General features: G+C 67.5%; 11 protein-coding genes, 1 long non-coding RNA gene and 2 other non-coding genes across 25 annotated transcripts; 4 read left to right on the forward strand and 10 right to left on the reverse strand.

Moving 5' to 3' along the window:
* The first annotated feature begins 2212 nt into the window (after nt 1–2212).
* Nucleotides 2213–5913, forward strand: SMPD1 (sphingomyelin phosphodiesterase 1). Its single transcript, XM_074571653.1, has 6 exons — nt 2213–2472; nt 3032–3795; nt 4606–4777; nt 4886–4962; nt 5203–5348; nt 5435–5913. The coding sequence occupies exons 1-6, from the start codon at nt 2251–2253 to the stop codon at nt 5842–5844; spliced, it is 1791 nt and encodes a 596-aa protein (XP_074427754.1). The 5' UTR covers nt 2213–2250; the 3' UTR covers nt 5845–5913.
* A 64-nt stretch (nt 5914–5977) lies between these two features.
* On the reverse strand, nt 5978–14490 carry APBB1 (amyloid beta precursor protein binding family B member 1). The gene is made up of 14 exons (XM_074571654.1): nt 14447–14490; nt 13564–14294; nt 10972–11144; nt 10185–10241; nt 10020–10105; nt 9569–9605; nt 9170–9298; nt 8967–9094; nt 8069–8183; nt 7781–7865; nt 7281–7364; nt 7071–7186; nt 6679–6855; nt 5978–6593 (listed from the first exon to the last, which is right to left on the reverse strand). Exons 2-14 carry the CDS (start codon nt 14168–14170, stop codon nt 6426–6428), a joined length of 1962 nt encoding a protein of 653 aa, XP_074427755.1. The 5' UTR covers nt 14171–14294; nt 14447–14490; the 3' UTR covers nt 5978–6425.
* Nucleotides 14491–16423: 1933 nt separating this feature from the next.
* On the reverse strand, nt 16424–25632 carry HPX (hemopexin). Its single transcript, XM_074571657.1, has 10 exons — nt 25543–25632; nt 24607–24677; nt 24400–24480; nt 23626–23768; nt 22999–23152; nt 21498–21710; nt 21283–21393; nt 18329–18456; nt 17591–17735; nt 16424–16753 (listed from the first exon to the last, which is right to left on the reverse strand). The coding sequence occupies exons 1-10, from the start codon at nt 25602–25604 to the stop codon at nt 16527–16529; spliced, it is 1335 nt and encodes a 444-aa protein (XP_074427758.1). The 5' UTR covers nt 25605–25632; the 3' UTR covers nt 16424–16526.
* Nucleotides 25633–26512: 880 nt separating this feature from the next.
* On the reverse strand, nt 26513–43002 carry TRIM3 (tripartite motif containing 3). 3 transcript variants are annotated; one of them, XM_074571675.1, is made up of 12 exons: nt 42868–43002; nt 39942–40092; nt 35609–35846; nt 33558–33709; nt 33292–33472; nt 31709–32432; nt 31052–31155; nt 30788–30955; nt 30520–30688; nt 29326–29396; nt 28974–29114; nt 26513–27230 (listed from the first exon to the last, which is right to left on the reverse strand). In XM_074571675.1, the coding sequence occupies exons 2-12, from the start codon at nt 40070–40072 to the stop codon at nt 27078–27080; spliced, it is 2232 nt and encodes a 743-aa protein (XP_074427776.1). In that variant the 5' UTR covers nt 40073–40092; nt 42868–43002; the 3' UTR covers nt 26513–27077. The 3 variants fall into 3 exon arrangements, with proteins under 3 accessions (XP_074427776.1, XP_074427765.1, XP_074427771.1); XM_074571664.1 differs by having other exon boundaries at nt 26942–27230; nt 30391–30688; XM_074571670.1 differs by lacking the exon at nt 42868–43002 and adding an exon at nt 42242–42319 and having other exon boundaries at nt 26942–27230; nt 30391–30688.
* A 682-nt stretch (nt 43003–43684) lies between these two features.
* LOC141737971 (FH2 domain-containing protein 1-like) lies at nt 43685–48979 on the reverse strand. 3 transcript variants are annotated; one of them, XM_074572988.1, is made up of 10 exons: nt 48700–48979; nt 48542–48603; nt 48190–48292; nt 48017–48102; nt 47829–47929; nt 47636–47706; nt 47427–47534; nt 46596–46666; nt 46203–46473; nt 44632–45205 (listed from the first exon to the last, which is right to left on the reverse strand). In XM_074572988.1, exons 1-10 carry the CDS (start codon nt 48949–48951, stop codon nt 44729–44731), a joined length of 1602 nt encoding a protein of 533 aa, XP_074429089.1. In that variant the 5' UTR covers nt 48952–48979; the 3' UTR covers nt 44632–44728. The 3 variants fall into 3 exon arrangements, with proteins under 3 accessions (XP_074429090.1, XP_074429088.1, XP_074429089.1); XM_074572987.1 differs by having other exon boundaries at nt 43687–45205; nt 46596–47534; XM_074572989.1 differs by lacking the exons at nt 47427–47534; nt 47636–47706 and having other exon boundaries at nt 43685–45205.
* A 759-nt stretch (nt 48980–49738) lies between these two features.
* Nucleotides 49739–57518, reverse strand: ARFIP2 (ARF interacting protein 2). 6 transcript variants are annotated; one of them, XM_074571709.1, is made up of 10 exons: nt 55973–57112; nt 55715–55883; nt 55522–55629; nt 55296–55404; nt 52491–52606; nt 52137–52358; nt 51860–52024; nt 51398–51555; nt 51134–51308; nt 49739–50866 (listed from the first exon to the last, which is right to left on the reverse strand). In XM_074571709.1, exons 3-10 carry the CDS (start codon nt 55618–55620, stop codon nt 50711–50713), a joined length of 1200 nt encoding a protein of 399 aa, XP_074427810.1. In that variant the 5' UTR covers nt 55621–55629; nt 55715–55883; nt 55973–57112; the 3' UTR covers nt 49739–50710. The 6 variants fall into 6 exon arrangements, with proteins under 6 accessions (XP_074427810.1, XP_074427801.1, XP_074427806.1 ...); XM_074571700.1 differs by lacking the exons at nt 55715–55883; nt 55973–57112 and adding an exon at nt 57386–57518; XM_074571705.1 differs by having other exon boundaries at nt 55715–57112.
* Nucleotides 57516–59282, forward strand: TIMM10B (translocase of inner mitochondrial membrane 10B). 2 transcript variants are annotated; one of them, XM_074571713.1, is made up of 3 exons: nt 57516–57646; nt 58458–58553; nt 58632–59282. In XM_074571713.1, exons 1-3 carry the CDS (start codon nt 57608–57610, stop codon nt 58872–58874), a joined length of 378 nt encoding a protein of 125 aa, XP_074427814.1. In that variant the 5' UTR covers nt 57516–57607; the 3' UTR covers nt 58875–59282. The 2 variants fall into 2 exon arrangements, with proteins under 2 accessions (XP_074427814.1, XP_074427822.1); XM_074571721.1 differs by having other exon boundaries at nt 57525–57659.
* A 7592-nt stretch (nt 59283–66874) lies between these two features.
* Nucleotides 66875–70175, reverse strand: CCKBR (cholecystokinin B receptor). 2 transcript variants are annotated; one of them, XM_074571747.1, is made up of 5 exons: nt 69908–70175; nt 68343–68594; nt 67989–68253; nt 67727–67854; nt 66875–67582 (listed from the first exon to the last, which is right to left on the reverse strand). In XM_074571747.1, the coding sequence occupies exons 1-5, from the start codon at nt 70068–70070 to the stop codon at nt 67068–67070; spliced, it is 1323 nt and encodes a 440-aa protein (XP_074427848.1). In that variant the 5' UTR covers nt 70071–70175; the 3' UTR covers nt 66875–67067. The 2 variants fall into 2 exon arrangements, with proteins under 2 accessions (XP_074427848.1, XP_074427841.1); XM_074571740.1 differs by lacking the exon at nt 69908–70175 and having other exon boundaries at nt 68343–69121.
* A 1490-nt stretch (nt 70176–71665) lies between these two features.
* CNGA4 (cyclic nucleotide gated channel subunit alpha 4) lies at nt 71666–74844 on the reverse strand. Its single transcript, XM_074572578.1, has 6 exons — nt 74732–74844; nt 74410–74520; nt 74192–74298; nt 72899–73894; nt 72217–72804; nt 71666–72090 (listed from the first exon to the last, which is right to left on the reverse strand). Exons 1-6 carry the CDS (start codon nt 74842–74844, stop codon nt 71666–71668), a joined length of 2340 nt encoding a protein of 779 aa, XP_074428679.1.
* A 1704-nt stretch (nt 74845–76548) lies between these two features.
* Nucleotides 76549–89063, forward strand: FHIP1B (FHF complex subunit HOOK interacting protein 1B). The gene is made up of 13 exons (XM_074571730.1): nt 76549–76664; nt 77066–77108; nt 80823–81089; nt 81205–81807; nt 83010–83168; nt 83253–83339; nt 83470–83637; nt 84598–84677; nt 85324–85493; nt 85580–86584; nt 86676–86854; nt 86968–87127; nt 88293–89063. The coding sequence occupies exons 3-13, from the start codon at nt 80952–80954 to the stop codon at nt 88589–88591; spliced, it is 3048 nt and encodes a 1015-aa protein (XP_074427831.1). The 5' UTR covers nt 76549–76664; nt 77066–77108; nt 80823–80951; the 3' UTR covers nt 88592–89063.
* A 7081-nt stretch (nt 89064–96144) lies between these two features.
* RPS11 (ribosomal protein S11) lies at nt 96145–99437 on the reverse strand. Its single transcript, XM_074571759.1, has 5 exons — nt 99355–99437; nt 98759–98890; nt 97789–97864; nt 96933–97062; nt 96145–96319 (listed from the first exon to the last, which is right to left on the reverse strand). Exons 1-5 carry the CDS (start codon nt 99367–99369, stop codon nt 96196–96198), a joined length of 477 nt encoding a protein of 158 aa, XP_074427860.1. The 5' UTR covers nt 99370–99437; the 3' UTR covers nt 96145–96195.
* On the reverse strand, nt 96647–96738 carry LOC141738135 (small nucleolar RNA SNORD35). Its single transcript, XR_012585313.1, has one exon. It is a non-coding gene; the product is annotated as a small nucleolar RNA SNORD35 (small nucleolar RNA).
* On the reverse strand, nt 97574–97664 carry LOC141738136 (small nucleolar RNA SNORD35). Its single transcript, XR_012585314.1, has one exon. It is a non-coding gene; the product is annotated as a small nucleolar RNA SNORD35 (small nucleolar RNA).
* A 2720-nt stretch (nt 99438–102157) lies between the features above and the next one.
* Nucleotides 102158–103688, forward strand: LOC141737144 (uncharacterized). Its single transcript, XR_012585150.1, has 2 exons — nt 102158–102294; nt 103457–103688. It is a non-coding gene; the product is annotated as an uncharacterized LOC141737144 (long non-coding RNA).
* The last annotated feature ends 28117 nt before the right edge of the window (nt 103689–131805 follow it).

Raw genomic sequence — 131805 nt, forward strand, 5'->3', positions numbered from 1 at the left:
ACCGGTTCTGGGCAACTGGCTCTGGGTAACCGGCTCTGGGGGACCAGCTATTGGTGACCGGCTCTGGGCGACCGGCTCTGGGTGACCAGCTCTGGGCAACCGGTTCTGGGCAACTGGCTCTGGGCAACCGGCTCTGGGCAGCTGGCTCTGGGTGACCAGCTATCGGTGACCAGCTCTGGGCAACTGGCTCTGGGCAGCTGGCTCTGGGTGACCAGCTCTGGGTGACCAGCTCTGGGCAACTGGCTCTGGGCGACTGGCTCTGGGTGACCAGCTCTGGGCAACCGGTTCTGGGCAACCAGCTCTGGGCAACCAGCTCTGGGTGACCAGCTATTGGTGACCAGCTCTGGGCAACCAGCTCTGGGTGACCAGCTCTGGGCAACCAGCTATTGGTGACTGGCTCTGGGCAACTGGCTCTGGGCGACCAGCTATTGGTGACTGGCTCTGGGCGACCAGGTCTGGGCAACTGGCTCCGGGCAACCATCTCCATCTGTCGGTGCTGGGGGGGATTGGGCTGGGGGAGCTCGGTGCCGGGCCCCTGTGGTCGCGCCTCAGCCACGCGCTGTCGCGTCGGGGAGAGGCCTGGGCAGGACCAACGGTGGCCGGTGGCCGTCGCTCAGAGACCGCGGTGCTGCTGGTAAAACCAGAGACGCCCATAAACGCCTGTGTCCGTCTCGGTGTGTGTTACAGTCGGACCCCGCATTGGGGGGGGTGGGGAACGTGGCTGCGAAAGCACCTGGAAAATGCCGGGGGGGGCGGGATTCAGAGGGTGCCACCACACACGGTGCAGTGAGATGCCCAAACCCGGGTGCTGACACGTGCCATGATCCGGGAGCAGGGCAGGGGAAAAAAAAACAGGGAATGCAGCAGCCGGGCAAGCAACAGGTTTGGCGTCACTGTGATAACCACCCACTGCCCCCCCCCGCCCCGGCCTTTCCTTACAGCGAGCCCCCTGGGCAGCAACTGGCCAAACAACCCTGCCCACTTGCCTTGGGGATCAATTGTATTCCCCAAAATAATAGAACTCGGCAGGGCCCCCGCTTTAAACCGTTCTGGATCCAGGCGGGCCGGAGAGCTGGGGAGGGGGAGAGAAACTGGATGGAATTGGACAAGGGCAAGTGCAGGGTGCGGGGGCTGGGGAGGAATGACCCCCTGCACCAGTCCAGGTTGGGGGCTGACCTGCTGGAGAGCAGCTCTGTGGAAAGAGACCTGGGAGTCCTGGTGGGCAACAGGATGACCATGAGCCAGCCATGGGCACTTGTGGCCAAGGAGGCCAATGGCATCCTGGGGGGCACCAAGAAGAGTGTGGCCAGCAGGTGGAGGGAGGTCATCCTCCCCCTCTGCTCGGCCCTGGGGAGGCTGCGTCTGGAGCACTGGGTCCAGTTCTGGGCTCCCCAGTTCCAGAAGGACAGGGAACTGCTGGAGAGGGGACAGCAAAGGGCTACCAGGGTGATGAGGGCACTGGAACAGCTCTCTGATGAAGAAAGGCTGAGGGATTTGGGTCTCTTCGGTCTGGAAAAAAGATGACCGAGGGGGGATCTTATCAACACTTATAAATACTGAAAGGGTGGGTGTCAGGAGGATGGGGCCAGGCTCTTTTCAGTGGTGCCCAGCAACAGGACAAGAGGTAACGGGCACAAACTTGAGCATAGGAAGTTCCAGCTAAACATGAGGAGGAACTTCTTTCCTGTGAGGGTGGCAGAGCCCTGGCACAGGCTGCCCAGAGAGGTGGTGGAGTCTCCGTCTCTGGAGACATTCCAAACCCACCTGGACGCGTTCCTGTGCCACCTGCTCTGGGTGACCCTGCTCTGGCAGGGGGTGGGACTGGAGGGTCCCCAGAGGTCCCTTCCAACCCGACCATCCCGGGATCCTGCGCAATTCCGTGCTGAAGGCCCCGCGTTCCAGCCAAGCCCCTCGGCCCCCGCCCCCACCCCGTTCCTGCAGCCCCGGGCTCGGGCCGTTGCTCTCGGCTGGAGGCGTTTGTCCGCGGCCTCGGCGGGGGCGGCGGCTGCTCCCGCCCACGAAGGACCCCCGGGGCGGGGGGGTGTCCGCGGCCGGGGCTCGGCCCGGCGGGGCGGGGGGGGGGGGGGGGGTGGGCACCGGGCGGCCCCTCCTGTCCCCGCAGCCCGCCCCCCCCGCGCGGCCCCGCGCCCCGCCCCCGGCGCGCGCTCCCGGCCCCGCCCACGCAGCGCCACGCCCACTCCCGGCACCGCCCCTCAGCCCCCGGCCCCGCCCCCGGCGCGTCCTTCGGCCATGGCGGCGCGGGCGCAGGGCCCCGGCCCGGCCCCGCCGCTGGCGCTGGCCCTGGCGCTGGCGGTGTCGCTGTCGCTGTCGCTGTCGGTGTCGTCGTCGGGGCCGCCGCCTGCCGAGGTCGGGGCCGAGGCGCTGCTGGCGGCGGCCCCGCGCTGGGGGTGGCGGAACGTGTCGTGCCCGGCGTGTCGGCTGCTCTTCGGGGCGCTGGACCTGGCGCTGCAGGTGGGGACGGGGGACACCGGGAAGGGACCGGGACGGGGGACACAGGGAGGGGACCGGGAGAGCGGGGCCGGGCCGGGGTCAGGGCAGGACAGGGCCGGTGACAGGGCCGCGCCGGGGCCGGGTTGTGGTGGGGCCGAGTGGGGTCAGGACGGGGACGGGACGGGGACGGGGACAGGGACGGGGACAGTGTCGTGTCGGGGCAGGGCCGGGGCCGGAGGCGGGAGCTGGGCCGGGACCTCGTGACGGGGCCGGGACGGGCTGGGGCACGTCGTGGCTTGTGACAGGCACGGGACCGGCTGGGGACGGGGACAGGGATGGGACGGGGACCGGCCGGGCGGGAACGGGGCCCCCAAAAGGGGACCTGGGCTGTGCCCGGTGGGGGGGGGCGGGCGGGTGGGTGCGTGTCCCCCCCAGCCGCGGGGCTCCCAGCCGAGGGGTCGGGGCGGCCACGGTGGCCGGTGGGCGAGGGGCGGCGATGGGTCGGGGCGGCGATGCCAATGGGGGTCGGAGCGTCGTCGGCCGTCCCCGTCCCGCGTCAGCCGCCGTCCCCGTCCCGCAGCTGGAGCCCAACGTGGCGCGCGTGGGGCGCCTGGCGTCGCGGCTGTGCCAGGAGCTGCGCCTGGCGCGGCCGCCCGTGTGCCGGCAGGCCGTGCAGCTCTTCCAGCGCGACGTGGTGTCGGCCTGGGCGCGTTCGGTGCTGCGGCCCGGCGAGGCCTGCGGGCTGCTGCTGGGCCGGGGCTGCGGCCGCTGGGACATCTTCGGTGCCTGGAACGTCTCCCTGCCCGCCACCCCCAAGCCGCCGGTGCGGCCCCCGCAACCCCCCGCGCCCGGCGCCCCCACCGCCCGCATCCTCTTCCTCACCGACCTGCACTGGGACCGCCGCTACGTGCCGGGCAGTCCGGCCGCCTGCCCCGACCCGCTCTGCTGCCGCGGCGATGCCGGACACGGCCCCGGCGGTGCCGGCTTCTGGGGGGAGTACGGCAAATGCGACCTGCCGCTGCACACCATCGAGGATCTGCTGGCCCAGTTGCCAGACCCGGCCACCTTTGCCGCCGTGTACTGGACCGGCGACATCCCGGCGCACGACGTCTGGCAGCAGAGCCGGCAGGACCAGCTGCTGGCCCTGCGCACCGTCACCGGGCTGCTGCGCCGACACCTGGGCCACCTGCCCGTCTACCCGGCTGTGGGCAACCACGAGGCCACCCCGGTCAACGCCTTCCCCCCGCCATACGTGCGGGGCAACCAGTCCTCCGCGTGGCTCTACGATGCCATGGCTCAGGCCTGGCAGGGCTGGCTGCCCCCCCCGGCACTGCAGACCCTCCGGTGGGGGGGGCTGCGGGGGGGCTCAGGCTGGGGGTTCCTGGCTAGCAGGGGCATGAGGCTGGGGGCTTGGGGCTAGCAGGGGTGAGGGGGCTCAGGGATGGGGGGGGCCCAGGGATGGGAGGGCACAGAATAGTCTCCATACGGGGGGGGGGGGAGGGGGGCAAGGGGAGAGCCCTGGGCTAATGGGGGCTCAGAGCTGGGGGGGGCTTTAGGCTGGGAGGGGGGGGTCAGGATGGGGGGGACTTTGGGCCAGAGAGGGCTTAGAGCTGGGAGGGCATACTTGGTCTCCATACCTGGGGGGGGGGGGGGCCAGGCAATGGGGGCTTTGGGCTGGGGGCTCTGGGCTAGCAGGGCTCACGGGGGCTCAGGGCTGGGGGGGGGGGGGGTCACAGTGGTCTCCATACTGGGGGGGAGGGGGGGGCGGGGCTGGGCAAGTGGGGGCTCAGGGGGGGCTTCAGGCTGGGGGCGGGGGGGGAGTGGGTCTTGGCTGGCAGGGACAAGATGGGGGGGCTCAGGGAAATTTGGGCTAGCAGGGATTGGCGGGGAGGGGGGCGCGCTCAGAGTGGTTTCCATACTGGGGGGGACAAGGCGGGGGGGGGGCGCTCAGGGCTGGGAGGGTGCAGGTGTGTGGTGGGTTACCAGGGGTGGGGGTGGGGGGGCAGGGCTGGTGGTTGGTGCTTTGGAGGGGGGGTTGACAGGGGGCTTCAGGCTGGGGGGTGCCAAGGCAGGCAGAGGGCTGGATTTGGGGGGGGGGGGGGGAAGGTGTCGGGGCAGCGCTCACCCCCTCCTTGTCGTGTCCCCCCCCCCCAGGGCCGGCGGGTTCTACACGGTGGGGGTCTGGCCGGGGCTGCGCCTCGTCTCCCTCAACATGAACTTCTGCTCCCAGGCCAACTTCTGGCTGCTCATCAACGCCACCGACCCCGCGGGGCAGCTCCAGTGGCTCGTGGGGGTCCTGGCCGACGCCGAGAGGGCGGGGGACAAGGTGAGGGCTCGTGGGGGGCTGGGGGGGGGGGGGGAGCAGACGGCCACAGCGGGGTGACACAGGGCAGGGGTCCCGGGCACCCCCTCCAGCCTTCCCCTGCCTCCGTAGGTGCACATCATCGGGCACATCCCCCCCGCGCACTGTCTGCGCAGCTGGAGCTGGAACTACTACCGCATCGTCAGCAGGTCAGACCCCCAACGGACCCCCAACGGCCCCCCCCGGCACTGCCTGGGCCTGGGCGGGGGGCGGACACCCGGTGTGGGGAGCCCAGAGCTGCTGCCGCCGGCAGGGCCGGGGTGGGACGCGGGGTGTTGTCTGAGCCCGGGCCGGGGGTGGCACCGGGGGGGGGGGGGACGGCGCCGGGCGCCAGCAGCGGGTCGGGGTGCCGCCGAGTGCCGTCAACCCTCGCCCCGGTCCCGGCGCAGGTTTGAGGGCACCATCGCGGGGCAGTTCTTCGGCCACACGCACGTGGACGAGTTCGAGATGTTCTACGACGAGGAGACGCTGTCGCGCCCCGTCTCCGTCGCCTTCGTGGCCCCCAGCGTCACCACCTACATCAACCTCAACCCCGGTGCGGCCCAAACCCCCCCCCCCCCCCCAACCCCCCCCACTCCGGCTCCGGTGCCGCCGCTGACCCCCCGCCTTGCCGCGCCGCAGGGTACCGCGTCTACGAGGTGGACGGCGCCTACCCCGGCAGCTCCCACGCCGTGCTGGACCACGAGACCTTCATCCTCAACCTGACGGAGGCCAACGCACCGGGGGCCGCGCCGCGCTGGCGGAGCCTCTACCGGGCGCGGGAGGCCTACGGGTTACCCACCGCCTTCCCCGCCGACTGGGACCGGCTCATCCGCCGCTTCCAGGACGACGAGCCCCTCTTCCAGCGGTTCTGGTTCCACCTGCACAAGGGTCACCCCCCGCGGCAGCCCTGCCTGGCGCCCTGCAAGGCCGCCCTGCTCTGCGCCCTGCGCACCGGCCGCTCCGCCGACCCCCAGCTCTGCCGGCCCCTGCGGCCCGCGCTGCCCTTCCCGCAGATCCAGGAGCTCTGGCGGCAGCGACGGCTCTGCTGAAGCCGGCGGCAGCGGGAATGACACCGGGACCCGCACCCCACACACAATAAAAGGCGCGATGGACCCCCACGGCTCCCGCCGAGACCCCGCTCCCTCCTCATCCTCGCCGCGGCAGGGAGGGGGCCAGGCCGGGCTGGTGGAATGGGTTTATTAATTACTTAGTACGACACAAGATCTTCGTTACAGCAGGAGCGGCGGCTCCGGAGCCGGGGCCCCGGCGAGCCCCACGCCACAGGTTAGACCGCATGCATCGGGGCAGGGCGGGCCCCGCGCCCCCCCTCCCGCGCCATCGTCCCCCTGGGGGTGGTGGTGGTGGGGGGGAGGTGGCAGTGGGGGGCTCGCGCCAGCGTGGGGGGCAGGACCCCCGCCCCGGCGCCCTGGGGCAGGATTCCCTGCCCTGCTGCCATGGGGCAGGGCGCTCGGCGTGCAGCCCCCCCCGGGGCGGGCACGCAGCCCCCGGCACGCGGGGACACACACGACGCCCCTGGGCGCGGACTCACCCCCGCCATCGCCCGGCGCTGCCGGCCCATCCCAGGGGCGGCGGGTGGGGAGGGGACCCGGGTGGCTCCCCCCGTCCCGGCTCACGGCGTCTGGGCCCCGAGGCGCCTGGGCTTGAGGGTGCCCAGGAGGGTCTGGACGCCCCGGCGTACCGAGGAGCCCACCCGACGGGCCACCGAGTCGGCCGGCGGGGCCGGCAGGCAGGAGCTGGAGGCCTGGGGCCGGGCGTCCAGGCACTTCTGGTAGCGCAGCTGGGGAGAGCGGGGTGAGGGGCGGCGCGGAGGGGGACGTGGGGCAGGGTGGGGTGGGGGGGACAAGGGGGGGACACTCACTCACCATGCAGGCGGCCTGCAGCGCCTCGCTCAGCCCCGCCGCGTTGGGCTCGCACCAGACCATGTGGCAGCGGAAGGCGCCGGGGGCGCTGGCCATGATGAAGGCGAAGGAGCGAACGTCGCGGCCCACCCCCATGAAGGACAGGAACCGCACGCGGCACTCGCACAGCACGGCCTCCGTCTGCCGGCACGCGGAGGGCGCCGTCACCGCCACGGGTGGCACCGCCATGGCCGGCAGCGCCACGGATGGCACCTCCATGGCCATCACCACCACGGATGGCACCTCCATGGCCATCACCGCCATGGCCGGCAGCGCCACGGATGGCACCGCCACGGATGGCGCCTCCATGGCCGGCACCGGGCCAGGGCCACCGCCACCGCGGGGGCCGGACGCACCTGCTGGTGGGTGATGGTGAGCGTGGCGGGCGCCACGTTGACCACGATGGGGGTCCAGTGCTCCTTAGTGCCGGTGGCCAGCGCCGCCTCCAGCGCCGCGTTGATAACGTCCATGCCTAGGACGGGCCGGGGTGGGGTGGGGAGCTCAGGAGGGGCTGCCCCACAACCCCACACCGTGGGGCAGCCCCCCCCCCCGCGCCCCACACTCACCCACGGGCTTGGCGACGGGGACGCAGCCCAGGTAGCAGACGGGGAACTGCTGCACCACCTCGCTCTTGGGCGCCGGGAACTCCACTGCGGCACGGCGGGGGTCGGCACCGCGCCGCCCCACAGCCAGCGCCCCACACCCATCACCCCACACCCGACCCCCCCCCACCATCTCCCCAACAACCGTCGCCCCACGGCCGGCCCCCCCACAACCATCGCCCCACACCGGGCCCTGCATGCCCATGGCACCCCGGTGCCCCACGGCCAGCCTCCCCCCCCTCCCCGCCAACCATTGCCCCACGGCCAGCCCCACACCACCGTGGCACCCCATACGTCGCCCCACGCCCAGCCCCCCCACAACCATCGCCTGACAACCGTTGCCCAACACCTGGCACCACACCCCCCACGGGACCCCGACCATCACCCCACCGTCCCCACACTGCTGTCCCCCAACTGCCCACCCTGCCCCACAACTGCCCCCCGCCCCCCGGACCCCCCCCTACCCTGGAAGGGGATCTCCACCAGCCTGGCGGGGTCCAGGGAAAGGCCGTTGGCCAGCGCCCGGGCGTTTCGCCGCTCCTCCATGATCTGGGGGGAACACGGGGGCACCGGCCCCCCCAGCTGCCATCACGGCAGGACCCCCGGGGGCCACTGATGCTGGGGAGGGGGCTACTGACACTGGGGAGGGGAAGGGTCCCACCGGGAACAGACCTCGGAGCTGGCTGGGTGTGGGGGGGTGGCTCACCTGGGGTCGGGGGCTCTGGTGGGGGGGCTCGGGGGGGGGGTCTCACCTGGGAGCAGAGCTCGTGCAGGCCGGTGGCGATGTCCTTGGCGGGGCTCTCGCAGCGGAAGACGTGGCACTTGAGCATCTGCGTCAGCTGGTCCCGGGCCACGTAGGCGAAGTCCCTGGTTGGGGGCACAGGGGGGAAAACCACACTCAGGACCCCCCCCAACCCCGCTATCCCAGCCCCCCCTGAGACACCCCCCCGGGTGCCTCGCCGCCGTCCCAGCGAGGGAGCGCTGGGAGCACTGGGCACGCCGGTGCGGGGCTGGGCGGCCGTACCTCTCCCTGCGTCCCGGCGGCGCAGCAGGAGAGAGCCAGAGAGCGCAGTTAAGGGTGGGGGGTCGGGGCACACACCCCCCCCGACCCACCCCCCCTGCCCCCCACAGAGCCCTGCCCCAGCTCCTGAGACCCTCCCCGACCCCACACCGCCGGGGGGCTCAGCCCCAGGACCCCGCACCCCCGAGACCCCCCCTGTGCCCCCAACACCTCGCGTACCCGGGGCCTCCCCCGCGGCCCCCCATGCACCTGCAGCCCCCTGCGCCCCACACACGTGGGACCCCGCAGCCCCACACCCCACATGCGCGCGGGACCCCCACATCCCCACGGACACGGGGTCCGTCCCCCACACGCGCCCACATCCCTGCACCCCCCACCCCGTGCCCCATATGCACAAGACCCCCCCAACGGCCCCCGCACCCCACATGCACGGGACCCCCACGCCCTGCAGGCACCCTCCCTCCCTGCCCCACAGCCGCCCCCCATATGCACAGACCCCACCTGGCCCCCACCCCTCGCAGCCCCTTGGGTTCCCCCCGCAGCCCCCCCGTCCGCCGCGTGGCCCTCCCCGTCCCCCCACCTCCGCAGCCCCCCGCCCCACACGTTACCCCCCCCCTTGTCCCCCCCACCTGCCGCTGTCGCGCCCCACGCCCCAGACGCGGATGGCGGCCACGGGCTGCGCGTGCAGCAGGGCCTGGTCCTGGGGGTCCACCAGCTTCAGCGTCCGGCCCTCCAGCAGCAGCAGCATCGCCCGGCCCTGGGGGGAGCCCCACGTCAGGGCAGGGCCGGGGGGGGGCCGCCGTGGGGCCGCCGGGGGTCGGGGGACACTCACCTCACCGGGGGGGCCGCGGCGGTGCAGGGAGAGCTGGCGGATGCAGTTGTTGACGGCGACGCTGCTGCGGCCGGGGGCCAGCTCCTCCTCGCTCATCTCCACCCAGCCCAGCGAGCGCACGGCGAAGCGCTATGGGGCAGGCGGCGTGTGGGGCAGGGGCCTGGGAGGGGGGTGGGGGGGGCAGCTCTGCCCCCCCCGCGCCCCCCAGCCCCACGGCAGGGCAGACCCAGCCCAGCCCCCCTCCCACCGCAGCACCCCCGGGGTAGGGGTCCCAGCTGCCCCCCCGGCAGTGGGGCAGAGCCCAGGCCCTGTGGGGCAGCCATGGGGTCCCCGCGGTGTGTGTGTGTGGGGGGGGTGTCTCTGGGCTGGGCACCCCCCATCCCGGGACCCCAGACATACCTTGGAGCCCGGGGTGTCCTCCTCGGCCAGGGTCGTGCTGCAGGAGCAAGGGAGGGGGTCACCGCTCCTGCCCCCCAGCACTGGTGGGGGGGGGGGGGTGGGCCTGGACCCCCAGCTCTGCCCCCCAACCCCCAGCATAGGGCCCAGCCCTGGCCCCACACCCCCCCCATCCTGCCCATCCTTCGGGGTACCACCTCCCCACAGGCTCACGCACCCCTCAGCCCCCCAACACCCCCCCCCCCCAGCCCCATAGCCCCCCCCAGCCCCCCCCTTGACTCCCCACAGCCCCTGACGGCACCCCCCCATAGCCCTCCACACCCCACCCTTGAACCCCCCCCACAGCACCCCCATATCCCCTCACAAGCCCATGGCCTCCCACAGCACCCCCCACGCACCCCCCCGAGCCCATGGGCCCCCCACACCCCCATGCACCCCGCAGCCCCCCACGCACCCCACGGCCGGCGAGGCCCGTCCCGGCGAGGGCGGCTCCTGGTCCCGCGCCTCCGGCTCCTCATCCTCCTCCTCGGGCGGGGGGTCCTGGGGAGGGAGCGGGGGGCTGGCAGGGGCCGGGCGCCGTGGGGGGCTGCCCCCCGCCCGCCCCACAGCCCCCTCTCACCTTCCAGAAATCCCCCTCCTCGAAGCCGTCAGCGGGGGCGAAGCCCGTCCAGGCCAGCTGTGGGGAGAGCGGGGCCGACTCAGGGTGTGCGCCGTGGGGCAGCCCCACGGCTCCGCACCCCGGGCGTCCCCACCACCCCACACACCATGGGGCAGCCCCACAGCCCTGCACCCCAGGGGGCATCCACCACCCCACACCACAGGGGGTCCCCACCACCCCACACACCATGGGGCAGCCCCATACCCCAGGGGTCCCCACTGCCCCATGTGCTGGGGGGGCAGCCCCATGGCCCCACACCCCAAAAGGCAGCCCCACGGCCCTCCATCCTGGGCGTCCCCATGGCTCCAAACCCTGGGGGGCAGCCCCACACCCTGGGGTCCCACATGGTCTCACACCCCAAAGGGCAGCCCCACGGCCCTCTATCCCGGGCATCCCCATGGCTCCAAACCCTGGGGGGCAGCCCCACACCTCAGGGGTCCCCACTGCCCTATGTCCCGGGGGGCAGCCCCACGGCCCTATATCCTGGGGGTCCCCATGGCTCCAAACCCTGGGGGGCAGCTCCACAGCCCCACACCCCGGGGGTCCCCACCGCCCCATGTCCCGGGGGGGGGGCAGCCCCACACCCTGGGGGACCCCATGGCCCCACACCCCAATGGGCAGCCCCATAGCCCTACACCCTGGGGGTCCCCATAGTTCCACCCCCCAACGGGCAGCCCCATGGCCCTGCATCATGGGGGTCCCCACCGCCCCACACGCCACGGGGCAGCCCCCCACCCCCCGGACTCACGGGGGTGTCCTGTGCGGGGGGGGTGGCCGGGGAGGGGGGCCCGGCGGGGGGCTGCCACTGCGTGGTGCCGGTGGGGACGTGCCAGTAGTAGGTGCCCGAGGTGTCCTGCACCCGCAGCCACCCCGCCGGCAGGTCCGAGTCCGGCCCCACGGCGCTGCGTGTCCAGAAGGAGTCTGGGGGGGTGGAGGAGGAAGGGGGGGGGGGGGGCACGTCAGGGGCAGCCGCGGCACCCCCCGCCCCCCCCCCCACGGGGACTGGGGCCAGGCAGGGCCTGGGGCACCCTCCGATGTGAGATGGGGGGGGTCCCACATCGCCACCAGGGCATCCCCCCACTTTCTGACACCCGCCAGGGGGCACACACACACACACACACCCCCCCACCCCGCCTGCCACCCCAGGCCCACCATGGGCCCCACGGCAGCCCCAGCCCGTCCTGGTCCCCGTCCCCATGTCCCCATCCCTGTCCCCATGTCCCCTCCGCGCTCACCTGGGCCAGGCTGGACCAGGCGTTTCCCCGGCAACCGCTGACGGCAGCACGGGATGCGGGGCGGGGGGGGGGGGAATGGATGCGGGGATAGGGGGGGATGGGACAGGGATGAGGGGCTCAGGGAGGGACAGGACACAGGGACAGGGGTGCGGGGGGGGGGGGCAGGGATGGGGTGTCTGAGGATGGGGGTTGGGGGGAGACAGGGATGCAGGAGGGGGACAGGGCTGGGGGGGGACACACAGCAGGGACAGGACGCAGGGATGGGGGGACGCAGGGGGGGCAGGGTGTCCGAGGACTTGGGGGGGGGGGCACGCAGGGACGGAGGAACACGGAAGGGGGGGAACAGGACACAGGGATGGGGGAGGGGAGAGCGGGGACAGGGGGTGAAGGGGGTGGGGGTGGGGTGTCCAAGGACCGGGGGGGGGACGGACAGAGACGGGGACACACGGATTGTGGGGATGCAGGAATTGGAGGGGGGGGAGGTGAGCGGGGAGGGGGTGTCCAAGGACAGGGCGGGGGGGGCTCAGGGAGGGACACAGGGATGCAGGTGGGGACTGGGGGGGGGGGGACAGGGATGGGGTGTCCAAGGACAGGGGCGGGTGGCAGGGACGTGGTGGGGGGGGGGGCACAGATAGCCCAGGCCAGGCCAGGCCACCGTGGGGCTGTGGGGGGCAGAGGGGATTGGGGGGACACGGAGGGGACGCACCCAAAGGTGCGGGGGGGGGGCGACAGCACAGTGGGGCCAGCACCATGGGCCACGGTGGGGACGTGCCACCAGCCCAGGGGGCTGGAGGGGGCCGGGGGGCACAGAGCAGGGGTCCATGGAGTCAGCAGGGGCTGGGGGGCAGGAACGGCCCCCAGCAGGGATGGGGGGAGCCCGGGGGGGGGCAGCAGTGGGCACAGGGACAGGGATGGGGGGGGGGAAGGTGTGGAGCTGACAGGGACAGGCAAGGACAGCCGTGGGGCTGCCGTGGGGCAGCTGTGGAGGGGATCAGGGCAGCCGTGGGGCAGGCAGGGACCACTGTGGGGTGGTCAGGAGAAGCTGTGGGGGAATCAGGGGCAGGCGGGGGCCGCAGTGGGGCAGGCGGGGACAGCCATAGGGCAGGCACAGGCTGCCATGGGGCAGAGGTGGCTGTGGGTCAGCGAGAGGTGGCTGTGGGTCAGTGAGAGGTGGCCGTGGGGCCGCCGTGGGACAGGTGTGGAGTGGCCATGGGTTAGCCACGGGTCAGTGAGAGGTGGCCGTGGGACAGGTGTGGGGTGGCCATGGGTCAGTGAGAGGTGGCCGCAGGGCCACCGTGGGACAGGTGTGGGTCAGTGAGAGGTGGCCGTGGGGCCGCCGTGGGACAGGTGTGGGGTGGCCGTGGGACAGGGGTGGGGTGGCCGTGGGGCCGCCGTGGGACAGGTGTGGGGTGGCCGTGGGTTAGCCACGGGTCAGTGAGAGGTGGCCATGGGGCTGCTGTGGGACAGGTGTGGGGTGGCCATGGGTCAGCCATGGGTCAGTGAGAGGTGGCCGTGGGACAGGTGTGGGGTGGCCACGGGTCAGTGAGAGGTGGCCGCGGGACAGGTGTGGGGTGGCCACGGGTCAGTGAGAGGTGGCCGCGGGACAGGTGTGGGGTGGCCACGGGTCAGTGAGAGGTGGCCGCGGGACAGGTGTGGGGTGGCCACGGGTCAGTGAGAGGTGGCTGCGGGACAGGTGTGGGGTGGCCATGGGACAGGTGTGGGGTGGCCACGGGTCAGTGAGAGGTGGCCGTGGGACAGGTGTGGGGTGGCCGCGGGTCAGTGAGGGGTGGCCGTGGGACAGGTGTGGGGTCGCCGTGGGTTAGCCACGGGTCAGTGAGAGGTGGCCATGGGGCTGCTGTGGGACAGGTGTGGGGTGGCCATGGGTCAGCCATGGGTCAGTGAGAGGTAGCCGTGGGACAGGTGTGGGGTGGCCACGGGTCAGTGAGAGGTGGCCATGGGACAGGTGTGGGGTGGCCGCGGGTCAGTGAGAGGTGGCCGTGGGACAGGCACGGGGTGGCCATGGCTCAGCCGCGAGTCAGCGAGAGGTGGCCGCGGGGCCGCCGTGGCCCAGCCGTGGGGCCGGGGTTGGGGGGGGGACGACCCACCTGCGTCGTCGGGGGAGCTGCCGGGGGGGCTGCCCTGGCTGAGCGTGGCCCAGCTGGAGTCCTCGTCGCTGGCGGCGCCGCTGCGGGCCCCGAAGAGGCGGCTGGCGCTGCGGGGGGGCTCCCGCGGGCCCCGCTCCCCGCTGCCCTCCGACTCCCCCGTCGCCGGGTCGCTCTGCACCGGCGTGGAGTCCCCGTCGCCCTCCTCCTCCTCATCCTCCTCCTCTTCGTCCTCCTCCTCCTCGTCCTCCTCCTCCTCCTCGTCGTCTTCCTCCTCCTCCTCCTCCTCCCGCCGGCCGTGCGGCCGCAGCGGCAGCAGCAGCCCGGGCCCCCCCCCGCCGCCTCGGGCGCTGTGCGGGGCGGGGGCGGGCGGCGGCCGCAGCTCGTTGCGGTTCTGGTCGCGCTGGGCCGCGCGGCGCCGTTGGTTCCGCCCTTCCTTCACCCACTTGGCGGTTGCCGGTTCCTCGGCGGGGGCCGGGGGGGGACCCTGCGCCGGGGGAGGGCCCTGCGGCGCCGGGCTCAGCGCCGGGCACCGGTTGTCGTTGGCCAGGTCGCCGTGCTCGCCCAGCGGCCCCGACAGGTCGCCGCGCTCGCCGAGGGACCCCGACATGGCGGGGCCGGGGGGGGTGGGGTGGGGCGAGGCGGCGGGGGGCCCTCGGGGGCCCCCCCTCACCTGCCGCTGGCGGCGGCTCCTACAGCCCCCGGGGCGCCGGGGCCTCCGCGTCCATCGGGGCCTGCGGGGGGAGCGCGGGCAGAAGCGGCGCCGACACGCCGGGACCGCCCCTCACGCCGGGACCGCCCCCCACCCCACGGGACCCCTCCCACACCCGGGGCCTCCCGCCGCCGCCGCCGCCGTCCCCCACCCCGGACGCGGCCCGGCCGGTACCTGCGGCGGCTCCGCGGGCGGGGGGAGGAGGGGAGGGGGGGGGCGGGCACCGCCCCCCGGAGCGGCGACGGGCGGCGGATCGCGGTACGGCCCCGGCGGGCGGAGCAGAGCGGGGCGGGGGCGGGGGCGGGGGGACGGGAGGGCTCGGCCCCACCGTGTCCCCCCCCCCCCGCCCCCCCCCCAGCGGTCGGTGTCGCCCCGCGGCGAGGAGCGACCCCCCCCCCGGCGCCGCGGGCACGGCCCGACCTCTCCCACCCGGGACCCCCCCCCGCCCCGGCTCGTCCCGGGGACCCGGCGCTGGAGCCATCGCCGCGGGGCCGGGGCCGGGGCCGGGGCCGGGGCGGGGAGGGGGGCCGCACGGCGCGGCCGGGCACCGGCCGGTGCGGTACGGTACGGTATGGCATGGTATGGCACGGAAGGGTACGGTATGGTACAGTACGGCACAGCACGGTACAGTCCGGCAGAGTACAGTACGGCACGGTACAGTATGGTACGGTATGGTACGGCATGGTACGGTATGACATGGCATGGCACAGTACGGCATGGCAAGGTACAGCGTGGTATGGTACGGCACGGCACGGTACAGGACGGTATGGTACGGTACGGTACAACATGGCACAGCACAGTACGGTACGGCACGGCATGGTACGGCACAGTATGGGATGGCACAGTAGGGTACAGTGTGGCACGGTACGGTACAGTACGGCACACTATGGTATGGCACAGTACAGTACAGCACGGCACAGCACAGTATGGTACGGCATGGCACGCTACAGTATGGCACGGCACAGTATGGTACGGCACGGCACGGTACAGTATGGCAGGGCACGGTACAATGCAGCACAGTAGGGTATGGCACGGCACGGTATGGTACGGCACGGCATGGTACGGCACAGTATGGTATGGCACAGTAGGGTACAGTGCGGCACGGTACGGTACAGTACGGCACAGTATGGGATGGCACAATACAGTGCAGTACGGTACGGTATGGCACAGCACGGCACAGCACAGTATGGCACAGTATGGTACGGCACAGCACGGTACAGTATGGTACGGTATGGTATGGCATGGTACAGTATGGCAGGGCACGGTACAATGCAGCACAGTAGGGTACGGCATGGCACGGTACGGTACGGCACGGCATGGTACGGCACAGTATGGTATGGCACGGGAGGGTACAGTGCGGCACGGTATGGTACAGTACGGCACAGTATGGGATGGCACAGTACAGTGCAGTACGGTACGGTATGGCACAGCACGGCACAGCACAGTATGGCACAGTATGGTACGGCACAGCACGGTACAGGACGGTACAGTATGGTACGGCATGGTACAGTATGGCAGGGCACGGTACAATGCAGCACAGTAGGGTACGGCATGGCACGGTACGGTACGGCATGGTACGGCACAGTATGGTATGGCACGGGAGGGTACAGTGCGGCACGGCACAGTGCGGCACAGTACGGTGCAGTCCAAGCACAGTATGGGATGGTACGTGTATGGTAGAGTGCGGTACGGTACAGCACGGCACGGCACGGTACAGCATGGCACGGCATGGCACAGTACGGTATGGCACGGGATGGTACGGCATGCCACACAACATAGCACGGCACGGCACGGCACGGCGCGTTACGGAACGGTACGGCCGCGTGGCACCGTCTGCCGCGGCAAGGAACCGGCACAGCGGGGTGTGGGACGGGGCGAGACGCAGCCCTGGGGCCCCGCGCGGCCCAGTTCAGCCCAGCAGGGCCCAGTTCACAGCCCGCCTCAGCCCAGTGCCCCCCCCCAGTACCGCGTCCCCTGCTGACACCCCCACAAAGGCCCGGGGACCTGCCGCCCTCCCCCACCCCCCCCCAGGCCGGGGTGGCACTGGGCTGGGGACGGGGCTGTGCCACCCCCATGGCCCCCGTGTCCCAGCGCCGCCCTCCCCCCCCGCTCCTCCAACCCCCCCCCAGCCCCCCCCAGCCAGACCAGGAATGTTTTTGGTGAATTTTATTGTGCCCCCGCAACGTCCCGGCCGGCGCCAGCAGAGCCCCGGGCGTCACCGGCGTCACCGCTCTGTCCCCGTCCCCGTCCCCGCTCACTGGGGACACCGGAAGAAGCGGGCGGCGATGTTCTGGGGGGGCGCTGGCTGCTGGGCCCCCAGCAGCTGCGTCACCCCGGGGTACTGGTAGAAGTCGGCGCCGCGGAAGAGGAAGACGCCGTCGCGGGTGCACATGGCGCCGTCCACGCCGTCGTGGGGCAGCGACGTCGCCTCGCCCGCGACCCGCGGCGTCTGCGTCAGGTCCACCCGTCGCACGCCGTCCCCTGCCGGTACCCGCGCCGTCGGCCTCCGCACCGCGGTGCCCCCCAGCCCCCCACGGCACCGTCAACCCCCCCCCCACCGCCACCGCCAGCACCGGAGCCCCCCGCCATGGAGCCACCGGTGCCAGGCACCGGACGCGCCGGCACAGACACCCCAACACCGGCGGGAGTGGGGGGGGGGGGGGGGGTCCCACCACAGGAGACCCCGGCACTGGACAATCCCGGCACCGGGGGTCCCGGCACAGGGGAATCCCGGCATCGGGGGGTCCCATCACCGCAGGATCCCGGAACTGGGGGACGGCGGGGGGGGGGGGGGTGGTCCTGGCACAGGGGGGGTCTCGGAACCGCAGGGTCCCGGCACCGGGGGTCTTGGCACAGGGGAATCCTGACACCGGGGGGTCCCATCACTGCAGGGTCTTGGAACTGGCGGGGGCCGGGGGGGGAGGTCCTACTACAGGGGGGGTCCCAGAACCGCGGGGTCCCGGCACACGGGGGGTCCCAGAACCGGGGGGGGTCCCAGCACTGGAGGGTCCCAGAACCGGGGAATCCCGGCACCAGGGGGTCCCATCAGTGGGGGGTCCCGGAACCGGGGAAGGGGGGGGTGTCCTGGCACGGGGGGGGGGGGGGTCCTGGAACCAGGGTGTCCCAGCACTGGGGGGGGTCCCAGTCCAGAGGGTCCCATCACCACCCTGGCACTGGGGGTCCCGGCACTGGGGGGGGATTCCCAGCCCAGGGGGGTCCCAGCCCGAAGGGTCCCGGCACCTGGGGGGGGGGGGGGTTGGATGGGGGGGTTGGAGGGCGGGGGGGGGGGGTGGTGTCCCGTCGCAGCGGGTCACCCACCTGCGATGACGTAGAGGTGCACGGAGCCGGGGCAGGTGAAGGCGGCGTCGGCGCGGGACACCCCCAGTTCCTCCTGCAGCGCCCGCGGGTACCCCAGCACCGGGCGGTGCCCCCGCCCCGAGAGGAACACCCACACCCGGGAGCCCTGGGGGGAGCGAGGGGGGGCGTGGGGCACGGCCGGCGGGGGGGGGGGACACACACACAGCCTGGCATGGGGGGGGGGGGGGGGGGCTGGGGGAATAGGGGGGCTGGGGGGCAGGGCCAGCACGAGGGGGCCAGCCTGGCGTGGGGGGCACGGGGGGCAGGGCTGACACGGGGGGGCTGGCATGGGGGGGGGGGGGGGGGCACGGCATGGGACAGAGGGACGGCATGGTGGGGGGGGGACACGGGGCTCGGGGAAGGGTTTTAGGGGACCCCCGGGAGCTCTGTGGGGTGGATCCCATGGGGGGCAGGGCTGGGGGGGAGGATCGGGGATGGGTTTTGGGGGGGGGGGGGCTGGGGGTGAGGGCAGGGTATGCCCCGGGGGGGGAGTTGGGGGGGGGTGACGTCCCTGAGGCGCCCCGGCCCCCTTGGGGGGGGGGGGGGACACGACATCCCACGGCTCCCCGGGGGCAGGAGGGAGGCGCCGCAGCGGCCCCGACACCGGGGGTCTCGCTGTGGGGCTGGGGAGTGGGGCAGGACCCCCAGGGGCTGGGGGGGGGGGGGGGGGGGGGGCCGGGGGGGGGGCCGAGGCCACACCTGCAGCAGGTAGATGCGTCCGTCCCAGGCGAAGGCGGCGTCCACCCCCCCCTCGACGCCGGGCCAGACGTGGGGCAGGGGCCAGGGGTGGTGCCCGTCCCCCGTCTCCAGCTGGAACGAGAGGTTCCCTGCGGGGGCCTCAGCGCCGCCGCCGCCCCACGGAGCCGCCCCATAGATCCAACCCCACGGAGCTGCCCCACGCATCCACCCCCTGGGCCTGCCCCATGGATCTGCCCCATCAATCCGCCCTGGAGACCTGGCCCGCGGATCTGCCCCACGGATTCAACCCATGGGCCTGCCCCACAGATCCGACCCATCGCTCTTGCCCCATAGCTCCACCCCATAGATCCACGCCACGGGCCTGCCCCACGGACCTGACCCATATACATCCGCCCCATGGATCCGCCGCATATGGACGAGCCAGGTTCCACCCCACAAACCTACCCCCATGGACCTACCCCACAGCCCTGCCCCATAGATCCACCCCACGGACCTGCCCCGTGGATCCACCCCACAGACCTGCCCCATGGATCCACCCCATGAGCCTGCACCGTAGATCTGCCCCACAGGTCCGCCACATGCATCTGCCCCACGGATCTACCCCGCGGGCCCACACCATGGATCTGCCCCATAGATCCACCCCACAGACCCGCCCCACAGACCCACCACATGCATCTGCCCCACGGATTCCCCCTGTGGGCCCACACCATGGATCTGCCCCACGGATCTGCCCCATGGATCCACCCCACAGACCCGCCACATGCATCTGCCCCACGGATCCCCCCTGTGGGCCCGCACCATGGATCTGCCCCACAAATCTGCCCCATGGATCCACCCCACAGATCCACCACATGCATCTGCCCCACGGATCCCCTCCGCGGGCCCACACCATGGATCTGCCCCACAGATCTGCCCCATGGATCCACCCCACAGACCCGCCACATGCATCTGCCCCACGGATCCCCCCCGCGGGCCCGCACCATGGATCTGCCCCATGGATCTGCCCCATGGATCCACCCCACAGACCCACCACATGCATCTGCCCCACGGATTCCCCCTGTGGGCCCACACCATGGATCTGCCCCACAGATCTGCCCCATGGATCCACCCCACAGACCCGCCACATGCATCTGCCCCACGGATTCCCCCCGCGGGCCCGCACCATGGATCTGCCCCACAAATCTGCCCCATGGATCCACCCCACAGACCTGCCACATGCATCTGCCCCACGGATCCCCTCCGCGGGCCCACACCATGGATCTGCCCCACAGATCTGCCCCATGGATCCACCCCACAGACCCGCCACATGCATCTGCCCCACGGATCTACCCCGCGGGCCCACACCATGGATCTGCCCCACGGATCTGCCCCATGGATCCACCCCACAGACCCGCCACATGCATCTGCCCCACGGATTCCCCCTGTGGGCCCACACCATGGATCTGCCCCACAAATCTGCCCCATGGATCCACCCCACAGACCCACCACATGCATCTGCCCCACGGATTCCGGCTGTGGGCCCACACCATGGATCCACCCCACAGACCCGCCACATGCATCTGCCCCACGGATTCCCCCTGTGGGCCCACACCATGGATCTGCCCCACAAATCTGCCCCATGGATCCACCCCACAGACCCGCCACATGCATCTGCCCCACAGATCCCCCCCATGGGCCCACACCATGGATCCGCCCCACGGATCTGCCCCATGGATCCACCCCACAGACCCGCCACATGCATCTGCCCCACGGATTCCCCCTGTGGGCCCACACCATGGATCTGCCCCACGGATCTGCCCCATGGATCCACCCCACAGACCCGCCATATGCATCTGCCCCACAGATCCCCCCCATGGGCCCGCACCATGGATCTGCCCCACAGATCTGCCCCATGGATCCACCCCACAGACCCGCCACATGCATCTGCCCCACAGATCCCCCCCATGGGCCCGCACCATGGATCTGCCCCACAGATCTGCCCCATGGATCCACCCCACAGACCCGCCACATGCATCTGCCCCACGGATTCCCCCTGTGGGCCCACACCATGGATCTGCCCCACAAATCTGCCCCATGGATCCACCCCACAGACCCGCCACATGCATCTGCCCCACAGATCCCCCCCGCGGGCCCACACCATGGATCTGCCCCACAAATCTGCCCCATGGATCCACCCCACAGACCCACCACATGCATCTGCCCCACGGATTCCCCCTGTGGGCCCACACCATGGATCTGCCCCACGGATCTGCCCCATGGATCCACCCCACAGACCCGCCATATGCATCTGCCCCACAGATCCCCCCCATGGGCCCGCACCATGGATCTGCCCCACAGATCTGCCCCATGGATCCACCCCACAGACCCGCCACATGCATCTGCCCCACAGATCCCCCCCATGGGCCCGCACCATGGATCTGCCCCACAGATCTGCCCCATGGATCCACCCCACAGACCCGCCACATGCATCTGCCCCACGGATTCCCCCTGTGGGCCCACACCATGGATCTGCCCCACAAATCTGCCCCATGGATCCACCCCACAGACCCGCCACATGCATCTGCCCCACAGATCCCCCCCATGGGCCCGCACCATGGATCTGCCCCACAAATCTGCCCCATGGATCCACCCCACAGACCCGCCACATGCATCTGCCCCACGGATTCCCGCTGTGGGCCCACCCCATGGATCCACCCCACAGATCTGCCCCATGGATCCACCCCACAGACCCGCCACATGCATCTGCCCCACGGATCCCCTCCGCGGGCCCACACCATGGATCTGCCCCACAGATCTGCCCCATGGATCCACCCCACAGACCCGCCACATGCATCTGCCCCACGGATCCCCCCCATGGGCCCGCACCATGGATCTACCCCGCAGATCCACCCCACACATCTGCCCCATGCCCCTGCCCCACAGCACAGCCCCCCCCCGGCCCCCCATCCCCTCACCGCGGAAGGCGAAGACGCGCCCGGCGTCGTCGGAGAGCAGGGCCCCGAAGGGGGCCTGGCTGCAGCGGTCGCCATCGTCCCCCCAGGACGCGTTGTGCCCGTGGCCGTGTCCTGCCGGCGACGACACCGTGGGGCCGGGCGGGGGGGGGTGGGTTTCCCCCCGCCGCCGTGTGGGGCTCGGGGTCCCCGGGGGGGGTGTCGGGGAGGGCGCTCACCTGGCCCCGCGCAGGGGATGAAGAAGCGCCGCAGGTCGCGGGGGTACCCGGGGGGCACCTCCCCGCTGAGGGGGTGGAACCGCCGAAAGCTCGATCCCCTCAGGCAGAAGAAGCGGCCCAGCCACCGCAGCGCCGCCCCGCAGGGGCCCAGCGCCGGCCAGGCCCGCGCCTTCGTCACCCCCAGCGTCACGTCGAAGGCCAGCACCGTGTCCCCTGGGCGGGCGGCACCGCCGTGGCACCGGCCGCCACCGCTCCCGGTACCTACCCCCGCCCCACGGGCCCCTCCGCGCCCCACGGCAGCCCCCCGCCCACCCACCGCTGCCGCCCCACACCAGCACCTGGCTGCAGCTCCCAGCCCTGCCCCACGGCAGCCCCTCTGCGCCCCACGGCAACCCCTCCCTGCCCCATGGCAGCCCCTCTGCGCCCCACGGCAGCCCCTCCGTGCCCCACAGCAACCCCCTATGTGCCCCACAGCAACCCCTCCATGGCCCATGGCAACCCCCTCTGCGCCCCACAGCAACCCCCTCCGTGCCCCACGGCAGCCCCTCTGCGCCCCACAGCAACCCCTCCCTGCCCCACAGCAACCCCCTCTGCGCCCCACAGCAACCCCTCCCTGCCCCACGGCAACCCCCTCTGCGCCCCACGGCAGCCCCTCCGTGCCCCACAGCAGCTCCTCTGCACCCCACGGCAACCCCCTCCGTGCCCCACAGCAACCCCCTATGCGCCCCACAGCAACCCCTCCATGCCCCATGGCAACCCCCTCCGTGCCCCACAGCAGCCCCTCTGCGCCCCACAGCAACCCCTCCCTGCCCCACGGCAACCCCCTCTGCGCCCCACGGCAACCCCTCCGTGCCCCACGGCAGCCCCTCTGCGCCCCACGGCAGCCCCTCCGTGCCCCACGGCAACCGCCTCTGCGCCCCACAGCAACCCCTCCCTGCCCCACGGCAGCCCCTCTGCGCCCCACGGCAGCCCCTCCGTGCCCCACAGCAGCCCCTCTGCGCCCCACAGCAGCCCCCTGCCCACCAACCCCTGCTGCCCCACAGCACCACACACCTGCAGCTCCCATCCCTGCCCCACGGCAGCCCCTCCGCGCCCCACAGCAGCCCCTCCATGCCCCACGGCAGCCCCTCTGCGCCCAACGGCAGCCCCTCCATGCCCCATGGCAACCCCCTTTGTGCCCCACGGCAGCCCCTCCAGGCCTCACAGCAGCCCCTCCGTGCCCCACAGCAGCCCCCTGCCCACCCACCGATGCTGCCCCACAGCACCACACACCTGCAGCTCCCATCCCTGCCCCACAGCAGCCCCTCTGTGCCCCACAGCAGCCCCCTGCCCACCCACCGATGCTGCCCCACGGCAGCACCTGGCTGCATCTCCCAACCCTGCCCCACAGCAGCCCCTCCAGGCCCCACAGCAGCCCCTCCATGCCCCATGGCAACCCCCTCTGCGCCCCACAGCAGCCCCCCTGTGCCCCACGGCAGCCCCCTGCCCCGTCCCCGCTCACCCTTGAAGAAGAGGACGGTGTCCCCCCCGCACTCCTCGGGGTGACACTCGACGGCGGCGTCCACCCCCCCGGGGACCCCCGGGAACTCGTCCCCCACGCGCCGGGGGAAGCCGGGGAGCAGCTGCCCCCCCGCGTAGGCCCAGACCTGCTCACCCTGCGGGCGCCCCACGGCTCAGCCCCACGGCTCGGACCCACAGCAGTGCCCGGGGGGAGACCCCCCCCCCAGGGCAGGAACACCCCCCCCCCCGCCCCCCACCCCCCAGACCTGCCCCACAGGCTGGGACCCCCGCACCCCTCCCTCCCGGCAGCCCCAAGAACCCGCCCCACAGACCCACCTGGGGGTCTGGGGCAGAGGGGGAGACCCCTGCCCCTGAGCAGCGCCCCCCCCCCCGCCCCCCATGGAGACGTGTGGGGCTGCCCAGCCTGGGACCCCCCCCATCCGCTGCCCCATGCCCACCGCTCCCCCCCCCCCCCAACTGTTGCCCCCCAACCGCTGCCCACTGCCCCCCAACCGCTGCCCCCCACCCTACTGTCTCCCACCCCAATGCCCCCCATCTGCCGCCCCCCGCCCCCCACTGCCTCCCACCCCACCGCCCCCCAACCGCTGCCCCCCAACTGCTGCCGTGCCTGGAAGAGGTAGAGCCCGCGTTGCCCCCCCCGCTGCAGCCGCAGCGCCGCGTCCACGGGCCCCCCCAGCTCGGGCCAGGCCTGGGCCAGGGGGTGTCGCTGGGGCCGGGCCCCCCCCGCGGAGATCTCCCACACCTCCTCGCCTGGGCACGGGCAGGGCGCCGGCAGCTAGCCCCACGGCCTGCCCCACGGCCTGCCCCACGGCCCCCCCGTTGTCCCCCAGGGCCCCTCCCCCACTCCACCTTCACCCAGACCCCCGCCCCCACCCCCCCCCACCACCGCGATCTGCCCCCCACGGACTCCATCTTCCCCCCCCCGCCCCGACCTCCCACTGCCAACCTCATCGCCCCCCGTTTCCCACAGGCCCAGCCCCACAGCACCCATATCCCCCCCGACCCACATACCCCCCCTGCCCCACAGAGCTCTCAGTGACCCCCCCCCCAGCCCCCCATACCGCCCCCACTCTACATACCCCCCCTGTCCCACGTAACCCCCTGCCCCACAGAGCTCTCAGTGACCCCCCTGCCCCACATACCCCCCCGTCCCATAGAACACTCTGCAGCCCCCACCCCACGTGCCCCCCCGCCCCATAGAGCCCTCTGCACCCCCCCCAGCACCGCCCCCCCCCGCCATCTCCCCCAGACCCCATTTTCCTCTCATGACCCCCCCCTGTGCCCCCCAGCCCTGTACCCCCCTGGTGTCCCCCCCAGCCCCACGTCTCCCCACACCCCCCCCAACCCTGTACCCCCCCCCCGTGCCCCCCCGGCCCCCCACCTCTGAAGAAGAGCATGCTGCCGTTCTCGCTCAGCGTGGCGGCGTCGAAGCCCCCCTCGTCGGCGCAGAGCTCAGCCAGGTCTGGGGCGGGGGGGGGGTCAGGATGGCACCGACCCCCAAGACAGACCTCCCCCCCCCCACACATCCCACCCACCGCCCCACGGCGCCTGCGGTGCCCCACACGACCCCCCCCCCCCGGCCTCTCACCGGTGTCATTGCTGGGGAGCTCGGCCCCATGGGGGGGCCCTTCTCCGGCTGCCTCCGGTTTGCTGTGGGTCCTGGGGCCGGGGGGCGGGGGGGGGGGCTCAGGGCGCAGCCCCCCAGGCAGCCACGGACGCGCCCCACATGGGCACAGAGACCCCCCGCCCCATATACTGCCTGACCCACGTACCCCCCCCCCTTCCCCATAGAGCCCTCCGCAGCCCCCCCTGCCCCATGTACCCCCCTGCCCCATGTACCCCCCTGCCCCACAGAGCCCTCTGCAGCCCCCACCCTACGTGTCCCCCCGCCCCATAGAGCTCTCTGCGGTCCCCTGCCCCACATAACCCCCCCCCCCGGCCCACAGAGCCCTCTGCAGCCCCCCAACCCACATACCCCCCCTGCCCCACAGAGCTCTCAGTGACCCCCCGACCCACATACCCCCCACCCCACAGAGCCCTCTGCAACCCCCCTGCCCCCCATCGCCCCCCACCCCATAGAACCCTCTGCAGCCCCCCTGCCCCATGTAACTCCCTGCCCCACAGAGCCCTCTGCAGCCCCCCAACCCACATACCCCCCCTGCCCCACAGAGCTCTCAGTGACCCCCCCGACCCACATACCGTCCCCACCCACATACCCCCCACCCCACAGAGCCCTCTGCAGCCCCCCTGCCCCCCATACCCCCCCACCCCATAGAACCCTCTGCAGCCCCCCTGTCCCCCATACCCCCCACCCCATAAAACCCTCTGCAGCCCCCCTGCCCCACATACCCCCCCTTGCCCCATAGCGCCCTCTACAGCCCCCACCCCACATACCCCCCCTGCCCCAGGTACCCCCCCTGCCCCACAGAGCCCCCTGCAGCCCCCACCCCGCATGCTCCCACGCCCCATAGAGCCCTCTGCAGCCCCCCCCTGCCCCACATAACCCCCCCCCGCCCCGGCTCACAGGGGGTGGGTGCAGCCCAGGGCCAGGGCCCAGGCCAGGCAGATGGCGACCGGGACCCCCATGGTGTGCGGGGGCCCCCGCCGCCCCCGGGGCCTATATGGGGCGGGAGGGGCCGTTGCACAACCTGCCCCATTGCTCAACCCCACCCCCCCCCCCCAAACCCCCCCCAACCTTCGGCCGCGCGGGGGGGGGCGGGGCAGGGGACAGAGACACCCCCCCCCCGCGGTGGGGCTGGTTGGGGGGGGGGGGGGGGGCGAGAGTCCGACATGGCTGGGCCGGGGGGCGGGGGGGGGTCGGACCCGGTGGGACTCGCGGGGGGGTGTCGGACCCCGGGGGGGGGTCTCTGGCGTCGTCCCACCCCCTTCCCAGCAGCCCCCCCCCGGTGCTGGGAAGGGCCGGCCCCCCCCCCCCCCCCCCCCGCCACTGTTTGCTCTGGCCGCCGGCCCCGGAGCGGGGGGGGGGGGGGGGAGGGGGGGCAGGTCCGGGAAGGTGGGGGGGGGGGGGAGTAAAAGGTGTGTGGGGGGGGGCAGGCCCCGGGGTGTGGGGGGGGGGTCACACCGCTTCGTGGGGGGTTCGCATCCTGCAGCTCCTGCCCCACAGCCGGGGGGGGGGGGGGGCTGCACAGACACCCCCGCCTCCCCCCGATACCTGTCCCCCCCCCCCTCAGCGTCAGCGCCGGGAGCCGCCATGGCCGGGTGTGTGGGGGGGTCCCAGCACAGCCTGGGGGTCCCACCCCCCCACCACCATGGGTCTCTGCAGCCCCCAGCTCAGCTCAGCCCCCCCAGCGGCCCCCCCCCCTCCCAAGCCCCCCACTGAAGGGGGTGCCACGGCCCCGCCGTGGGTCCGCCATGGGTCCAATGTGGGTCCAATGTGGGTCCGTGGGGCAGAAGCTCCCCCCAACTTCCCCCCCCCCCCCCCCCCCCCCACGCCGTGGGGCTGGCGGTGCCGGGGGGGGGGGGGGCAGGTATTTGCAGAATACTTTTATTTTGTACATACAGTTTTGTCAGCGTGCGGCGGCCGCCCCACACCCCCCCCACACCCCCCCCCACGCCGTGGGGCAGGCGGGCACCCGCGGCCGCCTCGTGGCGGGGGGGGGCTGCGGCCGGGGAGTCGGGGCCGCTGCGGGGGGGGGGGGCAGCCCCCGTGGCGTGTGGGGCAGCCCCCGTGGGGTGCGAGGCTCCGGCACGGGCCGCCCCACAGCTGCCCCACGGTCCCCCCCGGCAGCCAGGTCCGTGGGGCTGCCGTCCCCGCCGTGGGGCAGGAGAGGGGTCCCCGGCCCCCCCCCGAAATGACCCTGGGGGGGCCCGTCCTCGCCCCCCCGCTCTGGGCCCGGCCGCCCCCCGATAAAGTGCACGTGAAGCCGGGGCAGCCATGGCCGGGGGGGGGTGTGTGTGTGTGTGGGGGGGGGGGCGGCCGTGGCCGTGGGGCGGGCGTAGCCGTGGGACCCCCACCCCACCCCCCCTCCACGGCGTCGCTGCGGGGGTCGGCGGGCTGCGTCCCCGTCCCCGCGCCCGTGGCGGGGGCAGCGGCGGCGGCTACTGCAGGTAGCGATAGGCCTTGAAGCAATGGTTGCCCGAGTCGGCCACCACCACGTGCCCGTCGGAGGTGAGCGCTAGCCCCTGCGGCCCGTAGAGCGGGTCGGCCGCCGTGTTGATGTAGGAGAGGAAGGAGCCCGCGCTGTCGAACACCTGGGGAGGGCAGAGATGCGCTGGCCCCCTGACCCCCACCCCCGCGGCCCCCGCGGCCACGGGACACCGCCACCCCACCCCCCCCCCGCCACCACCACCACCACCCCGACCCGAGCGTGGCAACCGGGCCACCAGCCCCGGCCCCGCCACCGGCCCACTGCCAAGGGGGACGGGGACGGGACGGGAGGGAGATGGGATGGGATGGGGACGGGATGGGGACAAGGACAGGATCAGGACAGGGATGGGATTGGGATGGGGACACGGATGGGATGGGATGGGGACAGGATGGGGACAGGACAGGGATGGGATGGGGACAGGATGGGAATAGGACGGAGAGGGGACAGGATGGGGATGGGATGGGGACAGGGACAGGATGGACATGGGATGGGGAAAGGATGGGGACAAGGACAGGATCAGGACATGGATGGGATTGGGATGGGGACAGGGATGGGATGGGGACGGGATGGGGACAAGGACAGGACGGGATGGGGGTGGGTCAGGGATAGGACAGGGATGGGATGGGGCCAGGATGGGAATAGGACGGGGAGGGGCCAGGATGGGGACAGGGACAGGATGGGGATGGGATAGGGACAAGAACAGGATAGGGATGGGATGGGCAGAGGATGGGGACAAGGACAGGACCAGGACATGGATGGGATTGGGATGGGGACAGGGATGGGATGGGGCCAGGATGGGAATAGGACGGGGACGGGGCCAGGATGGGGACAGGGACGGGATGAGGACAGGATGGGAATAGGACAGGGAGGGGACAGGATGGGGACAGGGATGGGATGGGGACAGGATGGGGCTGGGATAGGGACAAGGACAGGATGGGGATGGGATGGGCAGAGGATGGGGACAAGGACAGGACCAGGACATGGATGGGATTGGGATGGGGACACGGATGGGATGGGGACGGGATGGAGACAGAACAGGGATGGGATGGGGACAAGGACAGGACAGGATGAGGATGGGTCAGGGATAGGACAGGGATGGGATGGGGACAGGATGGGAATAGGACGGGGAGGGGCCAGGATGGGGACAGGGACAGGATCAGGACATGGATGGGATTGGGATGGGGACAGGGATGGGATGGGGACGGGATGGGGACAGGACAGGATTGGGGATGCGTCAGGGATGGGATGGGGACGGGATGGGGACAGGACAGGGAGGGGACAGGATGGGGACATGGCTGGGATCAGAACACAGAAAGCATGGGATGGGGACAGGGCCAGGATAGGACCAGGACAGGAATAGGATGGGATGGGGAGGGGACAGGATGGGGACAGGGACAGGACGGGGACAGGAGAGGGATGGGATGGGGACGGGACGGGCACAAGGACAGGATCAGGACATGGATGGGATTGGGTCGGGGACAGGGATGGAGACGGGGTGGGGACAGGACAGATATGAGATGGGGAGGACAGGGACAGGACAAGACGGGAATGGGGATGGGATGGCGATAGGATGGGGATGGGGACAGGGACAGGACGGGGACAGAACGGAGATGGGACGGGGAGAGGATGGGATGGAGACGGGGAGGAGATGGGGATGGGGACAAGGACGGGATGGGGACAGGATGGGAACAGGACGGGAAGGGGCCGGGATGGAGACAAAGCCAGGATGGGAATGGGATGGGGCCAGAGCTGGGATGGGGACGGGGACGGGGACGGCACTGTCCCATGGCCCCTGGGGCCGGAGGGGGGTGGGGGGGGGCTGCGGTGGGTGCCCCGGGGCCGGTACCTGGATGCGGCTGTTGCCCCAGTCGGCCACGATGATGTTGCCGTTGGCGTCGACGGCCACCCCGGTGGGGGCATTGAATTGCCCGTTGCCCTCCCCGTGCGACCCGAACTTGAAGAGGAACTCGCCGTCCGCGTTGTACACCTGGGGACAGGCGTGTCACCCCCGGCCACCGCCACCGCCACCCAGCACCCACCACCACCACCACCACCGTGCCCGGCATTGCCACCCAGCGCCCGCCACCGCCACCCGCCACCGCCATCGCGCCCGGCACCCACCGCCACCGCCACCCAGCACCGCCACTGCCACCCGGCACCCGCCACCGCCGCCCAGGTGGCCGACGTTGGTGACCCACCTTCACGGAGTGGTTGTGGAAGTCCGTCACCACGATCTCGTTCTTGTTGTTGACGGCCACGAAGTGGGGCCCTGTTGGGGACAGGGGCTCAGCCCCGGTCGGGGACGGGGGTCCCGGCGCCGGGGGACACGGGGACGCCTCGCGGTGCCCCACTGTGGGGGGGGTGTGTGTGTGTGTGGGGCAGGGGGGGTGGTGGCCGGCTGGCGGGGTCGGCACCGCGCCGGTAGCACCGGGGGGGGGGTCGGCGCAGACGGGGAGCGGCCCCACGGCGGGACCCAGACCCCCGACCCACGGGGAGAGAGCCAGAGCCAGAGCTGGAAGCCCGGCCCAGAACCCGGAACGTGAACCCGGGATCGCAGCCCAGGAGCCCAAACACAGAGGCAGAACCTAGAACCAGAGCCCCAGCCTAGAACCCGGAACTAGAACCAGAGCCTGAACCCCGAACCTGACCCCAAGACCCCCAACCCAGAGTCCAGAACTAGAACCAGAGCCCGGAACCAGATCCCAGAACCCGAGCCCCCACCCAGAGCCCAGAACCTGAACCCAGGACTCCAACCCAGAGCCCGGAACCAAAGCCCGGACCCCAAAACTAGAACCAGAACCCACAGCCTGAACCCAGAACCTGATCCCAGAACCCCAACTCAGAGCCCAGAACCAGAGCTTGGAGCCCAAAACTACAATCGGAGCCCAGAACCTGAACCCAGAGCCCAGAACCTGAACCCAGACCCTGATCCCAGAACTCCAACTCAGAACCAGTGCCCACAGCCCAGAACCAAAGCCCAGAACCTGATCCCCGAACCTGATCCCCGAACCTGATCCCAGAATTCCAACCCAGAACCAGAGCCCAGAACCTGAGCCTAAAATCTGATCCCAGAACCCCAATCCAGAGCCCAGAACCAGAGCCCACAGCCCAAAACTAGAATCAGAGCCCAGAACCTGATCCCAGAACCCCAACCCAGAGCCCAGAACCAAAGCCCAGAGCCCAAAACTGGAACCAGAGCCCACAACCTGCCCCCAGAACCCCAACCCAGAGCCCAGAACCCGAACCTAGAAGCCCAGCCCAACCTGGTGATCCCACTGCCGGCCGTCCCGTCGGCGGTGGGTGCAGCACGGTACTCACGGTGCTGGCCCGGCCCGCGGCATGCAGTAGGGAGAGGGGGCGCTCGCCCGGCGGCGTATTACCGTCGAGTGTACCTGCAAACTGCCGCTCGGCCGTGCCGCGGCTGCCGAACTTGGTGACCAGCTTGCCGTTGGACTGGAAGATGAAGACGCAGCAGGCCTTGTTGTCCACCACGATGATGTGGCCGTTGCGGTCCACGGCGACGCCCTTGGGGCCCATCAGCCGCCCGGCCCCGATCTTGGTCTGTGGCCGGGGAGGGGGGTGGTCAGGGCCGGGAGCGGGTCCGCAGCCCCCACCCCAGCCCTGCCGACCCCCTCCCCCCCCCCCCCCCCCGCCCCTCACCTTGAACTTGCCCTCGGGCGAGAAGATGCTGACCCAGCGGTTGTCATAGTCGGCGATGATGATGTCCCCGTTCATGTCCACGGTGACGCCGGTCGGGCGCTGCAGCTGGCCGGGGGAGCGGCCCCGCACCCCGAACCGCAGCCGGAACTGCCCCTCGTTGGAGAACACCTGGGGGGCAGCGGTGGGGGCGGGGGGGGGGGTTGGGGGCTGGTCAGGGGGGCTGGGGGGACGGCAACGGGGTGGGGGACGGGGACGGGGTCCTACCTGCACGCACTGGTTATTGCTGTCGGCCACCACGATGCGGCCGCTGCTGGAGGTGGAGATGCCCTGGAGGTTGGTGAACTCCCCCTTCTCCCGGCCACGGCTCCCTGCGGCGGAGGAGGGGGGTCACGGAAGGGATCCTAAAGCCCACCCAGTGCCACTGGGGGCACCCAGGGACACCTCCCACCAGCCCAGCTTGCTCCAAGCCCCGGCCAACCTGGCCTTGAACCCCTCCAGGGATGGGGCAGCCACAGCTTCTCTGGGCAACCTGGGCCAGGGGCTCACTGCCCTCACAGCCAAGAATTTCTGCCCGAGATCTCAGCTCAATCTCCCCTCTTGCAGTGGAAACCCCTTCCCCCTCGTCCCATGGCTCCCCTCCCTCATCCAGAGTCCCTCCCCAGCTTTCCTGGAGCCCCTTGAGGGACTGGAAGGGGCTCCAAGGTCTCCGCGGAGCCTTCTCTTCTCCAGGCTGAACCCCCCCAGCTCTCTCAGCCCGTCCTCCCAGCAGAGGGGCTCCAGCCCTCCCAGCATCTCCGGGGCCTCCTCTGGCCCCGCTCCAACAGCTCTGTATCCTTCTGCTGTTGGTGCCCCAGAGCTGACCCCCCAGGGGGGTCAGGGGGTCCCCACCGCCCCCCCCCCCCCCCCCCCCCCGCCTCTCACCCACGCGGAAGATGAGCTCGTCCTCGATGGGGTTCTCCTTCTTCTTGCCGCTGCTGTACATGCTGGAGGGCCGCCGGACGGCCTTCTGTCGGATGTGGCCGCTGCTGGGCGATTTGACGCGGCGCTTGACGTCGTCGGGAGAGGGGGGGACGTCGGAAGCCTTGACGGCGCGGACGCGGAAGGGGCTGCCGCGGATGGGCTGCCCGTAGAGCAGGATGGAGAGGAGGAAGTCGCCCTCGGCGCGGGGGGTGTAGAGCAGCTCGTAGGTGCCGTTCTTGTTGTCCTGCACCTCGGCCTCGGCCGCGCCGCCGTCGGGCGCCGTCACCTGGAAGCGCAGGCTGGCGCTGCCGCTGCGCACCAGCTCGCCGTCCTTGTCCTTGGTGGTGACGCTGAGCGAGGAGGGCTGCCCCACCACGGCGTGCCGCAGCCCCTCGCCCGTGGCCACCGTCTTGTGGGCCGTGGCGCTGGTGGTGATGAGCACGCCCAGGTTGAGGATGGACTTGCGGACGCCCTCCGTCTCCACCACGTAGTCGAGCTGGGCGTTCTCGTGGGGGTGCTCGGGGAACTCGCGGCTGGCCAGCTCGCTCAGCCGCTCGCTCATCTGCTTCTTCACCAGCAGCACCTCGGTGGCCGTGCCGTGGTGCAGCGCCTGCTCCGTGAAGGCGCAGCTGCTGAGGATGCTCTCCTGGCCCTGCCGCAGCGACTCCAGCTGCGCCTGCAGCACCTGCCGGCACGGGGCGCGTCACCCTCGACGCCGCGCCGGGACCCTCGACGCCGCGCCGGGAGACCCCTCAACCGGGGCACCAGGCTCCTCAACGCCGCACCGGGACGCTTGACGCTGTGCCAGGACCCTCGCTGCCACGCTGGCACCCCACCACCCCACCAGGACCTCACCGCCACACTGGGACCCTCGGAGACACCGGGCTGGGACCCTCGATGCCGCGCCGGGACCCTCGCTGCCGGGCCGGGACCCTTGACGCGAGAAAGTCAGCACCGCACTGGGACCCTCACCAGGGCACCAGGACCCTTGACGCCACTCCAGGACCCTCACCGCCATGCCGGGACCTCCACTGCCACACCAGGACCTCACCGCACCGCACCGCGACCTCACCGCCACACCGGGACCCTCACCACCGCACCGGGACCCTCACCGCCACCCACACCCGGCCCCAGTCGTGGCCAGACCCTGCAGTGTCGCTCCTGGGGCTGCCCCCCCGTGGCGTGGGGCTGGAGGGCGCCATCGGCATGGCCACCTCTTCGGGAAGAGCCCGGTGGGGACACAGGGGACAGAGAGCGGCACAGGGACACGGTGGCACGGAGGAGTCGTGACGGCACCGGGGCATGGGGATGTGGTGGCACGGGGCCACGGTGGTGGCATGGAGCCCATGGCGGCATGGGGCACAGGCAGGGACGTGGCGGCACTGGGGCGCGCAGCCCACGGTGGCACTGAAGCATGGTGCCACAGGGCCATGGGGTCGCAGTTGCATGGGACCGCGGTGGCACAGAGATACGGTGGCAGCATGGGGCCACGGTGGCCCGGGGCCGTGGTGTGACGGTGGCCCGGGGGGGGCGGTTGGCGTTACCTTCTGCTTGGCGCCGCAGGTGGCCTCCAGGTCGCGCACCAGCAGCCCGCGACGCTGCCGCAGCGCCGTCTCCAGCTCCTCGAAGGTGCTGCCGATCTCGGCCACCGCCTCCTGCTTCCGCTGGCCCAGCTGCTGGCTGATCTCCGACACCAGCCCCACGGCCGCCGCCAGCTGCGGGAGCCTGCGCCGGGGACGCCGGTGAGGCGAACGCCGCCGCGGGACCCCCTCGATCTAACACCCCCCCCGTGCCCCCCCCCTGTACGTACCGGCTACGGACGGCGTCCAGCTGCTGCTGCAGGGCCGCCTTGTGCTGCTCCACCACGTCGCGCAGCGGCACGGTGACGTGTTCCCGGTGCTCCCCTTCCGTGCACTCCCGGCACATGGCCGTCTCGCAGGGCTCGCAGTAAAACTCCATCACCTGCGCCCCGCGCTCAGGGCTGGCCGGCACCGCACCCCGCACCGCGGCGCGCCCCCCACCCCCCCCCCCCCCGACCCCACCACCCCCCCAGCACCCCCGCACCGTGGCACCCTGACGTCACCCCACCCCGACACCCTGACGTCACCCCACCCCGGCAGCGCGGTACCCCCCGCACCCCCTGACATCATGGTGTCCTGACACCGCGACACCCCCACACCCTGCAGCCCCCCCCCGGACCCCTGGAGCCCCCCAGACTTTGAAGCCCCCCCAAGACACCGCAGCCCCCCAGCCCCTGCAGCCCCCCCTGGACCCTCAGAGCCCCCCCCACACTGCAGCCCCCCCCGACCCCCGGAGCCCTCCAGACTTTGAAGCCCCCCAGCTCCTGCAGCCCCCCCCCGGACCCCCAGAGCCCCCCAGACCCTCAGAGCCCCCCCATACACTGCAGCCCCCCCCCACTCTGCAGCCCCCCCCGGACCCTCAGAGCCCCCCAACACCCTGCAGCCCCCCCAGGACCCTCAGAGCCCCCCAGACTCTGAAGCCTCCCCACACTCTGCAGCCCCCCCTGGACCTCCAGAACCCCCAGACTTTGAAGCCCCCCCCAGCCCCTGCAGCCCCCCCCGGACCCCCAGAGCCCCCCCAGACCCTCAGAGCCCCCCACACACTGCAGCCCCCCCCGGACCCCCAGAGCCCCCCCAGACCCTCAGAGCCCCCCACACTCTGCAGCCCCCCCTGGACCCCCAGAACCCCCCAGACTTTGAAGCCCCCCCAGCCCCTGCAGCCCCCCAGCTCCTGCAGCCCCCCTGGACCCTCAGAGCCCCCCAGCCCCTGCAGCCCCCCAGCTCCTGCAGCCCCCCTGGACCCTCAGAGCCCCCCAGACTTTGAAGCCCCCCCCAGCTCCTGCAGCCCCCCTGGACCCTCAGAGCCCCCCAGACTTTGAAGCCCCCCCCAACCCCTGCAGCCCCCCCCAACCCTCAGAGCCCCCCAACACCCTGCAGCCCCCCCAGGACCCTCAGAGCCCCCCAGACTTTGAAGCCCCCCCCCAGCTCCTGCAGCCCCCCTGGAACCCCAGAGCCCCCCAGACACTGCAGCCCCCCCCGGACCCCCAGAGCCCCCCCAGACCCTCAGAGCCCCCCACACACTGCAGCCCCCCACACTCTGCAGCCCCCCCTGGACCCTCAGAGCCCCCCAGACTTTGAAGCCCCCCCCAACCCTCAGAGCCCCCCAACACCCTGCAGCCCCCCCAGGACCCTCAGAGCCCCCCAGACTTTGAAGCCCCCCCCAACCCCTGCAGCCCCCCCCAACCCTCAGAGCCCCCCAACACCCTGCAGCCCCCCCAGGACCCCCAGAGCCCCCCAGACTCTGAAGCCTCCCCAGACCCCCAGAGCCCCCCAGACTCTGAAGCCCCCCCACACTCTGCAGCCCCCCCTGGACCTCCAGAACCCCCAGACTTTGAAGCCCCTCCAGCCCCTGCAGCCCCCCCCGGACCCCCAGAGCCCCCCCAGACCCTCAGAGCCCCCCACACACTGCAGCCCCCCACACTCTGCAGCCCCCCCTGGACCCCCAGAACCCCCCAGACTTTGAAGCCCCCCCAGCCCCTGCAGCCCCCCAGCTCCTGCAGCCCCCCTGGACCCTCAGAGCCCCCCAGACTTTGAAGCCCCCCCCAGCTCCTGCAGCCCCCCCTGGACCCTCAGAGCCCCCCAGACTTTGAAGCCCCCCCCAACCCCTGCAGCCCCCCCCCAACCCTCAGAGTCCCCCAGCACCCTGCAGCCCCCCCCAGCACCCTCAGAGCCCCCCCGGACTTTGAAGCCCCCCCCCAGCCCCCCAGCTCCTGCAGCCCCCCCCTGGACCCCCAGAGCCCCCCAGACTTTGAAGCCCCCCCCCCCCGGCCCCCGGACCCACCTTGCCCTCGTGGTTGGGGCAGGAGAGGGGCTGGCCGGTGACGGCGCTGACGGGGTCCAGGCCGCGGCCGGGGTGGGGGCCGCAGCTGTCGGGGTCCCGCTGCAGCACCTCCATGAGGTTGGTGATGAAGAAGTTGTTCTGCAGGGCGGCCACGCCGCGCTCGGGCAGGATGGAGGTCTGGCGGCAGACGGGGCAGGAGAGGGTCAGGCTCTGGGGCGGGATATAGTTCTGGAGACACCTGGGGCGAACGGGGACAACCAGAGGGTCAGGACCCGCGCGGCGGGGGGGGGGGGACGGGGCGGCGGGGGGACAGGGCTGGAGGGGCAGGCAGAGGGACGGAGAGAGGGATGAGGGCGGACGGGGCGTGTGGGGCAGGACTGAGGGACGGGGATGGAAGGGCAGGCAGAGGGATGGACAGATGGATGGGGCGTGTGGGGCAGGATGGGGTGTGTGGGGCAGGATGGGGGGGACGGGGTGTGTGGGGCAGGAGCGAGGGACGGGGATGGAAGGGCAGGCAGAGGGACGGACAGACAGATGGGGGGGACGGGGTGTGTGGGGCAGGATGGGGTGTGTGGGGCAGGATGGGGGGGACAGGGCATGTGGGGCAGGAGCGAGGGACAGGGATGGAAGGACAGGCAGAGGGATGGACAGACGGACGGGGGGACGAGGGTGTGGGGCAGGATGGGGTGTGTGGGGCAGGAGCGAGGGACAGGGATGGAAGGGCAGGCAGAGGGACGGACAGACGGACGGGGGGGGTCAGCATGTGTGGGGCAGGATGGGGGGGACAGGGACGGAGGGGCAGGCAGAGGGATGGAGAGATGGATGGGGGGGACAGGGCGCGTGGGGCAGGATGGGGGGTCAGTGTATGTGGGGCGGGATGAGGGGGACAGGGATGGAAGGGCAGGCAGAGGGACAGACAGATGGATGGTGGGGGATGGGGCGTGTGGGGCAGGAGGGGGTGTGTGGGGCAGGAGCGAGGGACGGGGATGGAAGGACAGACGGGGGGGGATCGGTGTGTGTGGGGCAGGATGGGGGGTCGGCGTGTGTGGGGCAGGAGGGGGGGACAGGGATGGAGGGGCAGGCAGAGGGACGGACGGACGGACGGATGGCGGGGCTCGGGGCATGTGGGGCAGGAGCTGAGAGATGGGGCCGGAGGGACAGACAGACCGTGGGACGGACGGACAGGGGGGGGTCAGGGTGTGTGGGGCAGGAGCTGAGAGATGGGGCTGGGGGGGGGGGTCAAACAGACAGACCGTGGGACAGACGGACGGGGGGGGGACGGGGTGTGTGGGGCAGGCAGAGGGACGGACGGATGGCAGGGGGTCAGGGTGTGTGGGGCAGGAGGGCAGGGAGGGGGCTGGCAGGACGGATGGACGGACAGACGGCAGGACGGACGGGGGGGCTCCGGGGCGGGGGGGGGGGGCGGCAGACGGCAGGACAGATGGACATGGCGGGGGGGGGGGACACACACGGACAGAGGGACGGGAGGGGAGAGGCCGGGGGGGGGGGCGGGGGGGGCAGGGCCGGGGGTCTCTGGGGGGCACAGAGAGAGCAGACGTCAGTACAGAGCCCCCGCCGCGGCCGCAGCCCCCCAACCCGGCCCCCCCACGCACCCCACACACCCCCCCCACGCCGATGGGTGCCAGCGCCGGCCTCCGCGCCGTGGGTCAGGATCAGCCCCACTGCCGCAGCCCGGGGGGGGGGGCGGTGGGGGGCTCGGGGGTGGGCGATGGGGGGGGGGGGCGCAGGGATGGGCTGCGCAGCCCTGGCGGAGTTGGGGGGTGGGTGTGGGGGGAGGCGGCCGTGGGGCGCAGGGGGGCTCGGCCTCGTCTCGCGCTGGGGAGTGTTGGGGGGGGTGGGGGGGGGGCTCTGCTCTCGCTGCGGGTTTGGGGGACGCAGAGGGGAGCAGCGAGGCGCAGTGGGGCGCAACCTGCAGTGGGGCGCAGTGGGGCGCAGCTGGGAGGCAGCAGGGATGCGGGGGGGGGGGGACGCAGCGAGGCGCAGTGGGGCGCAGCAGGGACGTGGGGGGGGTGCAGTGGGGCGCAGCTGGGAGGGAGCAGGGATGCGGGGGGGGTGCAGTGGGGCGCAGTGGGGCAGAGCAGCCCCAGCTCATCTCCCGCGGGAGGCAGGGAATGGCGGGGGATGCAGTGGGAATGCTGGGGCGGGGGGGGGCAGGGACCCCAGCCCCACTCCTGCAGGGGCTGGGGGGGGGGTGGGGGGGCAGTGGGAATGGTGGGGGATGCAGCGGGGATGCCGTGGGGCGCGGCAGCGGGGATGCTGTGGGGATGCCGTGGGGTGCAGCGGTGTGCAGCCGGGATGCTGTGGGGCACAGTGGGGGGCACAGAGGGGCACAGAGGGGCGCAGCGGGGACGCCGTGGGGCGCAGCGGTGTGCAGCGGGGATGCCGCGGGGCACAGGGGGGTTGCGGTGGGGTGCAGCGGGGACGCTGTGGGGCACAGAGGGGACGCAGCAGGGATGCAGAGGGGCGCAGCAGTGTGCAGCGGGGCGCTGTGGGGCACAGAGGGGCGCATCGGGGACACCATGGGGCGCAGCGGTGTGCAGCAGGGTGCTGTGGGGCACAGGGGGGGTTGCAGTGGGGTGCAGCGGGGATGCTGTGGGGCACAGAGGGGGCGCAGCGGGGATGCCGTGGGGCGCAGCGGTGTGCAGCGGGGATGCTGTGGGGCACAGTGGGGATGCTGTGGGGCACAGAGGGGAGGCAGAGGGGCGCAGCAGGGATGCTGTGGGGCGCTGTGGGGCACAGGGGGGGTTGCAGTGGGGTGCAGCGGGGACGCTGTGGGGCGCAGCGGTGTGCAGCGGGGATGCTGTGGGGCACAGTGGGGACGCTGTGGGGCACAGAGGGGAGGCAGAGGGGCGCAGCAGGGATGCTGTGGGGCGCTGCGGGGCACAGGAGGGTTGCGGTGGGGTGCAGCGGGGCCGCCGTGGGGCACAGAGGGGACGCAGCAGGGATGCTGTGGGGCGCAGCGGTGTGCAGCGGGGATGCTGTGGGGCACAGAGGGGAGGCAGAGGGGCACAGAGGGGCGCAGCGGGGACGCCGTGGGGCGCAGCGGTGTGCAGCGGGGATGCTGCGGGGCACAGGGGGGTTGCGGTGGGGTGCAGCGGGGCCGCCGTGGGGCACAGAGGGGCCGCAGCAGGGACGCAGAGGGGCGCAGCAGGGCCGCAGAGGGGTGCAGCAGGGATGCTGTGGGGCACTGCAGGGCACAGGGGGGTTGCAGTGGGGTGCAGCGGGGACGCTGTGGGGCACAGACGGGCGCAGCAGGGATGCCGTGGGGCGCAGTGGTTGTGCAGCGGGGATGCTGTGGGGCACAGGGGGGTTGCAGTGGGGTGCAGTGGGGACACTGTGGGGCACAGGGGGGTTGCAGTGGGGTGCAGCGGGGATGCTGCGGGGCACAGAGGGGAGGCAGAGGGGCACAGAGGGGCGCAGCAGGGATGCCATGGGGCGCAGCGGGGACGCTGTGGGGCACAGACGGGCGCAGCAGGGATGCCGTGGGGCGCAGCGGTTGTGCAGCGGGGATGCTGTGGGGCACAGGGGGGTTGCAGTGGGGTGCAGTGGGGACACTGTGGGGCACAGGGGGGTTGCAGTGGGGTGCAGCGGGGACGCTGTGGGGCACAGAGGGGCGCAGCAGGGATGCCGTGGGGCGCAGCGGTGTGCAGCGAGGATGCTGTGGGGCACAGGGGGGTTGCAGTGGGGTGCAGCGGGGACACTGTGGGGCACAGGGGGGTTGCAGTGGGGTGCAGCGGGGACGCTGCGGGGCACAGAGGGGAGGCAGAGGGGCACAGAGGGGCGCAGCAGGGATGCCATGGGGCGCAGCGGGGACGCCGTGGGGCACAGACGGGCGCAGCAGGGATGCCGTGGGGCGCAGCGGTTGTGCAGCGGGGATGCTGTGGGGCACAGGGGGGTTGCAGTGGGGTGCAGTGGGGACACTGTGGGGCACAGGGGGGTTGCAGTGGGGTGCAGCGGGGACGCTGTGGGGCACAGAGGGGCGCAGCAGGGATGCCGTGGGGCGCAGCGGTGTGCAGCGGGGATGCTGTGGGGCACAGGGGGGTTGCAGTGGGGTGCAGCGGGGACGCTGCGGGGCACAGAGGGGAGGCAGAGGGGCACAGAGGGGCGCAGCAGGGATGCCACGGGGCGCAGCGGGGCCGCCGTGGGGCACAGAGGGGGCGCAGCAGGGCCGCAGTGGGGCCGCAGAGGGGCAGGGGGAGGGCCGCAGAGGGAACGCAGAGGGGCCGCGGTGGGGCGCAGCGGGGCCGCCGTGGGGCGCAGCCGTGGGGCGCAGCGGGGCCGCCGTGGGGCGCAGCCGTGGGGCAGGCCTCACCTCTCGCAGAAGGTGTGGAGGCAGGGCAGCACCTTGGGGTTGCGGTAGCGGTCGAGGCAGATGCTGCAGACCAGGAACTGCTTGTCGATCTGCCGCACCACGGGGCTGGCGCTGGCCTCCCGCGTGGCCATGGCGGCGTCCGGCGCTCAGCCTGCGGACCCGGACCCTCAGCACCGCCGTGGGGCAGCCCCACGGCACCCCACACCCCCCCCCCTCCAGCGGGCGGGAGAGCGCTCGTCCCGCGCCCCTCGGCCCCACACGCTCTGGGGGTGCGCGGGGGGAAGGCGGGGGGGGGGGGGGGTTCCCCCCGCTCCCCATCGTCCCCACGGCCCCCGGGGGCACAGAGCCAGCCCCACGCCTGCCCCACGCGAGCGTGCTCACCCCACAGGGACACCCCCAGCCCTCAGCCCCACACGATCTGGGGTGCACTAGGGGATTCTCCCCACTCCCGACCGTCCCCACAGACCCCAGACACCCCACACCTGCCCCACACCTGCTCACTTGCCCCACAGAGACCCACGGCCCTCAGCCCCACACGCTCTGGGGTGCGCTGGGAGGGCTGCCCCACTCCTGACCACCCCCACGGTCCCTGGACCCCCCACACGAGCTTGCTCGCCCCACAGAGACACCCCCAGCCCTCAGCCCCACATGCTCTGGGGTGCGCTGGGAGGGCTGCCCCACTCCCGACCATCCCCACAGGCCCCAGACACCCCACACCTGCCCCACACCTGCTCACTTGCCCCACAGAGACCCACAGCCCTTGGCCCCACACGCTCTGGGGTGCACTGGGGGGTCTGCCCCACTCCTGACCATCCCCACAGTCCCTGGGAACCCCACACCTGCCCCACACAAGCTTCCTCACCCCATAGAGACACCCACAGCCCTCGGCCCCACACGCTCTGGTGGGGGCTGCCCCACTCCCACCCCTCCGGACCCCCACACCTGCCCCCCACGAGCTTGCTCACCCCACAGAGCCACCCACAGCCCCCAGCCCCACACGCTCTGGGGTGCGCAGGGGAGGTCTGCCCCACTCCCAACCATCCCCATGGTCCCTGGGGGCCCAGAGCCAGCCCCACACCTGCCCCACACACCTCTGCGCCCCACAGAGACAACAGAGCCCTCAGCCCCACAAGCACAGGGGGGTCCCCCCACTCCTGACCATCCCCATGGTCCCCAGACACCCCACACCTGCCCCACACAAGCTTTCTCGCCCCACAGAGACACCCCCAGCCCCCAGCCCCACATGCTCTGGGGTGCACATGGGGGTCTGCCCCACTCCTGACCACCCCCACGGTCCCTGGACCCCCCACACCAGTCCCATACTCACCCCACACGAGCTCACTCACCCCACAGAGACACCCTCAGCCCCCAGCCCCACATGCTTTGGGGTGCACTGGGGGGGCTGCCCCACTCTTGACCATCCCCGCAGTCCCCAGACACCCCACGCCTGCCCCACACGAGCTTTCTCGCCCCACAGAGACACCCCCAGCCCCCAGCCCCACACGCTCTGGGGTGCATTGGGGGGGGGCGGCCCCCACTCCTGACCATCCGCACAGTCCCTGGGGGCCCAGAGCCTGCCCCACACTCACCCCACACAACCTTACTTGCCCCATAGAGGCACCCACAACCCTCAGACCCCCATGCTTTGGGGTGCACTGGGGGGGGCTGCCCCACTCCTGACCACTCCCACAGTCCCCGGACCCCCCACACCTGCCCCACACGAGCTTGCTCACCCCACAGGGACACCCCCAGCCCCCAGCCCCACACGCTCTGGGGTGCGCTGGGGGGGGGGGACTGTCCCACTCCCGACCATCCCCACAGTGCCCAGACACCCCGCACCTGCCCCACACCAGCTCACTTGCCCCACAGAGACCCACAGCCCTCGGCCCCACACGCTCTGGGGTGCACCGGGGGGGGGGGTGTCTGCCCCACTCCCGACCACCCCCACGATCCCCGAACCCCCCCCCCCCCAACGCCTGCCCCCCACGCCCTTGCTCGCCCCACAGAGACACCCCCAGCCCCACACACGCTGTGGGGTGCACCGGGGGGTGTGTGTGTGGGGGGGAGGGGGGGGGTGTGTCTGCCCCACTCCCGTTCCCCGCCCCGGACACCCCCCACCTGCCCCCCCACACCTCCGCGCCCCACAGCTCTGCCCCACAGCTCTGCCCCGCAGCCCGCCCCACGGCACACCCCCCCCCCCCCCCCTCCCCGCCCCACGGAGGAGGGTGATGGGGCGGGGGGCGGGGGGGGGAGAATCGGGGGGTGTCGGCGCCCCACGGCGGCCCCTCGGCCCCGCTCACGGTGCTGCGGCGGCTCCGCGCTCCAGGCCCCGGCCGCCATTGTGCGGCACCGCCCGCCCCGACGGCACCGCCCCCGGCCCGCCACCGCGGGGGGGGGGGGAACAGGGACGGGGGACACCGTGTGTGTGTGTGGGGGGGGGAACAGCGGGACGGTGTGGGGGGGGACACAGGGGACACCGGCGCTGCGGGTCCCCCCCCCGCCCCGCGCCGCTGCGGCCGCGGCCCGGCCCCGCATCCCGCCCCCCCGCCGTGTCGCCGGGTCCCGTGTCCCCCCCCCCCCTTGTCACTGTGTGTGTCCGTCGTCCCCCCCCCCCCCCCCCGCCGCTGTCCCCCAACATCGTGTCCTCGGGTGTCGTGTCCCCCCCCCCCTCCATCCCCTCCTGTCCCCAGCGCCCCCCTTCCCCCTATGTTCCTCCCCCCCATTTCCCTGTGGCCCCCCCTTTCCCTTACACCCCCCCCTTTTCCTTATCCCCCCCCATTTCCTTACGCCCCCCCCCCTTTTCCCTACATCCCCCCCCCTTCCCCTCCTCCCCTACCCCCTCCGCAAGCCCCCGGGGGGGGGGGGTCCTGACGACACCCCCCCCCCCCCAAAAATTCCCACTCACCCCCCCAAAATTCCCACTCACCCCCCCCTCCTCGCTTCAGCATCCTCGGCCCGGACTGCGCCAGGGCTGGGCAAGGGAGGGAGCTGCCAGCCCGGACGGCACCACGGGGAGCTTGGAGGGGGGGGACACACAGTCTTGTCACCCCCTAAAATTTCCCACGGGACCACCCCCCCCCGGGGACCCCCCACTCGGGAATCGCGACGCGTCGCGATTCCCGAGTGGGGGGTCCCCGGGGGGGGGGTCCCGTGTTAATTTGAGGGGGGGGAAATACATCTGAACAGTCGTCCCCCCCCCCCTCCAGGACGCAAATGGTCGGGTCCGGGCTGTGGCTCTGCAGTGGGGGGGGCTCCCCGCATCCCCCGGGGTACCCGGCTGTTGCCACGGCAACCGCATCCCGCCCTGGTCCAGCCCCCTCCCGCCCCCCAAAGCATCAGCGTCGGTATGGGGCAGGGGGGGGGGGACCCCGAAAGTGTGTGTGGGGGGGGAACGACACACTCACCCCCTGCACGGACGCGTGTGGGGCAGAGCACGAATGTGGGGTGCGGGGGGGGTGGGGGACACCCCTCACGACGCCAATCTGGGGGTGTCCCCCGGCGGGCGCTACCCCGAGGGTGATGGGAGGCGAGGGGGGGGGACACGGGACTGTCCCCAAACCGCCCGGAGGAACCGGCCGGGCGGCATTCCCGCCTCAAGCCATCCGGCACCGGGCTGAGCGGGGCGCAGTCACCCCAAGTGTCCCCCCCACGCCCCCCCCGGCCCCTCACCCTGACCCAGCACTGGCAGAGGGTGACACTCGTAAGGTCACCGGTGCCACCAGCCGGGGACTGGGGCAGGACGGGGGGGTGCAGTTGGGACCCTCCTCCGTCTGCGTGGCCCAAGGAACCGCGTCCAGCACCGCAGCCCGGGGGGGGGACCCACCACGGTGGGCTCGGGGACGGGGCAGCGGCCATGGGGGTCCGCTTGGGGACAGGGCAGTGGCCACGGGGGGCTGCTTGGGCATGGGTCAGTGGCCATGGGGGGCCGCTTGGGGACAGGGCAGTGGTCCCAGAGGGCTCAGCTCCTGTGGGGGACGGTGCCCCGCGCCACGTCATCGTCACCGCAGCAGCGCCTGGCACCGGCGGCACCGGCCCACACAAAGGGCGCAGTGACGGGGCGGCAGGCGGGCTGCTCGGTGGGGACATGGCCACGGGCCAGCTGTGGCCAGCGCCGGGCGGGGGACAGGGCCATGGGACGGGCAGGGGACACGGCTGCCGCCGTGGCAGTGCCAGGCAGGGGACACGGCCATAGGTCAGGCGGGGGACACGGCTGCCATGGTGGCAGCACTTGGGCAGGGGACGTGGCCACGGGCTGGGCAGGGGACATGGCCGCCGCGGTGGCAGTGTCGGCCAGGGGACACGTCCCTGGAGCTGTGGCCACGGGGCCTGCGCCGTGTGGCGCTGTGCTGCGCGGAGGCAGCCGGAGCCGCCATGTCCTGGTGTGATGGCGGGCGGTGGCCGTGCCGTGGCGGTGGCCGTGCCATGGTGGTGGCTGGGCCGTGGCAGTGGCCGTGCCCATGCTCATGGTGGTGGCTGTGCCCTGGTGGTGGCCGTGCTGTGGTGGTGGCCGTGCCCATGGTGGTGGCTGGGCTGTAGCGGTGGCCGTGCCGTGGCGGTGGCCGGGCTGTGGTGGTGGCCGGGCTGTGGTGGTGGCCGTGCCCATGGTGGTGGCCGTGCCGTGGCAGTGGCCATGCCGTGGCGTGGCCGTGCCCATGCCCATGGTGGTGGCCGTGCCGTGGCGTGCCCGGTGGCGGGAGGCCGGGGTGATCCTCAGTGTTTATTGTCACAGCAAAGCGGGGGAGCGGGGATGGGGACGGGGGGAGATAAAAGCCGGGCCCAGCAGCCCCTCAGCTGGGGGGGGCCCGGCCCCCCGCCCCCCCCACCAGGCGCCGCAGGAACGCCATCAGGGCCGAGCCCTGGGGGGGCGACGGGGGGGTCCCCGGCTCCGCGCAAGCCCCCCGCCGCGGGAAGAGGCTGAAGAGGGGCTGGGGGCCGGGGGGGGCCGCGGCGGTGGCCGGGGGGGGCGGCTCGGGGCCAGGCTGGGAGATCCCCCCCTGCCCGCCGGCTGGGGCGCCCGGGGGGGGCGGGGGGCAGCCCCCCGCCTGGGGCGGCGCCGTGGGGACCGCGGGGGGCTGGGGGGGGCCGGGGCGGGGGGAGCGGAGGCCGTGACGGCCGGGCTGGGGGGTGAGCGGGAGGGGGGCGTCCGTCGTGGCCTCCCGGGGGGTCGCGTCCCGCGCCGAGCACGTGGCCACCGAGCGACGCTTCAGCCGCTCCCGCTCCATCTGCTGCCGCCGGCGCTGCGCCTGCTCCCGCGCACGGTTCTCCTGCGGGCGGAGGCGCGGGGGGACGCCATGGGGGACACGGGGGCCGGCACCGCCGTGGGGGACACGGGGCATGGGGGGGGGCCGACACCGCCATGGGGGGACACGGGGGGGCTGGCACTGGCATGGAGGGCACGGGGGACCACCATGGGGGACACGGGGGGACCAGCGCCAGCGTGAGGGACACAGGGGCGTGGGGGGCCAGCACCACCATGGGGGACATGGGGGGCCAGGGGGGGACACGGGGTGCAGGGGGCTGGCACCGCCATGGGGGACATGGGGTGCATAGGGCCACCATGGGGGACACGGGGGGCTGGCACCGCCATGGGCGACATGGGGCATATGGGGACACGGGGGGCTGGCACCGCCATGGGGGACATGAGGGACTGGCACCGCCATGGGGCACACGGGGCACATGGGGCCACCATGGGGTACCTGGGGGGGCTGGCACTGCCATGGGGGATATGGGGTGCATGGGGCCACCATGGGGGACACTGGGGCCAGCACTGCCATGGGGGACACAGGGCGTGAAGCCAGCACCGGCGTGGGGGACACGGGGGACTGGCACCACCATGAGGGACATGGGGCATATGGGGCCACCATGGGGGACATGGGAGGCTGGCACCGCCATGGGGCATATGGGGCCACCATGGGGGACACGGGGTGCTGGCGCCACCATGGGGGACATGGGGCATATGGGGCCACCATGGGGGACACCGGGGATTGGCACCGCTATGGGGGACATGGGGCATATGGGGCCACCATGGGGGACATGGGGGGCTGGCACCACCATGGGGGACATGGGGCCACCATGGGGGACACGGGGGGCTGGCGCCGCCATGGGCGACATGGGGCATATGGGGACACGGGGGGCTGGCGCCGCCATGGGGGACACAGGCTGCACGGGGCCACCGTGGGGGTCACGGGGTGTGAGGCCAGCCACCGGCGTGGGGGACGCGGTGGCGGCGGGGGGGGGGGGTTGGGGGGGGGGATGCGGTACCTGGGCGGCGGCGAGGAGGCGCGTGGCGAAGGCGTGCAGGACGGCGCAGAGCTCGGGCAGGGCGCCGGGCCCCGCGTCCTCGCAGAAGTAGTCGAGGGCGTCGTTGGCGACGCGGTGCATCCGCTGCAGCGCGTCCCGCGCCCCCCGCAGCTCCGCTTCGGCCGCCCCCACGAAGGGCTGCAGCCGCGGCCCCGGCCCCTCGGCGCCCCGCGCCCCCGCCAGCCGCCCCGCCAGCCGCCGCAGCTCCCCCTCCACCTCCGCCGCGTCGATCCTGACGGGACACGCGCGTCAGCTCCGGGTGTGTCCCCCCCCACCGACATGACATCCCCCCCGCCTCGGCGGGTGCCAACCCCGGGGCAGGGTCCCCCCGGCCGGGGCGCGGGGCCCCCTCACCGCGATGCCGGGCCCACGTGCCGCAGTTTGCCGGGGAAGTCCAGCAGGTTCTTCTCCATCCTGGCCGCCTCCTGCGGGCGAGAGGGGCAGCGAGCGGCCCCCGGGGGGCACCCCCAGGGCTCGGGGGGGGGACGACGGCAGAGGTGACACCCCACCCCACCCCCCCCCCATCTGCCTGGGGGGGTGGGGGCCAGCCCGGGGCACACGTCTCCGCGTCCCCGGCCAGAGACGTGGCAGGGTGACCAGCACCCGCAGGAAGGACAAAACCGTCCCCCGAAGCCACGGGGGGCTCCGGGGGGTGGGGGGGGGGCGGTGGCAGCGATGACCGGAGGGGATGAGGCCGAGGGGGAGCAGCCAGGGCCGAGGGTGTGTGTGTGGGGGGGTGGTGGAGGACGGATGGGTCCCCGTGGCCGCGCCAGCGTGGGAACGGCCGCGCCGGAGCTGGGAAAAACATCCTCCTCCGCCGGCGCATCCCGCGGGATGGGGGAGCAGGGCCCTGACGGGGGCAGGTGGCTGCCAGCCCCGCTCCGGCGGCATCCCCCGGTTCCCGGGGGGGGTGGGGGGCAGCAGGGCCGGCGGTGGCACCCAGGAGGGAGGGGATGGTGGCCAGTGGCCACCCAAGAAGGGAGCCAGGAGAGAGCCGGGACATGGCACGACCTCCGGCAGCCCCAAGATCGGGGAGAGGCGCAAGGGGCGCACGGGGACCCTCCCCTGCTTGGGACCCCCATGGGGGAAAAACCCCTCCGGGCGTGGACCCAGGGTCCGTCCCCCATCCCCCCCCCCGGTGAGTCGCCCCGGTGTCAGGTTGGGGGGGGCCAGGCCGGGGCTCACCATGGCCACGAAGTGCAGCAGGTCCATGCCCGGCTCGTTGGCCTTGGTGTCGGGCAGCTTCAGCAGCGAAGCCAGGCGGAAGCCGGCGGCGCTGCCCGCGTACCCGCCCTGCGGCACAGCCCGGGGTGGCGGGGGGGGTCACCATGGGCCCCGCGCTGGTGGTGGGGGGGGGGGGCAGTGGGGGGCACCCCCCTGCCCCGCGGCCTCACCGAGTTGAGGTGGTTGCCGGCGCTGAGGATGAGGTGGAGGAGGATGTGCAGCTCCTGGCACTCCAGCAGCTCTGGGAGGGGGGGGCGGACAGAGCCGGGAGGGGGGGGGGGGGGGGTGTGTGTGAGCGGGGAGGGGGTGTCCGTGTGTGTCATCCCCCCCACCATCGTGCCGGGTGTGGGGGTCCCCGCTCACCCTCGGCGGCGGCCGTCAGGGTCTGGATGGCGGCGCGCAGGGCGCTGAGCCGGGGGAAGAATTCCTCCTGCAGCACCAGCAGCTCCAAGCGTCGGGCGTAACTGGGGGGGGGGGGGGGGTTCAGGGTGAGCTGGGTGTCGTGTCCCCCCCCCCCAACCAACACGGGACACCCCCCCCCCGGCACCCACCTGGGCACCTCGATGAGCAGCAGCATGAAGAGCTCGGCATCGGGGAGCTGGCGGGGGCTGCCGGCGAAGGAGCGCAGCCGGGACACCTGTGGGCACAAGGCGGGGTGTCGTGGGGGGGGGGGGGAGGGATTGCCAGGACCCCCCCCCACCCCCCCTCCTGGCTCCGGACCCACCTCAGCGGCTCCCGGCAGCAGCCGGCAGAGCTCCAGCAGCTTTTCGGCCCCGTAGGGCTCCCCGACGCCATCCTGGATGTCCCGCACGATCTGGCGGACGGGTCTTGGCGGAGCGGGGGGGGGGGGACACAAGCGTCAGATGGGGGGGACACCCCCACCCCTGGGGGGGGCAGGGATGCGCCCCCCCCCCCCCCCGGGGGCAGAGCGCAGCGGGACCCCCATTGCACCTCCGGTGCAATGGGGGTCCCGCTGCGCTCTGCCCCCGGGGGGGGGGGGGGGGGCGCATCCCTGCAGTGCCCCCCCCCAGCAGGGGGTCCCGGGGGGGTCCCGGGGGGGTCCCATCTCCGCTCACCGCTTGACCTGCTTGAGGAAGACGCCGATGGCGAGGCTCCGCTTGGGCTCCAGCAACGCGGCCTGGGGGGGGGGGGGCGGTTAAGGAGGGGGGGGGGGGACACCGTGCGCCGCCGGGGGGGGCGGGTCCCGGGGTGGGGGGGGTGGGGATTGTCTCACGGCGGGGGTCGGGCGCTGCCCCGGGGCGGCCCCGCGGGACTCTCCGAAGAGCAGCCGGAGCCGCGGCAGGTCCAGCGGGGGGGGCGGGGGGGTCGGCGGCGCCCAAACCGAGCGGCGGCCGCGCACGCGCCAGGCGGGCACCGGTTCCCAGTGCAGGGAACGCAGCCGACCCCCCCCCCGCACCGGAGGCACCGGGGGAACCGGGGGTGGGGGGGGCGGCGGCGGCGGCGGGGGGCGGCCGGGGGAGCCCATGGCCTCGGCGGGACGGGACGGGACGGGACGGGACGGGCGGGGGGGGGGCAGCGGCCGCCCGCGGCTCCGCCCGCCCCGTCCCGCCCCCGGGGAACCGGGGGGAGCCGAAGGGAGCCATGGGGAAGGGGGGGGGGGGGGGGGGGCCGGTGCCGCTCGGTGCCCGGCCCGCAGCGTTCCTCACCCGGGGAGGGGGGAGCCCGGCCCCGCTGTAGGCGCCCGCCCCGCGGGACCCCCCCGGCGCTGCCGTCGGGACTATCGTGACAGGCGGCGCCGACCCCCTCCCGCCCCCCCCCCCCGAGTCCCAGCTCCTGGGGACGCTCCCGGTGTCCCCTCCCCCCGCCCCGGGACGGAGCAGGACCCCGGGCCGACCCCTCCCCCCCCCCCCACCTTAGGGCCGGAGGAGCCCTGAGCTCCCCGAGACCCCCCCCCACGCCGACGCTCACCCCGGCATGGCTGCGCCCACGCAGGGGCCGAGGGGGGGGGCACAGCCACCTGATCCCAGCACACACCCCCCTGCCCCCCCAGACCCTCCCGGCTGCAGCCCCTGGGGGGGGCAACAGGGCCTCCAGCGGCTCCAGGGGGATGGGGAAGGGCGAACCTCGCCCAGCCGCTCCCCCCCCCCCCCCTCCAGACCCTCTCCACCTTCCCCCCATCAGCCTCCAGCCCTGGGGGGGGGGGGGGGGGACGGGGACGGGGACACAGAGAGGGGCAGCCCCCCAGCTCCGCAGGCAGAAGTGATCCGTACCGTTTTATTCTGGAATCTTACAGAAGTTGGGGGGGGGGGGGGGGGGGGGGGGAAGGGGGAGAAGGAAGGGGGGGTCAGACCTTCACCAGGAAAGGGGGGGTGGGGGGGGGAGGGTTTTGTCAGATCCAGACATTAAATTACCAGGGATTAAATTAGCAAGAAAAAACAAACCCTTTTGTCTCAGGAGAAAGTGCCCAAGTGCTGCGTGCGGCCGCGGGGGGGCGGGGGGCAACGACGGCTGGGGCAGGACAGAGCCCCTGCCCCGCGGCCCCCCCCCAGCGCCGACATGCACCGCGGGGGGACGCGGCCGCCGTTTGGTCCCTGGGCCGGGTCCCGGTGCAGGGCGGGGGGGACGACCTGGCCAGCACCCCCCCACCACCCCCCCGGCCACCCCGCCACAGAGCGGGCCAGGAGGGGCAGGCGGTGGCCCCCCGAGAGCGGGCACAGGCCACCCTGCGCACGGGAGTGTAGTGTGAGCTGGGGGGGGAGGAGGGGGGGCCGCACAAGAGCCTGGGAACACCTGGGTCAGCCCCGGGGGGGGTCGGAACAGCCCCAAAGCCGGCAGAGAAGGCGGGAGCCCCGGCTGCCAGCCGCAGCCCCCCAGGGAGCCCGCAGCCCCCCAGGGACAGGGAGGGGACCCGGCTGTCCCGGTGCTGCCCCCCCCCCCCCCCCCCGAGCTTCGTCTTCATTTGGAAACGCACACGGGGGGGCATGCTCTGGTCCTGCCCCCCCGGGAGGCAGAGGGAGAGCTGCGGAGTGTCCCCCCCCACCCCAAAGTGTGCGGCGGGGGCTGGGGCGCGCGGCCCAGCGAGGGGGGCGGGGGGGACGCCGGGGGGGGTCTGTGCCTGCCCCGAAGCGGGACGCGGAGCCCCAGAGCGGGACCAGGGCCGCGCTCGCAGCCGCCCGCTTCCCCCCCCCCCCGCCAGCGCAGCCCCGGGTCAGAATTGAGGTCCGTGGTGCACCCCCGCCGGAGCTGGCGGGGGCGGCGGGGGTTGGGGGGGCCGGGGGGGGGGCTCACTGCTCCTCCAGCCAGGAGGGCTTCTCAGCACCGGGGGTCTTCAGCTTGATGTTGAACTGCTTGAGGGTCTGCTCCAGCTGCTGCTGGTTCCCGGCGAAGTAGGCGGAGATGGCGTTGTGGAAGAGCAGCAGCTGCTTGTGCATCACCTTGATCTGGGGAGAATATGGGGGGGGGGGCAGGGGTGGAAATCAGATGCTGGCAGCCCCCCCCCCCCCTCCCCGGGAGCTCGCCCACCTTCTCCCAGCTTCCCAGGCTGGGCGCTCCCCTGCCCGGGCTCCGGCTGCCCACCCAAAAAGAGGGAGTTTAGGCAGGCGGCCGCAAGGCGGCAGGGCCAAGGGATGCGGCGAGTGCACGGCCAACTCCCCCCCCCACCTCACTGCGCCCCACGGCCCCGTCCCAGCCCCGCAGCCCTCCCCCACCTTGTTCTCCTCCAAGAACTTGAGCTTGATGGCCACATCTGCACGCAGCTTCTCGTACTTGTCCTTGTGGCTCTGGAACTGGCTCTGGGCGGCGTCCAGCCGGCACAGGGTGCTGGCGTCGCGGGGGCCCATGCTCAGCTCCTCCAGGTCCGTGCGGTACGCGTCGTACTCCAGCCTGCGCGGGGACGGCCGGTTGTCACGGCCAGGCCGGGGCCCCGCGCCGTGCCCCCGGAGACGCCCGTCGGTACCCAAGCGCCCTCCTACCTGGCCGTCTCGTACTGTTTGACCGTCATGAGTGTGTCCTCCATGGTCTTGTTCACCAGCGTGTTGATGCTGGAGACAAAGAAGTTGACGGCGCCCAGGAGCGTCTCTCCGTTCTTGCAGAGCAGCTTCTGCGTTTCCGCGTTGTAACCAAACTCCTCCTGGGAGGGGAGGAGGAGAAGTCAGGGTCTGAACCGGCAACGTGCCCAGAGCCGGCCCACCTGCCCCGAGGAGGTGCTGGGACACCACGGCCCTCCGCACCCTCCCTGCCCGCTGCCCTCGCCGAGCACGGTTATCCCAGCCTTCTCCCGCGTCCCCGGGCGCATCCGGGGCGCTGAAGCGCAGGGAGCCGCCCCGGCTGTGCCACGGAGCCCGAGGCCGGTTTGGGTCTGGGCTCTCCTTCCCCCGGCGCACAGGGCGGAGGCGAGGCACACGCCGCTGCCAGCGGGCACGCAGGGAGGAGACCTTCGGACAAGCGGAAACGGCCTCACGTTGCGCCAGGGGAGGTTTAGGATGGATATTAGGAGAAATTTCTTCACGGAAAGGGTTGTCAAGCATTGGAAGAGGCTGCCCAGGGCAGTGGTGGAGTCGCCATCCCTGGAGGGATTTACAAGCCGGGCAGACGCGGTGCTGAGGGACATGGGGTAGTGATGGGTTTGTCAGTGTTGGGTTGATGGTTGGACTCGATGATCTGACAGGTCCCTTCCAACCTGGACCATTCGACGATTCTACGATTCGGTACCTGCAGCTCGGGGGACTTCTGGCTGAGGTCGGCGAAGGCGTCCCCCAGGGCGTGCTGCGTCTGCACCAGGCTGTAGAAGTGGTTGGTGAGGGCCCGCGCCAGCTGCAGCACGCACTCGTACTTGCGCTTCGTCTCCCGCAGCAGCTCAATCTGCGTCTCCAGCTCCAGGTCCACGGTGCGGGAGCCCCGGCCGAACCGCTCCGAGATCAGCTGCTTGGTGCACTGCCGGGGCGAGGGAGAGGCGTCAGCGCCCCGGGGAGCTGCCCCCACGGATTCTGCGGGGAGACTCCCGGGGACGTCCTCCACCTCCCGCTGCTCCGTCGCTCCTGGCACGGGCCCGGATCCTCGGCTCACCTTGTATGTGTTGATGCCCCACTTCTTGACAATATCAAACTTCTCCACGGCGATGCCACGGACGACTTCTTCTCCTCCGACGGCCGGGCCGGCGTGGGGCTGGTGCAGCCCGGAGCCTGGAACAGACACAGCCCCGCGCGGCGCCAGCTCAGCAAGGCGGCAGCGCTCGCAGAGGGCACAGCCCGGCCGCTTGCCCAAAAGCCCCGCTTGCCTTCGCAGGAGGGCTCGGGGCCCTGCCAGGGGCGCAGGACCCCCGCAGGGCCGCGTTGCGGCTCCGCAAAGCCCAGGCACAACAGACGCGCGGTCTGGGCAGCACCCGGCTCTGCCCTGCCCGGGAAGCTGCCGCCGCACCCGCTCAGCGCCGGGCACCTCGCGGCTCTGCCCCGCTGCAGCGAGGGGACGAGCCGGCGGCGTTCCGGGCTCCAGGAGGTCTCGCGGTGCTGCGTGCCGGCTAACCGGTGTCCCGACCCGGCGCCCGTGCAGGGAACCCTCTCCTGCGAGCCCTTCCAGAGGGTCCCACGCAAGGCCCTGGCAGTGCTGGCAGGCAACCCCGCAGAAGGCACCGAGCCCAGCCTGGCCCCGTGGCTGCCTCGCCGCCAGTCCCGCTCCCACCGACGGGGCCCCGGCACCTCCGGTGCTGCACCGCGCTCCTCGCCGCCCTCAGCGGCCTCCTCGCTGAGTGGGACAGAGAAGGCGACAGCAGCGCCCAGGGGAGCACAGGCGTGGGCTCCTGGCTGCAGGAGTGATGTCCCGCAGCCGGGCACCGCCCGGGTCTCACCCCTGAGCCACCCGGGACCCCGGCAGCGCCGTCCTCTCCCCCCAGCACCGGGACCGAGACCCCGTTGCAGCCGCTGGGGCAGGCGAGTGCCGGCAGCTCTTCTTCCGGCGGCAGCGGGCTCGCCGCCCCCCACAGCGGTGGCCGTGTCCGGCTGCAGCCACGTGTCCATGGAGGTGCCCCGAGGGACCCCAGTGCTAACCAGGCACCCCAAGCTGGGGCGAGGGGCCCAGCCCGGGCTGGGGGGGCCGTGGAGCCCCATCTAGGGGCCGGGCGGGCGCAGTACCTGCTGAAGCACCAGCCTGGTTGGCCATCCTGCTGGCGGCAGATGCGCTGGGGGAGACGGATGGTCCTCGGGGTGGGTGAGGTTGGACAAGACAGCCTGGAAATGGAGGGGCTGGCGGGCGTGAGCAGAGAGGGGCAGGAGGAGACGGGGCGGTGGGACGGGCACAGGGTGGCGGGGGGGGCAGGAACGGCCAGGACGGAGGATGAGTGTGCGGGCGGGACGGCAGCAGGGGAGAGCAACGGGAGCAGATGAGTGTGAGATGAAATCAGAAGACACGGCTGGCGGACAGACAGACACCTCCCGCACCGGGTGCTCCCTCCCCGCTCCCTCCGTCCCCGCAGCCAGGCTCGCTGTGCCCCGTGAACTGATGTGGCAGAGACACGGCGACGGCAAACACGGCACACACCTCCTGCCACCCGTTCGTGCTGCTCTCGGGCTCAGTAGGCTGGGAGCAAACGTTGCCGTCCCCTCTGCCTGCGCAAACCCCTCACTCCAGCGCAGCACGGAGTGGCCGGGGGCGAGCAGCCGCCTGCTGCGGGGGCCAGAGTCGGGGGCCGGAGACTTGTGCGAAGCGGGACCACGAGGGACAGAGGGCGAGAGATGCGGCTGTGCCAGAGCCGCCCTGGCAGTGCTGGATTGGCCCAGCCCAGCAGCACCGATGCTTATGGCAGACCTGCTGGGCCATCGCTGCCCGGGCAGAGCTCCCGGGGGTGCAGGGACCCAGGACATCGGCAGCTGTGACCCGCTGTCACAGCACCCGCAGCCCCAGGACCCGCCTGAGCAACGAGGAGAGTAAATAGGAGAGCGTGTGACTCACAGCCCCCCTGCCCCGTCCCTCTGCGGGCAGCCATCCCTGCTCCTCACGGCACAACCGGCACCGGCGCATCCCCAGAGCTCCCCAGGGCCAGAGGGGGGACACTGCAGCCTTTCCCTGCCACCGGAGGAATCATAGACTGTGTTGGGTTGGAATGGGGTTTAAATGCCATCCAGTCCCACCCCCCTGCAGTGAGCAGGGACATCTTCAACTACATCAGGTTGCTCAGAGCCTCATCCAGCCTGGCCTTGAATGTCTCCAGGGATGGGGCCTCCACCACCTCTCTGGGCAACCTGGACCAGTATCTCACCACCCTCAGCGTAAAGAGCTTCTTCCTTCGCCTTGGGAAGGACCCAAGAGCTGCTGCGCCCCCACGCAGTGTGAAGCCCAGGCACCTCGCGGTGCCCCACGCGACCCGACGGGCTCCCCACAGCAGGAGGGAGACCCCCTACGCCGGCAAGTGGGGAGAGCGCCCGCAGCCCAGCCCTCCTGCGAGGCACCACCTGCGGGGAGCCTGGAGGAGGGAGGGGGTAGCGGCCCCTCCACCCCCCAGCAACCCCTCCGCAGAGCCCCAGCCCACCAGGGAAGAGGGGAAGGAGCCGCCGTGCCGGGAAGGTGTTGCACCAAGCGGCCGAGGCTCGAGACAGAGCTCCTGCCCGCGCGCGACCCGCTGCGAGGCCCGGCCGGGGTCCAGCCCTCCCTGCCTGGCACCGCCGCAGCCCGTGCCCCCGCAGAGGGACCAGGCTCCCGGGCCCTGCAGCTCGAGCTGCCTTCCCACAGGCTCCCGCAGCCTGGCGAGCTGCGCCCTCCGTCCCGTGACAGAGCCTCTCCCTCCCACCTCTGCGTCGCAGGAGGCGCAGCACCGCCCTCGGCTTCCCCCGCCGCCGCCCCAGCCCCGGCCGCACGAGCCTGCGCCGCAGCCCGCCCTACCTTTGATGGTGCTGGTGGGGATGATGCCTTCAGCCGTGCCCCCGTAGCCGCCAGAGACGATGCTGGTCTCGTTGAGGTTGGGCCCCGACACCATCACCTGCTGCAGGTCCTGGAGCGGAGGGAGGAACGCTGGGGCGCAGGGCTGGGGACGGCACGGCCCGCCCCACACAGCCCGCAAAACAGCGCCCGGGGTCCGTCACGTCCCCACCTGGCCCCAGCCACAAACCTGCTCCAAGCCGTCGTCCTCCGGCAGGCTGCCCGTGTCCCCGTTGCTGCTGATGGGGATCTCCATGGTGGCGGCTTTGCTCATGATCCCGTCCGACATCCTCAGGGCCTGCGAGGACACGGACGCTGCTGGAGACCGGGCACCAAGCAGGGACGGAGACCACCCCCCTGCGGCCGGGGCCCTGGGGCTTCACCTGGCCGGGGACCCCCGGCTTCCCGAGCCAGGCCAAGGCTGGGGCTGAGCTCCCGACGGCAGGGAGCAGGCAGGGGATGGGGGGAGCTGGTCCCGCCTGCCCTGGGGCCTCCTGCACCACTGCCCTCCACAGCACGGCATTGTCGTAGAATCGTGTTGGTCAGAAGAGGCTTTTAAGATCACCAAGTCCAACTGTTAATTCAGTGCTGCCAGTTACCACTGACCCACATCCCTCAGCACCACGTCTGCATTCACCCACCTCCCTGGGCAGCCTGCTCCAGTGCTTGACGACCCTTTTGGGGAAAAAGTTTTTCCTCATATCCATCCTAAACCTCCCCTGGTGCAACTTGAGGCCGTTTCCTCTTGTCCCATCACCTGTTCCTTGGGAGAAGAGACCGACCCCCCCTGGCTACCCCCTCCTTTCAGGGAGTTGCAGAGAGCGAGAAGGTCTCCCCTCAGCCTCCTTTTCTCCAGGCTGAACACCCCCAGCTCCCTCAGCTGCTCCTCACCAGACTTGTGCTCCAGACCCCTCATCAGCTCCAGTGCCCTTCTCTGGACACGCTCCAGCCCCCCAACGTCTTTCCTGTAGTGAGGGGCCCAAAACTGGACACAGCACTCGAGGTGGGGCCTCCCCAGTGCCCAGTACAGGGGGACCATCGCTGCCCCAGTCCTGCTGGCCACGCTGTTCCTGACACAGGCCAGGATGCTGTTGGCCACCTGGGCACACTGCTGGCTCATATTCAGCTGCTGTCGACCAACACCCCCCAGCTCCTTTTCCCCCGGGCAGCTCTCCAGCCACTCTGCCCCCAGCCTGGAGCGTCCATGGGGTTGGGGTGACCCAAGAGCAGGACCCGGCACTTGGCCTTGTTGAACCTCACGCCACTGGCCTTGTCCCATCCATCCAGCCCGGCCAGGTCCCTCTGCAGAGCCGTCCCACCCTCAAGGAGATCCACACTCCTGCCCAGCTCGGTGTCCTCTGCAAACCTGATCCCCTCCTTCGGGTCGCGCTGAAGACATTCAAGCCTCCCCTCGGGACGCGCCGCGCCAGCCCTGCCCGCAGCCGCCCGGCTCCCAGAACGCTCCCGGTGGAGCCGCACGTCCCGGGGGAGCGGCGCCAGCCCCAGCTCACAACCCCGGAGCGCGGCCGGCGCCTTCCCCCCCGCCCCTCGGGCCCGCGGCGCTCACGGTTTGGCAGGAGAAGGGGGTCCCGGCCCCGCGTGGACCCCGCGGCGCCGCAGCGGCCGTTGTGCCCCGGCAGGGCGACAGACCCTGCCCGGGACAAGCGGGGCTCTGCAGCGGAGCCGCTGCTGGCCCACAGCCCGGAGCCACGTCCGCAGCGCGGGGGGAGCGGCGGGGCCCCGCGGCGGCCAGACCGGTCCGAGCACATTCCAACGGCCGGAACCCGCCCTGCCCCGTTACCTGCGGGGCACGACCCGCTCACCGGGGGGCGGCCGGCAGAGCCCGGCACCGCCTGCCCGGGCCCCCGAGCGAGGGGGCCGCCTCCCCGCAGCCCCGACGGGCCGCGTCCCCCCGCCCGCCCCGCGGTGTCCCCGGGGATCGGCCGTCCCGGTCCGTCCCCGGCCCCGCGGCGGGGGCGGCTGCCCCGCGAGCCGGGCTCACCCGCCCGGTCCCCGCCCGGTCCGTCCCCGCCCGGTCCGTCCCCGCCGCCCACCTCCGCCGCCGGCGCCGCGGGCCCCCCGCCCGGCGTGGGCCGCCCCCGCTCCGCCTCGGCCCGGGACACGCCGGAAGCGCGTCACGCCACCACCGGGAGTCGCGGCCGGACGTGGCGTCACTCGGCAGGGCCGGGCGGAAGTGACGTTCCTTTCCCACCGGAAGCGCCTCTGCAGCGCGCGGGCCGCCCCGCCGAGGGCGGCAGGACCGGGCCGGGCCCGGGATGGACCCGGCGGCGGAGCACCAGCAGCAGCTTCGCAGCGTGAGCGCGGCCGGTGCGGGGCGGGAGGGCCGGTAACGGGGGGACGGGCGTCGGGGGTCCCGGAGGAAGCTGAGTGCCGGGGGGACAGGGGCTCCCCGCGGGTATCAGGGGGTCCTGGGGGCTGCTGGGGAGCCCCGGGGGTTGTCAGGGGCTGCTGAGGAGTCCCGGGGGGGCGTCCAGGGTCCCGGGGGCTGTTGGGGAGCCCCGGGGGGTGTTGGGGAGCCCCGGGGGGTTGTCAGGGGGTACCGGGGGGTCCCGGTTGCGGGGGGTGTCAGAGGCTCCCGGGGGGATGCTGTGTGCTGGGGGGTGTTGGGGGAGGGGCAGGGGGTTCTGGGGGCTGCTAAGGGGGTGTCAGGGGGTGCTGGGGGTGTCCGGGAGAAACCCGGTTGCCAGGGGGTGTCAGGGGGTCCCGGAGGGTGCTGTTTGCTGGGGAGTATCAGGGGTGTCAGGGGGTGCCGGATCCCAGGGCGGGCCGGGGGATGTCAGGGGCTCTCAGGGAGTCCCGGAGGGGGTCCTGGTTGTCTGGGAGGTGTCGGGGGGTCCCAGGGAGTGTCAGGGGGTCCTGGTAGTGCCAAGGGGCGTCAGGGGGTCCTGGTGGATGCTGTGTGTCGGGGGCCCCCGGGGAGTCCCAGGGGGGTCCTGGTTGCCGACAGATGTTGAGTGCTGGGGGGTGCCAGGGGGTGCCGGGGGATGCTGAGTGCCTGGGGGTGTCTGGGGCTCCCACAGGGTCCCAGGGGGTCTCAGGGGTGCTAGGGGGTCCTGGTGCCGCAGTGGGGCTGGGGTGAATATCCACCGGCATTGCCTCTTCCAGCTGCGGGATTTCCTGCTGGTCTACAACCGGATGACCGAGCTCTGCTTCCGGCACTGCGTTTCTAACCTCAACTACCGGCTGCTCACCGGGAGCGAGGTGAGGCCCCGGGCTGCAGGAGCCCCGGCCTGGGGATCCCAGGGAGCCCCTGGCCGCACTGACCCTCCCGTCCCGCAGGAGCAGTGCCTGGATGGTTGCGCCGGGAAGCTGGTCCACGCCAACCACCGCCTGATGCGCGCCTACGTGGCGCTGATGCCCTCCATCATGCAGCGCCGCGTCGCCGACTACGAGGCCAGTGTGGCATCCACGGGCCAGGGACCGGCCCTGGATGGGGCTGGGGGAGCTGGACCCACTCCCGACCCGCCGGCGGCTCCGGGCCCTGGTGGACCCTCGCAAGGGGCTCCAGGCAGCGGCACGTAGCACGGCTGAACCCGCTGTCCTGAGCCTTCGAGGGGGGCTGCGGGACGGAGCTGGCCCCGCGTTACCCATGGGAGAAGGAACGTCTCGGTGCTGCAGCGCGGCCCGGGCCCCTGCACGCTGCCAGTCCTCCTGGTGTGGGGCAGCAGATCCCCTCGGTTCCGAGACCCGGCCTTGCGGGTCTGCGTCCTCCGGTGTGTTGGCGCCGGGAGCCTCCCGGCACTGGCTGAGTCTGTTCTGCGCTGGCGGGGGACACGGGGGGCACCGAGACAGAAATGGCCGTGCCTGCCTGTCTGGCCCACCTGAACTCTGTCCCGACAGCCCTGGCGCCGGGCTTCCCTGCTCCACGCCTGGGGTGCTGGTACTTCTAGGAAACGGTTTCCTGGCGCTAATAAAACATCTCTTCGTTAACGTCTTGCTAACGGGCCGTGAGGGTGAGTAGGGCCCTGGCGTCGCTGGTCCCTCCTGTCGGAGCACCCCGCAGGGGCACGGGCCGCTCTCCCCGGGGCTGAGGGTTGGCATCGCTGGTTCCGGGGACCCTTTTCTCCCCACTGTGTCTGGCGGCATCGGAACAGGCTGCGGGTCACGGCTTTGTAGGGACGAGCCCGTCCTCGGGGAGTGGAACCATCCCCCAGGCCTGGCCCCGGGCGCGGCGTGGGGCGGGCGGTGGTGGCTGAACCCGGGAGCTTGGGAGAGGGGCCGGCAGAGGGCAGGGATGTGGCTGGGGCTGGGGAAGGAGCGAGGGCGAGGAGAGCCCCACAGACAGGGCGAGTCTTGGCCGACTCCGTGGTCACGTTTGCTTCCAAACGCCACGATTTGGACTGTGGTGGTTCCTTGGAAAGCTGCTTTACAGCCCAGGGCTCTGGGAAAGGCCAAAATCAAGAGAGCGGGTGACATTCTCCGTTCTGCTTCTCCTTCAAGCTCTCAGAAGTGCTGAGGAAGAGGGACCTGGGTACAGACCGTCTCTTTCCTTCCTCCAGTTAAGTCTTCCATCAGCCCAGACCTTCTCCTCGGTGACGAGGATCCGGCGAGCTGTACGGAGTCACCTGGGAAAAGGTCAGGTGCAGACCCCAGCCTGGAGCAGCCGCCCCAGGGCAGGAGCACCAACCCTGTCCGGAATCCTGCGGACGCTGCCCCGGTGCTCGGGGACAGGCCCCGGGGCGCAGCCGGTGCCGTGTGCCCCACGCGGTCACCCACGCCCTGACGTTAAAACGCTGCCGCAGCCTGCGGGCTCCGTGCGGGGGTGACCCATGGCTGCTCCCCACGGCAGAGACCCGGCTCCGGCTGCCCGGTGTGGCCGGTCCCGGCAACCGAGAGCAGAGCTGGCCATCGCGTGCCCCGGGGACTTGCAGCCCCCTCCGGGTTGGCCTGTTTTGGGATGTGGGACGGCTGGCGAGGCACCCGCGGATGGCAAACCCGGCTGGGCCATGGCCATGGCCAGCTGCGAGCCGTGCCATCGGCGAGGGTCAGTCCCACTGCCGGCGGTGACTGGCCCCCGGAGCCGTGCGTGGCAGGGGTGGGGGGTGCCCAGCTGACGACAAAGCAAGGTCCCCGGGCACCGGGGGGACACGGGCAGGTCGGCAGCTGGGAGGTGCTGGGAGAGGGACCGTTTTTCCCTGTGGGAGGACGTGGTCAGGGGAGGCACCAGAGACCCCGGGGGGGGTGTCAGTGCTGCTCAGCCTGGGCACGAGCGGTCGGGCTTGGCTGCGGAGCGGGGGGAGGAAGCCTGTTCCCAGCCCCGAGGTAGCCAACGCGGGTAATTGAGGTTCTGAGCTGTGCCGCTGGTGGTGGGGAGGGAGATCCCCAGGGGACGGCGGCTGTTTCGGTGACAGGTCGGTGTTCGGTGAGCTGGGGCGGGGAGTAGTCAAACAGCAACCCGAGTGCCCAAGCGCCGGGAGAAGGAGGGGAGGCAGCAGCGGGGGACGCACCAGGGCACCCCCACGGTCCCCTCTCGAACCGGGAGAGGCGCAGAGCGGCAGCAGGGGTGGCCGAAGGGCGGGAGCGCGTTGCGAGACACTCGAGTCCGTCGGCTTCAAAGAAGTGTGATGTGCTGGCAGATGCTGAACGCCCTTCCCAGCTCCTCGTCCCTCCCTGCTCCTTGTTGCTCCCAGCTCCTCGTCCTTCCCAGCTCCTCGTCCTTCCCAGCTCCTCGTCCTTCCCAGCTCCTCGTCCCTCCCTGCTCTTTGTTGCTCCCTGCTCCTCGTCCTTCCCTGCTCCTCGTCCTTCCCTGCTCACCCCGAACCCACAGCTTCACCGTTAAAGAAACCGAAACGAATCTCACAAGTTTCTGCTGTCCGAAAAATTGCCTCCTGGTCAACTTTAACGTGGCCGTTCCTCGGCTGTGGGAAAAGGACCTTCTGCGGCACCAGCTACGGCTACCGCTGGCCACCGCTGGCCACCACTGTCCCCTGCTTGTGGTGTGGGACACACGGCCGCTGGCCCCGCGGCCGCCCGTCAGTCACTCAAAGATTTATCTGCAGCACCTTTTCTCCTAAAATTTATGGATTCAAGTGCTCCAGGCTCTCCAGCGATGATTTATTCCGGGCTGCCTGGCGGCTCCAGCGTCCGCCTCCCAAACCCGGCCCCCCGTTAACCAGGCGGCTTCTCCCCCTGCGTCTGCAGCCGCCGTGCGCAGCAAACGCCGGCTCCTTCCCCGGGCGCGGGACGGCTCCGGCAGACGGGTGGTGCCGAGCCGTCGGCCGGGAGAGAAACGCCGCTGTCTTTAATAGCGATCGCGTCGTTTTCCTCGCGCACGTGCGCTAATTTTGATCCACGTAATTGCTCCTAATCGGATTACGGACAAAAGCCGTGGCAAGCCCCTCTGCGTCGCCGGGGAGCGTGAGCCGGGCGCGGGGGCAGAATCCTCGTTGTGACCCGGTGGTTCGAGGGGCGGCGACAGAGGAGAAGACCCTCGGGGTGTCTCGTCGTTGTGGGTCGCGGGCTCACGGCGCAGCTCCAGGTGCCAGAAATTCCTCTCCCGGAGGTGCCCGTTGGCTGCCCCTGCCGAGCCATCGCGGCAGAGCCGCTGCCGGTGCTGCCTTTCCCCGGCTGCTCCCCTCCTCCGCAGCCTGAGCCCCCCCCAGCCCCTCAGCCCAGCCGTGTCTCGGTGCTGCTCCACCTGCGGCACAGCCGGTGTCTCGGACGCTGCCCGTGGGCTGACGTGGCGCTGGGCAGCTTCGGGCCCCGCTGCTGAGACACGGATCCGAGGATCTCGTCGGCGTTGGACCCGATCCCTCGTGTGCCCCAGCGCTGGCTCCGCTCTGAGATGTTGCGTTCCAGCCGGGGACCTGCAAAGCTGTCGGCACAGAACCCCAGACTGGCAGGGGTTGGAAGGGACCTCTGGAGATCACCCCGTCCCACCCCCTGCCAGAGCAGGGTCACCCAGAGCAGGTGGCACAGGAACGCGTCCAGGTGGGTTTGGAATGTCTCCAGAGACGGAGACTCCACCACCTCTCTGGGCAGCCTGTGCCAGGGCTCTGCCACCCTCAAAGAAGTTCCTCCTCATGTTTAGGTGGAACTTCCTATGCTCAAGTTTGTGCCCGTTACCTCTTGTCCTGTTGCTGGGCACCACTGAAAAGAGCCTGGCCCCATCACAGAATCACAGAATGGTTTGGGTGGGAAGGGACCTTAAAGGCCACCCAGTGCCACCCCCTGCCCTGGGCAGGGACACCTCCCACCAGCCCAGCTTGCTCCAAGCCCCGGCCAACCTGGCCTTGAACCCCTCCAGGGATGGGGCAGCCACAGCTTCTCTGGGCAACCTGGGCCAGGGGCTCACCGCCCTCACAGCCGAGAATTTCTGCCCGAGATCTCAGCTCAGTCTCCCCTCTTGCAGTGGAAACCCTTCCCCCTCGTCCCATGGCTCGTTCTGGGCTGCCAGCGCACGTTGCCGGTTCATACTGAGCTTCTCGTCCACCAGCACCCCCAAGTCCTTCTCCCCAGGGCTGCTCTCCATCCATTCTCCACCCAGCCTGGATTTGTGCTTGGGATGCCCCGACCCACACGCAGGACCCTGCACTTGGCCTGGTTGAACTTCATGAGGTTCACACAGACCCACCTCTCCGGCCTGTCCAGGTCACTCTGGATGGCATCCCTTCCCTCCAGCGTGCCGACCACACCACACAGCTTGGTGTCATCGACAAACCGGCTGAAGGTGCACTCAATCCCCCCGTCCGTGTCACCAACAGCCCTGATCTCCGCACCGACCCCTGAGGAACACCACTATCGCTGCACGTCACTCGGACATCGAGCCGTTGACCACAACTCTGAGTGCGGCCATCCAGCCAGTTCCTTATCCACCGAGTGGTCCGTCCGTCAAATCCATGGCTCCAATGTAGAGACCAGGATGTTGTGTGGGACAGCGTCAAACGCCTTGCACAACTCCAGGTAGATAATGTCAGTTGCTCTTCCCTTATCCACCAGCGCTGTAACACCATCCCAGAAGGCCACCACATTTGTCAGACATGATTTGCCCTTGGTGAGCTGTCACCAGTCGCCTCCTTATTTCCCATGTCTTTCCTCAGTCTTCTTTTTGGAAAATGGGGGTGATGTTTCCCCTTTTCCAGTTAGCGGGAACTTCACCGGCCTGCCACGACTTCTCAAATACGATGGATAGCGGCTGGGCAACTTCATCCGCCGGCTCCCTCAGGACCCGTGGATGAACCTCATCAGGTCCCCTGGGCTGGTGCATCTTCACGTTCCTCAGTTGGGTTCGACCCTCGTCTTCTCCTACAGTGCGCGGTTTTCCTCATTGCCCCAGCCCCTGCCTTTGCCCTGCGCCCGGGGCGGCGTGCTCAGAGCCCTTACCGCTGAGGACCGAGGCAGAAAAGTCATTGGGTACCTCAGCCTTCTCCTTGTCCCGGGTGACCAGCTCTCCCCTTCCCTTCCTGAGTGGGCCCACGTTTTCCCCAGTCTTCCTTTTGTCCCGGCCATACCTAGAGAAGCTTTTCGTGTTGCCCTTGACACCCCTGGCCAGATTTAACTCCGCCTGGGCTCTAGCTTTCCTAACCTGCTCCCTGGCTGCCCGGACCACTTCTCTGCATTCCTCCCAGGCTACCTGCCCCTGCTTCCGCCCTCTGTAGGCCTCCTCCTTCTGTCTGAGCTTGTCCGGGAGCTCCTCTTCATCCCTGCAGCCTCCTGGCGGTTTTGCTGGACTTCCTCTTTGTCGGGATGCAGGTGATCCTTGACTATTAACCAGCTTTCTTGGGCTCCTCTTCCCTCCAGGGCTTTATCCCACGGGACTCTGCCAAACAGATCCCCGAAGAGCCCAAAGTCTGCTCTCCTGAAGTCCAGTGCGTGCCCTCCTTGCTGCCCTAAGGATCTCAAACGCCACCATCTCATGATCACCGCAGCCAAAGCTGCTCTTGACCTTCACATTCCCCACCAGCCCCTCCGTGTTGGTGAGAACAAGGTCCAGCATGGCTCCTCTCCTTGCTGGCTCCTCTATCACTTGGAGAAGGAAGTGATCATCGGCACATTCCAGGAACCTCCTGCATTGCTTATGCCCTGCTGTGCTCTCCCTCACACAGATATCGGGGTGGTTGAAATCCCCCATGAGGACCAGAGCTTGTGAACGTGAAGCTGCTCCTGTCAGGTCTATGGAGGGCCTCATCTGCTTCGTCTTCCTGGCCAGGTGGCCTGTAGCAGACCCCCACTGTAACGTCACCTCTGCCTGCTCTCCCTTTAATCCTGACCCATAAGCTCTCGGTCGGCTCCTCATCCATCCCCAGGTGGAGCTCCAGGAACCCCAGTCATAGAGGACGACACACCCCCCCCTCCATGTCTACCCTGCCCATCCTTCCTGAGGAGCCTGTATCCCTCCATTCCAACACTCCAGTCATAGGAGCCATCCTGCCACATCGCCGTGATGTGATCATCACGTCATTGATCATCGCCAACAGGATCAAAGACCAAACGCCCTTGGACACAAGGGAGATGGAGTCCCCTTGGGGAACTGTGGGAGATGGAGTGTCGTTGGGAACTGTGGGAGATGGAGTCCCCTTGGGGAATGGTGGGAGATGGAGTGTCGTTGGGGAACTCTGGGAGATGGAGTCTCTGTGGGAATTGTGGGAGATGGAGTCCCCTTGGGAACTGTGGGAGATGGAGTGTTGTTGGGGAACTGTGGGAGATGGAGTCCCCTTGGGGAACGGTGGGAGAGGTAGTCTTTGTGGGAACTGCGGGAGATGGAATCTGCTTGGGAACTGTGGGAGATGGAGTGTCGTTGGGGAATGGTGGGAGATGGAGTCTCCTTGGGAACTGTGGGAGATGGAGTCTCGTTGGGGAGCTGTGGGAGATGCAGTCCTGTTAGGGAATGGTGGGAGATGGAGCGTCGTCAGGGAACTGTGGGAGATGGAGTCCCCTTGGGGAACTGTGGGAGATGGAGTGTCATTGGGGAACGGTGGGAGATGGAGTCTCTGGGAACTGTGGGAGATGGAGTGTCGTTGGGAACTGTGGGAGATGGAGTCTCTGTGGGAATTGTGGGAGATGGAGTGTTGTTGGGGAACTGTGGGAGATGGAGTCTCTGTGGGAACTGTGGGAGATGGAGTCTCCTGAGGAACTGTGGGAGATGGAGTGTCGTTGGGAACTGTGGGAGATGGAGTCCCCTTGGGAACTGTGGGAGACGGAGTGTTGATGGGAACTGTGGGAGATGGAGTGTCATTGGGGAACTGTGGGAGATGGAGTCCCGTTGTGGAACGGTGGGAGATGTAGTCTTTGTGGGAACTGCGGGAGATGGAATCTGCTTGGGAACTGTGGGAGATGGAGTGTCGTTGGGGAACTGTGGGAAATGGAGTCTCTGTGGGAACTGTGGGAGATGGAGTGTCGTTGGGAACTGTGGGAGATGGAGTCCCCTTGGGGAACGGTGGGAGATGGAGTGTTGTTGGGGAACCGTGGGAGATGGAGTCCCCTTGGGGAACGGTGGGAGATGTAGTCTTTGTGGGAACTGCGGGAGATGGAATCTGCTTGGGAACTGTGGGAGATGGAGTGTCGTTGGGGAACTGTGGGAGATGCAGTCCTGTTAGGGAATGGTGGGAGATGGAGCGTCGTCAGGGAACTGTGGGAGATGGAGTCCCCTTGGGAACTGTGGGAGACGGAGTGTCGATGGGAACTGTGGGAGATGGATTCCCCTTGGGGAACTGTGGGAGATGGAGTCCCCTTGGGGAACGGTGGGAGATGGAATCTCCTTGGGAACTGTGGGAGATGGAGTGTCGTTGGGGAACGGTGGGAGATGGAGTCCCCTGGGGGAATGGTGGGAGATGGAGTCTCTGTGGGAACTGTGGGAGATGGATTCCCCTTGGGGAACTGTGGGAGATGGAGTGTGTTGGGGATCTGTGGGAGATGGAGTCTCTGTGGGAACTGTAGGAGATGGAGTGTCGTTGTGGAACTGTAGGAGATGGAGTCCCTTTGGGTTCCTGCCCCCACTGTGTGTGGTGTCACTACCCCTGCGGTTCTGTCCCTGCACCCAGTGCCCGTGGTGGCTGCCGTTGTGTTCAGGGTGTGTGTGTGTGTGTGTGTGCACGTGTGTCTGCCCGGTCCCGGTGGCACGGTGTGGTTGGATTCCCCGGGGAGGTTCCCCAGACACGGCATCACCCGCTGCCCGGGAACCACCAGCTGCAGATCCGTTGCGGTGCCGTACGGTGCCAGTGCTGCGCAGGTGTTGTTCCGTGCCGTGCTGGTGTGGAGCCCGGCGGGGTGTCCCGGACGGGGCTGTCCCCACTCCCTTCCGTTCCTCCAGCCGCTGCCCGGAGGGGTTTGGGGATCCCCACAGCGGAGGGGCCTGGCCCCACGGCCCCGAGCGGTGCCACCCCTACCGTCCTGCCCGGCTCTGGCCCCGCAGACCCCCCGGTGCCGGGCCGAGCACGGTGGGAAGCATCGGGGCAGGCGGGCGACGGCGGGCGCAGGGCGAGTTTATTGCGGCCGGAGCCGGGGAGCGGCGTAGGGAGACCCCGGGCTGGGCTGGGGGCACCGCGATCCCCCCACCCCCCTGCCCGACCCCGGGGGGAGCCCCTGCCCCGCGTCCTTGCCCCCCGCCCAGCCGGGGCACGGCGGTGCCTGGAGCTGGGGGTCCCGGGGTTTGCTGGGGGTCCTGGGGCAGAGGGTCGGGGGGCTCCTGGGGGGTGCTGCAGGCTGGGGGTGCTGTACCAGGCGTGGGGGGGGGTGGGTGGAGGGGAGGGCGGCAGGGCGGGCGGGGGCTCGGGGGGCTCAGGGGGGCCCGAGGCTGCTGACGGTGGTGTAGCTGAACTTGGAGAGCGAGGTGTTGGCGGCGGCCACCTCCTCCTCGGGCGGGCGGCGGGGGCAGGCGCGGCGGCAGCCGGCGCAGGTGGCCAGGAAGGCCTTGCGGAAGCGGCGGTTCATGAAGCAGTAGATGAGGGGGTTGGCGCAGGCGGAGGTGTAGGAGAGGAGGTGGATGAAGGAGATGGGGGTCCCCGAGAGCGCCCGCTGGGCCGCCCGGGGGGCGAAGGCGCGCCAGGTGTTGGCGGTGAAGATGGGCAGCCAGCAGAGGAAGAACATGGCCACGATGACCACCAGCATGCGGATGACGCGGCGCTTGGCCACCAGCTTCGCCTCCGAGCTGTTGATGCGGGCCCGCTCCTGCTGCGCCCCCGCCGCCCCCAACGCCCGCAGCTCCAGCGCGCCCCCCGGCCGGGAGAGCTGCAGGTAGCAGCCGTCCCCTTCGTCGCAGGCGGGCGCCGGCTCCCCGCCGCCGTTGCGCTGGGCTGTGGGGCGGAGGGGACGCCGTCACGGACGCGGCACCGCGGGAGCCCGCGGCAGCCCGAGAGCAGCCTCCGCGGGGCGTCGGGACGGGCCGCGGCGCAGGGAGGGGTCCCCAGGGAATGCCCCCCGCCGGCCCGGCCCCTCACCTCCAGCCTCCCCCTTGATGTCCAGCTCGAAGCGGATGCCGCGGTAGAGCTCGCGGGAGATGAGCCCGTACGCCACGATCATCACCACGCCCGGGATGAAGAAGAGGACGAGGAGGAGCAGCACGTACCTGGAAGACGCGACGCCCGTCGCTCGGCGGCCCCCTCGCCGGCCCGGTTGCAGCGACGGGGCCGGCGGTCGGACGGCGTCCCCCTTCCTCGTGCCGGGGGGGCGGGCGGGGGCGCCGGAGCGGGGGACACTCACCAGGCCTGCCGGACCTGCTCGCTGGGCCAGTCGTGGGTGCACTGGCTGAGGGGCGGGCGGGCGCCGCGGGCGGGCAGGGCGCGCGTGGTGCTGTAGACGGCGTAGGGCAGCATGAGCAGCGCCGAGAAGAGCCAGGTGCTGGCGATGACCCGGCAGGCGTGCGAGCGCGTCTGCCAGACGCGGGACTGCAGCGGGTTGCAGATGGCACTGTACCGCTCGATGGCGATGGCCACCAGGCTGAAGGTGGACACCGAGACGGAGACGCCTGCGGGCAGCGAGGGTCAGCGCCCACGGCACGGCGCGGCACGGCACGGCACGGTGCCTCCCCCCCCCCTGCCCGCCGCCCCCTCGTACCCATGAGGTAGGCCATGAGCTTGCAGACGGCCTCTCCGAAGACGAAGGTGCCCATGAGGTTGGGGACGAGGGTGAAGGGCATGCAGCAGAGCGCCAGCATCAGGTCGCTGAGCGCCAGGGAGAGCAGGAAGGAGTTGGTGACGGTGCGCAGGCGGCGGTTCAGCAGCAGCACGGCCACCACCAGGGCGTTCCCGCAGACGCTCAGCAGGAAGATCAGCGCGTACAGCAGGATGCGCACCGTCAGGTCCAGGTCTGCGGGTGGCAGGGTCACGGGAAGCCACGCCGGCACCACGGCGGCACCCCGGCACGGGTGGGTGGCATGGACGAAGTGATGCCCCCCCGGCAGGGCACCGGGGCACGAGAGGGCAGCATGGCCGAGGAGATGCCCCCTGCACCCCAGTGGCACACCGGCACAGGGGGGCAACGTGGCCAAGCACCGTGCGGGCACCTGGGCTCTGGCGGGCTCCAGCCATGTCCGGGTGGCTCGGTGGGGAGCTGGGAGCCAGTTGCCCGGGTTCCCTCCGTGTGGCTGCCACCGCAGCAGATAAGAGACCAGGATGCCCCGGCTGCCACTGTCATGGACATGGCACCGGGATGCCCCAGCTGCCACCACAGCGGATGAGGGACCAGGATGCCCCGGTTGCCACCAGCTCAGCCCTGCAGACATGCCACCGGCTGGGCCGGGCTCCAGCACTGGAGTACCGGGTGCCAGGCGGGTGCTGGGGCTGGAGCCGCGGTGCTGCCCCGTCCTGCCCATCGCCGGGCCGAGCCCTCGGCCGTGCCGGTGGGACGTGGCTGCCCGTGGACCCCGGTACCCGCATCCCTGTGCCCCCGCACCCCGAGCCCCCGCCGCTCTGGGACGTGACCGGGGCTCCCCATCTCCGGGAGCTGAACAGCAGCCGGTGCCGGTGCCGCAGCTTCATCCCGCCGAGCCCCGGCGCGGGGGGGTGGGATGGGGATCCCGGCGCCCCCCGGGGACTCTCCACCTTCCCGCTGCTCCCCCCGGCCAGAGCCCCGCGTCCCCCCGCCCCGGGCTGAGCCCAGCTTAGACCCCTCAGCCCTACCGGGCTCCCACCGTCCCCGTCCCCGTCCCGCCGTGCCCCAGCCCGGAGTGCGGGAGCGGGAGCGGGGACCGGGGTTGGGGAGAGCGGCCGGCGGGACGGGACGGGACGGGACGGGGGGCACAGGGGGTATACGGGCGGGTACGGGGGGTACGGGGGGTGCTGTGTCTGCAGCGGGGACGCAGGGCGGGCTGAATGAGATGCACCGGGAGACACGGCGGTGTGCGCCGGGAGGCACCGGGCGGGCGGACGGGGAGCACCGGGAGGCACAGGGGCGGGCGGGTGCACCGGGGGACTCGGCGGGACCAACCGGGGGGAACCGGGATCACTGCGGGAGGAACCGGGGGGCACCGGGGGACTCGGCGGGGTGCAGCGGCACTGCCCGGCGGTCCCGGTGCCGGTTCCCGGGGCGCGGGAGACACGGCGGGACGCACGGGGAGACGCGGCGGGACGAACGGCGGCGGCGGGCGGGGGTCCCTCCCGTCCCCCCCGCCCCGATCTCACCTTTGGGTGCCGGGGGCCCGCGGAGGCCCCGGCGGAGGAGGTCGCAAGCGGAGCCGTTGCCGGCGGCGCCGGTGCCGGTGGCGGGGCCGGTACCGGTGGCGGAGCCGTTCCCGGGGCGGCAGAGCAGCTCCTGCAGCGACTCGTTGAGGCGCCGGGGGTCCATGGCGCCGGCGGGGCTCCCGTCAGAGCCCCCCCGCGCCCATGGCGGCGGCCCCGGCAGGAGACACCGGGAAGATGCTCCGCTCCGCTCCGCTCCGGAGCCGCCGGGAGAGTGAACGGGGGCGGCGCCGGCGGGGGGCGGGCCGGGGGCGGGGGGCGGCGGCGGGAGCGGGGGGGGGGGCTTGGGGGGGTTGCGGCGGGAGCGGGGGATGCAGGGGACGGGGCTGGCGGGGGCGGGGGCACCGGGGGCGCCGGGGGGACCGGGGAGCGGGCGGCGAACGGAGCCGGCAGGGGCAGGGGGGTCGGGGGGCTCGGGGGGGGGTGTCGCACGGTGCTGGCCAGGGGTGTCCGCACGGCAGCGCCCTGGAGCTCCTGGGGCAGCGGCGGCTGTCACCGGGGGGCTGTCACCGGGGGGGGTGTCAGCGGGGGGCTGTCAGCGGGGGGCTGTCACCGAGCGGTGCCGGCGCCCGTGGCTGCTCTCCGCGGGTGCCCCTGGGGGCGGCACCGGGGCTGGGGGACACGAGCTGCCCCCCGACCCCCCTCTGGTCCCCTCCCGGTACCCGCCGCCGCTTCTCCGGGAGCCTCCGGCCCCCCCGCGCCGCCCCCGTCCCGGCACAGCCTGGTGCTGCCTCTGTCCCCCCTCACCCTGTCCCTGCCCCTGTCCCTGCCACTGTCCCTGTCCCTCTCTGCTCCATCCCTGCACGGGGGGACAAACCCGGGCTGGGGATGGAGGGACGGAGAGCAGCCCTGAGAGATGGGCTTGGGGGTGCTGGGGGGGCGGAAAAGCCGGCCGTGAGCCGGCACCGTGCGCTGGGGCAGCCCAGAAACCCCCCCGCAGCCTGGGCTGCATCCCCAGCAGCGTGGGCAGCAGGGCGAGGGGGGGGATTCTGCCCCTCTGCTCCGCTCGGGGGAGACCCCCCTGCAGTGCTGCCTCCAGCTCTGGGGCCTCAGCACAGGAGAGACACGGAGCTGTTGGAGCGGGGCCAGAGGAGGCCCCGGAGATGCTGGGAGGGCTGGAGCCCCTCTGCTGGGAGGACGGGCTGAGAGAGTTGGGGGGGTTCAGCCTGGAGAAGAGAAGGCTCCGCGGAGACCTTGGAGCCCCTTCCAGTCCCTCAAGGGGCTCCAGGAAAGCTGGGGAGGGACTCTGGATGAGGGAGGGGAGCCATGGGACGAGGGGGAAGGGTTTTCCACTGCAAGAGGGGAGATTGGGCTGAGATCTCGGGCAGAAATTCTTGGCTGTGAGGGCGGTGAGCCCCTGGCCCAGGTTGCCCAGAGAAGCTGTGGCTGCCCCATCCCTGGAGGGGTTCAAGGCCAGGTTGGCCGGGGCTTGGAGCAAGCTGGGCTGGTGGGAGGTGTCCCTGCCCAGGGCAGGGGGGTGGAATGAGATGATCTTTAAGGTCCCTTCCCACCCAAACCCCTCCATGATTCCATGGTCCTGGCCCCATCCCATCCCATCCCATCCCATCCCATCCCATCCCATCATGTCCCAGTTCAGGAACAACCCACCGTATCTTAGCAACAGCTGTCAATGTTACCCAGCAATGGTTGTCACAGTCACCCTGCGGCTGTTGTCACTGCTCTCCCCCCCCCAGGGAACCCTCAGCGCCGGGGGCCTGGGCCCCCCATGCCCCGCACCCCATGGGGACCCTGTGCCTTGCTGGGACCCTGCGCCCTGGGGGGACCCTGCACCCTGGAGGGACCCGGTGTCCTGATGGGACCCTGTCCCCCTGTGGGATCCTGCAACCCACTGGGACCCCACTCCCTTGGGGGACCCCGCACCCCACTGGGACCCTGTGCCCTGGGGGGATCTTGTGCCCTGGTGGGACCCTGCACCCCACTGGGACCATGTGCCCTGGTGGGACCCTGCACCCTGGTGGGACCCTGTGACCTGGGGGTACCTTGTGCCCCACTGGGACCCTGTATCCCACTGGGACCTTGCACACTGATGGGACCCTGCACCCTGGTGGGACCTTGCACCCCGCTGAGACCCTGCACCCTGGTGGGACCCCATCCTCCAGCAGGACCTGGTCCTAAGGTAGGACCCCGTGGCACTGTGGGACCCTGCACCCTGCTGGGACCCTGCGCCCTGCGGGGTCCCGGCACCCTGGGGGGACCTTGTGTCCTGCTGGGACCCTGCACACCGATGGGACCCTGTGCCCCGGTGGGACCTTGTGCACCAGGCGGACCCTGCGCCCTGGTAGGACCCTGCACCCCAGTGGGACCCCATCCTCCAGCAGGACCTTGTCCCTGGGAAGGACCCTGTGGCATCGTGGGACCCTGCACCCCGCTGGGACCCTGCACCTCGGGGGGACCCGGCACCCTGGCGGGACTTTGTGCCCCGGTGGGACCCTGTGCCCCGTCAGGCCCCGCTGCCCCGTCCCGCCGCGGCCGCCGCCGGAGCCGCCCCTCGAGGCGCTGGACGCGCAACTCCAGCTTGAAGGCGCCGGACTCCAGCTGCGCCAGCAGCCGTGCCGCCCGCCTCTGCAGCTCCTCCAGGGCCCGCTCCAGGCCCTGCACCCGCTGCTTGGCCTCCGCCGCCACCGCCTCCGCCGCCGCCTCGGCGTGCACGTCCAGCTTGCCCATGCTGAGCAGCAGCTGGCGGCCCTTGGCCTCCATCATGGCCCGGGCGCTGGGGAACTCGGCCAGCACCTCCGCCAAGTCCTCCTTGGAGAGGCAGAAGAGGTCGGAGTAACCGATGCTCATGATGTTGGCCGTGCGCCGGTTCCCCGAGGTGTTCCCTGGGGGGACGGGGGGGGCCGCCATGATGCCGGGGCTGAGGTGGGAGGGGGGAGGGGGCCGGTGGGCGCCGCGGCGGCGGGGCGGCGGTCTCACCTTTGATGTTGATGAGGCTGATCTCCCCGAAGTAGAGCCCCTCGCCCAGGACGGCGAGCTGCGTGACGCCGTCCTCGGCCAGCACGGCCAGCCGGCCCTCGCGGACGAAGTACATCTCGCGCCCCACGTCGCCGCGGCGGCAGACGAACTCGCCGGGGCCGAAGACCTGGGGGCGCAGGCGCAGCACCAGCTGCCGCAGGACACCCCGCTCCCAGCTCTGGAAGAGGCCGACGCGGCGCAAGGCCGGCAGGTGGACGCCGGCCGCCACCTCGGCCCGCAGCCCCCGCGGCAGGTGCCGCAGCACCGCCTGCTCCGCCGGCAGCTTGCGCTGCGCCCGCAGGTGCTGGTGCCAGCTGGCCACCCGTCGTGCCAGCCGGCCCCCCGCCCCCCGCGAGCGCAGGTAGCGCCGCACCGGCTCCGGGTCGGGGTAGAAGACGGCGTCGGCCGCGTTCATGTTGGAGATGACGGAGCCGATGCTGCCCGTGATGGTGGCGAAGCCCAGCACGGCCAGGAGGAAGCCGGCGGTGACGAAGAGGAACTCCTCCTCGCGCCGCGGCTCCGGCGTGTCGCCCACGGTGGCCAGGACGAGGGTGGAGAAGTAGAAGCTGTGGAGGTACTGCCGCAGCGGGCGGGCGAAGCCGGGGCGGCTGGCGTTGGGGCAGACCCAAGCGTCGGTGCCCAGCCCCAGGCGGGCCGAGAGGGCGAAGTAGAGGCAACCATACCAGTGGATGGCCACGAAGACGTAGAGCATCAGCTTGGCCACGCGGAAGGCGTTGGGGTGACCCGTGCGCGTCTCCCGGCGGTCGAAGGCCTCGAAGAGCCGCGGCGCCCGCAGGCAGCGGTTGGCGCGCACCGCCGGCGCCGCCGGCCCCAGGCGCAGGTAGAGCAGGTCGGTGGGCAGCACCGCCGCCACGTCCCAGGGGAAGCACCAGGAGCGCAGGTAGCGCCGCCGGATGCGGCCACGGTCCCGCACCAGGATTCCATCCTCCAGGAAGGCTGGGGGCGGAGGGTCAGGACCGGCCCTGTGCCGGGGGGAAGCCCTGGAGAGGGGGGTGCTGTGCCCAGGAGGGACGCTGGGGACGGGGATGAGGGATGGGGGACCACCACTGATTGGGATGAGGAATGGGGGACCACCACCAGTGGGGACGAGGGATGGGGGACCGCCATGGATGGGGACGAGGGATGGGGGATCACCACGGATGGGGACAGGGATGGGGTCACACCATCAGGGTGTGTCGGGACGTGTTGGGGTGCGTCGGGGCGCGTCGGGGCACGTCGGGGCGCGTCACGCACCGGTGTGGAGGCGCACGGCCATGTCCAGCAGGTAGAACGCGTCGCTGAGAGCGTCCAGGCCGAGCCACAGCCCCGCGTGCTGCTCCTGCAGGGCCGGGAAGCAGGACCTGCCAGCGTCACCGTGGCTGGGACCGCGCTGGGGGGGGGGAAACAGCATCCCCACCCCCACCCCGCCATGTCCCCCCCGCGGCCCCCCCCCCCGGCGCCCGCTCCGGCACCTGCAGACGATGACGATCCAGTTGTAGAGGACGGGCAGCGCCATGACGCTGATCCACCAGTAATACCAGTCTCCGGAGGGGTCCAGCGTCCAGCTGCGGGGGGTGGCGGCGCTGCCGGGGGGAGGCAGAGGGACCTCAGGCTGTGCCACCCCCCCCCCTCCCGCCAGCCCCACACCGGGCCCTGCTGCCGGTGGCTCCGCGGCACAGCCGGACCCTCGCCGTGGCACTGGGTGCTCCGCACCACGGCACCGAGGGGGGTCCCCGCCACCCGCTCCCCCCCCCCCCCCCCAGGCCCCGTGGCGGGGAGTCGTGGCACACTCACCCCCTGGCGTGGCTGGTGTCGGTGCCAGGCTCGGCCGTGGCGATGAGCCCGGTGGCACCGCGCAGCTGCGGCCGAACCCAGCGCTGGGACAGCCGGGAGCTGAGGCCGTGCATCCTGCACCGCGGGCGGGGGTCCGGCACTCTCCCTGGCACCCCGGGGGTCCGGCACCCTCCCCGGCACCCTGTAGGTGCTGCAACCCGGCTGCCGGCACCGAGCGAGTTCCCTCAGTGGGACCCGGCCACGTGGCTCTGCCAGCACCGGCCGCATCCTGGCAACGCGGGGCTCCTCCGGGGCATGTGCCAGCCCCTGGGACATGGGGCTGGCAGGTAGCCACGCCGGCACACACCGGGACGCCGGGCTCATGGGTAGCCACGCCGGCCCACGCTGGGATGGTGGTCCTGCAGGCAGCCACGCTGGCACGCGCCAACACACACCGGGACACAGGGCCGGCGGGCAGCCACGCTGGCACACACCGGGACACGGGGTCCTCGGGTAGCCACGCCGGCACATGTTTCTCAAGGCCATTTAAAAGCTAAAACTCAGTGGAACCGCCTGGGTTTTGGCTCTGCGCCGCCTTGCCCTGGGCACGCGGGACTTGCGCGTGGGCTCCTCTCCCCGTGCGCCAGCCGAGCCGTCCCCGGCGGCAGCCGAACCCTCGGTGGCAACTGGGCTCTCGGCTGTCCCTAACGCACCGTATCCGTCCGACCCCCGGGCCACGCTGGGGCAGCCCCTCCAAGACCACCAGCGCCAGGGCCGGGGTTGCTCAGCTGGGGGTGGCGGGGCCAGGAGGGCACCGGCCGGTGGGTGCTGGGGGACCCCAGGTCACCCGCGGGGGTGGCACTGGGAGAGCTCCCCCGGGTCCGGGAACAGGGACACGCACCGGAGCGGGGGCCGCGGGTGACAGGGCGGGTGCTGGGGGGTCACCGTGCGGGGACGGGGGCTCCGTGCAGCGTGACGGGGATGGTGCCCGGTGCCAGCTGTCCCCGGTGCGAGTGGGCACAGCGGGGTCACCGTGCACCGTGACCAGGGCGGTGCCGGGTGCTGTGGGGCCGTGCCGGAGCCCCGGGGGGGCTGCCGGGGCAATGCTGGGTTCTCCGTCTGGGGGGAGCACCCCGGAACGGCCTTAGGGCCGGTACCCGCAGCCCCTGCCTGGGGGGCCGGTGCCGGGCAGTGCCCGCTGCAAGGCCGGTGGCACTTCCCGGTACCTGCAGCACCGTGACGGAGCGGTGCCCGGTGCGGGGGTGACTGATTTGGGGGGTGCCCGGTGCGGGGGGTGCACAATGTGGAGTTCCCCGGTGTAGGGGGGGTGGCTGTTGCAAGGGGGAACGAGCGTGGGGGGTTCCCTGGTGCGGGGGGTCCCCAAACCGGGGGTGCCCAGTGCGAGGTTCCCCGGTGTGGGGGCTTCCCGGTGGGGGGGGGTGCGTTGTTCGGGGTTCCCCGATTCGGGGGTTATCCGTTCGGGGGGGTGTGTGCCCAGTTCAGGGGTGCCCGTTTTGGGGTTCCCCGCTTCGGGGGTCCCCGGTGTGGGAGGTGCCCAGTTCGGGGGGGGGGGGGGGGGGTCCCCGATGCGGGGTTCACCGGTTCGGGGGGGGGGCCCGGTTAGGAGTTTCCCGTTTCGGGGGGTCCCCGGTGAGGTGGGTGCCCAGTTCGGGGGGTGCCCGTTTCAGGGTTCGCCGTTTCGGGCTTCCCGGTTCCCGCGCGCCCGCGCCCCCCGCCCCGCCCGACCCCACGGTGCCCCCTCAGCCCCGCCCCCTGCCCCGCCCCCGTGGCGGCGCAGCCAATGACCGCCCGCCCCCGCCCCGCCCCACCCCGCCGAGCCCCGCCCCGCGCGGCGGGAGGGGGCGTGGCCGGGGGCGTGGCCTGCGCGGCCGGTGCGTCGGGCGGCGGCGGGAAGATGGCGGCGGGCGCGCGGGGCCCGCAGCGGGGGCGGCCGGTGAGCGACGGGGGTGGCGGCGCCGGGCGGGGGCACCGGGGCGGGGGCACCGGGGAGGGGGGGGGTCCCGGGGGCGGGGGGGCCGGCCCGGGCGGGGCGGGGCGGGGCCGTGCCGGGTTCTCCCCCGCCGGCGGTGCCGGGGCGGCCGGGCCGCCGCCTGCCCTTGGCCGTGCTGGGCGGCTCGGCCCCGGCGTGTCCCCGCGCGGGGGGTGGCCGGGCCCGGCGGGGTCCCCGGGGGTTGCCGGGGGCGCGGGGGTGGCGTGAGGCGGGGCGGGGAGCGGGCGGGCCTGGGCCGGGCGTGGGGCGGCGGCGGGGGCCGGGGGTCCGCGGGGCGCGGGGGGGCCTGTCCCCGCCGGGGGGGGCCGGTCCCCGCCTCCGACGCCTCCGTTTCTCCCCCCAAGGTGCGGCGCTGACGGACGGGACCCGCCGCGACCTTGACCCCAGGTAGGCGGTTCTGCCCCGGGCCGGGGCCGGGTGTTCCGGGCCTGGGCCCGGTCCCGCCGTGGCCCTGCCCGGGTGGGCAGGACCCCCACGGCGGGGGGGCACCCAGGGTGCCACGGCTGCCCGGCGCCGGTTGTGCTGGCCTGGCGGGTGTCTGTGCCATGGCCTCCGGCCTCCCCGTCCTGCCCGCACTCCCCGCTGCCAGCCCCGCCGACCCCCCCCGGCGCTGCCGTCAGCGGCCCCTGCCCCGGGACGGTGGGTTGGTTGATGTCCCTCGGCCATGTCTCGCCACCGGCCCGGTGCCTTCGGCCTCGCCGGTAGCGCTGGCGGCCCCGCCATTGCCCCACCGGGCACAGAGACGGACCGACACGTCTCCACCGGGAGCGGCTGCCACCCCTCCGCCGCGGCCAGGACGCTTGGGAGACCCCTGTCCCTGCGCCAGCCATTGTCCCCGCGGTGTCAGCGGGCTCTGTGCTGGCTGCTCCCCGGTGCGCAGCCCCGGCACGGGCAGGGTGCTCACTCAGGCCTCGGTGCCTGGGATGGGGGTCCAGGAGAGCAGCCATGCCCCCGGCACCCCTGCCCTTGCCGTGGTGGCACCCCGGTGGCCTCCTGGTGTCCCCGGCCACCGGACAGCCGCTGCCTGTTGGGTGGGTGCTCTCCTGCTGCCAGGACACCTCACCGCACACCGGCCCGGGACGCTGGTGCTAGCGGTGAAGGACATGCTCCTGGTGGGCGGGTTGGCTCGGTGACACCGTGCCTGGTGGCTCTTGGCTGGTGGCCGGGTCCCCTCTGTGTGTGGCGGGAGCTGCCGGGGCGAGGAGGGAGCCGGTGCTGGGATGGAGCCGGCAAGTCCCGGCTCTCGAGGCTGTCGCATGGCAGCAGCCGGCGTCCCGCTGGCACGGCTCCGGCCGCGTGGCAGCCGGGTCCCTTGCCAGCCCGGACGCGGGGCTGGGGATGTCCCTGGTCTGTGACACCCTGCGGGCCCCGCTGCCCTTGGCCTTTGTGTCCCCGCCTCGGTGGGTGCTTCATTCTGCCCGGCTCTTCTCCCGCCCTGGTGTCCACTGCCCCTGGTGCGGTGACACCGTGCCGGGCAGCGCAGTGTGGGGTGGGAGACATGGTGCCGGGGCGCCGGGTGCTGCCCCTGCGCGGAACTGGCTGCGGCACGCTGGCCTTTGGCTAGCTCTAACTTTAGCAACCGTGGTCAGACCTTCCCCGGGCTGGAACGGGACGCCGGTCGTGCCACGTTAAAAATATGCTTGACCGATGTCTGAACCGCGGGAGGGGCCTGTGCCCGCCTCCTGCCGTGGCACCACCGTGCTCGGCTGCCGGGGGCTTCATCCCCCTCGTTACCGTGCTTGAAGAAGGTGCCGGAGCCCTGCCCGTGTCGGCTTTTGGCTGTCCCGGCTCCGGCGCTGCCGCCGGCCACTTCCCCTTTTCTGCCTCCTGCGGTTTGGGGTTTCTTTAACAGCTGCTTTTATTTCCCTCCTGCCGTGGCAGCGCCGCGGCCCACCGTCTCCGCGCCATGTGCCTCGCGCCGGGGTCTCGCTGGTCCTCGATGGGCCCCGGTGAGCGTGTGCCGCCAGCGGTGACCGGCCGTGCAGCAGGGCTGCACCGGGCTGCCACCCCGGGGGAGGGCTCTGTGCCTGCCCCGCTGCCCCGGCACGCTCCAGCACGTCTGCCGCGCTCGGCACGCGTGGCAGCCGGTCCTGCTCCGGCTGTCCCCATGGCACGTGCTACCCGGGGAGGTTATTTCTGGCAGGGGCTGATGGCGCGGGGGCTGTCGGCGCCGGCTCTGCGCGCTGTCGCTCTTCCCACACGCCGCTGGGGGATTTGCCGGGGCCCCACACGGGTGCCGAGCTCCGGGTCGGGTGCTGCGGGGCTGCAGTGACTTCTCCGGTGCCGGACCCCCCTGGCTCCCTGGGGACCCGGCAGCGGCGGTGGGTGCAGGATGCCCGTGCCTGTCCCTACGCCGCAGTGGGCCCGAGCGGTGCCGGGGCACGGGGCCCTATAAATATCCCCAGCGTCGTGCCGCAGCGTCTGTGGGTGTGACACCGGTGCTGCCGCAGCCGCCGGGCCGGGCTTTTCCCCACCGTTTTTTAAATGCTGCCAGTGCCCCCGTCCCCGGGGTGATGCTGACGTTGGGGATGGTGGAGCCCCGTCCTGCCCGCTGCCGCCGTCGGTGCCGCTCGTGGCATCGCCTTGTGCCGCCCTATTGGCCTGTGTGCTGGGCGAGGTGACATTTGTGACACCAAGGGTTTCGCTTTGGGCTGGGAGAGCAGAGCCCAGGCTGGGGGGCAGGGGGGTGCCGGTGTCGGTGCGGGTGCAGGAAGCCCCGTCCCCACCATAGGGCTGCCGGTGGCTCCGGCTGGGGACGGGGGACCCCATCTCCGAGGGACGGGGACAGCCCCGCACGGGCGTCAGGGGGGCCTGCTGCTCCCCACCACCACCGGGCACTGGTGCGGTTGTTGGGAGTCCTGTGCCCCACAGGCTGTCTGCTGCCGGGCCACCGGTCCTGCTGGCTGTCCCGGTTGTCCTGGCTGTCCCGGTTGTCCTGGCTGTCCCGGCTGTTCCCACACACCAGGGCTGGGCCGCGTCCTGGGTTCAAAGTGCGGAGCTGGGTGTGGAGGCAGGGCCGGCAGCCAGAGCCCTCCCAGCCTGTGCTGCCCCGCCACGCTCGCCCTTCCTCTTCCTCGGCTGGGCTCCCGGCGCTCCGGCTCTCCTTCCTTCGATCCGCCCGGCCCAGCGTCAGCCTCCCTGGCAGCCGGCACCTTCCGCCACGGCGGCGTTTTGGGGCCCACGCGGGTCTGGCAGTGCCTTGTGGGGCAAAGCCGCCGGGCGCAGTGCTGCCGCCACCTCCTGCGCGGCACCGTGGCCTGGCTCACCGCGGTCGGTAACGTGGCTGCTCTGCCTGACCTGACCCGTCCTGTGGGGGGGGACGTGGGGAGCTGTGCTCGGTGGGGGGCTGTGGGGTCGGTGTCGGCACCGTGCTCCGCGTTTCCTCCGCTCTGGCTCGCCGCGATGCTCCCTGTCCCGCTCAGCGGTACCGGGCCACGGCTGCGTGGCTGCATCGGCCTCGTCTCTGGGGCCAGTGCCGCGCTGGCTGCGTGCCGTCCTGGCTGCGGCCGTCCCGACGCTGCTCGGCCCTTGAGGGCTCGCTCCTGCTGCAGGGACTTGCCCTGCCGTGCCGGTGGCCGCGGCTGAGCTGGCGTTGCCGGTGCGGTGGTTGCTGCCCGTCCTGGTGAGGGGTCACCCCCGTGCTGCTCTGCTCCCGTGCCCTCCGCCTGCCCCTCCCGTCGCCAGCGTGGCACCTCTGGCTCCGGGACGGCACGGCAGCCCCACGGCGCTGCCCTCCCAGGCACCCCAGGGCGACGCTTCTCCAGGGCACCAGGGATCCGTGTCCCGCGGCCGCGCCGGCAGGACAGGACAAACACGGGTCCCCCTTTGGCACCTCCGGGTGCCGATTCGCCCTTGCCGGGGGGGGGTTGGTGGCAGAGGGTGATGCAGGGGCTCGGGAACAGGCAGGAGGGGGCTGGCGCCTTCGCCGTGGGGCAGGATCAATGGCGGGGGGGGGGCCCTGGGTTGGGACGGGGGTGTCAAGGGGGGGGACCAAACCATCCCGTACCTCCCAGCTGTGTGGGGGGTGCTTTGCCGTGCTCGGGGTGTGCCGGGTGTCCCCCCTGGGACCCCGCAGGCTCCGAGCCGTCGCTGTCCCCGCAGCCCGGCCCGTGTGGCAGCAGGATGGAGAGGGGGGTCCGGCGGCGCCGCCAGGCAGCACTGGGATCCGGCGGTGCCCCCCGCCGCTGCCCGTGACCGCCCCCCCCCCCCTTCCCCCCCCCACCCCCACCGATGGAGAGGATGAGCTGGCTGAGCAAGCTGAACCCGCGGGCGGCCGGGCAGCGTGCCCCCCGCAGTGCCAGCCTGCAGAGCCCCGTCACCGCCGACCCCGAGACCTGCCTCATGGTCTTCAAGAACCACTGGTCTCAGGTGAGCCGGGGCTTGGGGGGGAGGGACGGGACGACTGGGGTGCGGGGACCCCCGCTGCGTCCCCGGCGCTCAGCGTCGTCTCCCCCCCCCCCTCCGCTACCTCCGCTCCCCGCAGGTGCTGCGCATCCTGGAGCGTCGTGGCTGCAAACCGGCCCCCGACGACCTCAGCGCCGTCCGCAACAACACCTACCAGATGCTGAACCTGCTGGCGGAGGACCGGCCGCGGGGGGAGGCGGCGCGGGGACCCATCCTGGACTTTGTGGCCTCCGAGAACCTGCTGGAGCGGCTGCTGTGCTGGCACCTGCAGGGCGACTTCACCGAGGAGCGCAAGGTGGAGCAGCTGAAGCTCTACGAGATGCTCATCAGCCAGGCCCGGCAGCCCCTGCTGCGGCACAAGCCGGTGCTGACGCCGTTGTTGCGGTTGCTCAGCCTCTGCGCCGAGCCCACCTCCGCCCCGCTGGAGAACAGCCTGGTCCTGCTTCTCAACCAGCTCTGCGTCTCCGTGGCCAAGGAACCCTCCATCCTGGAGCTCTTCTTCCACAGCCACACCGACCAGGGCCCCGCCAACCTCATCATCTTCTCCCTCCTCATCCCCTTCATCCACCACGAGGGCGTCCTGGGGCAGCAGGCCAGGGACGCGCTGCTGCTCATCATGGCCATGTCCGCCAGCAACCACGCCGTGGCCAAGTCCATCACCGACAACTCCTACTTCTGCCCGGTATGCCGAGGGGTGCCCGGCATCGTTGTCCCCCCATCCCCACTGCCGGTGGTGGGTCGGGTTTGGCTCTTGGGGCAGGAGAACGCGGTCGTCCCTGGAGGAAGGTCCTGGGCTGGGGAGCGGGGAGGGCTCGGAGATGAGCTGGGGACAAGGGGACCTGTGCATGGAGTGGGATGGGGTGGTGACAGGAGATCCAGGCGGAACAGATCCGCCAGGACTGGTGACAGGGGACCCGCGCGGGACGGATCGGCCAGGACTGGTGACAGGGGACCCGGGTGGGATGGAGCAAGCAGGGATGGTGGCAGGGGACCCGGGCGGGATGGAGTGGGCTGGGATGGTGGCAGGGGACCTGGGTGGGCTGGGGCGGGCTGGGTTGGTGGCAGGGAACCTGGGCGGGATGGAGCCAAGCAGGGATGGTGACAGGGGACCTGGGCGGGACGGAGCGGGCAGAGATGGTCCAGGGGACCCGGGTGGGACGGAGTGGGCTGGGATGGTGGCAGGGGACCTGGGCGGGATGGAGTGGGATGGGATGGTGGCAGGAGACCTGGGTGGGATGGAGTGGGATGGGGTGGTGACAGGGGACCTGGGCGGGATGGATCGGCCAGGACTGGTGACAGGGGACCCGGGCAGGATGGAGCAAGCAGGGCTGGTGGCAGGGGACCTGGGCGGGACGGAGCGGGCTGGGATGGTGGCAGGGGACCTGGGCGGGATGGAGTGGGATGGGATGGTGGCAGGAGACCTGGGCGGGATGGAGTGGGATGGGATGGTGACAGGGGATCCAGGCGGGACGGATCGGCCAGGACTGGTGACAGGGGACCTGGGCAGGACGGAGTGGGCTGGGATGGTGGCAGGGGACCTGGGGCGGGCTGGGTTGGTAGCAGGGGACCTGGGTGGGATAGAGTGGCCAGGACTGGTGGCAGGGGACCTGGGCAGGATGGAGCCAAGCAGGGCTGGTGGCAGGGGACCTGGGCGGGATGGAGGCAGGCAGGGCCGGTGGCCGGGCCCATGGCGTGTGCCGGGGTTTCTGCACCAGCTTTGCTCCCGCTGCCGCTCTCCCGGCTCCGGCAAAGCGTGTGTCCTGGCTGGCCTCGGCTGAGCGGGGGTCACCGCGCAGGCTGCCCTGTGCTGCGGTTCCCGGCGCGGGGCGCGGTGGCTCGGGGAGAGCTGATGAGTGCCTTGTCCCCCTCCGCCGGCCTCCCCAGGTCCTGGCCACGGGGCTGAGCGCCCTGTACTCCTCCCTGCCCCGCAAGATCGAGGCGCGGGGGGACGACTGGCACTTCCTGCGCCGCGAGGACTGGATCGGCGTCTCCTCCCTCGTCCTCTTCATGAACTCGCTGGAATTCTGCAACGCCGTCATCCAGGTAGGGCTGGTGGGGGGGGGGGGGTGTCACCGGCCCCGCGCGGGGCTGGCCGCGGCCCTGACCGACCCCTTCCCCGCTCCGCAGGTCGCCCACCCCCTGGTGCAGAAGCAGCTGGTGGACTACGTCCACAACGGGTTCCTGGTGCCCGTCATGGGGCCGGCGCTGCACAAGGTGAGGGAGGGCTCTCCTGCCCGCGCCTCTGCCCCCGCAGGTGGGTGGGGGTCCCCCAGGACCGCCCCCCCACCCCCATCCCAGCCCCGTGCCGAGCTGCCAGCCCCCCCCCCCCCCCGCCGCCCCGCAGACCTCCATCGAGGAGATGATCGCCAGCACGGCCTACCTGGACCTGTTCCTGCGCAGCGTCAGCGAGACGGCGCTGCTGAAAACCTTCCTGCGCTTCGTGCTGCTGCACCGCCACGACAACGCCACCATCCTCGACACCCTGGTGGCGCGCATCAACAGCAACTCCCGGGTGAGCCGCCACGCGCCGCCCCACCGTGACCCCCACGGCCCCCCCCCAGGCTCCTGCTAGCCCCCATGGCGCCGCCTTCCTGCCCCACTGCTGTAACCGTGGGGCTGCCCGGCCGTGGCACTGCCCTCCTGCCCCATGGCACTGCCTGGCTGTGGTGTTGCCCCTCCTGCCCCACTGCTGCCCTATGGGACTGCCCGGCCATGGCACTGCCCTCCTGTCCCATGGGGCTGCCCTCCTGCCCCACTGCTGCGCCATGGAGCTGCCCATCCATGGCACTGCTCTCCAGCCCCACTGAGGGGCTGCCCCATGGCGCTGCCTGGGCCATGGTGCTGCCCTGCCCTCTTGCCCCACTGCTGCCCTACGCCCCGCTGTGGGGCTGCCCCATGGGACTGCCTGGATGTGGTGCTGCTTTTCTGCCCCACTGCTGCCCCATGGGGTTGCCTGTCCATGGCACTGCCCTCCTACCCCATGGGACTCCCTGGATGTGGCACTGGCCTCCTGCCCCACTGCTGCCCTCCTGCCCTGCAGTGGGGCTGCCCCATGGGATTGCTTAGCCATGGCACTCCCCTCCTGCCCCATGGGACTGCCTGGACGTGGCACTGCCTTCCTGCCCCACTGCTGCCCCATGGGGTTGCCCGTCCATGGCACTGCCCTCCTACCCCATGGGACTCCCTGGATGTGGCACTGGCCTCCTGCCCCACTGCTAGCCCATGGCGCTGCCTTCCTGCCCCACTGAGGGGCTGCCCTATGGGGCTGCCTGTCCATGGCACTGCCCTCCTACCCCATGGGACTCCCTGGATGTGGCACTGGCCTCCTGCCCCACTGCTGCCCCATGGAGCTGCCCTCCTGCCCCATGGGACTGCCTGGCCGTGGCGTTGCCCTCCTGCCCCATGGGACTGCCCGGCGGTGGGGCTGCCCTCCTGCCCCACTGCGGCTCCCTCACCTCTGTGCCGTCCCCAGCTCTGCATGGTGTCCCTGAGCCTCTTCCGGACGCTGCTCAGCCTCAACTGCGAGGACGTGATGCTCCAGCTGGTGCTCAGGTAACTGCCCCGGGGGCTGCCGGCGCGGGGGGGGGCGCTGCGCTGGGACAGGGGTGGGGGTGACATGTGGGGCAGCCCCGGCTTCTGCCCCGCTGCCGAGGGGTCTGGCCGAGCATCCTCATCCCCGTCGCGTGTGCCCCCGTTTTCTGCCCTGCTGCCGAGGGGTCCATCAGGGTGTTCCTGTCGCGTGTCCCCCCCACCGTCTTCTGCCCCGCTGCCGAGGGGTCCAGCAGGGCATCCCTGTTGCGTGTCCCCCCCTTCCGTCTTCTGCCCCCCTTGCCAATGAGTCCGGTGGGGTGTCTCCATCCCCGTTGTGTATCCCCCTGTCTTTTGCCCCGCTGCCGAGGGGTCCAGCAGGGTATCCCTGTTGCGTGTCCCCCCCCGTCTTCTGCCCCACTTGCCAGTGGGTCTGGTGGGGTGTCCCTGTCCCCGTTGTGTGTCCCCCGTCTTCTGCCCCGCTGCCGAGGGGTCCAGCAGAGCATCTCCGATGCGTGTCCCCCCGTCTTCTGCCCCACTGCCAATGGGTCTGGTGGGGTGTCTCCATCCCCATTGTGTCTCCCCCGTCTTCTGCCCTGCCACCAATGGGGCCGGTGGGGCGTCCCTGTTGCGTGTCCCCCGCCTGCAGCCCCGTGCCCCCGCCCCCCAGGTACCTGCTGCCCTGCAGCCACGTCATGCTGAGCCAGAAGCGGGCGGTCAGGGACCTGGACATCTACGGCAAGACGGCGGCCAAGTTCCTCTCCCTCATTCCGCGGTGCTGCCGCCCCGAGAGCCTGCCGCCGCCGGAACGGGAGGAGGAGCACGCCGCCTGGGCCAAGGGTACGTACGACACCGGGGAGGGGGGGCTCCGCCGCCACGGCTGCCACCCCCCGCTGATCCCCCGCATCCTGCGCCGTCCCCTGCAGGCCACGGCAGCCCCAGCGTGGACACCTCCTCGGTGGTGACGGTGCCCAAGCCCTCCACGCCTTCCCGCCTCTCCTTCTTCATGCGGCAGCAGAGCGCGGCCCCCGAGGCGGCCGCCCCCGCCCCGCGCTCCCCCGGCACCCCCTCGGGCAGCCCCTGCCACCGCGCCGGCCGGTGGGAGGAGGTGTCGGAGCTGGACAGGAATTACCTGGAGTACCTGCGGGACGCGCGGCGCAGCATCGACCGCTGCGCCTGGGCCTGCCGCGTCTGGTCGGCCCCCTACGACGGCGAGGAGCCCAGCGCCGACCCCGGCCCCGAAGCCCCCCGGCCCCCGGGACCCCCCACCCCCCGGACTAAAAAGCGGGGGTTGCCGGAGGAGGGGGCGAGGGAAGGGCAGGGGGGATCCCCCGGCAGCGGGGGCGGCGAGGACGGCGCGGGGGGGCCCGGCCCCGAGACGCGGGACTCGGGGACCCTGGTGAACGGGGCGCACGGGCCGGCTGAGCCGGGGCGGCCGGGGGGGGACGTGGCGGTGAAGAAGGTGCGCCGCAGCCCCCACGGTGAGAGCGACGGCGCGGGGACCCCTCCCGAGCGGGAGCACCGGCCCTTGCCGACGCAGAACGGTGCGACGGGGCCCCCCCGGCCGCAGCCCCCGGGCTGGGAGCCGCTGCCCTCGGTGGACTCGCTGATCGAGGAGCTGCTGGCCCGCGCGCCGGCCGAGCCCAACGGGGCCGGCGTCACCATCGAGGCCTTCACCGAGGAGCTGCGGGAGATCGAGGCCGAGATGAAGAACGGCGGCGGTGGGGGGTCCCTGCCCGCCCCCCCGGAGCCCCCCGAACCGCCGCTGTCCCGCGAGGAGGAGGAGGCTTTCGCCAGCTTCGCCGCCCTGCCGGAGGCGGGGGATGCCGCGGGCCGGGCGGCGCCGCCGCCGCGGGTGCCGGACCCCCTGGCCCAGCTGGTGGCCAGCCCGCCGCGGGCGGTGGGACCCCCGCCCAGCCAGCCCTTCACAGGTGGGGCTCGGCGCCCTCGGTGGGGGTGTCCCCGTTGCCCCCGTCCCAGCCTGACGTGTGTGTGTGTGTGTGTGTGTGTGTGTCCCCGCAGGTCCCTTCGTCTCGGTGCTCTTCGGGAAGCTGGAGAACATGCTGCACAACTCGCTCTACGTCAACTTTCTGCTGACGGGGCTGGTGGCCCAGCTGGCCTGCTACCCCCAGCCCCTGCTGCGCTCCTTCCTCCTCAACACCAACATGGTCTTCCAGCCCAGCGTCAAATCCCTGCTGCAGGTACCCCCGGGGAGCCCCCCACAGCCCCCGGGACCCCCGGCCCTGCGCCCGCCGCCCCTCACGGCCCTCCCTGTGTCCCCCCACCCCCCACCCCCGGTCCTTGTCCCCGGCAGGTCCTCGGCTCGGTGAAGAACAAGATCGAGAGCTTCGCCGCCAGCCAGGAGGATTTCCCGGCCCTGCTCTTCAAGGCCAAGAAGTACCTGATCGCCCGGGGGAAGCTGGACTGGTCCGACGCCCCCCCCGTGCCCTCCCTGCGCCGCCCCGAAGCCCTGGGTGAGGGCTGGGGGGGTCCGGGGGTGCTGGGGGGCACGGCGGGGGGGGGGGGGGGGGCGTGCCACAAAATGGGGGGCTGTAGGAGGGGACGCGGTACAAAATTAGGGGCATGGGGGGACAGAGGGCAGCAGTGCAAGGGGGCGTGGGGAGGCTTGGGGGGCACGGGGGGCCGGGGGAGTGGGGGACATGGCACAACATGGCGGGTGGAGGGGGGCTCGGCACGGCATGGGGGCCTGGGGGCCACAGCGTGGCATAGGGGGCTACGGGGCACGGCGTAGCACGGGGGGCTGAGGGGCACAGGGGCTTGGGGGGCTCGGCATGGCACGGGCAGCCGGGGGACACGGGGGGGGGGACACGGCAAGGGGGGCTGGGGGCTGCGTTGCCCGAGGGGCTGGGCATTGGGCAGAGGGCTGGGGGGCTGCGCATGGCCTTAACATGAGGGGCTGGGGGGGGGGGGGCTGCATGGAGGGCTGGGGGCTGCCCCCTGCATTGCACAGGGGGCTGGGGGGGGGCTGCATGGAGGGCTGGGGGCTGCCCCCTGCATTGCACAGGGGGCTGTGGGGGGGCTGCATGGAGGGCTGGGGGGGGGGGGCTGCATGTGGCCTTGCGCTGAGCCTGGGGGGGCTGCCCCCTGCATTGCACCAAGGGCTGGGGGGGCTATGGGGGGGGGCTGGGGGGCTGCATGTGGCATTACATGGGGGGCTGCATGGAGGGCCGGGGGCTGCCCGTGGCATTGCATGGCGGGGGGGGGCTGTGGGGCTGCACGTTGGCATCGCATGGGGGGCTGCATGGAGGGTCGGGGGCCGCACATGGCATTGCGTGGGGGTGCTATGGGGGGGGCTGGGGGTGGTGTTGGGGGGGGGCTGGGGGCTGCACGGTGGGCCGGGGGCTGCACGTGGCATTGCATGTGGGGGGCTGGGGGTGGTATGGGGGGGGTGGGGGTGCTACGGCGGGGGCTGGGGGTGGTGTTGGGGGGGGGCTGGGGGCTGCACAGAGGGTTGGGGGCTGCCCCTGGCCTTGCACCGAGGGTGGGGTTGGTACGGGGGGGGCTGGGGGGGGCTGCATGTGGCATTACCTGGGGGGGGGTGGGGTGGGGGGGTGCTGCCAGCCCCGGTGGCGGCGGGCGGGGGCTGAGGCGGTTTCCCTTTCCCCCCCCCCCCCCCAGCCAAGAGCCGCAAGCCGTCGCTGGGGGAGCTGATCCTGCGCCACGCCAACAGCCCCACGCGGGCGCGGGCGGCCGCGGCGCTGGCCCTGCAGCACGTCCGGGACGGGCCGGTGTTGCAGGCGTTGGCGGGGGGGGCCGGGGGGCTGCGGGGTTCGGCCGAACGCCAGAGCCAGGCCCTGCGCGTCAAGAACGCCGTCTACTGCGCCGTCATCTTCAGCGAGTTCCTCAAGGAGCTGGCCGCCATCGCCCAGGCCCACGCCGTCACCTCCCCCTTCCTGACGGAACCCCCCGAGGAGTGACCCCTCACCCCCCCCCCAACCCCCCCCCCCCCTCAAAAACCCCGGCCGGCGCCTTTTTAACCACCCCCGGGACACGGACCTTTTTAATTTATTGGGGACGAATGTTTGGCTGAGAACGTGCTGCAATATGTACAGGAGTGACCGGCCGCCCCCGCCGTTTGCTCAGCGTTGCGGGGTTGGGGGGGGGGGGCGGCAGGGCAGGACCCTGGGCGGCCCCGGGGGGGGCTCGGTGGGGGGCCGGGGGCCGGGGCGGGCTGGCTCTGCCCCCCCCCTCTGCCCCCCACCGCTCCCTGGGGTGCGGGGGGTGCTGGCCCTCGCCCCCCCTGCCCCCAGCTGCTCTCTATGCAACACCCGCCCCCCCCCCCCAACTTGTGCCGGGGGGGGGGGTGTGGGGCTGGGGGGGCCGGGGCGGTGCATGGTGGAGGGGGGGGGGGCTGCGTGTGTCTGTGCTGTGTAAAAGCCCTTCTGTAATAAAGGGTCTGGTCGAGGGCATCGCCCCCCCGTTCCCCCCAGTGCCGGGGTGGGAGGGGGCTGGGACAGACGCTGGGGTCCCCCCCGCCATGGCCTGGGACATGTCGTGCGTCCTCCCCCCGCTGCGGCACCCCACGTCTGCCCTCCCGGCCCCCGTTCTGCGCCTGGGACACCCCCCCTCCCCCCCCAAAAGGCTGGGGTCCCAGCAGCACCCTGACCCCCCCCACCCCCCCCCCACCCCGCCCCACAGGGGGGACGAGGCTGTGGTGGGTCGTGGCATTTATTGATGGTTGTACGTGACGGTGACATGGGGTCCCCCATGGTGGGGGGGCAGCGGGGGGTCGGGGGGCAGGCAGGCGGTGGGGGGGTGCATGGGGGGGACACGGGGATGCAGGAGGTGACGTGGGGGGGCGCTGAGGGGTGCCACAGGGGGTGCAGGGTGGGGACGTGGGGTACAGAGGGGTCACGGGGGTGCAGGGGACACACAGCAGGGTGCAGGGTTCGTTACCGGGGGTGGGGGGATGTAGGGGGGTACACAGGGTGCTGGGGGGTGACATGGGTCGGGGGGGGGATGGGGGGGGCAGGACAGGGCTGCACCAGGCTCTCACCGTCGGGTCCTGGCCCATGGTCAGCCCGCGGACGCGGTGGCTGCGTCCTTGCTGTCCCCCGTCCTGGGGTCTGGGGGATGCCCCCCCCCTCCCCTGCCACTGTACCCCCCCCCCCCGCCTCGGCCACTGGCCCCACGCGTGTCGGTGGGGTGGGGTGGGGGCACAGGGTCATCGGCCGCAGAAGAGCCGGGGTGTCCTCAGCCGGGGGCTTTGGGGGGGTCAGCGGGGTCCCAGGCCGGACCCTGCCCCCCCCCCCCCCAACCCCGTGGGGGCTCGGGGCACCCCGGGACCTGCCGGGACAATTGAAATGCTGCCGATGACCCCGACGGGCTGTGACAGCGGGACACGGAGCGGGGGGGGACGGGCAGGAGAGCCGTGCGGGAGGGGGCTGGTCCCGCGGGATCCATCCCTTCTCCGGCTCTTTACACAGAAATCGGGTTTTTGGGTGTTTTTCACCCCCCGGGGCCCCTCCGCCCCCGCCAGCGGGGGCTGCAGCAGCCCCGGCCTTCATCAGGGCGCCCACGGCCGGCCGCGATCCTTCCGGTCCTTTGGGCCTTGGGTGGTGGATACCTGTTCCCCCCCCCGCCCCCTCCCCGAGCTGGTTTGGGCAGGATTTTGGCATTTCTCCTGCCTGCCCGGCTTCCTCGGGCGCCGAAACGCTCCGACGCGAACCCCAACGGAGGAAGCGGGCAAATGGCCCCCCCACCGCGCCGCTGCTGGCGTCACCGCAGGGCATCATCCTGGAGCTGGGGGGGGGGTCCCTCCATCCCGCCGTCCCTCCATCCCGCCGTCCCTCGCAGCGCGGGGGCTGCTGTCGTCGCCGCTGGCACAGGGACGCGGCGCCCGCCGTTCGGCGGTGGCCGTGGCACACGGGGCAGGTCCTGGTGTCCCCCAAAAAGTTCTTCGTGCTCCGAGTACGACGTCCCTCCCCACCCCCTGTCCCCTCCCGGCCCTCGGTGTCTCCCGGGGCTGGAGCCGAGCACGGACCGCGCCGGCCGCGGGCCCTTTTCCACTCGCTCGTGCCTTTGGCTTTCCCGGCTGCCCGACGCAGCGAAACCTTCGTTACCGGCCTCCCAAAGCACTTCCCGGAGCGCCAGGGCCCGGCGTCTCCCCAAAACTCACGGCGGGCAGACGAGAGTTTCCACGCTGGGAAAGGTTCGGATAGAGTTTTCCCGGGATTATTTTTTTTTTTTTTTTTTTTCCACTTGGAAGCAACGTGGCAAAGACGGGGAAGCGTCAGGAATCCACATTCCAGCCACGTTGGGAAGCCATTGGCGGCTCCATCCCGATGGGATCCCGGCATGGAATCAGCTCATCCCTCCCGCTCCGGGACCTCGCGCCTCCTCTGGGATGGGGACACCCCACGTGGGGACGCTGCCGTCCCCGGTACCCGCCGTCCACCCAGCGGCCGCGGCGGAGCCGGTCCCTCGGGTCCATCGCCCTGCACCGAGTCCTGGCCACCTCCGGCCCCCCTCCCCCGGGGCTGAAATCCTGGGAGTTTCTGCCCCCGTCCCCCCCCCAGGGGACCCAGGCCTCAAGTCCCTCCTGCTGGGACTGGTTTTTTTTTTCTGATTTCCAGCTCAGATCCGTTTGTCACCTGTTGAAACTCATTCGGTTTTGCTCCAAGCTCATCGTCCGGCTGAACCCCCCCTGTTTTTTCCCCATTTTTCCCCCCCCCCGCCCCGTTTACTCTCCGCGGTTGTTACGGGCAGCAATGTCCCCGGCTCCTGCAGCGGGCGGTTGATTCCCCCCACGGTTTCGGCCGCGTTTCCGTGCTCCCGCCGGCGTCTGGGTCACCCTCCCCGGTCTCTGGGGTGCCGGATCCGCGTGTGCCGTTGCCGGCGAGGTCCCGCCGTGACCCTCGGCAGCGGCTCCGTCGCCGTTAACGCGAAATCTGCGTTAGGCGGAACTTGTTGCCTTCCTTTTGCAGCTGTAGCCCAGGATTCGGGCAGACGAGATCCTGTTATACAGAAAAGCACCTTTCCGGTAGTCAGCAGGTTGGATTTAATCTCAGCCCGCCTAATCCGGCCGCCACCATCTCCCGCTTGTTTCTGAGTGACGCTCGGCCCTTCGGTGGCGGCGGCGGCGGCGACGTCTCCGGCCTTCGGCTCTTCCTCCTCCGGAGCCGGCAAAGGCGTTTCCCACCACCCCTGCTCCCGCGGAACCGGCACCCAAAGCACGCGTTTTCCTAATTCATAAATAACCGCCGCTAAACATCAAACGTTCTCCTTTCTCCCTTTTCCGAAATGCCAAGGCAAAGCGCTGGCGCGGCCCCCGCCGGCGGGCGGCAGGTGTGGCCCCGCCAAACGGGGAACCTGGGCAGAAATTTTGCGGAAACGGTCCAAAAAAACGGTTGGTTTTTTTTTCCCCGGGGGCGCGAACGAGCCGTCAGACACAGCGCCGGTGTCCCGCCGGGCTGCGGGCGACGCTGCTCATTGGCAAATGTCTCCAAGTTGGGTTCGAAAAGCGGGAGAGGATTTCGGGACGGGTTTGGAAACCAAACGGAGGGGCGGCGAGTCCGGGCTCAGGGGTGAAAAATGTTCACTGTGCGCGACAGGGAGGGAATGGCGGAATCGTAGCAGGGTTTTGGGTCGGAAGGTGTCTGTCCCCACCCCGCCCGCGCTGCGTGACGGGCACGAGAGGCGCTGACCGCGGCCTCGGAGGGTCCTTCCCCGCAGCTGGGGGATCCCGGCTTCTCCTTCACCCCGGCGGGATCGCAGCAAAGCCGCTCGGGGGTTTCAAACTCCGAGCGTCAGCCCCCCGGCACGCGGCTTCATGGCATCATCTCGTCAGGAGGTGACCTGGTACTAAGGAAACCCGGCAGACGGGAAAAGAGGTGTTAGGACGGCAAAGGGAAGAGGGAGGGGGTGGCACCCACGTGGAGATAAACGGAGAGATGTCTTGGAGGCACCTTTGGGCCATCTCTCATCTCTCGGCAACAGCTTCCAGGTACGTCTTCAAACCCAGGGCTCGGTTCCCCTCCACACGGCAACCGAGCACATCCTCAGGCTCCGCGGAGACCTTGGAGCCCCTTCCAGTCCCTCAAGGGGCTCCAGGAAAGCTGGGGAGGGACTCTGGATGAGGGAGGGGAGCCATGGGACGAGGGGGAAGGGGTTTCCACTGCAAGAGGGGAGATTGGGCTGAGATCTCGGGCAGAAATTCTTGGCTGTGAGGGCGGTGAGCCCCTGGCCCAGGTTGCCCAGAGAAGCTGTGGCTGCCCCATCCCTGGAGGGGTTCAAGGCCAGGTTGGCCGGGGCTTGGAGCAAGCTGGGCTGGTGGGAGGTGTCCCTGCCCAGGGCAGGGGGGTGGAACGAGATGATCTTTAAGGTCCCTTCCCACCCAGACCATCCTGTGAGTCTGTGACTCTAAATAGTCTTTTAATTTCCCCATCTTCAGTTTTCTCACGATCTCGTCTGGGTTTTCTCATTTCCCGGGCGCAGACTCAGGACGGCAGCACCAGGGTCGCTCTCCCTGTGTACGAGCGCCAAGAATCAAACCCTTTCTCAGCCCCTTTGTTTCTCGGCTCGGCTGTTCGGCTCCATCTCCGAGACCTTTTCCATCCCAACCCACTTCTGCGGGTTTTTCCCCAGAACCCCCACTGGGCTCTCACACGCTTTTTTGGGGTGTCTCCATCCACCCCACGCTCACCCCACCTCACTGCTGGCAGAGCCGGGGATGCCGGGAGCCGCCGGGCGTCCAGGGTGTTCCCGCCTGGGGAAACACACACCCCCCCCCCCACCATCCCCGGGGATGGGGGAGGGGCTCCAATTCCCAGTAGCGTTCACCCAGCAGGACCCTAAAGGCCAGGAGCCAAACACCAATTTTTGGGGCAGGACGCGGGGATCCCGGCGAGCGGAGGCTCCTCGTAGCTCCGCCGGGTGCCCTCGGGAGGGAGGAGCAGGGTCCTGGGTGGGGGAGCCGCTGGTTGAGTGGCCCATCTGCCTCCTCGTCAAACACGGGGGCACTAACGAAGGCAGGGGGTGTGTGTGTGGGGGGGAAGCAGATGTAACAGCGAGGCCACTTTGTGTCCCCCCCACCCCCAGCTCCACGCCGGGCCCCCTCCCTCCTCTCTCGCCGCTCTGTGCCGGGGCTCAGCTCACCGAAACAGCAGAAAATGACCCGGAGTGAGGAAAAACCGGGTGTCTTCCGGGGTTCACGGGGGAAACCAGCCGGGAGGGTGAGGGAGAGAGTGCAGCGAGACATCCCCCCCTGCCCCCCAACCCCGGATCCCCGGGGAGCGCTTGTGCTGGGGCGGCTGCTGCGGCGGGACACAGCCCTGCCCCTCACTCCTGCCGTAAAGTCGGGAATAATTCCCATTTTGCCTCGATCCGCTCGGTGGGAAGGCAGCGACGAGGCGTCCCTGAGCCCGGACGGGCAGGGGGGCTCCTGCTGCGCCGTCCCACCACCCCGAGGGTGACGATGCCGTCCACGAGGAGCTGCGGGAGGCAAAGCCAACGCTCTGGCTGTGCTGTGAGCCCCCCCCGGGACTGACACTTCTCCATCTGCCCTCCTGCGCACGGGGCTCCTCGGCACCCGGGGACATCCCTCTGGTGTCCCCTGGCTCGCTCCATGGGCGACCCGTGCCGGCCCTTGCCTCGGTGGCTTCTGGAGAGCACCGGCCACCTCCTCCTCACCCTCCGACGGCGACGCTCCTCCAGCACCCGCACGCCAGCGGGCTGCAACGTCCCCCAGCCCCGGGGGGTGCTCTCCTTGGGCACGAACAAAAATGTTTAGGTACAAAACACCTCCCCCCCCGCCATCCCCGCGCAATTCCGGGTCCTGTCTTCAGTCCACAGGAGTGACAAGGTTGGTGTTACTGGGAATGTCCCCAAACCGGCGGCAGAGCGAGCGCTTCTCCTCAATCCCATGGAATTCCTCCCAGGTGGAAGGGGACACCCAGACCCCTTGGGTGCGGAGCACGAGTCTGGCGAGGAGCGGCTGAGGGAGCTGGGGGTGTTCAGCCTGGAGAAAAGGAGGCTGAGGGGAGACCTTCTCGCTCTCTGCAACTCCCTGAAAGGAGGGGGTAGCCAGGGGGGGTCGGGCTCTTCTCCCAAGGAACAGGCCATGGGACAAGAGGAGACGGCCTCAAGTTGCGCCAGGGGAGGTTTAGGATGGATATGAGGAGAAATGTCTTCACTGAAAGGGTTGTCAAGCATTGGACCAGGCTGCCCAGGGCAGTGGTGGAGTCGCCATCCCTGGAGGGATTTACAAGCCGGGCAGACGTGGTGCTGAGGGACATGGGTTGGTGGTGGGTTTGTCAGTGTTGGGTTGATGGTTGGACTCGATGATCTGAAAGGTCCCTTCCAAGCCGGGCCATTCTGCGATCCCTGCCTCAGAAGCAGGAGGCAGCACAAACCAAAGGCTCTCACGCGAACACCACGACATCCTGACGAGCCAAACGCCTGTTAATGCAGAAGTCGCCACGACGCAGCGTTGTCTGCCAGTTGTGGGGCACCACCTCGCTCTCGCAGCCCCGTCCGGCGTTAACCCCGAAGCCTGCGCTGCCCTGGGGTCACGGTAATGCTGCCCGCTGAGCCACACGGGGTTAAAACACCCCATTTTGGTTGTTCCACCTCTGGTTCTCATCACCAACCCCCCCCTTCCCCATCCGCGCTTGGAGCCATCGCTCCCTCCTTCCTGGCTTCTCCAGAACATGGGATGGGTTTCCTACAGAAGGGCTCCCTCGGTGCCCAAGAATAACATTTCCCACGACTGTCGGAACCGCAGCAACCATCACCTCTAAAAAAAATCCTGCAGGAAAAGCAGTTTCTTTGGCACCAACTCCCACCCCCTTCTGCGGCTGACGCCCCACAGCCTTGTCCCAAACGCGCGCGGGCACCTTTGCGTGCGGAAACACCACGTGGTGTCTTCCTCCTTAAAAGACATATTTAAGCTTTCTGAGAAACCATCTTTAAGAGTCACGACCGCCTTTGTTACCGCCGAAGGGGCTCGACGTTATTCTAACCCGAATTATTACACAACCTCCAATCTGGCCCCGCCTGCAGCCACGCTGGGGCGAGACCAAACCAGAACCGGTGCGGAACGGGAAAGGTGCGAGAACTCCTCCAGAAAGTAACTCGAAGCCGTCACAGCACGTCCCCCTTTGCTTTTCACTCTGCCCCAGTCCCCCCCCAACACCAAAAACCCGCCTTAGAGCCTGTCCTGAACACAGAGCCCGGGAGGAGAGAGCCGGAGAGGCGGCTTTCCCGCCCGGGAGCCGACCGTGCCGCAGCTCAGAGCCCTCAGATCCATCGATGGGACCTCGGCACTTCTCTGCCAAAGGCCCAACGCTCCCCTGCCCCAAATCTTTGTCATTTCTCACTAGAAAACCGGGAATATCTGAGCCAGTGTCCGCACGATACTCTCACGTTTCCCCTCGAGGCGCACTCATCTCCCCCCATTTCGCGCGGTCCGATGAGTCCACAGGCGCTGTCGCGTCCCCAAGCTCTTTTATTTCACATCACACAAACAGGGTACGTTTTTACAAAAGTTTTATTTGCCCTCGGCATCTTCCATACGTCATCCTTAAAACTTCTGGAATTGCTTCTTGGTACCGGCAGCCTTTGTGACTTTGAGGACGTTGAACCGGACAGTCTTGCTGAGGGGACGGCACTCTCCCACGGTGACAATGTCTCCGATCTGGACATCCCTGCAAAGACACCCCCGGTGTTTCAGCGGTTCCGAGCTCCCCGCGTCCGCAGTCGGTTTGCTCCGCAGCACTTTTATCTGCCTTGCGTGATGCTACCGAGCAAAGCGACCCGGGGCACCTGAAGCTGTAAAGCAAGGCCGGATTTTATCCGCTGGACTGCAACACCAGTCCCGGTTTTTCTGGAAACCTGCACTCCAAAGATTGGCACAGGAAGACAAAAACCCGCCAGCCTCCGAACCTGCCCTCTCTGGCTTCAGCGTTCACTTCGGACCAAAGTTTTTACCCTTTCTCACGGAGTTTCGGAAGTGGCGGCCTGCCCAGAACCCGTCTTACGGTTCAGCAATTGCCACTGGCACTGTCAGCAGCCCCCTCAGCAGCAGGGGCTCTGAAGACCATCGTGAGTTTGGACATCACCACCAGCAAGCGGGTTCTGGGTCAGCAGCAAGAGCAAAACCACACGCGTCACACCGACGCGCACGCTCGCCGGCGGCTTCTACCCAAGAGCCGAGTCCGGCATCGTGAACACCACGTATCGAGAGGGGCAGGAGGCCCCGGGAGCACGCCTGGCGCTCCCAGCCGCCCCATCTCCCGTGGCCGCGGGACCCGCACGCACCTGAAGCAGGGGGAGAGGTGCACGGACATGTTCTTGTGGCGCTTCTCGAAGCGGTTGTACTTGCGGATGTAGTGCAGGTAGTCCCGCCGGATGACGATGGTGCGTTGCATCTTCATCTTAGTAACCACACCTGGGCGACAAGAGCGGGGAGGTGACAGCGACGGGCATAAGCACGTACCGACCATCAGCAAACACGGCCGGAGATTTGGCTTGTAACTAACGGATTTTTACATGAGCTTTCCAAGGGCATCAGCAGGGACGAGTGGTATTTGACACCCTTCAATTCCAGTATTTTCTCCTTATTTATCACAGTGTCCCAGGCTGGAAGAGACCTCAAGGATCATCTGGTCCAACCTTTCTTGGCAAAAGCATCGTCTAGACAAGATGGCCCAGCACCCTGTCCGGCCAAATCTTAAAATTTTACCTTACTACAAGGTAAAATTAACTTACCTTAATAATAAGTCCTAACGCATCCTTTGGGGGTGCTCAGGGACCCCAGTTCTACCAGGATGAAAGAGCGTTCTCACTGTCAGGGTACCATACTAAGATTTGTATTATAGAAAAAAATATATTTCTCTTGTCTTTTATGTCTGCACCACAGCAGCACATCTGGAAGGGTAACCGCCAGCAGCTGGTCCTTTCGCTGGGCATCAGCAAAGCCGTACGGCATCGTCGTCAGAGCCCCTTCACCATGAGGCTTGGAAGACCATCGTGAGAATGGCATCATGTGCAGCTCAAGGACCAGGCAGCTCCAGACAGACGCTCAAAGCTCGTGGGCTTCGACTGCTCACCCACTTCAGGGCAGCCACAGGGTAACGCCTGTAGTGTCACTCCTTAAAGAACCTTCACAACTCACCTGATAGGATTCGTCCCCGGATAGAGACATTACCAGTGAAGGGACACTTCTTGTCGATGTAGGTGCCCTCAATCGCCTACAAAGAGAAAGGCTTCACAGAATCACAGACTGGTTTGGGTGGGAAGGGACCTTAAAGGCCACCCAGTGCCACCCCCTGCCCTGGGCAGGGACACCTCCCACCAGCCCAGCTTGCTCCAAGCCCCGGCCAACCTGGCCTTGAACCCCTCCAGGGATGGGGCAGCCACAGCTTCTCTGGGCAACCTGGGCCAGGGGCTCACCGCCCTCACAGCCAAGAATTTCTGCCCGAGATCTCAGCCCAATCTCCCCTCTTGCAGTGGAAACCCCTTCCCCCTCGTCCCATGGCTCCCCTCCCTCATCCAGAGTCCCTCCCCAGCTTTCCCGGAGCCCCTTGAGGGACTGGAAGGGGCTCCAAGGTCTCCGTGGAGCCTTCTCTTCTCCAGGCTGAACCCCCCCAACTCTCTCAGCCCGTCCTCCCAGCAGAGGGGCTCCAGCCCTCCCAGCATCTCCGGGGCCTCCTCTGGCCCCGCTCCAGCAGCTCCGTGTCTCTCCTGTGCTGAGGCCCCAGAGCTGGAGGCAGCACTGCAGGGGGGTCTCCCCCGAGCGGAGCAGAGGGGCAGAATCCCCCCCCTCGCCCTGCTGCCCACGCTGCTGGGGATGCATCCCAGGCTGCGGGGGGTTTCTGGGCTGCCAACGCATGTTGCCGGCCCGTGTTGAGCTTCTCATCCACCAACAAACCCAAGTCTTTCTCCTCAGGGCTGCTCTCCATCCATTCTCTGCCCAGCCTGGATCTGTGCTCAGGATGGCACCGACCCATGTGCAGGACCTTGCAGCTATCGTCAGCGTTTGGATGGACAAGCAGCTCAGAGGAGCCACTCCTACACCAGGACAAACCCGGCGGGGCTGTCACTGCTTCTGAGGTGCAGGGGGTGCCAGCCCTGCCCTGCCTTACCTCCTTGGGAGTCTTGAAGCCCAGGCCGATGTTTTTATAGTAGCGGGGAAGCTTCTCCTTCCCACCCTCGCCCAGCAGCACCCGCTTCTTGTTCTGGAAGATGGTGGGCTGCTTCTGGTAGGCCCGCTCGGTCTGAGGGAGGGGGAGAGAAGGGACAATCACCGCCGGCCCCACGGGACCTCACAGAGAACCGCCCCCCCTCACCTTCCTGCCGCCCCCCTCCGTCCCTCAGCCCTCCCGGGGAGGATGGTGGCCCGGGGCCGGGGGGTTGCCGGCGACCGGGGCCCGCTCCTGGCGATCGGGGCCCAATTCGGGGCCTGCTCCTGGCCATCGAGGCGGGGGTTCCCAGCAATCCGGGGCCTGATCCGGGCCCGCTCCCAGCGATCCGGGGCTTGATTCGGGCCCGCTTTCGGTGACCCAGGGCTTGATCCAGGCCCGGCTCCCGGCGACCCGCGGCCTGATCCGGGGCCTGCTCCCAGCGCTCGGGGCAGGGGTTCCCGGCGACCCGGGGCCTGTTCCCGGTGATCCGGGCCTACTCCCGGCGCTCGGGGCGGGGGCTCCCGGCGGCCCGGGCCCGCTGCGGCCGCAGCACCCACCTGCGTGTCCGCCATCTTGGAGCGCGCGGCGGAAAAGAGGCGGCCGAGCCGCGCGTGGCTCCCCTTATCCCAGGGGCGGGGCCGGCGCGACGGAAGTGACGTCACTTTCCGCCGCCGGCCTGAGGGGAGTGGGGTCGGCCCGGTGGGGGACGGGTCACCGTTCCACGGGGGCTTTGCCGGTTACCGGAGGGTCCCAGTACCCAGTCTAGGGGGGGACTTGGGGATTTTTGGCGTCCCGTAAAGGACGAATGAGGCCCCAGGGGCGGGTTTTGGGGATCAGCAAAGGGTCATAGCACAGTTTGGGGGGGGCTCTCTTGGGGGTTTGTGATCCCCAAAGGGCCGTGGAGGCCCTAAGGGCCTTTGAACTCCCCCCAGAAGGTCCCAGCATGTGTTTTCGGGGGATCTGGGGGAGTTTGAGATCCCTCAAAATGCCAGAGGGTGGCCCAGGGGACTTTGGTGATAAACAAAGGGTCCCAGTACCCATTTTGGGGGGTTGGTGCAGGGGGGACTTGTGGGTTTTTGGGATTCCCCAAAGGGCCAAGGAAAACCCAAGGCCCAAACCAAGGGAGGGGGGTTGAGGGTCACCAAAGGGTTGCAGCACCCATTTTGAGGGGCTCTGGTGGGGGTGAGTGTGGGGTTCCAAAACGGCCTGGGGGGGGAAGGTTTGGAGTCCCCAAAAGGGCCAGGGGAGGGCTTGGGGGGCTTTGGGGTCTCCCAAAGGGTCCCAGCACCCATTTTGGGGTGTGCTGGAGGGATGTTGTTGTCCCCAAAAAGGCAGGAGGGGGACCTGGGGGACTTTAAGGGTCACCAAAGGGTCCCCGTGCCAAGTCTGGGGGTGGACTTGGGGGTTTTGGAGTGCCCAAAAGGGCCAGAGAGACCCTGGGGGCTTGTGGGTCATCAAAGGGTCACAGCACTCATTTTGGGGAGCCTTGGGAGGGTTTGTGGTCCTAAAAGGACCCCATGGAGGTCCCAGATGGGGTTTGGGGATCACCGAAGGGTCCCAACACCCACTTTGAGGGGGACTTAGGGGTTTTTGGTGTCCCATAAAGGGCCAGGGAGATGCCGGGGCAGTTTGGGCATTGCCAAAGGGTCGCAGTGTCTGTTCTGGGGGGGCTCGGGGGTGGGTTTGATGTCCCCAGAAAGGCCAAAGGGGAGCCCGAGCGGCTTTGCAGGTCATCAAGTGGTCGCAGCACCCAGGTTGGGGGACGGGGTTGGAGGGAGTTTGGGGTTTTTTCCACCGAGTGAAATCCTGAGAGCGGCCCTGGCTGGGCCAGGTTTCCCTGAGCTCCGTAAGGGTCGGGGGCAGCGGGGGCGCTCGTAACCGGCTATGAGAATCATGGGATCATGGAAGGGTTTGGGTGGGAAGGGACCTTAAAGACCATCTAGTCCCACCCCCTGCCCTGGGCAGGGACATCTTCCAGAGAAGGGGAGACCACCTGGGTTGGAGACCTCTGTGTCCGGACCACTATGTGCGTTTCTTCAAGGTCTTTTCCAGAACCTGTCCACGATATTACTGGAGTTGGACCTAAATTTGGATTTTCAGTGATTGTGGCTTCCTGATGGATGCGTTACACGCAGCAGGGTACCTCAGAAAAGGCAGGAAATCTTCTCTTTACTTAGTTTTACATAAAGCCAGCACTATAATCTAATGTTATTGTGATGCAAATAAAGTTATGTTAAACCAACGGCATCCGGTACCCTGTTTACTGCCGTGTCATGTCATTAATATTTGAAGACTAAAGGGCGAATAGTGGCTTTTTAGAGCCCTTACTCTAAAAGGTCTTTTCTTCCCCTTTAATCATCATCTGCCTCCTTAGCGGCCGAGCGCAGGGGAGCTTTTGTGGCTGGAAGCGAAGGCATTTGTACCAGCGAAGAGAGAACTCGGGTGGACGGTGACTGACTCTCCCAGCGCTAGAAGCCCTCGCCGAGGGTGTTCGCAGGGCTCCTGAAGGGACCGACGAGCTCAAGGAGGAGAAATCCAGGTGAGGTTGCTCAATACGTGTGAAAAACGCGCAGCCCGGGAAATCTCCTTGGCTGAAAGTGCGTGGCGCTGGGCTGTGGGTGAGGCAAAGGGCCTTGGCTCTGCCCCAGGATGTGGGGGGATCCCGTGCCGGGGGCCGGAGGAGTATCTTCAAGTTTTGGTGACTGGGACATGGACCTTTTTGTGTCTAAGCGCGTGCCTAGACGGGTGCTCGCACTGGTCACCGCGCTCTTGAACAGGCGGTGGGGAGACTAAGGATATTTTGTGTTTATTGTCTTCAAAGTCCTTTCAAAGTCTCAGGGGGAAGGCGGCATGGAATGGAAATACGTAACTAAATTACTTTGGAAATTGCCGTTCTTCCCTGCAAATTATCCATAAGCTGATGAATAAATAAAGAAAATAGCATTTTTATTTTTTTTTACTCATCTGTTTGACACTAAAAATGAAACTGAGTCATCTGCTGCCTTTAACCCGTAACGAATTGTGAAGAGTAGGGGAATAAAAAATGATAGCAATCTTTCTCTTTCAGGTGGGCAAATTCCGTGGGTGTTTGGCAGCTGCCGGTGAAGAGTCTTGTCCTTGGGTTCAGCCTCTGCAGCAGCAGCAGCTGGAGAACAACCGGGACTCCGCGGGACAGACCTGAGCCAGAGCGAGGGGTGCAGGTGGGGGTGCCCCACCGCCGAGCTTCATCCTGGTGGTGCAGAGCAAAGGAAACGGGAATCTGAGGCAATGGCTTGATCAGGAATCCCTGATTAACCCCTGATTAATCACCAGCAGGGCCCAGTGCCGCGGCTTGATGGGAGAATATGAATAACAGTGGGCTGCTAGAAAGTGAAGAAAAGGCTCTTCCATCAGGAGATGCCACCCAGCCTGGGAGCGAGGAGTCTCCTGAGTCACCGCTGCCCCCAAGCCCTGAGTCCGGGGGGTTCCCCTGGTCCTGCCGCGGTGTCTGTTTCGGGGTAAGCATTTCTGCTGATGGCAGGAAACGCCTGGAGAACATCGTGTGGGTCCGGGGAGGAAATAGCAGAGATAAAGCGTAGACATTGTCTGACGAGAGAGGGAGTTTTTCCTCTGGGCGTTGTCTGGCGTTATGAGATACCATCAAGCCTTTGTCATGAGGAAATATGCAAAATCCATATTGCCGTTTGAGAGGAAACTCAAGGAGGCTTCGGTAGCTGCAGAGACTGAGCTGAGAAAACCAGTGACGAGCAGCAGCAGGTTTCTTCTGGCAGCTGGAGAGAAAGTTCTGGAGCACTTTGAAATGGTGCAGGAAGAAACCAAAAAAATGTGCTCTTTTTTTTTATGACCTGCAGCATTAGTTATGACGAGAGATTACGGAACTGCTTTCACTGATAATTTTTAAAATAGAGTAATAGCTACTGAACGTGGGCTGTTTGGGCAGCTTGATCCTTTCCTGGTGTGCAGGTTTGGCCTTGATGTCATAGAATCACAGACTGGTTTGGGTGGGAAGGGACCTTAAAGGCCACCCAGTGCCACCCCCTGCCCTGGGCAGGGACACCTCTCACCAGCCCAGCTTGCTCCAAGCCCCGGCCAACCTAACCTTAGCTCTTGAGCAGAATCACAGAAACATAGAATTGCCCGGGTTGGAAGGGACCTTTCGGATCATCGAGTCCAACCGTCAACCCAACACTGCCAAGCCCACCACTAACCCATGTCCCTCAGCACCACGTCTGCCCGGCTTTTAAATCCCTCCAGGGATGGCGACTCCACCACTGCCCTGGGCAGCCTGGTCCAAGGCTTGATAACCCTTTCCATGAAGACATTTTTCCTAATATCCATCCTAAACCTCCCCTGGCACAACTTGAGGCCATTTCCTCTTGTCCCATGGCCTGTTCCTTGGGAGAAGAGCCCGACCCCCCCTGGCTACTCCCTCCTTTCAGGGAGTTGCAGAGAGCGAGAAGGTCTCCCCTCAGCCTCCTTTTCTCCAGGCTGAACACCCCCAGCTCCCTCAGCCGCTCCTCACAAGAGTAGGGTTGTTTTTCCCTTGGTCTCAAGCCTGGTGCGATTTCAAGGCTCCTGTCTATCCTCTACGGAGAATTGGGGTGAATAGAGAAATTCTCTGAGAACTGGAATGGGGCTAACGCAACTCCCGTCTTCCAGAAGGAAAAGGAGAGCGTGGAGGGTTACGGACGGGTCAGCCTCAGCCTGCAGAGAGCACGGAGCACGTCCTCCTGTGATCCCTGTCTCCAAACAGATGAAGCACAGGAAGGCAATCAAGAGCAGCCAACGTGGATTTTGCCAACAGCAGATTGTGCTTGACCAAGCACCGAGTTAAGGCTTTAAGTGCTGTAAAGCAGTAGCCCATTAAATGTTTTGTCTGTTACCTTCTTGACATCCCTCCTGTTAACGTCTCATTAGATCTTTCAGGGATTGTTAACGGCCCTGCTGATGAGGTTTTCTGAAGCGGTGGCTTAACGTATTCCTGGCCCAGGCTCAGCTCCTCTCAGCTCCACAGAGGCATGGGACGGGGCGTGGGGAATGCCAGTGCTGCCAGAAATCTCCCCCACCTGCATTCCTTGGAGCAGCAGGAGCTCCCCACGCCACTTGTTGGAGGTTTTTTCTGTCCGGGTTTTTCTCATCGTACCCAAAACTCACCCCGATGGAGCTTGCTCCGAAGTCTGGTACCCCTGTGCTGACCAGGAGCCAAAACCTCCGGTGATTCAGTGCTGCCAGACAGGGAGAAACGGCTTCTAGCAGTGCAAAGGGCTCTATCTGAGCTTGGTCTTTTTCTTCAAGGGGGCGTGGGCGCCTCTAAGAGAGTTTTGTGGCAGGAGTGAGAGCATGGGGCAGGGAGCAGGTGGGAAGGTGCTGGAAACCCCGGCTGGTGCCGTCCTGGGAATAATTCTCCCCCTGGCTGGTGCATCGTTGTCCTGAGAGCAACCTTCCAGTCCCTCAAGGGGCTCCAGGAAAGCTGGGGAGGGACTCTGGGTGAGGGAGGGGAGCCATGGGACGAGGGGGAAGGGGTTTCCGCTGCAAGAGGGGAGATTGAGCTGAGATCTCGGGCAGAAATTCTTGGCTGTGAGGGCGGTGAGCCCCTGGCCCAGGTTGCCCAGAGAAGCTGTGGCTGCCCCATCCCTGGAGGGGTTCAAGGCCAGGTTGGCCGGGGCTTGGAGCGACCTGGGCTGGTGGGAGGTGTCCCTGCCCAGGGCAGGGGGTGGCACTGGGTGGCCTTTAGGGTCCCTTCCCACCCAAACCATTCCATGATCTCTCAGTAGGACCAAGCCAGACCAAACACCTCCCCGAGACGCTGCCACCTCCAACAGGAACATCAGTGCTGAGGCTGCACCTGTCCCCAGCGCTGCTCGTCCCGGTGCAGGACGTCCCTGCCAACCCCCGGCTTTGTCCGACCGAGCGTCTGTCACAGGTGCCTCGTCACAGATGGGTGTCACGCTCTGGTGACAGCTCTGCGAGGAAGGTGGCCATCAAGCTGTGTGTTTGGCCAAAGCTTTGCTCCTGGGCAGCCCCTGTTTGGGCACACGCTGCCCTTTCGGAGGTCTCTCGCAGAGTCTGACTTTTTACCTTGGAATAAGGAGATAACTGAAGGCTGAGCACGTTATTTCTTCTCGTATAGATGACAAGGACTGAGATTATGAGAGACAGTGGCAGGGAAGCATCTTGGCAAGGGCACATTCCAGCGTCAAGCCCAGTAAACACTTGAGCGCGTTCCCGCTTTCCCCACCTCCTGCTCGTTTCATACTCGCTTTCCCCCCCTTCCACGGCCTCCAAAACCTGCCCCTTGGCACGCCAGTGGGAACGCACGCCACGCGCCCCCAGACACCGAAGTGCCAAGCATCTCTAAGCGGGGGGCTCTTGTCTACCCGACGCGACAAGATGTTTTCTCGACCTGCTCTGCCGTTAGTGCAGGAGGTTTGCTTTTAATTGCACCCTTCCGATCCCGCCCCGTCCGTCCCACTCTCCGTCCCCAGCTCCGAGACACAAAGCCATCTTGCAGCAACAGCCAGGACTGGGATGGTCGCGGCGGTCGGAGCAGGGTTGCTGATACCCTTATCGATACGAATTGTCGCTCCAACCTCTTTGCTCGAGAAAAAGGCTCCCCTCCGAAAGTTTCTTCTGGATGCTCTCACGTAAAGCAGGGGAAGGCGCTGGCGTGACCCTGGAAAAGCCCTTCCCGGAGGAGAGCCCGGCGGCGTCACCGAGCGTGGAGCCTGGGAGGAGCTTTCCACACGCGTGTCCTTAGGAGACCTCTCCAATGCAAGGTCTGCAGCCTCAGCTGGACTACGGTTGCGTATAAATGATATATAAACGTGTTTTGCTGATTGCTCAGTTGCCCTACTTAACTGTGTCTTTGTGCCCGGGCTGCAAATCATCTGAAGAATGCATTGTGCCTTCTCTCCGCAGGGCTTCAGCACATTGTGGAACGAGCGCCGCTGCAAATTAACTTTTAAATCTGCTAGGTTTTGAAATCTCAAATGGTAATGAGCAGAGGAAGGACTTGGAGTCTATCTGAGGTCAAGGTACTGGGCGTCAGGCGAATAGAAAATGGGCCAGGGTGGGAAAAGAGAAGGTTTGCGATAGGACCACAAGAACTCTGCCCATCTCCACCTGCCCGGGGCTGGATGTGAGCCACGGAGCCCTGAGCCCTTCCCTTCCTCCCGAAGCCGCAGCGCTCGCACTGTCCCCCATTGGCTGTCCCCTGCTGGGAGTGCACGGCTTCCTGCTGATGGAAGGGGCTGGGTGTAGTCCTTGGGTATTTTATATCGTTATCGGGATTGACACTGCTTCTTTAGCGTTATTAATGTTAATTCTTTAGTTTTATCCTAGTAAATCTATTTCTATTTCAACCCTCCTGTGTCCTTGTTTTCCTTGCTTTGCCTTCCTGGATGGGGAGGGGTCATGGGGTAAGAGAATAATTGTCTGAATGACAATAAATTGCTGTGTTTTCTCTCAAACCATAACACTTGGTTAAGTATTTTCAGTGCGATAGTCAACACTCCAGACACCAGCTGCAACTCAGCTGCCCTGAGCCTTTTACATAGAATCATAGAACCACAGAATGGTTTGGGTGGGAAGGGACCTTAAAGGCCACCCAGTGCCACCCCCTGCCCTGGGCAGGGACACCTCCCACCAGCCCAGCTTGCTCCAAGCCCCGGCCAACCTGGCCTTCAACCCCTCCAGGGATGGGGCAGCCACAGCTTCTCTGGGCAACCTGGGCCAGGGGCTCACCGCCCTCACAGCCAAGAATTTCTGCCCGAGATCTCAGCTCAATCTCCCCTCTTGCAGTGGAAACCCCTTCCCCCTCGTCCCATGGCTCCCCTCCCTCATCCAGAGTCCCTCCCCAGCTTTCCTGGAGCCCCTTGAGGGACTGGAAGGGGCTCCAAGGTCTCCCCGGAGCCTTCTCTTCTCCAGGCTGAACCCCCCCAACTCTCTCAGCCCGTCCTCCCAGCAGAGGGGCTCCAGCCCTCCCAGCATCTCCGGGGCCTCCTCTGGCCCCGCTCCAGCAGCTCCGTGTCTCTCCTGTGCTGAGGCCCCAGAGCTGGAGGCAGCACTGCAGGGGGGTCTCCCCCGAGCGGAGCAGAGGGGCAGAATCCCCCCCCTCGCCCTGCTGCCCACGCTGCTGGGGATGCAGCCCAGGCTGCGGGGGGGTTCCTGGGCTGCCAGCGCGCGTTGCCGGCTCCTGTCAAGCTTCTCATCCACCAACACCCCCAAGTCCTTCTCTCAGGGCTGCTCTCCATCCCTCCATCCCCAGCCTGGGCTGGGACTGGGGGTTCCCTGACCCAGGGGCAGGACCCTGCACTCGGCCTGGTTGAACCTCATGAGGTTCACAGGCACCCACCTCTCCAGCCTGTCCGTGTCCCTCTGGATGACATCCCGTCCCTCAGGCGTGTCACCGCTTCACACAGCTTGGTGTCATCCCCAGACTTGCTGAGGGTGCCCTCGCTCCCACTGTCCCTGTCACTGATGGAGATCTGCCCCCCTTTCCCCCTTGATGAGCTGCCCCATCCGCCAGCGTGGGTGTTGTTTGGGAGCAGAGGAGCACTGACTGCAGGGAAAAAAGAAAGCGGGAGGATCTGCCTTCCCAGGATTTCAGGTGCGGGTTGGGAAGGGGTGTCTTGGGGGCTGCTGCACTGGGAGCCTTAGCTGAGCCCAGCCCAGGCAGCTGGACCAGCCCTGGGGGATCCTGGGACATGGCTGGGGACCGTGTCTCATGGTCATCCCCCTGTGCCCGGGCAGGGTTGGGGGGAGCCCAGAGGTCTCTGAATCCCCCTCTGATCCCCCGTTAAACCCTGCCGCACGGCGCAGGTCTCCTCCGGACCTTCATCAGGCGGAACCAGGAGCTGAGCCGTGGTTGCCCTCAGCCCTTCGCCTTCCAGCTCTTGACTCCCACCACCCAGCCGCTCCCACAGCCCCCCAGCTGCGGCTCGCTTTCGGTTTGTCTGCTGAGCGAGACCTCATTTCAGCGTGCCCCCCAGGCAAAATAATCCACCCGGTTTCCCATCGATGGGCTTCGGAAAAACCCGCCGTGGCTCTGGACCAGCAACGGGAGCTGCAGAGCATCGCCCGAGGTGCTGCAGCTCCGTGGTCATTATCTGTCTGCTGCGCGGTCCACACACAGGCAAAGAGACGTTTATCTGGAAGGTTTGGGAAATTAAGGACTGTCCGGAGGTCTTTAGAGGAAGAAATTGCATCTCCCTGGACATTTCTTGAAGATCTTAAGAAAGAAGGGCTGCTGCTGTTTATGTCAACAACCCAATAATCCGATTTCGAATTCATAAATAGGGCTCTGCTCAAAAGTTATTTGGATTTACCTTGTACCCAGGTACCAAATGCTACAGAAACATCGTGTTGCACATTTTATTGTTTTTCCTCAATGCGTGTCTGCAAAGAGGCCCCAGGCAGAGCCGTTGTCTGAAGTCAGGGGTGAGGGTTGCTGCGGATGAGCACAGAATATAAACGTGAAGGGAAATTCTTCGGTTGTAAAGAAGGCTCAGACGTTCAGACCCTTTCCAGTACATAACTTGGCTTCTGTCTCGTAGTTTTACACAGGATTATGTTCTGCTCCAAGAGCCTAAAATACAGTGCTTCTCTCTTTCTCACCAAGTAATTGTAAGCCATGAAATAGAGGGAGCGATAGATCCTCAGAGAAGACGGTGGGATTTGTCATGACCGAGCAGGTGTGGAGCTGGAGGTGGTCTGACTTCTCGATGATTTTACCCCTGTTCATGGGAACCCACCGCAGTACCTTTTGATGGATTTTTTCCCCCCCTGCCCCCCACCGATAGACATTTCTCCCACTGCTACGCAAATCGTTGTAGCACTGCTGCAAGCCTGGACGTGCCGAACCGAGTGCTCGCCCACGGCTCTGGGTGAGGTGAAGATGAAGGAGATGAAGGAAAAGATGAAGAGACGGAAGGATGAAGGAGAACTATATTGGAAGATGATGGGAGATGAAGGAGATTTGGAAGATGAAGGAGAACTATATGGACACCTTAACAACTTGATGGCAACTTTGCTCAGCTTCGGTTGCCCACTGGGTTACCTTCGGTTGCCCAGCGAGGTCGTGGTGTCTCCATCCTCGAGCTGCTCAGACACTGCTGGGATGTGGTCCTGGGCTTTGACCAGATGGACCCCAGAGGTCCCTGCCAGCCTCACCCACTCTGTGCGTCTGTGAACTTTGCAGTTCTCCTCAGCAAAGATTATTTTGGAATTGCCAAACTTTGTTCATGCCCTGCCAAGGTCCGAGGTCTCATCCTGCGCGCCCCCTTCAGAGCTGTCTGCCAAGGAGCCGACCCACGGGCCACTCCTAAAGCCCTTTCCCCCTTCTCCACCCCCCAGCCAGGAGCCCAACGGCTGCGAGGGGTTGGGATGGAGGTGGGACACGCAGAGCCTCCTGGCACCGGCTGTGGACGGGCACCAGGGCATGGGAATGGCTCTGTGAGGCGGCTCAGTGGCCAGGACGGGAGAGGTGGCCGCAGTGAGTGGTGGGATCACTGGAGGTCTTGCACCGCTCCTGCCTCGATGCTGCCTCCCCAGCTGCTCGGGCCACCTCCCGACCGCTCTGACCATGTTCCCAGCCATTCTGACACCTCCCCAGCCGCTCCGACCACCTTCCCGACTTCTTCCACTGCCTCCCCAGCCACTCCAACAACGTCTCCAGCTACACTGACACCTCCCCAGCTGCTCCGACCACCTCCCGACCGCTCTGACCATGTTCCCAGACACACTGACACCTCCCCAACCGCTCTGACCACCTCCCAGCCACTCCAACCATATTCTCAGCCGTTCTGAAACCTCCCAGCCACTCCAACCATGTTCCCAGCCACTCCAACAACGTCTCCAGCTACACTGACACCTCCCCAGCCGCTCCGACCACCTCCCGACCGCTCTGACCATGTTCCCAGACACACTGACACCTCCCCAACCGCTCTGACCACCTCCCAGCCACTCCAACCATATTCTCAGCCGTTCTGACACCTCCCAGCCACTCCAACCATGTTCCCAGCCACTCTGACACCTCCCCAACCGCTCTGAACACCTCCTCAACTTCTTCTACCGCATCCCCAGCTGCTCCAATCACTTCCCCAGCCACTCTGACACCTCCCCAACTGCTCCGACCACTTCCCCAGCTGCTCTGACCACATCCCAGCTTCTCTGACCACCTCCCCAGCTTCTCCCACTGCCTCCCCAGCTGCTCCAACCACGTTCCCAACCACTCTGACACCTCCTCACCCGCTCCGATCACCTCCCAGCCGCTCCTCCATCAGCAAGGAGACGCTGCCTGGAGAGCAGCCCATGGTGTTTGTCCCTGGAGCTCAGAAGATCTGGGTAGCCCAGGCACTTTGTGCAGCTGGGGGCTGCGGGGTTCAGCCTGAGGATTTAGTAAATCGGTTGCTGGACCATTTCTTGGATCCATCCAGCTTTGCTGAGAGCTGGGATTAAGCCAAAGGAGAAATGAACATAGCAGTCACAGAATCACAGAATGGTGGGGGTTGGAAGGGACCTCTGGGGACCCTCCAGTCCAACCCCCTGCCAGAGCAGGGTCACCCGGAGCAGGTTGCACAGGAACGCGTCCAGGTGGGTTTGGAATGTCTCCAGAGACGGAGACTCCCCCACCTCTCTGGGCAGCCTGTGCCAGGGCTCTGCCACCCTCACAGCAAAGAAGTTCCTCCTCATGTTTAGGTGGAACTTCCTATGCTCAAGTTTGTGCCCGTTACCTCTTGTCCTGTCCCCGGGCACCACTGAAAAGAGCCTGGCCCCATCCTCCTGACACCCCCCCTTTCAGTATTTATAAGTGTTGATAAGATCCCCCCTCAGTCGTCTTTTTTCCAGACTGAAGAGACCCAAGTCCCTCAGCCTTTCTTCATCAGAGAGGTGTTCCAGTCCCCTAATCATCTTGGTAGCCCTTTGCTGTCCCCTCTCCAGCAGTTCCCTGTCCTTCTGGAACTGGGGAGCCCAGAACTGGACCCAGTGCTCCAGACGCAGCCTCCCCAGGGCCGAGCAGAGGGTGAGGATGACCTCCCTCCACCTGCTGGCCACACTCTTCTTGGTGCCCCCCAAAATGCCATTGGCCTCCTTGGCCACAAGGGCCCATGGCTGGCTCATGGTCATCCTGTTGCCCACCAGGACTCCCAGGTCTCTTTCCACAGAGCTGCTCTCCAGCAGGTCAGCCCCCAACCTGGACTGGTGCAGGGGGTCATTCCTCCCCAGGTGCCGCACCCTGCACTTGCCCTTAATGAATTTCCTGTGGTTCCACAAGGTTTCATAAGGTCCCGGACAGAGCAGCTGGGCAGGAGTCACACCGGGACGGCAGCCGCTCCTCGGACGGACTGTTGTCGCCTGAGCCATGAGCCAGCAGCGAGGGCTGGCCCAGTGGCTTTGTGCTGCTTCTATGGCTTTGAATAAAAGATGTTTTTCCTCCGCTTATGGAGTAAAAGGTTACCCCTCGCAGGCTGTTCCCTCGGAGGTGCTCTGGCAGTCACGCAGCTGTAGGGAAGAGCTCGGGGGTGCTTCATGAAAAAAACCACTTTTGTTATTATTTATGTGAAAGAGCACTTGCCTGCTTGCTGAAACTGGTTTGTGTTGGCCCAGACTTCACCTCAAACTACTTGAAATTGCCCTAATTTGGCCTTCCAATGCTGCTTTGCGGTCCGTTGGAAGGTAAGCACCGATTTCACCGTCATGGCCGGGGGACACCTTTACCTACGCCCGTCCGGCCTGGGCGGGCAGTGCCCAAACTGCTTTGTGCAATCTTCTCTGAAGGATATTATTGATAAAGGACCCCTCCTCATCCGCCGCGTTTTCCCCTTCTCATGTTTGAGGGTGTCCTCTTCCCAGGGAACCCATCTCAGCCCCCCGCAGCGGGGCTGCGCTGGTGGCACCGGGGCCCCAGGAGACCCCCCTCTTGCCACAGGACGCCCGTGCATCCGGGGGCCGGGGGAGCGGGATTACGGAGCGGTCACCACGGGCTGCACCAGCGTCAGGTGGGAGGATGGCGGTGGGACCGGCCAGCAGCGTCCATTGAAGTCTGACGATGAGATGAGATGAGATGAGATGATGAGATGTTCTGAGGCTCCTTTTGCACTGTCCTGATATCCGCGATGGCAGCACTTGCTTTATCCGTCTGCTTCTCCCTTCCCGATGTTTATCCCGCAGGTCTCCATCCTCCTGGCAGAGAGTCGGGGACTGTGTTTCAAGGGGGCTCCCCGGGGCTGCGATTCCTGTTCCTGGGTGGATCCAGGGCCACTTCCAGGGGACCCTCAGGAGGTCCTGCATCTCCCGCTCTCCTGGCCTGACACCCGTTTCTGGGCATTTTCTCCCCACCCTTTCCTAACCGTGTGGATGTGGAGCTGGTGCCCGAAGCCCCAGGGCCAGCAGCGGCCCACGGGCTGCTCAGGACCCTCAGTCCCCTGCCACGCTGTAATGCCCTAATGATTTTTTCCTTGTGAGATTAACCAGAGCCTTTATTCTCCAGAGCAATTAGTCCTTCTCCTTCACTCCTATGCTTTCCTTAAGAAGATTTATCAGGCTAATGTGCCGGTCTTGTGAATTATCCCCCAAAGCCTGTTTCTAACAACCAAATAATAACTTTTATCAGAGAATAAGGACGTCTAAGATGTCGGGTGGCCTGACCCATCTCTGAGCCCTGCTGGGAGCTTCTGCTCCCTGTGACGTTCCTGCTGAGCGATTGCCCACCAGCACTGGCGCGGTGAACAGCTTGTGTTTAAAAGCCTTCCCTCTTAATCCCTTCCCTAAGCCCTTCCGATGAGAGATGACAAGCTGCCGTGCCCAGGCATGCTGCGATTTGGGGATTTTCAGGGAAAAAACAGGTTTGCAGGAGCTGGGGTTCCCTCCTCCTGCGCTGCCTCCTCTGCCGCCCCGGGGATGGCGACGGGTGTCCCCACATTTCAGAGCCATGCCAAGACTCCTGATTTTTTTTTCCTCCTGCCCAAAGTTCACAGAAACTGCAGCATTGGAGTCCAAGGGACAGAACCCCTTCTGGGATCAGGGCTGTTTGTCCTTTTACCTCTTCCCACACTTCTGAGAATCATAGAGTCATCATGGAAGGGTTTGGGTGGGAAGGAACCTTAAAGGCCACCCAGTGCCACCCCCTGCCCTGGGCAGGGACACCTCCCACCAGCCCAGCTTGCTCCAAGCCCCATCCAACCTGGCCTTGAACCCCTCCAGGGATGGGGCAGCCACAGCTTCTCTGGGCAACCTGGGCCAGGGGCTCACCGCCCTCACAGCCAAGAATTTCTGCCCGAGATCTCAGCTCAGTCTCCCCTCTTGCAGTGGAAACCCCTTCCCCCTCGTCCCATGGCTCCCCTCCCTCACCCAGAGTCCCTCCCCAGCTTTCCTGGAGCCCCTTGAGGGACTGGAAGGGGCTCCAAGGTCTTCCCGGAGCCTTCTCTTCTCCAGGCTGAACCCCCCCAACTCTCTCAGCCCGTCCTCCCAGCAGAGGGGCTCCAGCCCTCCCAGCATCTCCGGGGCCTCCCCTGGCCCCGCTCCAACAGCTCAGTGTCTCTCCTGTGCTGGGGCCCATGCCTAACGAGGGAGGTGTTTTATCAGCTGAAGGGGCAGTTAACATACTGGGCTTGTGCATACGCTGATATTTTATCAGGCTTTAAAAACAGAGCATGTACCAGAATAGAAATTTAAACCACGACTGAAGGGTAAAATAAAAAACAAAACCCAACCACCCAACAAATCAGAGCAATAAACTGCAGAGTAATGAAAGATATTTCCTTTGGCAGCGGGTGTGATTTAATAACCTCGGCGGACAGAGCAGACTGCTGTGATTGTGGCTGGGGAGACGGGGCCCCGCTGTCCCCGTCTCAGAGCACCTTCAGCAACTTCCCCAGCTCCATCTTCAAGCGTCGCACAACTTCGTCCTCACGTGTACCCTCCCCCCCCCCACTGCTCCCACTGCCGAAACACTCCCACCGGCTTCTGCCGCCTCCGACTCTGTGATAAATCGCGGGAGGCTCAGCACTGACACGGCATCCCCTCACACCATCCCCTCTGCCCAGCGTCTCTGCCTTGGAGGGTCCGTGGCCAAGACGGGGATTTTGGGCTCTGGAATCGCCGGGATTTTTCTGTCGGGGGCTGCGGGGGGCGGGGAGATGGCGAGAGCTCCCTGCAATTGCCACAGGCAGCAGGCTGGAGAAATGCCCGCGTGAGCCATCGTTTCATTATTGCCTCTGCTTCAGGATGTATTTGGCCAACTCCTCATCGTCTGCATCCAAGTTTCTGAAGGTCAGTGTTTGTCGGAAGCAGCACCGGGATGGTCTCTCCCAGCAGGATGCTGAATTATTAACCTCAGCCCGAGTGCTTTTGCCGGCTCTCCCGCCCCCGGCACCAAATGTACACACGCAAAAAAATGAGGCTGAGAGAAATAAAGAGCCACAAACCACCAGTGAAGCTCTGTCTCATCTATCTCGGGGACCTGCGCTTTTGCCAAACCAACCCAGTGACTTATTTCACTTTTGCTCCCACTCCCTGCGTCAGACCCAAAAGATTTTAGCGAGGCTGCGTTTCAAAGACTTTGAGATGTGCAGGTGGGCCATAACGCCGAGGTGACAAGGTAGGACAAGAGCAATTGGCTTCAAGTTGCGCCAGGGGGAGGTTTAGGATGGATATTAGGAAAAATTTCTTCACTGAAAGGGTTGTCACAGAATGTCAAGCATTGTCAAGCATTGGACCAGGCTGCCCAGGGCAGTGGGGGAGTCGCCATCCCTGGAGGGATTTAAAAGCCGGGCAGACGCGGTGCTGAGGGACATGGGGTAGTGGTGGGTTTGTCAGTGTTGGGTTGATGGTCGGACTCGATGATCTGAAAGGTCCCTTCCGACCTTGGTGATTCTATGACTTTCCTGCTAGGTCGTGTCGTGGTCCTTCCCATTTCCTGCTGGTCCTTCGCTGCCTCTGAGGGTGGTGGGAGGGTTTCCGTGGTCTCAGGGTGATACGACTGCACAGACGAACCTGGAAACCTGGATCTCAGAGAAGAGGGAACAGTATGGTTCGTGCTGGAGCAGTGCCCGGGGGTCGTGCACAGATGCCGTCCTGGCTCTGCCGTACTGGGATGCCCCAGGCAAAGCTCCCGTACCAGTGCGATCCCATTCCGGCTGCCCGCGCCCCAACTCAGGCTGCTGCCCTGGAGGTGGCGTTGGCCACGGAGCTGCTCCCTGTGCTGGTGCTCTCCTGGCCAGCACCCATCGGTGTCCCCACCATGATGGGCTTGTCTCGTCTGGTTTCAACCCTGACCCCAGCCCCTACGTGGTTTGGGGAGGAAAGCCACGGTCTGCATGGAGCACTGTCATCGCTTGCTGTAGTCTTCGTAGGTGACCATAACCATAGCCAACATGGGAAGAGTCTCCAGTGGTTTAATGCCAAACAGATGAAGGTTGGGTCTGCAGAGCTGGAGGTGCTGGTGAGATCCAGCTGCTCTGTGCCGTTCCGGCCCCATCCTGGTGAGGGGTGGTGGGAATTCTCTGGCTTTGGGGAGGAATTCCCAGGGAGGGACAGCGCCGGTTGGACACGGTGGGCATCTTGTGCCAGGACAGCTCTGCTGGATTGCTGCAATTACTTCTGATTTGCAAATGTGTGAGCTCCCTCTTCTGCACCCTCTTGGTATTTATGCGGAGTCTGGAGTCCGAATTAGCATGAGTCGTCAGTTGTAATTTTTGGTAAGCAGGATCCTGGCTTAAATGTTGTCATCCTGGCAGGGAATGCAAGAGAACAGCAAAAGAACGGAGGAAATGTCCAACTTCAGAAGAATTTGAATGCGGGTGTTCATTTCTCATTTGGTGTAAGTCTGGGGAGGTTTACTTGCAGGCTGAATAATATAAATGCAAACATACGCCCGAGGCAATTTCTTTACCGATACCAAAGAAATGGCCGAACTTCAAGTGATGCTTCTGCCCAGGTAAAGTTTCCTCCCCTTCCTTGAATGGTGTGAAATAGAGAAAATTGACGGGAAACATTTTATGGAAAAAGCATTAAAATACGAGGAGTATGGGGTCTGACATCAGTGTTTGAGAGCAGGCTCTGGGCAGAGCTGGCAGCATGTGGCTCTCCAGGAGCCCGTGCAGACTTTGGGGTGACAAACTGGGCATTTCTTCGCCCCGTTTGACTCAGCCTCCCGCCTGCGTCATCGATCTACCATGGTTTTGCTCTTTTCTCTTCTCTGGGAGGAGCAATGCTCCAAATACATTTAAAAAGACTAAGAATTAATTCATAAATTGTTAAAAATACGCTTTCTTGTGGCGATGCAATGATAGATGCATTTTTTTTATCATGAAAAGTACTCTTCTGCTGGGGTTATCAGCACACAGCTTCCACCTGAAAGGCGCTGCCGATGGTTTTGATTAAATTATTGGTTTGTGGTGTTGACCTCCTCTACCAGGGCCCTCTACAAGAGATGGGTGTGCTTCTCCTGGCGTCTGCTGCAATGCCTTCCCTCAAAGAGCGGGTTAAATATGAGTTTTGAAAAACAGCAGCGGAAAAAGTCAAAATGATGTTATTGAGCAGTTTAAATCTGTTAAATACAGTTCCTGCCTCTTACCAAGGAAATATTGCTGGTAGCAGAACGGCATTAATTAGAGAGCAGATGTGATGAAACTGTTTTGCCGATGACACAATAAAACATATATCCAGGCAAAAATGACAGGAGTGTAAGTGATGGAGTTTCATGAATGAGTTGGACATTGTTGGGTGGAATCCAACACTGAAATGTGCACAAGAAGGACGTGGACCTGTTGGAGTGGGTCCAGCGGAGCACCATGAAGATGGTCAGAGGGCTGGAGCCCCTCTGCTGTGAGGACAGGCTGAGAGAGTTGGGGTTGTTCAGCCTGGAGAAGAGAAGGCTCCGAGGAGACCTCATAGCGGCCTTCCAGTCCCTAAAGGGGGCCTACAGGAAAGCTGGGGAGGGGCTCTTTATCAGGGAGTGTAATGATAGGAGACGGGGTAACGGCCTCAAACTGAAGGAGGGTAGATTTAGATTGGCTCTCAGGAAGAAATTCTTTACTGTAAGGGTGGTGAGGCACTGGAACAGGTTGCACGGGGAAGTTGTCAGTGGCCCATCCCTGGAGGTGTTCAAGGCCAAGCTGGATGAGGCTTTGAGTGGCCTGGTCTAGTGGGAGGTGTCCCTGCCCAGGGCAGGGGGGTTGGAACTGGATGATCTTTAAGGTCCCTTCCAACCCGACCCATTCTATGATTCTGTGATTCTATGAAATGTGACACAGTGAGCGTGCTGGGTTCAGGTGAGCCTTCCCTCATTCAGATGTAGGTGGTGAACATGATGGAAGGAGAAGGCCTGCTGAATTCAGATGATGCTCTCCTGGGGATTTTCTCCTGTATTTTGGGGCTGCTGGGGCCGGGAGCTCATCACACATCATGGTGCTGTGCTCGTGGGGCTTTCACCTTCATCAGGACAGTCGTGAAGAAGACCCTCAAGATGAGGTCATGACAAAGACCCATGATGAAGGTGCTGCCCGAGGGCCTCCTAAAGTTGATGAGATCCACCAGGATGCTGGTGGATGCACTTTTGAAGAGAAGAGAGAAGAGGAACAAGCCTTTCCGTGTCAGGCACAGGCTGGTGGATGGGCTGGAGAAGCTACTCCTGCTGGGGTGTGCTCTGTGACGATGGGAGGCAGCCCACCACCCAAGGAGGGTCTGTCAGGGGACTCTACTGGTTTCTCCTGGGGATGCAATGACCTACCATTTAAGAGATGTGTAGAAGTGGTGCTTAGGGACATGGTTTAGTGGTGGACTTGGCAGTGCTAGGTTGGACTTGATCATCTCAAAGGTCTTTTCCAACCTAAATGGTTCTATGATTCTATTTTATCAGTGATAAATGCAAATAATTCATCCATCTTCAAAGGTCCCATCTGCTCCAAAGGCACTCTTTGGCCAGGACCACCCCTTGGTCCCATGAACTCTCTGCCACGTTCTGTGCTCTCGATGGGGAAAAGGCTGGTTTGGAGCCCCTGTGTTAATCACTTGTCCAAGTGGCTTTCAGCCTGCCCTGTATCACCCACCAGAGTTTGCACCTATTTTCTCCTCTCAGAGGTGCCCGCAGCATTTTTGTCCATCCCGCCCCTGTGTTTAGCTGGTCTGGCTTCTGTGTCCTTCCTTTGGCCATCTGAGTTGGAGGTTTGCCTTGGCCACAGCCTTCCAGCACCTTGTCCTTGTGTCGTCTCCAGATGGCTGGTGAGGATTTCCTTCTCCTGGGATGGAGAATCCAGCTCTTCATGGTGGCTGCTAGGTTTGCTTATCTCTCCAGCAGCTCCTGGTGGCCAAATCCGTGTTGTATTTCCAATTTTGAGCTGCTCTGTGGGACACCGAGCGTGCCTACAGCCTTGTCTCCATGTGTGAGGTCTGCCCGGTGCCCCCCGTCCCTCCCGGGCTGGGCAGCTGCCGCTGCAGAATTAGCATTAAACTCATCAGGTTTGAATATCAGCCCATGCGTATTTCATTATTTGTAGAGGAATTTAATTTACAAACTCAATTTAATCTGAAGATCTCCTAGACGTGGCGGTGCGCATGGGCTCCTTCCTCTTTCGGTAGATTTCTTGGTATCGGTGTACTCGTGGGTGTCTTTCTTTTGTCGTGTTTCTAGGAGACTTATTACACCGGTGCTCTCAATTAAGGCTAGACATTGCAGCTCTCGTCTTGTTTCTCAGCCCGATAGCAACACCGCTGGCGCCCATGCGTCACTGGTTTGGTTCCCTTCTCTACACTTCTGTTAAGGGACACTGTTTTATTTTTGACCATTTCCAGCCCTTCGCTCAAGGACACTCAGTTTCCACGCTGTCGCTCCAACCCGTAGCCATTTCTTCTGCCAGCGCCGGTGGTGTCCCACACTTCATACAGTGTGACGCTCCCCCCTCGCGTCCCTCATTCTGCATTTATGGCTCATCTGAAGTCTGCAGGGGCTGCCTTTCTCCCCGTTCCTGGTGATGGGGCAGATGGTGCCAGTTTCTCCATGTGCCTGGCCGGTGGGCACAGACCTGTGCCACCTCTCCGGGGATGTGTGGGACATGCTGGCGGGTCTCGCTGCCCGCAGGACGTGATGTTTGGGAAAGGGAAGGGGAAGGCTGGGGGAGCTGCAGTAAAACACAGGCGTTCATTTTGGAAATGCCCAGCCGACATCAGCAGGTGTCCTTTTTCATACAGGATTTACCCCTAAAGTATGTTTTCGTAGGCCAAAATTTTCCTATCAGGATGCCTAAAATGAGACAACTAAAAAGCATCGAGGCACTGGCATGGAGTGAGCTCATTGCTGACCTCAACAAGGCTCAGGTGCACTGGAAAGTTTCTAGACTTACTTGGGCTGATTCCTCCTCTTCACAGAATCGCAGACTGGTAGGGTTGGAAGGGACCTCTGGAGATCACCCAGTCCCACCCCCTGCCAGAGCAGGGTCACCCGGATCAGGTTGCACAGGAACGCGTCCAGGCGGGTTTGGAACGTCTCCAGAGATGGAGACTCCACCACCTCTCTGGGCAGCCTGTGCCAGGGCTCTGCCACCCCCACAGGAAAGAAGTTTTTCCTCATGTTCAGATGGAATTTCCCGTGTTCCAGTTTGTGCCTGTTGCCCCTTGTCCTGTCCCTGGGCACCACTGAGAAGAGTCTGGCCCCATCCCCTAAAAGAGCCCTTTAGCTCTTGCTGAGCATTGATGAGATCCCCTCTCAGTCTGCTCTTCTCCGGGCTGAACAGCCCCAGGGCTCTCAGCCTTTGCTCAGCACAGAGATGCTCCAGCCCCTCCGCATCTCCGCAGCCTCCGCTGGACTGTCTCCAGCAGTTCCCTGTCCTTCTGGAACTGGGGAGCCCAGAACTGGACCCAGTGCTCCAGCTGTGGCCTCCACAGGGCAGAGCAGAGGGGGAGGATGACCTCCCTCCACCTGCTGGCCACGTTCTTTTCAATGCCCCAGAGGAGACCATTGGCCTTCTTGGCCACAAGGGCACGTTGCTGGCTCACGGGCAACTTGTTGCCTGCCAGGACTCCCAGGGGTCTTCCTCCTGCCCGTTGGGATGAGAGTTGGGATTGTCACCACTGCTCCCACCATTTATTCGTGGAAACCATCCCACGGGGCTGCCGCTATTTACGCACACGGAGCAGGGGGCGGGTGACGCATCCGGACAACCCTACCACAACCTGGAGCTTCTCTTCTCATAAAGAGAGAGGTAAAACCAGCCATCTCTGTGGTTAATTATTCAGCTCTTGATGCAAATCCTACAGAGAGCGAATGCCACCAAAGAGCCTGCGAACTGCCAAGCTCCCTGCCCACAGCCTTGAATTGCGTTTTACCCGCTCCTTCCCTCTTCCCGGGGAGCAGGATGGACAGACGGATGGCGCAGGCTGTCGCGGGGCGATCGCTGCTTGGGCAGGGCTCAACGCCGGGCAGAGGGTCTGCAGCAACTGCCCTCCACCTTTATCATCCCAGGTCCATCCCTGACAGAGACACGGCTTCCCCTGTGAAGGGACTGTAGATAATACTTCTGGACTAATCACAATTTGCTGAGGTAATGAGGAGATAACAACCTCAGCACTTACTGGGATATGAGGCTTAAAAGCCTGATTATTGCATGATTAAATCTGTACCGGCTATAAGAAATCTCAAGCATTATGTAAATGATGATAATTTCAGCCTTGTAGAATAGTGAATTATTAAAAGTCCTGGAGTCTCCACCGAGGAGATGGAACATGTGCGTGTGGGCACCGGGACCAGGACGCCTTCCCTGACATCGTTCCCATCCCCATCTCCATCTCCATCCCCATCTCCATCTCCATCTCCATCTCCATCTCCATCTCCATCTCCATCCCCATCCCCATCCCCATCCCCATCCCATCCCATCCTATCCCCATTCTCGTCCCCATCCTCATCCCTATACCCATGCCATCCCCTCCCCATCCCCATCCCCATCTCTATCCCCATCCCATCCCCATCCCCATCCCATCCCATCACCATCTCGTCCCCATCCCTGCCCTTCACAGGGAGCTGGGGGCACCCACCGAGGCTCTGCCTTCTGCTGGTGGGCTGCTGCCAGGTCGGGTGGAGGCCAAATGTGTTGGGAAGCTGCAGCGTAAAAGCACTTCAGGTCCCATCGTGGGAATTGCTAAATGCTTCCCAAGGCAGACAGGGGACAATATCCACCATCTCCTGGGAGCAATATCCATCGTCTCCTGGGGACAATATCCATCATCTCTTGGAACAATAGCCATCATCTCTTGGGGACCGCTCAAGACAGCGCAGGGCCAGGTCCCAGAGGAGTTTTTCCAGCCACCCACAACATCCAACTCCGTCCTGCAGCTGACATGGGGAGAGGCACAGGTGGGACCCCCTTGGAGCCGCAGAGCAGCCACCACGGCACCCTGCGAGCTCCTCCACTTCTGGTTATCAGACGATAAGATGGAGCACGTTGGCTCAGGCCACGGGTCTTTCTGGCCCCATATTCTGCCCGAGGTGGACCCCGAGGGCAGAGCGTGAAGGTGGCCAATGTGTGATGCTGCTCCAGCTCTCGGTGCTGCCCGTGCTGCCGCAGCCCACGCGCTCACCGCACTGCAGTGTGGCCAGCGGGGACTGTGGTGGCAAGCCCGCGGTCCAGGGTCTCCGTTCACAGCGTGCCACAGCGACTATCGGCTCTCTGCAGATCTCCAGGGCTCACTGGTAAGAGACGCTTTCCTACTGGGAAGCCCAGCCCAGCTCCGGGATTACACCAATTGCAGAGGTTGCTGCTTGACCACCTCCATGATGAAAATATTTTCCCCGATATCTGGTGGGAATTCCTCCTGCTGCCGCTCGCTGCCTTGTGTCCTGTACCCATGCCCTTCTGTAAGACCCCCAGCGTCCCTGGGCTCCCTGGAGCTGAGTGATGCTGGTCTGGGGGGCTACCCGGAGCAGGGGCTGTGCAAGCCCCGTGCCGTGGCTGGGGCCCACATCCAGCCATTGATGGGATGTGGAAATCCTTACCCTGTGCTGGGCAGGAGGGGTCTGGTCCCTCGTTGCCTCGGTGCGAGCATTGGCAGCAGGGCTGGTGCCTCCTCCCTGAGGATGCAGGGTTGTCCCCACAGGGACAGCATGGGACGGCGTCCCCGGCCATGGCGCACGCAGCACCCTCCATCCCTCCCAGGACACCCCCACGGGGAAGGCACGGAGCTGTGCAAAAGGATGGGGAGCCCTGGGGTGGGGTGGGGTGGGGTGGGGGGCAAACGCCGAGGCTGGACGAGTAAATCCGCACACGAGTTTGGGGACGTTCTCAACGCATCACAGGGATGCTGCAATCTCACTGCCATGCGGGATCCCGCGGCGGTTTCCCGGGATGGTTCCTGCTCTGCGCCCCCCTCGGCCGCGCAGGCGGTGAATGAGTGGGGATGATGAAGTGGAAAAGAACAGTTGAGTGTTGTGAGGGAAAAATCAGGTAAGAGAAGAGAATGCAAAACGTAAAAACCAAAAACAAACCCCAGAACAACAATGTGCTGTGATTAAGTTCTTAAAAGAAGCGCAAACAAGTTCCAATGAAAAGGAAAACAAGCGGCGCTTACAGCCGGCACCAGAAATAATTACAGCAAAAGCACCTAAAACCAGTGGCGTTAGAACAAATTGACAAAAAATGCCATTTGAAACAAAAAACAAGCGAATGTTGTGTTGGAATAAACACAAAATAAGTTTTAAAAAGATGAATTGGCTGATGAAAAGACTCGGGTCTTGCAAACGCGTATGTAGAGCGCGGCCCGGCCTTGCCTGTGCTCATGGGGCTGGTGCCAGCGTTGGCGACGGAGGTTTGGAATCTGCAGCGGTGCTCGGGAAGGGAGAGGAGTTTTTCCAGCTGGAGCTGCCGCAGGGACCCGCCATCGCTCCTGGTCACGGGCTCCGTGTGCCAGGCTGGGGTATCCCTGGGGAAAGCCGTCGGGATGAGCTGCCGCCCCGGCCTGGCCGTGGGGCAACGCAGGGATGCGGGTGCACCGGGAGGTGTGTGCGACTAATAACACTCAGAGTTAGAGTTTTAGGGCGGCAGTTACAAAAGGCAAGAGGAGAAAAAGCCAACGTGCAGCCAGAATTACGTTTTAAATTAAATAATAGCACGTGAAAGGCCGTTGGGAAGCTATGCAGGGCTGGGCGAGCGCCTGGGAAGGAGGGAGGCCCTTGCTTCTTGTGCTGCATAGGGCTATGAAGATGATTATGGAGAAAGGCTGAGGGACTTGGGTCTTTTCGGTCTGGCTTGATAAGCCTTTGGTTGAGGCTTATCAATGCTTATAAATACTGAAAGGGTGGGTGTCAGGAGGATGGGGCCAGGCTCTTTTCAGTGGTGCCCGAGGACAGGACTGGGCACAAAGGGGCAGCAACTTGAGCATAGGAAGTTCCACCTCAACATGAGGAGGAACTTCTTTGCTGTGAGGGTGGCAGAGCCCTGGCACAGGCTGCCCAGAGAGGTGGTGGAGTCTCCGTCTCTGGAGACATTCCAAACCCGCCTGGACGCGTTCCTGTGCCACCTGCTCTGGGTGACCCTGCTCTGGCAGGGGGTGGGACGGGATGATCTCCAGAGGTCCCTTCCAACCCCGGCCATTCTGTGATTTCAGACCTCAGAGCCTGGCAGCATCAGGGGCACGGGGAGATCTCAATTTGCCGTGCCATGGGGAGAAATCTCACTTTGGGACATACCCGGGAGAAAGGTGGCTGGGATGGTGCCGTACGCCTGTGATGGGTGTCTGGATGGATGGATGGGTCGTTCCCAAGGCTGGGGTATGCCAGGGCAGCACTCGGAGCCTCCCTGGCTGGTGGGATTCGGTGCCCTCCTCCTGCACAGAACTGGGTTTGGTGGCAAACCATGGTGTGGCATCACCCCACGGTCAGCAAAAGTCTCCCTCACTCCCTTTTTTCCCCATAATTTTTCCAGCCTGTTTGTCATGCACCATCCAGTTCCACATTTCCAGCCCCATGTGGACGGTTCGTCTCCTGCTTTAGGAGAGGGAGGGCAGGGGCTGATGCTTTCACAGGGTCCTTATGGGATCGCGCAGGGAGTAATGGATGTGCCAGCACGACCTGCAAGAGGAACGAGCAACTTGGTCTTGAATGGGGCAGACGGGACCCTGGGAGCCTCGGACACAGCCAGGTGGGGGGATGGCAGAAGGGGGTGAGAGGAGTGGGCTGTTGGGGGGTGCTGGGAGGGAGGTGCAAGGGTGGCAGAGGGGGCTGGAGATGCCAGGGGCTAAATCTGCAAAGAGGAGCAGTTGGCAAAATATTGAGCAGGGTCAGAGGAGGCCCTGGAGGACAGGCTGAGAGAGTTGGGGGGGTTCAGCCTGGAGAAGAGAAGGCTCCGCGGAGACCTTGGAGCCCCTTCCAGTCCCTCAAGGGGCTCCAGGAAAGCTGGGGAGGGACTCTGGATGAGGGAGGGGAGCCATGGGACGAGGGGGAAGGGGTTTCCACTGCAAGAGGGGAGATTGGGCTGAGATCTCGGGCAGAAATTCTTGGCTGTGAGGGCGGTGAGCCCCTGGCCCAGGTTGCCCAGAGAAGCTGTGGCTGCCCCATCCCTGGAGGGGTTCAAGGCCAGGTTGGCCGGGGCTTGGAGCAAGCTGGGCTGGTGGGAGGTGTCCCTGCCCAGGGCAGGGGGTGGCACTGGGTGGCCTTTAAGGTCCCTTCCCACCCAAACCGTTCTGTGGTTCTATGTTCCAGCAAGCAGTAGCTAGTGGGAAGGTAGCTGGGGTGTTTAAAGGATGTGGAAGACAAACACTCTTTAAACACAGAATTACAGCTCTTATGTCCTCAGCCCCACCGCCGGGGCCTCTGCGTCGCCAGGGAGGATGTTATCATAGGACCGCCAGCAAGTGCTCTCCTGCACTGAGGAGTGCGGCACGTGAGAGCGTCTTCTCAAAATGCAGATGTGCTGGGAAAATCACCTCTGCTCCGCGGGCGGCGTGGGGGGGCCGCGTCGCACAGCGGCAAGCGGCAAAGGTACTCAGCTTGCAAGCCGTAATTAAAAAAGGCTTGTCTGTCTTTGCTGGATGCTCCGCGTACGCCCAGCGTCGAGCTGGGATTTCTGGTTTCCTCAGGCAGAAAGGAGGATGGACTTTTTAAAAAATGTGCCTTGGCAGGAAGGTCCACAAGCCCCCGGCGCTGCTGCGAGCGGGCGGCACAGGGGGGGGATCCTGGAGCCCAGCTGGGACCTGCAGCCTCATCGGCACAGGGAAAACCAGCCTGGCCGCTGCGGGGGAACCTATGGATGCCATACGTGCTTCTCTGGTGTACGTCAGCCCCTGCCCATAAACCCGATGAGGGGTTTTATGTCCGTTCTCCCAGCAAGCCCCCAGGAGAGCCCTGCCCCACACCAGCCCCCCATCGAGGGGGGCAGCTCACTGATATCTCCATCCCCATCAGTGCCACATGCCCCGTGATGCTCTGCCTGGTGGGTGCAGCCACCCGCGATGTCACCAGCTTCGCCACCCCCTCATCACAGCTGGCTTGGGGCTCTGTTTTGGAGACCCTTAAGATCATCGACTCCAACCATCAACCCAACACTGACAAACCCATCACTAACCCGTGTCCCTCAGCACCAGCCCAGCTTTTAAGTCCCTCCAGGGATGGCGACTCCACCACTGCCCTGGGCAGCCTGGTCCAATGCATGATAACCCTTTCCATGAAGATATTTTTCCTAATATCCATCCTAAACCTCCCCTGGTGCAGCTTGAGGCCATTTCCTCTTGTCCCATGGCCTGTTCCTTGGGAGAAGAGCCCAACCCCCTCTGGCTACCCCCTCCTTTCAGGGAGTTGCAGAGAGCGAGAAGGTCTCCCCTCAGCCTCCTTTTCTCCAGGCTGAACACCCCCAGCTCCCTCAGCCGCTCCTCACAAGACTTGTGCTCCAGACCCCTCACCAGCTCCGGTGCCCTTCTCTGGACACGCTCCAGCACCTCAACGCCTTTTTTTGTGGTGAGGGGCCCAAAACTGGACACAGCACTTGAGGTGGGGCCTCACCAGTGCTGAGCAGAGGGAAAAAATGTGGGAAGGAGACCCTTCTACATGTGGATCCTCCTGCTGGGTTGAATGCAGCTCGAAGCCCTCCACGCCCGTGCCATCATCCCGTGCCACCAGCGTATTGCACTGTCCTGGCTCCCGCTTCAGCATCCACAGCCCTTGCTGCGCCCACGTCTCGGGGATACACACCAGGCAGGGAGCTCCCACCTCGGCAGGGAGCAGCCGGGAGGTCGGGGGCCTCCAGAAACGGGCTGAGGGGGTTTCAGCGGTGGAATTGCTGTTTTATCTGACTTCTGGGAAGTCGCTGCCCTTCAGCTGCATCTGCTAGATAAGAAGGGCTTTCACTTTTAGTGCGAGTGGTGTGCATGTAATTATATGTAATCCTTTGCCGTTTTACGTGTGCTGTGAAAATATTTGCTGTAGTTAATTCAGTGTAAGCTGAGACAGCGTTTCACGTGCGGCTGCGTGCCATGAGACTTTCCCTATGGGAATTTCTCACCACACTCACCTGGCTGTGGCTGCGCGTATGGGCATTTTCAGCCCCTCAGCACTGTGTTGAGGTGCCCCTGGAAGGATGGAAATTAGAAGTATGTGAAGGCAGAAGAAATCAAACCTTTGTTCTGTGCCTCAGTTTCCCCTCTGCAAACCAACCCTGGAGACGCTGTGAAGGTCCAGGAGGAGCTGCTGGGTCCTCCCTTCTTATGGGCAGGAATGCGGCACGTGGAGATGTCATGGGCCTTGGGCGGAGCTTTCAGACGTCAGTGTTGTAGAGCATCGGGAGGCAGTCGCCTGGACCCCCTTTTCAATGAGGCTGGACACCGTTCTTCCAGAAGCTGGACTGAATCATGTCTCATCCTGGGGGTGCGTGGGAATCCTAGAATGGTTTGGGTGGGAAGGGACCTTAAAGGCCACCCAGTGCCACCCCCTGCCCTGGGCAGGGACACCTCCCACCAGCCCAGCTTGCTCCAAGCCCCGGCCAACCTGGCCTTGAACCCCTCCAGGGATGGGGCAGCCACAGCTTCTCTGGGCAACCTGGGCCAGGGGCTCACCACCCTCACAGCCAAGAATTTCGGCCTCAGATCTCAGCCCAATCTCCCCTCTTGCAGTGGAAACCCCTTCCCCCTCGTGCCATGGCTCCCCTCCCTCATCCAGAGTCCCTCCCCAGCTTTCCTGGAGCCCCTTGAGGGACTGGAAGGGGCTCCAAGGTCTCCGCGGAGCCTTCTCTTCTCCAGGCTGAACCCCCCCAGCTCTCTCAGCCTGTCCTCCCAGCAGAGGGGCTCCAGCCCTCCCAGCATCTCCGGGGCCTCCTCTGGCCCCGCTCCAACAGCTCCGTGTCTCTCCTGTGCTGAGGAAAGAGCAGCTGGGGGATTGAAAAGTCCTTTCTCCATTTAATCTGCACATTGATTAATTTGAGCTGCACCCATTCCAGGGAAGCTGTCAACGGCCAGAAGATCTGGTTCCTCAGCAGCAAAGTCTTTGAATACTCCTGACTCTCCCAAGTGAGTTCTGGGAATGGTACTGGACATCACCTGGGACTGGATGCTGGTGGTTCCCCTGTGGCGATGCACCCTCTGGGTGGTGAACGCCGGCAGGCACCGAAGCGATGGGACATCCCTCTGTGGGGAGGTGGACTTGCCTTGCTCAGGTCCATCTGAAGCATCTGGTCCATCCCCATCCCCTGCATGCACAAAGTCCTGAGGTGTGGGTGGGGGTGTTCCTCTGCCCTCGATGGTCCTCTCCTGCCATCACTGTGGCGTTCAGCCCCCACTGTCCCCCCTGTCGTGGCGCCTTGTCCTCTCGCGTGTTGGCCTGTGCTCTGGGAGGGTCTGGTTTGACTCATTTGATCAAAATGAATGACTGGGCTCCCAGTCCCTTCTGTGGTGTCTGCTGGGAGGGGGTGGCTCCTTTTCTGGGACATAGTCAAGCAGGTTGTGAGCACGCTGGCAGATGTCATGGGTCTCCTGAAGTTGGCCTGTTAGCAGCAGGGCTATTTTATAAGGGGGTTGTTGAGGACCAAGAGCAAGATGGACCAAGGCCAGGTTGGACGGAGCTTTGAGCAACCTGGTCTAGTGGGAGGTGTCTCTGCCCAAGGCAGGGGGGTTGGAACGAGGCGATCTGTAAAGTACCTTCCAATCTAAACCATTATGTGATTCTATGAAGATATTAACTTTGGGACTACATCTAGGTCATTGCAGATGCCTGAGGCTTGATCTCACTCCAGAGACCAAACTCCGTACAGGTCCTTGCTGGTTTGTGGTGTGTCAGGGAAGGGGAGGTGATGGAGGGATGGTCCATCAAGCTCTGCCCGCTCAGGAGGTGTGAGGGCAGCTGGCTGCAGTGGTGGAGCTTTGGTGCTGCTGTTGGCACATGAGCTGGGCAGATAACGGCTCCACTTCTTGCAGCAGTGGTTCTTCTCCCCTTGAACTATGCTGCAGGCAGGCGCCGTGCCCAGGGGAGGGAGAGCTGGCTCTCTGGGCATCCATCCCAACACCTGGGTCTGCAACCCATCGTCCGACCCCACGGCTGTGCCTGGGCACCGCTTCCCCCCGCTCTGCTCCAGAGCAAGAGGGACCCGTCCATCGGGCCGAGGGGAGAGGCTCTGCGTGAGCCAGGAACCAAAAAACCTGCATCCCAGAACATGCTGGCAAAAAGGAAAAACGCAGCTTGAAGCGCAAGCCAAACACACGCTCGAGATCAAAAATGGGAGGGCAAAGAAAAAGCATTTTTCTCGGCAGCCACAAGGAACTAAGCACTCCTACGGCTCGCATATTAATGCAACCATGAGCATCGCATAATGAAAAATAGCAGCTGGCATCAGATTTGTGAGAAGTTCAAGGGTTTGCTGACCCTCCCACCTCACCCCGGATGGGCTGCTCGGCTGTTACGCGTGATGGATGGAGAAGGACAGATACAGCTCCGAGACAAGCAGCTATTTCGGACGTGATGAAAGCAAAGCAAAATGTCTCGTTGCTGCTGCGCTCTGCCTGACCCGCTAAGTTCTGCCAGCTCCTGCCTGCAGGATGCTGCCTTTCCTCCGCACGGCAAGCAGTAACTACTCCAAAATTATTATTTATAGTTTGCACAGGTTTTCTGCTCTCTGCACTCCACCCCCACCCCCCACCCCCATCTCATTTGGGAAAAAGGATTTGCTTCCACCACCTATATTGTTAATTGGAAGATTTGCATTTAATCTCCTGGATGTGGAAGCACCAGAAGACCAGAGCCCTGCGGCTGCCCTTGGCCCGAAGCATCCTCCCGGGACTCGCACCGTAGATGTGCTGAGGTCTAAGACATGGCCACTGCGAAGCCTCCTCCACGGTCAGCCCCAGCAGCTCCTCGGTCCTGGTCCAGGAAAGGGCTGGTGAGTTCCCACGTTCAGCCCTTCGCACTGGGGCTGCTCTTCATCGCCGCGGCATGACGGGCTCTGTGCCACCTCCCCCAAAATCGGGGAGATCCTGTGAAATTGGGGTGATCCGTGAGTCAAGTGGGACGCTGCCATGCTCTGCAGCAGACTGGGGTGGGGAGTTGGGGTCTGGTGGATGCGGCACCGGGATGGAGACCTCACGTTGCACCTTCTAACAATGGGAACGTGCAGGTGCATGTCTCAGGCAGGTGTCACGTCCCAGGGTGGACGCGGCATATCCTGCATCAGGCTTGGCTAATCGCAGCTTTCAGGGGATGAAGGACATGGCTGAGGGGTGGATATGGCCAGGTGAAAATGTCCCCATCGGTGAGCTGGTCCCAAGGCTCGCTCCCAGCCCGGTCTGGAAGGGGACCTGCCGTGGTGAGCCGTGGTTTCAGTCCCCAGCTCAGCAGGATGGACATCCTGCCCCGCAGCCAGAGACCTCCAGATCTGGAGGGAGGGACGTGGAGGCACAGGGGGATCTGGGAGATTTAGGCTATGGGGAACCGCTGGATTTCAGCAGCAGGGCTTGAACAGAGGATGATCTCTGCTCTGTCAGAGGGTCACCTGTGCCCACGCAGGCTCTGCCCGAGGACAGGCTAAAAGGCCCCTTTCCCATTTGTGTTTGCTGCCCCGAACGTCGCTGCTGCAGCGCCGACGTCCACGCTACAGGCTGGGCTCTTTCCCCCTGCCCATCCTGACTGGGCATCGCGGCGTCCCCTCCCCTCCCCGGCTCGCAGGGAGCCCGGCGGCATCTGCTCCTTCCTCTCCAGAGGATGGAACCTGGTTGCTTTGCCTCTGCTCCTGCTCTCCCGGCTGCGTTTGGTCCCTGGCGTTGCTCTGGGATGGGGATGGTCGGGCGATCACCTGCTGGGGGGTGCTCCGGTCTCCTCTCCGCTCCGAACCTCCCCGCGGCACGAAGCCTCAGTGCCGACCAACTCTCGTCTTTGGGGATGGAGAAACCTGCTGAGAACTGCCCACGCAGCCAACTCCTCATCAGCGCCACTTATCTTGGAGTTAATCCGCTTGGACAGACAGAAAGACTCAGGTGCCTGGTTTTCTCCACCAGAAACCAGTGACCTGGATCGGATTCAGCAGGTTCCAGCTTCCCCGCCCCTCATCAACGCAGGGACCGAGGGGCAGAAAAGCTGCCGTACGAAATCAGCCCAGGGCCCAGCTCTGCACAGTCATTCTTGACACTGCACGTCATAGAATCGTAGAATCATAGAATGTGCTGGGTTGGAAGGGACCTTTAAAGGTCATCTAGTCCAACCCCCCTGCATCATGATGGGCTTCTGGTGTGAACGCCAGAACTCACGTTGGGTCTAGCGGAGAGGAGCTCACCCAGGTGAGCGCTGCTGAGCTCTGCTGGGATTTGTTGTTTCTCTTATCCTGTACTTTATTTTTTAGGTGTTTTTAAATAGAATATCAAAGACCCCTGTGGCAACTTCCAGTCACGCTGGCTTCAGACCAGGAACGTTCATCCTTGTTGGACTCCTAGGCATGGAGAGGTCTCCTCTCTGGACTTTTCTCCCCTTCTTTTCCATGTATATTACTGCACTTCTAGGCAACTTCATATTTTTCTTGGTCATATCAGGATAGCGAAGCCTCCCCCAGCCAATGTACCTTTTCCTTTCTGCGTTAGCAGCAGCAGAGTTGCTGTGACCTGCCTCCACGGTGCTCAGGACGTTAGCTGTTTTCTGTGTGAGGGTTAGGGACATGTCTTGGCACCGGCCTTGTCCAGCTGCTTCTTGTTCATTTTACTTTTGCTGCTGAGTCAGCGATTCTGCTGCCCACAGCGTTTGACCGGGACATTGCCATCTGCAATCTCCAGAGACACAGGACGTTATTGACCCGCTGAGTCCCACGGAGACGGAGCTGGCAGCTTCGCCAGCAGCCTCTGCATCGTCCTCCCTGTCGCTTTCCCCCTTCAGAGGCGGCTGCCGCGCTGCGGAAGCCGCATCATCCCTCATTCCTGCGTTGGGTCTCGCTGGGCTGGCCTGTGCGAGCGGAGAACTCAATGCTGCGGGTCAATGTGCCAGCGGGGATTATCGCCGTCTCTTGCAGATGGATTCTCAGGGTCTCCCAGCCCCCTCAGATGCCCTTCTCTTGGTGATCAGCACCCGTGCTCCCACTGCAGCATCATTTCGATGTTCCACACGTAGAAATGCCAGTTTTTTCTCCTTCGGTTTTCACCCATCGGTTTGGTGGTCACAGCACCCCTGCCACACATCTATATGGCTGTACCCCCGTGCTAAACCCCATCAATATGGCGTGAAAACCAGATTGGTGAAACGCGTGGTGTCCAGCCCCTCGTGTCTGGGCTCTGCGGGGACCGAGGCCAAGGATCACCCATGCCAATTCTCATCGTTAAGGGCTCTCCAAGGCAACGATGAGGGTCTGGGCAGAGAAGGAGAATCCCCGCAAGCAGTGTCTCAGAGAAGCACCAGCGACAGCCCTCCGGGTCAGCAGGGTGGAGGAGCGAGCATCTCCTACCCCCAGCCTGCCCCTCTGGCACGTTTCCTATCCCCAGCCCGCGCTGTTCCTGGGATTCTGGCTCTGCGACTGTGTCCTACCACATCCTGTAGCACCACTAAGAGTGTCCAGCAATATGGAAATGCACTG

The sequence above is a fragment of the Larus michahellis genome, chromosome 1 (assembly GCF_964199755.1).
Source record: "Larus michahellis chromosome 1, bLarMic1.1, whole genome shotgun sequence".
NCBI lineage: Eukaryota > Metazoa > Chordata > Aves > Charadriiformes > Laridae > Larus > Larus michahellis.

Coding starts and splice junctions, on each gene's coding strand:
- FHIP1B (XM_074571730.1), top strand. CDS start 80,952: ATGGAGAGGATGAGCTGGCTGAGCAAGCTGAACCCGCGGGCGGCCGGG. Junction 86,585..86,675: donor GCCCAGCCAGCCCTTCACAG/GTGGGGCTCGGC, acceptor GTGTCCCCGCAG/GTCCCTTCGTCTCGGTGCTC. Junction 87,128..88,292: donor GCGCCGCCCCGAAGCCCTGG/GTGAGGGCTGGG, acceptor CCCCCCCCCCAG/CCAAGAGCCGCAAGCCGTCG.
- APBB1 (XM_074571654.1), bottom strand. CDS start 14,170: ATGTCGGGGTCCCTCGGCGAGCGCGGCGACCTGTCGGGGCCGCTGGGC. Junction 8,184..8,966: donor GTGGGGCGCGACAGCGGCAG/GTGGGGGGGACA, acceptor GCCCCCAACCAG/GGACTTCGCCTACGTGGCCC. Junction 7,866..8,068: donor TGCACGAGCTCTGCTCCCAG/GTGAGACCCCCC, acceptor TGTTCCCCCCAG/ATCATGGAGGAGCGGCGAAA.
- CNGA4 (XM_074572578.1), bottom strand. CDS start 74,844: ATGCACGGCCTCAGCTCCCGGCTGTCCCAGCGCTGGGTTCGGCCGCAG. Junction 74,521..74,731: donor GACACCAGCCACGCCAGGGG/GTGAGTGTGCCA, acceptor TCCCCCCGGCAG/CGCCGCCACCCCCCGCAGCT. Junction 73,895..74,191: donor GGCCGTGCGCCTCCACACCG/GTGCGTGACGCG, acceptor CTCCGCCCCCAG/CCTTCCTGGAGGATGGAATC.
- HPX (XM_074571657.1), bottom strand. CDS start 25,604: ATGGGGGTCCCGGTCGCCATCTGCCTGGCCTGGGCCCTGGCCCTGGGC. Junction 23,769..24,399: donor CAGCATGCTCTTCTTCAGAG/GTGGGGGGCCGG, acceptor GCCCGTGCCCAG/GCGAGGAGGTGTGGGAGATC. Junction 17,736..18,328: donor GACGCATCTACCTGCTGCAG/GTGTGGCCTCGG, acceptor CGCTCCCCCCAG/GGCTCCCGGGTGTGGGTGTT.
- ARFIP2 (XM_074571686.1), bottom strand. CDS start 53,437: ATGGACACGTGGCTGCAGCCGGACACGGCCACCGCTGTGGGGGGCGGC. Junction 52,607..52,701: donor CCCCGAGCCCTCCTGCGAAG/GCAAGCGGGGCT, acceptor TGTCTGTTCCAG/GCTCCGGGCTGCACCAGCCC. Junction 51,309..51,397: donor AAACAGTACGAGACGGCCAG/GTAGGAGGGCGC, acceptor GTCCCCGCGCAG/GCTGGAGTACGACGCGTACC.
- TRIM3 (XM_074571664.1), bottom strand. CDS start 40,072: ATGGCCACGCGGGAGGCCAGCGCCAGCCCCGTGGTGCGGCAGATCGAC. Junction 33,710..35,608: donor GCCCCAACCACGAGGGCAAG/GTGGGTCCGGGG, acceptor CGCGGGGCGCAG/GTGATGGAGTTTTACTGCGA. Junction 30,956..31,051: donor GCAATAACCAGTGCGTGCAG/GTAGGACCCCGT, acceptor GCTGCCCCCCAG/GTGTTCTCCAACGAGGGGCA.
- CCKBR (XM_074571740.1), bottom strand. CDS start 69,099: ATGGGCAGGACGGGGCAGCACCGCGGCTCCAGCCCCAGCACCCGCCTG. Junction 67,855..67,988: donor GAGCAGGTCCGGCAGGCCTG/GTGAGTGTCCCC, acceptor CGCGTCTTCCAG/GTACGTGCTGCTCCTCCTCG. Junction 67,583..67,726: donor CATCAAGGGGGAGGCTGGAG/GTGAGGGGCCGG, acceptor TCCGCCCCACAG/CCCAGCGCAACGGCGGCGGG.
- RPS11 (XM_074571759.1), bottom strand. Junction 97,865..98,758: donor GCTTCAAGACTCCCAAGGAG/GTAAGGCAGGGC, acceptor TTCTCTTTGTAG/GCGATTGAGGGCACCTACAT. Junction 97,063..97,788: donor CCGGGGACGAATCCTATCAG/GTGAGTTGTGAA, acceptor CTTGTCGCCCAG/GTGTGGTTACTAAGATGAAG.
- TIMM10B (XM_074571713.1), top strand. CDS start 57,608: ATGGACCCGGCGGCGGAGCACCAGCAGCAGCTTCGCAGC. Junction 57,647..58,457: donor ACCAGCAGCAGCTTCGCAGC/GTGAGCGCGGCC, acceptor TGCCTCTTCCAG/CTGCGGGATTTCCTGCTGGT. Junction 58,554..58,631: donor GGCTGCTCACCGGGAGCGAG/GTGAGGCCCCGG, acceptor CCCGTCCCGCAG/GAGCAGTGCCTGGATGGTTG.
- SMPD1 (XM_074571653.1), top strand. CDS start 2,251: ATGGCGGCGCGGGCGCAGGGCCCCGGCCCGGCCCCGCCGCTGGCGCTG. Junction 2,473..3,031: donor CGCTGGACCTGGCGCTGCAG/GTGGGGACGGGG, acceptor CCCGTCCCGCAG/CTGGAGCCCAACGTGGCGCG. Junction 5,349..5,434: donor CTACATCAACCTCAACCCCG/GTGCGGCCCAAA, acceptor GCCGCGCCGCAG/GGTACCGCGTCTACGAGGTG.
- LOC141737971 (XM_074572987.1), bottom strand. CDS start 48,951: ATGGGCTCCCCCGGCCGCCCCCCGCCGCCGCCGCCGCCCCCCCCACCC. Junction 48,103..48,189: donor TGCTGCCGGGAGCCGCTGAG/GTGGGTCCGGAG, acceptor TTGTGCCCACAG/GTGTCCCGGCTGCGCTCCTT. Junction 47,535..47,635: donor CCGGCAACCACCTCAACTCG/GTGAGGCCGCGG, acceptor GCTGTGCCGCAG/GGCGGGTACGCGGGCAGCGC.